Source organism: Coffea arabica, chromosome 10e, assembly GCF_036785885.1.
Source record: "Coffea arabica cultivar ET-39 chromosome 10e, Coffea Arabica ET-39 HiFi, whole genome shotgun sequence".
Lineage (NCBI taxonomy): Eukaryota > Viridiplantae > Streptophyta > Magnoliopsida > Gentianales > Rubiaceae > Coffea > Coffea arabica.
Window position 1 is genome coordinate 8,079,157 of NC_092328.1, and position 105,450 is coordinate 8,184,606.

The 105,450-nt window shown below is 34.7% G+C and overlaps 13 protein-coding genes across 19 annotated transcripts; 9 read left to right on the forward strand and 4 right to left on the reverse strand.

The window, feature by feature from the left end:
- Window positions 1-3,286: 3,286 nt before the first annotated feature.
- LOC113711193 (uncharacterized) lies at window positions 3,287-3,931 on the reverse strand. Its single transcript, XM_027234373.2, has one exon. The coding sequence runs from the start codon at window positions 3,929-3,931 to the stop codon at window positions 3,287-3,289; it is 645 nt and encodes a 214-aa protein (XP_027090174.2).
- Window positions 3,932-9,476: 5,545 nt separating this feature from the next.
- On the reverse strand, window positions 9,477-11,000 carry LOC113711735 (xyloglucan endotransglucosylase/hydrolase protein 2-like). The gene is made up of 4 exons (XM_027234921.1): window positions 10,825-11,000; window positions 10,450-10,550; window positions 10,136-10,347; window positions 9,477-9,866 (listed from the first exon to the last, which is right to left on the reverse strand). The coding sequence occupies exons 1-4, from the start codon at window positions 10,994-10,996 to the stop codon at window positions 9,500-9,502; spliced, it is 852 nt and encodes a 283-aa protein (XP_027090722.1). The 5' UTR covers window positions 10,997-11,000; the 3' UTR covers window positions 9,477-9,499.
- Window positions 11,001-15,633: 4,633 nt separating this feature from the next.
- LOC113712382 (bifunctional aspartokinase/homoserine dehydrogenase 1, chloroplastic) lies at window positions 15,634-26,914 on the forward strand. Its single transcript, XM_027235780.2, has 18 exons — window positions 15,634-16,013; window positions 16,405-16,478; window positions 16,567-16,944; window positions 17,784-17,872; window positions 18,019-18,322; window positions 18,552-18,604; window positions 18,693-18,907; window positions 18,988-19,075; window positions 19,188-19,301; window positions 20,424-20,522; window positions 20,861-21,055; window positions 22,989-23,071; window positions 23,960-24,185; window positions 24,573-24,718; window positions 25,205-25,340; window positions 25,641-25,724; window positions 25,838-25,930; window positions 26,367-26,914. The coding sequence occupies exons 1-18, from the start codon at window positions 15,781-15,783 to the stop codon at window positions 26,610-26,612; spliced, it is 2,856 nt and encodes a 951-aa protein (XP_027091581.1). The 5' UTR covers window positions 15,634-15,780; the 3' UTR covers window positions 26,613-26,914.
- A 339-nt stretch (window positions 26,915-27,253) lies between these two features.
- LOC113712383 (protein PARTING DANCERS homolog) lies at window positions 27,254-31,238 on the reverse strand. The gene is made up of 8 exons (XM_027235781.2): window positions 30,993-31,238; window positions 29,053-29,177; window positions 28,890-28,978; window positions 28,723-28,818; window positions 28,533-28,627; window positions 28,417-28,457; window positions 28,250-28,333; window positions 27,254-27,629 (listed from the first exon to the last, which is right to left on the reverse strand). The coding sequence occupies exons 1-8, from the start codon at window positions 31,093-31,095 to the stop codon at window positions 27,480-27,482; spliced, it is 783 nt and encodes a 260-aa protein (XP_027091582.1). The 5' UTR covers window positions 31,096-31,238; the 3' UTR covers window positions 27,254-27,479.
- A 214-nt stretch (window positions 31,239-31,452) lies between these two features.
- LOC113711828 (uncharacterized) lies at window positions 31,453-33,811 on the forward strand. Of its 2 annotated transcripts, none has more exons than XM_027235048.2 (3): window positions 31,453-31,592; window positions 31,761-31,866; window positions 33,263-33,811. In XM_027235048.2, the coding sequence occupies exons 1-3, from the start codon at window positions 31,498-31,500 to the stop codon at window positions 33,467-33,469; spliced, it is 408 nt and encodes a 135-aa protein (XP_027090849.1). In that variant the 5' UTR covers window positions 31,453-31,497; the 3' UTR covers window positions 33,470-33,811. The 2 variants fall into 2 exon arrangements, with proteins under 2 accessions (XP_027090849.1, XP_027090850.1); XM_027235049.2 differs by having other exon boundaries at window positions 31,532-31,659; window positions 33,263-33,533.
- Window positions 33,812-34,679: 868 nt separating this feature from the next.
- On the forward strand, window positions 34,680-39,838 carry LOC113713056 (uncharacterized). Its single transcript, XM_027236766.2, has 7 exons — window positions 34,680-35,330; window positions 36,574-36,626; window positions 37,340-37,432; window positions 37,506-37,729; window positions 38,723-38,789; window positions 39,474-39,584; window positions 39,704-39,838. The coding sequence occupies exons 1-7, from the start codon at window positions 34,841-34,843 to the stop codon at window positions 39,725-39,727; spliced, it is 1,062 nt and encodes a 353-aa protein (XP_027092567.1). The 5' UTR covers window positions 34,680-34,840; the 3' UTR covers window positions 39,728-39,838.
- Window positions 39,839-40,639: 801 nt separating this feature from the next.
- LOC113713057 (uncharacterized) lies at window positions 40,640-41,731 on the forward strand. Its single transcript, XM_027236767.2, has 2 exons — window positions 40,640-40,798; window positions 41,090-41,731. Exons 1-2 carry the CDS (start codon window positions 40,742-40,744, stop codon window positions 41,705-41,707), a joined length of 675 nt encoding a protein of 224 aa, XP_027092568.1. The 5' UTR covers window positions 40,640-40,741; the 3' UTR covers window positions 41,708-41,731.
- Window positions 41,732-45,703: 3,972 nt separating this feature from the next.
- On the forward strand, window positions 45,704-52,017 carry LOC113712129 (protein NRT1/ PTR FAMILY 5.4). 2 transcript variants are annotated; one of them, XM_072067764.1, is made up of 4 exons: window positions 45,704-46,026; window positions 46,377-46,594; window positions 47,355-47,917; window positions 51,043-52,017. In XM_072067764.1, exons 2-4 carry the CDS (start codon window positions 46,547-46,549, stop codon window positions 51,920-51,922), a joined length of 1,491 nt encoding a protein of 496 aa, XP_071923865.1. In that variant the 5' UTR covers window positions 45,704-46,026; window positions 46,377-46,546; the 3' UTR covers window positions 51,923-52,017. The 2 variants fall into 2 exon arrangements, with proteins under 2 accessions (XP_071923865.1, XP_027091223.2); XM_027235422.2 differs by having other exon boundaries at window positions 45,705-46,247.
- A 2,281-nt stretch (window positions 52,018-54,298) lies between these two features.
- Window positions 54,299-59,907, forward strand: LOC113711969 (succinate dehydrogenase assembly factor 1, mitochondrial-like). 5 transcript variants are annotated; one of them, XM_072068089.1, is made up of 4 exons: window positions 54,299-54,515; window positions 55,614-55,840; window positions 55,962-56,828; window positions 59,355-59,907. In XM_072068089.1, the coding sequence occupies exon 4, from the start codon at window positions 59,423-59,425 to the stop codon at window positions 59,711-59,713; it is 291 nt and encodes a 96-aa protein (XP_071924190.1). In that variant the 5' UTR covers window positions 54,299-54,515; window positions 55,614-55,840; window positions 55,962-56,828; window positions 59,355-59,422; the 3' UTR covers window positions 59,714-59,907. The 5 variants fall into 5 exon arrangements, with proteins under 5 accessions (XP_071924190.1, XP_071924189.1, XP_071924191.1 ...); XM_072068088.1 differs by having other exon boundaries at window positions 55,614-56,828; XM_072068090.1 differs by having other exon boundaries at window positions 55,672-56,828.
- On the reverse strand, window positions 55,468-58,268 carry LOC140015073 (uncharacterized). Its single transcript, XM_072066946.1, has 2 exons — window positions 58,091-58,268; window positions 55,468-56,663 (listed from the first exon to the last, which is right to left on the reverse strand). Exons 1-2 carry the CDS (start codon window positions 58,266-58,268, stop codon window positions 55,468-55,470), a joined length of 1,374 nt encoding a protein of 457 aa, XP_071923047.1.
- A 12,064-nt stretch (window positions 59,908-71,971) lies between the features above and the next one.
- On the forward strand, window positions 71,972-72,745 carry LOC113711194 (uncharacterized). Its single transcript, XM_027234374.1, has one exon. It carries the CDS (start codon window positions 71,972-71,974, stop codon window positions 72,743-72,745), a length of 774 nt encoding a protein of 257 aa, XP_027090175.1.
- Window positions 72,746-80,451: 7,706 nt separating this feature from the next.
- LOC113711195 (uncharacterized) lies at window positions 80,452-81,727 on the forward strand. The gene is made up of 2 exons (XM_027234375.1): window positions 80,452-81,334; window positions 81,423-81,727. The coding sequence occupies exons 1-2, from the start codon at window positions 80,452-80,454 to the stop codon at window positions 81,725-81,727; spliced, it is 1,188 nt and encodes a 395-aa protein (XP_027090176.1).
- Window positions 81,728-95,986: 14,259 nt separating this feature from the next.
- Window positions 95,987-96,929, forward strand: LOC113712059 (flowering-promoting factor 1-like). The gene has a single exon (XM_027235339.2). It carries the CDS (start codon window positions 96,093-96,095, stop codon window positions 96,426-96,428), a length of 336 nt encoding a protein of 111 aa, XP_027091140.1. The 5' UTR covers window positions 95,987-96,092; the 3' UTR covers window positions 96,429-96,929.
- The last annotated feature ends 8,521 nt before the right edge of the window (window positions 96,930-105,450 follow it).

Sequence of the window (105,450 nt, forward strand, 5' to 3'; positions counted from 1 at the left end):
GCTTTATGTCCTATTTTTTCACATTTGTAACAAACTATTTTTCTTTTAATAAATTTTCTCTTTCTATCTGGTCTTTCTAGTTTATCTTCTTTAGGTCTTTTGTATTTTAATTTTTTATTATATTTTTTAACTTTCTTTTTGTATGCTGATGGTGATTTAATTCTTTTAATTTCAAATGCATCACAAAATGATCCTACTTCCTTTGTTTTAGAACCATATTTTATTTGTAATCTTAATTCTGAACATAACATTAATCCTTCTTTTTTGACAAATGCAAATAATTGCCCAAAAGTAATATTTTCAAATGAAATTACATCTGTTCCCATTTCTTTTTGTAAACTATCCATTATTCTTTGTGAAAATAAACTTAGTAATCTTGTTATGAATCTTTCTTTCCAGAATGAAGCATTACAATCTGGTCTTCGTAATACATTTGTTAAAAACATATCTTTATACCATCTAAAGTCTGATAATGTAGGACATCTTAAATTTGTTAAAAATGTTTTATTAGAGTTTAATTCTTCTTTTGGATTTCCTATGAAATACATTACTATTGTTACTATTAAAAATTCTGCAGCATCTGATTGTATTTGAATATTTCCTTGATCATTTTCAATTTCTTGGGTATGTTCTAATATTGATAATTTATCTTGTAATGTTAAAGCATTATCCCACCAATTTTTTAATTGTCCGGTAAATCCTGAGACTAATAATGTTGCAATATTTCTTTCTTGAATATTTTTAATTTTATAAGCAAGTCTAGCTAATCTCATTTCTTGCAAATTATTTAATACTTCATATTCAGCTTTACCATCTATATTCCATTCGTAAATTGAATCTCCATCATATTTTGTGGTACGAAATTTAGATCTTTCTTCATATTGAATATCTGGAGGACTAGGTCTTGGATAATAATTTTTTGTACTTACCATTCTCCAATTTTTATTGGTATTACCATTTATCCTTCTTCCTGTTATTCTATTTAATTGATTATCTTCTTCTTCAAATTGGTTTTCTATAGGTAATACTAAATTTTCTTCTAAATCTGAACTTATTGATTCTTCTTCTGAGTTTTCGGATTCTTCAGTTGAATTTTCTTTTATAATTTTGTCTAAAGTATTTATCTTGGGTGTTGAAGGTTTTATTTCCGTAATATTTTGTAAGGCTTGAGATGTTTTATTTAATAGGTTATCTGTATTATTTATTTTTTTATTATTAATATTTTGTACTAAATCTTGTTCCTTTGGAGTGCCATTGCCGAGAAGTATGCAAAATAGTTAGTTCGTGGACTACAGCAAATCCATCAAGAAGGTTTTTCGGATGCAGAAATTACGGTGTATGTGCCCAATTGGAATGGGATTTATTTGGGTTCATTCCTTTTTTTTTAGGCTAATTGTTTTTTTTATTACTAATCTGAGAATATATGATAATTTGCAGAGGCGCCATGCTTGCAATTTCTTTTTATGGCACGATCCTCCCATGCCGAAGTACACCAAGAACGTGATGGTGAAATTGCTACGAGAGCTAAGAAAAGCAGAGGAGGAGAACATGGAAATGAAGAAAGAAATAAAAAATTTGAAAAAAAGGATCGTGCTATTACTGTTGGTTGTGTTTAGCTGCTGCATTTTATTAGTGATAATGTTGAGTGATAATGCCAAAAAGAGGCATGTAGAGCAAGGACTCAAAATGTTGCAGTAGCTGAGATAGTGCTGGATGTTGAACCTAGTTTAGAAAGCGGCAACCATGTATGAGTAATAGTGCTGGATAGCGGCAACTAGTAGCTAAGATAGTGCTGGATGTTGAGTGATAACTATGTATGACTATTGAACATGGTTAGGTACTTATTTCTCATGTTTAATTTCAATAGAGTTTTACTTTGAATTTGAAAATTCCCAACCTTGAAACCAAACAACAGCAACATAACCAGCTATGACCGCAACTAGATATCAATTATGTCATACTCACCAAAAAAAAAAAATTCTGCAGAGTTTTGCTTTCATTTTTAAGAATCCTAACTAGCAACCAAATACATAGTACGTTAAGGTTTTTTTAGATAACAACCTGAGCAATAAAAAATTTCAGAACCTGCCAATGAGTATCATTCCAACCATTAACAAAAAAGGGACATGTTCATATCAGTTGGACATGATCGTTAGGTACCAAAATAATAGCACAATTCCAGCAAACTAAATGTTCCAACTAATATGATTTAACTAGGGAACTAGGATACATGTTCCATAAGTAGGCTCACAAACAAGGTTTAGCCAAATATTGTTAGCCAAAATACATAAGTAGGCTCAAAAAACTGCCTTCAGGCCCTATATTCTTCAATTAATATATTGATCAACTTTGGATGTGAGCTACTGCAGATACTTGGCCTTCATCATAACCAGCTAGATGGTCTTCAGTTCTGGGTTCATTCTCCTCGACTGGATCATCTATGAGCTTGTGTGCCTGCATAAACATGCAAGTATAAGTGTGCTGTTATAAAGAAAATATGCAAAGTAGAAACAATTAACAATCTCATAAACTAACCCTCTGTTTTACTCTGCGTTTTTTCCCAACTGACTCAACATATGGGCCATAAGCATCCATAGATGCCTTCCGTATTCTCCAAGATTGTGCTTGATATGTAGGACATGTTTTCCTGTTATGTCCTGGAGCTCGACAAATTCTGCATTTTACAGTCTTTGTCTTTTGTTCAGGAACTTCACTAGGAGTTGAAGATGTCAACTCTATTGTTTCAGCTGGTTCTTGAACTTCAGTTCGTGCATAGGGAGCTACAAGGGAAAATAATAATCATCGGTGGCTATATAGATACAATTAACATGCGAGTTGTAATTTGATTATGGAGTAACTATGTCCTGCACCTCCAGTAGCTTGTTCTCCAGCGGGAAAGCCTTGCCAAGCATGATGTTGATTAGCCACAGTAGGACGTAACCCCTCTGTTTAGAGTATTACTCAAAATAGTGTAGGTATTTGGTAGGAATAACAAACCAGCTGTTGAAGTATTTATCTCATTTGCACATCTTTGTTCGCTGTTGTGGATTTTTTGGCACGTTCTTCTATTGTGACCCAACTCTTGACAATTTCTGCACCTATTCCTGTTGACAGATGGCCCCCTACTGCTACCATGTGTAGTTAGCTGCTCCGTTGGTATAAGTCGGGGGCATTTTCTTTTAGTGTGTCCTTTTTCATGGCAGTTTGAGCAACTCAGTGGACATACTCCTGCTTTTGACAGCTTTGTAACTCCATTACTGCATTTTCGAGGTTCATCCGATTCCCTTCACCTTGCTTTCTTAGGTCTTCCAGGAAGTCTCACTTTGTTAGGTGGCAGTACAGGTTCCTTGGTCGAGCATTTCCACACATTTGGACTACTTATTGGAGCAATAGCAGGTTCATATGCAGCCAAATACGCCTCCCTTGAATAACACTTGTGCACATAGTCCTCTGGTTTGCCACCGGCAAGTGAAATGCATGCAATGGCATGGCAACAAGGCAAACCTGTGAGCTCCCATTTTCTACAAGTACACGTACACTTGTCTAGGTCTACCACATAGGTTTCCCCATAGATGTGTTGGATTTCAAATCTTTTGTCATCTGACTGTCGAGCAATATTGGCAGCACACTCAGTTTTTGTCTTTTCCAACTTGTTCTGAATTTTTGGGCAAATGTCATCAGTCCGTTTCTTCATCCATTCTTTTTTTGTCCTTAATCTCTCCATGAGATAAACTCTAATATTCTCAAGCATACCAAGAATTGGTTTTTCTCTGGCCTCTAGGATGACTGAGTTGAAACTCTCACATAAGTTATTCAATAGAATATCACACTTTGCTGCTTCTCTAAAGTGTGATCTTGACCAGTGTTTTGGATTAGTATTGTCTAGCAGCCACCTGTGAGCATTGCCATCATACTCTCTTAAAATTTCCATTTCAGATTCAAATCTCCTCATATAGGATGATCGTGCACACATCCAAAATCTATTGTTAATGGACTATCCAGGGTGCAACTTCTTCATGTTGTTGTGTAGGTGCCGTACACAATGTCTATGCTCTACTCCTGGAACCACTTCTTCAATAGCAGATCCTAAACCCTGCAAGTGTAGACCAATAAGCAAAAGACGATTCATTGGCACAAAAAAAAAATCCAGCAAGCATAAGCAGGACAATATTACCTTTTGCCTATCACTGATGATAGTCCAGCTCTTTTGTTCAGAAATTGCCAAATCATACTTCAAGAATTCTATGAACCACTTTCAAGAATTTTTATTTTCGACCTCTACCACGGCATAAGCAACAGGGTAAATGCAGTCATTTGCATCAATACCGACTGCTGTTAACAACATTCCGGGGTGTGGACTCCTCAGGTGACAACCATCCACCCCAATCACACATCTACAACCAGGTTTGAACCCTCTTTTCAATGCTTCAAAGCATATATACAATCTTAAAAATCTCTCCTTACCACTGCTTTCGTCAAGTATGGTCTCCATATGCACTGTTGTCCCAGGATTACACGTAAGCAGTTCATCACAATAGTCCCACAGCTTTCTGTATTGATTTTTGTAACTACCATGAATCAATGACTTGGCATTCATGAAAGTCTTGCTTGCCTGGTGCTTAGTGATGTTGACATTAAGTTCAAGGTGAACTTTTTTCATGAATTGTGCAACTGTCACCTTCTTATTCAGCCTAAGGAATTCCATGTAATGTCTACTTAAGAAACCAGAATTGGCCCGTTTGTGATAAAATGTCCTACCACAATGACAAGATGGTCCCATGGTTCGTATGACAAATGCATCACTATTAGCCTCTTTAGAAGCATAAATGAACCAGCTGTAATTTGCAGCCTTGCAATTAGCCCTCATTCTTCTATTATCATTCTTTTTCCATTGAAAATTTTTTTCCCATTTCACACCATAGTAATCAACTGCCCTCTTGAAGATTTGTTTATCATCGAATAACAACCCAACATAGAATTTTGGTTCTGCCATGTCAATTTCAGGTCTAAACCTGATATATCTTGGCTTCCTCATTCTTAAACTGTCCTCATCCGAGGATTCACAGCAGCTATTTAGATCCTCAGTGTTCATTGTGGTTGATTCTTCAAACACTACAATGGGATCTCCACCATATAGATTCCAGTCATCCTTAGAAGCCCCTTTTTTATAACTTTCTGGTTTGCATGCTGTTGTTTTTCCTAGTGCATCAACAGTTGGTTTTGTGGCATTATTTTGACTACCATTTGTCTCTCCATCAGCAAGTGTTTCTCCTCTTTTCTGATCAGCCCCATTTTTGTTACTTTCTTGTTTGCATGCTGCTGTTTTTCCTAATGCATCAACTCTTGGTTTTGTGGCATTATTTTTACTACCTTGAGTCTCTCCACCAGCAAATGTTTCTCCTATTTTCAAATTAGTTTTTACCTCTTTTTCAGTACTAGCAACAACTTTCTGGAAAATCACATCATCTTCATCTTTGCTAAAGTCATAATCACTATCATGAAAACTTTCAGCATCAGTAGACTCTAATTCTTCATCATCATCAACAATAGAGTCACCTTCTTCCTCAATAACTTCAACTAGCACTGTAATATCTTCAAAGGTAGTGCAGTCATCGAAGGTTATGTCAACATAACAACAATTCTCTTTTGACACACTAGACTCAGCCGCACCAACATTATACCTGTCTAATTTACTCTCCAACAACCTAATATGAAATTCTTGTACCAAATATAGTTCAACATCACCAATTTGGCTCCCTATGGCAGCCATATCTGCAACATCATCTTCACTATCTATTTTGCAAAGTTTAAATTCGTTCTCTCTGCCAACTACTCTATAATACATTTTTACATTACCTTCATATCTAAGCAAAATATAGAATGCAGAGAGACTTTTCAAACTCAATCCATTTGTAAGAACACCCTCAAAAGATTCCACACTGCCCCCGACATACTTTTCTTCTGGTGGTCCAAAATATACCCCACCATGAAATATTTTCAGCGTAAAATAATCCAATCTGTGTCCTGTTTCTTTTTTTTTTTCACATAAAGACAAAAAAAAATTTATTAATTATTTTTCACGTGCTCAACCTTTATTCTGTCCCTACTTCCAGTACCGTAGAAGCAACAAAATAATGTATTTTTGCCAACAAAGAGACCACATAAGCTAAAGAAAACTAAAAAAAAAGCAACATTCCAACAAAGTGTGAACTGCCGCAGTAAAGAAAAGTACCACCTGAGCTAACAAAGGGACCACATGAGCTAAAGAAAAGTACCATGAAAGCAACAATGTAATGCAGTTTTGTCAACAAAGGGACCACACGAGTTAAAAAAAAAATAAAAAAAGCAATATCAATCCACATTCCTGACCCCAGACATCAATCCCATATTCATCACAATAGATTCACAATAAGTTTCGACTTACCAGACTTTCCCGCTACCATTTCGGGGGATTTAGCTCCAGCACTCTTAGGTGGTCCCAATTGTTCCGTCTTTACCGTTTTCCCTTTGTCGAAGTCGCTTTCCATCATCAGATTCAGTTGCACTGATGCATATTTCAGTCGGCAGCAAAATGCCCTAAATCGGTTTCACACACACTCTCGCACGAAGTTTTCCTAATTTCGGGCAGTGTTGGACGTAAATCAATTTTGTATCCAAGCATTAAAATCGTCTTGGCATGAAGTGCCCAAAATGCCCCTGAATGGACTGTCGTCTACTTCAATAAGAGACAAGTTTGGAGCGGCGCTGCGACGGAGGTCTTAAATTGGCGTATGTATTTTACTTTGAGGACTAATTTCATAGTTAAAAATTTTTAGGGATCAAATTGGCGTTAGTGAAAATGTTTAGGGACTAAATTGGTGATTTTTCCTTTCTTAAATTGAAAAAATAGATGAAATTGATTTGTGATTAACTAATGGGAAAATCGCCAATTTAGTCCCTAAACTTTATTTTTCTGTCGATTTAGTCCCTATACATTATTTATAGCCAATTTAATCCCTAAACTTGTATTTCGGTTCCAATCAAGGAGTTTCGCGGCGGCGCCACCGTATAATTTCCATCAGTTTCCCAATCAAGCAACAAGAAGGGGTATTTTAGGAACTTCTATTCTAAAGCCTTAACCAAAATTAAAAAAAGGTGCAAACTCCACTGAAGCATTCCGCCTACAAAATTAAAAAGGGTAAACAACAAAAAAGCCCCCTGTGGTTAGGCAATCATACATAAAAACCCCTTGTGGTTTCATATCATACCAGTCGATACCCCGTGGTTTGAATTAACCTGAAAAGTGGACGGAAATCGTCAAATATTCGGCGTGTGTCTTAAACGAACTGCAAAGGCGCGTGCATATGCGAAAAACAGATTTCCACCACAAACTTTCACCTGATATGCCTATTTTAGCCTTCACTCTTTAATAATAAGAGACCAGCTTCCGTTTCTTCTGAGTCTTCATTCAATCTGTTTCCAGATTATTCAGTAACTACTGTAGACACCAAATTTTTAGTGTATTTTTATTTACTGTTATTTTTATTTTTCATGCTAGTTTTTATTTACTTTTAGTCTTTTATTTTTGTTTTAAGTCATTTTAGCATAGAATTTATTTTATAAAAAAAAAAAAGAGGGAAACCCGCAAGCGGGTTTCAGGCTATTTAACAAATTACTTAAAAAAAAAAAATTTTTTTTACATGCAAGCTGCGTTGAGTTGCACATGCCCATCGGAGGGCCCTAGGATGCCCAGCAAACCTCCCCTCTCATCCTCACCCTTCAGGTGAGGGTTTGAGAGTATGTGTTTGATATAAATAGAACAGAAACGCAGCTTTTAGTCATTTTACATAAGGGGGAAACCCGCAAGCGGGTTTCAGGCAGGCTATTTAACAAATTACTTAAAAAAAAAAAAAATTTACATGCAAGCTGCGTTCTTCAAAAGGGTATTTTCGTCTATTCACTCAGCTCCGTCTGTTTTGCCGATTTCCGTCCACTTTTCAGGTTAATTCAAACCACGGGGTATCGACTGGTATGATATGAAATCACAGGGGGCTTTTATGTATGATTGCTTAACCACAGGGGGCTTTTTTGTTGTTTACCCAATTAAAAAAAGGTGCAATCTCCACTGAAGCAATCCGCCTGCAAAACAAATCATTCGCCACTAAAGCATTGCTCCCACTCCACCGTGAAATTGCTTCAGTAAACCCCCATGACGGGCAATTTTCGACAATTTGTTTCTAGGATTATATCCTCTGTAAACCCCCACTATCCAATTTCAAATTGACATCGTCACTACTACAACCATAGCTATTTCTCCAATGATTCTGATTCCGGATGGTCACGGTCGGCGTCGTGGTAGTGACTCCATTGGCAGAGCCATAGCTGTTCCGCCGGAGAAGAAGTTGGTTTGGATCGGACTTGGGATCAAAATAATCGAATGGTTGAATATCCTTAGCCCTTGATTTGATGGATTGGGACATGAAAGCGGAATCATGGTAGGAGTCAGGAAGAAAGATTCAAAGGGCGAGAGAAGTCAAGGGGTCTATGTGGATGTCCCGGGTGGCAACTCCGTCGGTGAAGGAAGGATTGGCGGCGGCGATGGACTCCTCACGAGGATGAGAGGTGACTCCAAAGGATGAGCTGAGGCCATCATCGGCTTGAGGGTTTTGCATTTGGTTCTGCTGCATTGGTCCTTGCTTTGAAAATCCACCGCATAATTCCGGCGCATTGGGTTTTGCAGGAGATTTGGATTTTGGGTGGGTATTTCTCCATTGAATTGGGTTTTGGGTCTTTCGGGAGATTTGCATTTGGTTCTGCGGCATAATTTCCATCGCCAATTCTTTCGGGAGATTATGCCGCATTTGAAAAGCAAGGACCAAATTCAGACTCATTGGATTTTGAGAACTCAATTGAATTTGGTTTGAGCTCAATTCAGAATCTGATGGAAACTCAATTGGATTGAATTGAGCTGACTAGATTCGAAACTCCAATTCACAACATCCAAGTGAAGTCAAGAATTGAATCTTGAGTTATGAGAAACGGCAAGATTGCACCTTTTTTTAATTTTGGTTAAGGCTTTAGAATGGAAGTTCCTAAAATACCCCTTCTTGTTGCTCGATTGGGAAACTGACGGAAATTATGTGGTGGCGCCGCCGCAAAACTCCTTGATTGGAACTGAAATATAAGTTTAGGGATTAAATCGGCTATAAATAATGTATAGGGACTAAATCGACAGAAAAATAAAGTTTAGGGACTAAATTGGCGATTTTCCCTTAACTAATTATACGGAAACATTGTATAGTTTCTTCACATTTGTAAATTGGAGAATGGACATCGTATTTTTGGGGTAGAGAAATTTTTTTAATTTTTGAAAAAAAGAAAACTAGATATGGCCCCATCAAACCGAGGTCTAAACAGAAAGGTATTGTCCATGTATCTTATTCAAGAACCATCTATGTATCATTCATGAGCATTTGATTACTAATATGACAAGGAAGGAGCAAAAATGGAACTTTATTTTCTATTGATTAACTTGGCATTCTGGGCCATGCCTGTTTGAGTCCTCCTTGCAATAATCTTTATACATATAATTTTTTCTTGCATTTTGTAGTTTGCCTTGTTGCTTAGGGTCTAGTTGCCAATACTTGTTTTGATTCCAATAATAAGATTGAGAGGAACACAGGTCCTGCTTGGAACTTTGGTAATTGCATCCATCAATGCCAAATTCTCTATAGTGAGCCTTGAATGGCCCTTGAGACCAATCTGGCGTCCCAAGATAGCTTGGATTCCAAATGCTTGCCTCCACATGCAATGGTCCTGTTGGGAATCCTACTCCTAGTTGTGTATTGTTCTTCCACACCCTAATTGGAGTGTCATCCACAAACCACCTGCAATTGCACAAAAATACAAAATAAAATAATTTTAAAAGAAAGTTAGAATAATCCCTTTTATTTTAGTATGAAATATGTGGTAAAATTAGCTTTCTAGATTACATATTGGTAACCTATAATGGACAAGGGCAGATGCAAACTTGTTAAATTTTTTGAAGCTACTTAATTTCAAGGATAAATAACTCAAAGTTTATTAATTTCTTTTGGGGTTAATGGATTCAGATGCCTTGAAACATGCCAAGAGTCTCAAGTAAAGAAATTCTTACACAATTTGGTGTTGGTTCCAAAGGATCTCATAAGTGTGAAAACCCTTGGTAGGATCAAACCAAAGATGAAATTGTTGCTCCCTGTTTCCCAGATCATTTGCAAAGGCATTGGTACTTATGATATGAGGATTACCATCAGTTCCATAAAACTCAATGTCAAACTCATAATGCTTCACACCTTCTACTGGTTGTCCTACTGGAACTGAAATTAACTGCAACAACAAATTGACGAGGGGAACAAAAACGTGAGAAAGAGAACAAATGCTGAAATGATACTTAGGCAAATTAATGATTGTTTTGTTTAGGTCATTTACATAAAATGATGTGATAAGCCCTTTACTGTTTTTCTCTGGTATCTTGATCTTCATGCTAAAATAGCCTGATCCAAAGTCTCTTTTCGAACTGAATCCAGCTCCTACACCACCCAAGAAACCAAATATTAGAGACACCAGAACCTGTTTTTTGCATGGGAAAGTTGGTCTAATGTTATCTTTTACTTTTTCCAATACAGATCTTTATTTTTGTGTAATTTACAGATACTGATTTATACTATCTTGCATTTGATTAAAAACATTTTAGATTGATTTTGTCGAATAGAGTATCTTCAGCTTGATATCCAGTAGCCAAACACAATAGGTTTTTTTTTTAAAAAAAAAAAAAGCAGAAGACAAATTCCTTTTACTGTTAACCTGAAGAAGAGTCCATTAGAAGTTGAACTTCATGTCCTTGATTGTAAACTGTGAGATGGCTACCTCCCCATGTTTGATAGTAGCTTCTATAAAATGGATCATCACCATTGCCTTGGGCACAGTTAATCGCAGCAACAAAAACAATGGGGAAAATGATTAACAGATAATCCATTAATACAAATAATCTAAGAATTGGATATAAATCAATTTTGCTAAAATACCGCACAACACATACATAGATATAGATGTAGGGGGTGTTATTGTTTTCCATATTTAATGAAATTAAATATTAGTTACAACTAATCTTTTAGAGTTTATCCTTCGTATAATTCATATGTGAAGGTCAACAAGTGGACAAGAAGTATAAAAATATCCAAGGAGGGTGTTATTAGAATCTTTTGTTGTTTTCTGATTTATGTTAATGTTGATTTTGGTTTTTTAGTTGAGTATAGAAATTGAATCTTAACCATTAATGCTACATTTATTGTCTCCTAGAGGATCCCACTTTGAACTATTTTTTTTTTTTTTCAAATAACCTCCCACCCCCTCCCTACATCCTTTCCAAGACCAACCACCAAGTTTAGAATTCGAACCCTGAACTTGTAAACATGGAGAACTTGACAACCAGGAGAACCTTAAGAGTTCACCCCTAACCACTGAGCCAAATCCAATGGGTGCTCATTTATTGTTTCCGGTTCATTCAAATAGGGAGGGATAGGTGGGATGGTTTAGGGAGTGAGAGTGGAAGTGAAAGGTTTTGAATTTGAATCCTTCTACTTACACGTAAAAAAAATATGAGATAAAATGGCTATTTGAATTCGGCTAGTTTAACCATAGTTATAAAACCCAACTTGGCCCAACGTTAAATCATTCAAATTAGTGAATCAACTATAGGACTGGACTGGGTCACTAATTAGATCGGACAAGTAATAAATCAGTTGACCAATCAATGATCTGGTAGTTCAACCGGTGATTTTATTATTTTTGTAATTTAAAATATATTATTATATTATAACCGGGCACCAGTGGTTGAATCAGTCACCTCTCCTGGCAGTGGTCCGGGCCAAGTTTTAGAACTATGAGTTTTACAATAGCCTAAGTTTAAAATCATCTCAAGCTCAATTCATTTTATAAAACGAGCAACTCAAGCTCGAACTCGAGGTCGCGATTGATTTTCGATATAATTAAGATTCTATCCAACGACTGCCCACTAACACTAGGGATGGCAATGAGGACGAGGGGCTAATGGGGCAGAGGGGAATTCCTCCCCTCCGGTTTAGAAATGGGGCGGGGTGCGGGGGAGTATACCCGCGCCTCATCCCCCACCCCGCCACCCATTTAAAAAAAAATAAATAAATATGTATATAATTATATATAATATTTAATTTAATTACTTACAAACTTATAATAATGATATTATTAGTTATATGTATTATATAATGTATATTAGTATATGTAATATAATTGATATTATCAATTATACTAATAATTATATATGTCTACTAATAGAAATTATTAATTAGTTATACTAAATTTACTAATACATTAATACTAAATCCATAATTATACTTAATACAATAACACTTTTTTCTCAAAAAAAAAGCACAAACATAATAATGAATTAGTGATTATATTTGTACCAAAAGTGAAAACTTGACTATTTTAGTTGTATTTATTTCATCATGTTGGATTGTATTCAAATAACTTTTGTTTGATTTTTTTTATGAGTTTCAATTGTGAAATTACAATAAATAATAACTTGGTGATGTGTTGATATTTTAGTACTTGATTATTTGCTAAAATTTAACTATAATAGAATTATATAATAAATTTTTATTAGCTCCGTAGGGGGCAGGCTCTCCCGCCCCAACCCTACCCCGTTGCCATCCTTAACTGACACTAACACTTGTTGAAAAATATAGTTCAGGTGTTCATATTTTGGAAAAATATAATTAATAAAAGAAAGTATTTATATGTAGGTAGGGTGATAGTTGGTACTTACTAATATGTGTATTCATATGGTGGATTGTGAGTTGTTTAAGTGTATTAATGAATACAAAAAAAAAGGAGTTTTTCTAACGGTTGCCATAGGGCATTCATTAACACACCTAACATTCACCTAATCTACTATATATATACACATACTAACAATTATTACCCTCCATTGCATTTATATACTTTCCCTATTTAATCTTACCTATTCTCACTTGTATTTATTTATTTTCTCTAAGTAATCTTATATTTCCAAAAATATGACAACTGAAATCTATTTTAACAAGTGCTCCCGTTAGACCCAAAAAAAAAAAAACCTTATCATCAATTGAAGCAAAGGAAAAGAAAGAAAAAAAAATCTAAGACCTAGAAAATTTATAAATCAATCTGTTCATACCTGGTGAAAGAACAATGCGAAGGGTTTTTTTTAAATAACTTTGCCATCTTTAAGCACATCAAAAAGTATGCCGTCAAGTTCTTTTAATATACCATTTGACAAACAGATTCAAGTAATTGTTTTCATATATGTATGTACGTTGTGTACTAGTAATCTTAGTAGTAAATTCTTGATTGCATTTTATGTCGTGTTAATTATATACTTTCCATTTGTGTTAGTATGATAGGGTACTTAATTATTTAATTAAATTGCACTTAGAAGGTGCCAAAAGTTCCCGAGGTGTAATTAGAGACCAGAAAAAACAAGTGAAAAAAAAACCCAATAAAGTTCACAACAAATGGTAGGAGACTCTCATCCATATCATATGTACGTAAATTACCATTGTTGTTAATTTCATTGGGTTCTTTTTTTATTACCCCTATCCTATTTTTACAATCTAAAAATAAAAAAATAGATATCCTTATTAACAAAACATGGGTCATCAACATTTAGCTTCAATTTAGGTACGGATTATAAGCAAAATATACTTCGAAAAAAATTAAATTGATCCTTGTCTTTAAAGTCTAAAAACAGAAAAGAAAGTAAAATTACCTTAATAAAATTTGGCACCAATGTTAGGCGCTTAAAGGCATGATTTTCTAATTTATGTAAAACAAGTATGAACTTTATATATCTCCTTATGGTGTTCTAAGCTTTCATTTAGAGTTTTTGAAAGTTTTCTTTTCTATGCCAAAAAAAAAAAAAAGAAGAAGATGCAGTAACAAATACAAAAGTGAAAAAGTTTTAAAACTATTCTTTCTCTTTAAATCAGTGATTTTGTACATGATATTAGAGGTAAAAATTGTAAGTTTTGATTTCTCTTTTCCTTTAGCAGTAAATATGTGCTTATAATATAAACCTTGAAATAAAATACTTTTGCAGCAAGAAACAAATATTCTTATTGCATAGTTAATACTTTGGCACTAATATTTTCGAAAGAATATTATTTAGATCTTGTCTTTATTTCCAACCTTTTATCTCCATACAAGATTGTTATAATTTAACAAGTACGACTATCAAAGGGCATTTGTGGCATGAAAATATTTTTCTCTCTTGAAACGACCTTTTTAATCTTACATATTATGACATGGGTTGAAATGTTACACAAAAGTCAGAATTTTGGATGGTAGATGATGATATTTTCAAAAATTCAGGGGACGCTAATGATATTATCGTTAGAAACGTTAGAAGAGGTTTCTGAAATTATCCTAAAAAAAAAAAACCAAAAACAAAAGACGAAAACCAAAATTTATTATTTTGGCACTAATATTTTCGAAAGAATATTATTTAGATCTTGTCTTTATTTCCAACCTTTTATCTCCATACAAGATTGTTATAATTTAACAAGTATGACTATCAAAGGGTATTATTGGGTATGTTTCACGTGAAACATCTTGAAAACATATTTTGACCATATTCTCTAATTACGTCGCCTAACTTTTTCCCCTCATATTCTATAATCACATTAGTATTTGTCTCATAACTTTCTAATCATGATTGGTTTGTTCAAGTAATTCACACATAATTTATTACTTAAATTCACCTTGAAACATTTTCTTAATTTAACTTTACTATTCTAAAAGATTGACACATAATATTTATTTTAAGAAATGCGATTTGGACTCCACATTCATCCGATAAACTTTTTACAAAAGCGTTATAGCATTACTATTTTAAAGTTTCTAAATGCATCCAAGTTTTACTTAATTTATCATTTAAATACACATAGATATAAAAAGCATTGCTCCTTTATTATGCTCTCAAATCCCTTTGTAATTCACAAATTATTAAATCTATTTAATTACTCAAATAATTGTAAGATTACAAATTGAAATACCATCCAACTCATTCACACAATTTAAAGATTTGAGAGAATTTCCAATATTTCATCAAAATCCCTCAATCTAAATTGTAGCACCTAAAAATCGTACAACGAAAGCATATTTGACACATAAAAATGGGTGAGAGAAGGAACGAAAAAACTAGAAGTATATCTGACTCTTATATTGAGAGTGATATTATATCAAAACAAGATTGTCCTTATAATAATCACGACTCTCGACAAGATTTCCTCACCTTTTTCAATTGAATACAATACTAAATTACCTGTAGCATATAAGACTTGTATAATTGGGAAACTACTAAAACAAGAAACTATCAAGTAATTTCTTTAAATCTTAATCAAATAAACTACTAAAATTTGACTAGAATTAATGTTAATTTAGAAATAGTAGGAAATTTGGTTTAATTATGCCATTATAAGTGCATAGCTTTAGACACATTCCTGATTTAAATTCAACTCTTTTTCTTTTTTAAGGATGAAACTAACACCTTTAAAAGATGCAATATAAATCAGGCAGTCCAGCCAATTGATTAATCATAACTCATAAGCACTACTATAATAAAACTAGTTCTACTATTTCCCTGCAGCCGCCAATTACTTGAGTAGCCGACTATCTGCCACTTCCCACTGCAACCGACCCCCTGCGGCTGACGGCTGTTAGTTCTCCTTCTTGGCAGCGGCGGCAATGGCGTTGTCTTTTCCGATTTCCCAGCCATCTTACTTCCATAATATCACGTCTTCATTATTCTTCGTCGGCGGAGGCGTAAATGGGAATAGTAGCAATTGTGGTACTAACAGGACCACAACACTGATGAGGAGCCGTGCTAATAACAACTATAGGAGCAAGAATTCTTCACTACTGCCCAAGATCTATCCTTGTTCTCCCCTTCTTCGCCAACATCCTAACGCTTTCTTTAGGTATTTATCTTTCCCTTCATTGTGCTTAGAGTTTCTTCTGTTTCGTTAATCTGGGGATGCCAATGTTTTGCATTTTATGTTAATTTGCTGTCCGACTTTTTCATTGTCCATAAGCTATTTGATTAAACTTTTTGCAAATGAGGACCCAAGGACTAAATTTAGTTGTTACTTTAATAATTATGCAGAATAAAGTATCACAAGAAGTCTATAGATTGAGAGTGGGGGAGAAAAACCAAAAAGTCTTTAATTTGATACAAAAAAGAATAGTTCTGCCTCAACTTCATCTTAAAATGAAGAGAGGGAGAGCGAAAATTCATTGCTACGGTAATTGGTTTCACGATACTGAAGTCAACAACTGAAAATATTAGTATATGTTTTTCTCTTGTTTCAGCTCAGACTTCAATTTGAGATGTGGAAGAAGGGATTCGTCTACATCCAACATATTGGTTTCAGTAGCAAGCGCAGGTGTATAAAAAAATTATGGAGAATGTTAATCATAAATTTTTGGAGTTACTGAATAAGTTATTTACTTTTCTTTGGGTTATTGTTTCAGCTGATGTTTTGCTGGATGAAGCTGTAGAACAAGCTCAGCTTCCGAAGGGTGATACTTGGTCCATACATAAATTTGGTGGTACTTGTGTGGGAAGTTCGGATAGAATAAAAAATGTGGCAGAGATAATAGTTAAGGATGAATCTGAAAGAAAGTTGGTCGTTGTCTCTGCTATGTCAAAGGTTACTGACATGATGTATGACCTTATTAACAAAGCGCAGTCGCGTGATGATTCTTACATAACTGCACTTGATGCTGTTTTAGAAAAGCACAAGTTAACAGCTCTTGATCTGCTCGAAGGGGATGATCTTGCTGGTTTCTTGTCTAGCTTGCATGACGACGTCAACAACCTCAAAGCTATGCTTCGTGCAATACATATTGGTACCTTTCTTTGTTATCTTACTCTTCTTCTTTTGTTTTTTGTTGTTTATTTTATCAAATTTGATATTAAAAATTTGGGAGTGCACCTTTCTACGGTGTGTGAGTAATACAGAACAGACAAAAGTACAAGTGGTTGAGAGAGATTAATTTGTACAAACTCACAAGCAGACTTGGTCGTTAAGTTGGTTTTCATAAGTATTCTGGAGGTTAATGGATGTTCTGATTGAACTCGGATTGTATGTGATAATTTCTGATACTTCCTCCACCCCATTGGTACTGTCCTACTTTCCCTTTTGGGTTGTCCCAAAACTCATGTAACATTCCTAAAGTGGCTAGTAGTTTTCAAATATTCTCCCGTCTATTCCACTCCTTTACCAGCCAGGATAATACTTTACAATTTCTCTCACTATAATGGACCCTCAGTGAAGTTTCATGTTCTGGTGCTGTTTCCTACAGAAAAATGTGCTTAACCGTGCATGGAATGGATTACTTGGATTCTTTCTGTGCAATCACTCCTTTTAGAAACAACACTTGGTAAAAATGTGACCCCGCCAAAAAGATCTTATGAGAGGGGAATAGGAATGGAAAGCAGAGCAAAACAATTCAATTGTTGGTCACTTACCGAAAAGCACAACATTCAAAAAGTCCAATATTTATGGGACGGAGGGAGCATTGACTTGATTAGTAGAGTGCTAATAATGCGTAGGAAAAGCCATATCATAGATTTTGAGTCCTACTTGATAGGTGTTTGTTGTTGTTACTTTTGTTTTTTTTAACAACTCCTTGTTTTCCATTTTGAAGGAATTTGGCTTATAAATTAATGGCTTACTGTATTGCAGCTGGTCATGCAACAGAATCTTTTTCGGATTTTGTTGTGGGTCATGGTGAGTTGTGGTCTGCTCAAATGTTGGCGGCTGTTGTCAGGAAGGTGGCTAATCCCTCAGTTACCTCTTTTTCATAGTGTGCATTGTTTGGGTTTTCTCTATACTATCTTCATTCAGCAAATACTTTTTCTATGATATTTTATGTTCATTCAGCATATACTTTTTTGTGGTTTTTTCTATCCTTTTGTAGAATGGAGTTGATGCCAATTGGATGGACACTAGAAAGGTCCTCATTGTAACTCCTACAGGTTCAAATCAGGTTGATCCTGACTATTTAGAGTCTGGGAAAAGACTTGAAAAATGGTACTCAGAGAATCCGTCCAAAACAATCATTGCTACTGGTTTTATAGCTAGCACCCCACAAGATATACCTACAACTTTGAAGAGAGATGGGAGTGATTTCTCTGCTGCTATTATGGGTGCATTGTTTAGAGCAGGACAAGTAACAATCTGGACTGATGTTGATGGCGTATATAGTGCAGACCCGAGAAAAGGTTTGTTTTGGCTCATTGAATTTGTCTGCTGATTGCCTCCACAGAAGCAGATTGTACTCTTCCTATTTTTCTCTACTTTGAGGCCATGTGATATGCAGAACATCAATCTTCCCTACATCTGTTGCCTGTAGTTGGATGCATTTTTAAGTAGATAAATCAAGATGCTTACCATTTCATTTGTACTGCATGATAAAATGCTGATCTCTTTCTTTTTTTTAATCTTCGGCAGTCAGTGAGGCTGTTATCCTGGAGAAATTGTCTTATCAAGAGGCATGGGAAATGGTAAATGCACCGTGTCTGGTACTTGGAATACATTATAAGTCTGCTGATTAAATGCGTTTCTGACAGCATAGTTTGAACTTGTCAACAGTCATACTTTGGAGCAAATGTTTTGCATCCTCGGACCATTATTCCAGTTATGCGGTATGACATACCAATTGTCATAAGAAATATCTTCAACCTTTCTGCTCCTGGAACTATGATCTGTAGGCCATTGGTCAGTGAGACTGAAAATGGTCAGAAATTGGAATCTCCAGTCAAAGGATTTGCAACAATAGACAATTTGGCCCTTGTGAATGTTGAAGGGTGCGATATTATATCATTATATTTAAGTATATTGTGACCTCTATGCTCCATCAAGTCTTAATTGCGAATGCTTTCTGCAGAACTGGAATGGCTGGTGTTCCTGGTACAGCTAGTGCAATTTTTGGTGCTGTCAAAGATGTCGGAGCTAATGTAATCATGATATCCCAGGTATCTTTAATCTTGTCTTGTTTATGTATTTGTTAACTTGTGATTGTTGATCCTCCGAATTTGTCATTGTCACATTTTTGTTAATTAAAGTTTTCATTTAATACAAGTGCAGGCTAGCAGTGAGCATTCAGTATGCTTTGCTGTACCTGAGAAGGAAGTTAAGGCTGTTGCTGAAGCTTTGGAGGCTAGATTTCGTCAAGCTTTGGCTGCCGGGCGCCTTTCTCAGGTTTTTTCTATATTTCCAAGTGTTCACAGACCTTTTTTATTCATTTTTCTTAAATGCTGAAATGACTTGCTGACTGGTATTGATGCACTGACAGCTTGAGTACTAGAAATGTTGTGCCTTCTAATTGTAGAGCCATGATCATGATGACCATAAAATCAATTTATTTTAACCTGTGCTGATTCCTGCACTTATCTTGGTTTTCATTTTCTTTCTTCTTTGGGACTAGGGGAGTAGGGAATGGGGTAGGGGTCCTACCAAGTTCTCTGTTTTAAAGATCTTTGGTTTTCTACCTAAGCTGTGTCTATATACCTGTGCGAGTGGCAGGCCCTTGAGTGCTAATGATGCTCTGATTGTACAAAGTTCGCTGCAAACTAGTTTGAAGGATTGTGTTGTCTTGTATGTGTTACTATTAATAAAAAAGAGCATTGTGGAGTGCTGATTCAGAGAGGTATCCCGTGAATTATTATTACTTTTTTTTGGACAAGAGAGTTGTATGCTGCTGCATTATAGAGGAATTTAAATGAAAAAGGGGCAATTTTGAAGCTTGTGATTTCAGAAATTTTTTTTTTTAACTTTTGCTGGTGCAAGAATTATCGGAGGTGGGCGATCTGTCTACTCTAAAAAAGCATATTAATTTTGGAAACTTTTTATCCTACTAGTGACAGACCTATCGAACCTGTGAATTTTTCCTTCTTTGCTTAACTATGGACCATGCGCTTTGTTCTAACCAGGATGCCTATTTTATCAGCGAATGACAGGGCTTACGTTGACTGTGGGGTTTGCATTTGCTGCTTCAGTGTCTTAGTTAAAGCAATTCGAGTGATCATAATTCCTTATACTTTAGGATCTAAAGTCTTAAGACAAAGTTTATAGCATATAAGAGATGCTAGTACAAGAAATTGTACAATGATTGAATAGAATGCTTCATTTGGTATGCTTTTTCTTTGCTGGTTTTGGTTTGTTAGCCGTGTTTTCATAGTTGTTTTGATTTTATCAGGCTTTGTTGAAATGACTTCGCTGATGTCAGTGATGTCTGCACATAATTGCAATATAGCTATTTGATGAGTTTTACTATTTTTATTTGCTTGATTTCCACACTGAAATGAATGCAGTTATTTCCAGGTTGCTGTTATTCCAAACTGTAGTATTTTGGCAGCAGTTGGCCAAAAAATGGCAAGCACCCCTGGAGTTAGTGCTACTCTATTTAATGCACTTGCAAAGGTTGGGAACTTTTTTCTTGCTACTATATAGCACGCCCCCGCCCCCTCTGAAATTTATTTGAAAGGCATCTATTTGAGAACATTTTCTTCTTATTTCTTTTGGAATTTAACATGTTTCTGCTGCATTGATTTGTGATTTTTGTCATGGTAACTTAAAGATGAAAAAGATGGGTGTCTAATCTTTTCCGAGTAAGCAGTGAAAATTTCCTGTTTCTGTTGTAATCATGTTTCTGTACTTTATGGCATTCTTCTATGCTATAATATTGGGTTAGATGCAATAGCTCAAGATATTGTTTCCTGCTATAACAATATTCTAAACTTCATGGCATTTTTCTGCAGGCTAATATTAATGTCCGTGCAATAGCTCAAGGTTGCTCAGAGTACAACATTACAGTGGTTGTCCGGCGTGAAGATTGTATAAGAGCTTTACGGGCTGTGCACTCTAGGTTTTATCTGTCACAGACCACAATTGCTATGGGAATTATTGGTCCAGGGTTGATTGGTGGTACATTACTTGACCAGCTCAGGGACCAGGTAAATCCTGTGCTTTTTTGAGCTGCCTTGCACAAGTTCTGACCTGCAGAATGTAGGCGGGGCTAAGTCCCCTGGTGTATGCTCTGATGCTTATGTTAGTTTTTGCTGCAAGGAGATAGAAGTATGGAATAAGAAAAGAGAAGTGTTAGAGAGAGAGAGAGAGAGAGAGAGAGAGAGAGAGAGAGAGAGAGTTTATTCAACCGCTTTACCGTTGTCACTGGGCATCCATTTATAATGAGTTTATTATCTCTTAGTGGTAGAACACTGTTCATGAACAGTTTTACATTCAGTAGTACGAGCTCCAGCTTGAATGCATGTGTTGAGGTGCATGACCTGGAACATCCAGCACTTGTTTTATACTGATACATCTGGTGATGATCTGTCATCATATCATAGTGCACAACCAGGGACTTCTTCAATTTCCATTTTGTCTGATGATTAGGACATGCATCTAGGATTTCTTCACTTCATGTCCAATATTTTATCAACTGAGTGTTTGTCTATCTTGTTAAACTGAGTTTGGCTTTTCACTATTACTTTAGAACCAAAAATTTTCAACCACTTGACATTGTATTATCTCCATATGTCCCTGTCAAACTTAGTTCAGGAAGTGATAAAATGAAATTTGCACTTAGGCAAGGTGTGCATCTAATAAGTTTCAAAGATTTAACTCAACTATGTGTATCATCATCTGTGACTTCCGCCCCTAGCTGATATCCATTATTGACTTGTGCAGTAGATGTTGTTTACCATTTCCCATATAATCATTTCATCCTAACTTGAGACATTTAGGGGTTTCTCATTTTTCCAAGCAGCGCTTATAATTCCATCTGCTGTACCTACATCAATGGTGTTGATTTTCATGTAGTGTACCTGCATGAAAGAGAAGTTAATCCGTGGAGTTATCCCAAGAATATTCTTTGTAGGTTTTTTGTACATTTTAAATTGAGACAGTTGGCCAGGGACCTAGGAACATAGTGCAACACAATTGATTCTTTCTTTTTGGTTGTTTATTTTTCCCTTCTTTCCTGCTTCAGTTTTCATCCGTTGATTTGTTTTGTATTCATAGTTTTCTTCGAACTTTCCTAAAATTCTGAATTCCTTTGTTGATAAGAGTGATCTTTTGCTATTTGAAACACACCTTTTTTTTTTGGTTTCTTTCACTTTTTTCCTGTATTAGTTTCATTCTTTGATTTGGTTTTCCCCATTCCACACAGTTGTTTAAAAAGTGCCATAGGCCTCTGGGTTTGTCACTGGTAGTGATGTTTCTGATACTCCATTGCTCGTGTACGGAAGAATGATTGGATTTTCTTGTTATCCTGTATTACATGTCTAACTGCCCCTATGTATTGATAGCTTAGTACCTTTTGTGATCTCTATCTGCTGTGAATATGTGGCAGTATTCAGATGAATATGCTTCTCTAACATTACTTTGAAGATTAGCCATGAGTTTCTGCAACGGAAGGATGAATATGCCTGCATGTTATTAGACTGGTTTTCTTGTAATAAGAATTGATCTCATACTTTTCAATTGCATTTGTTATCACACTGTATCGACGTATTTTTTAATGAAGGAGGATCTTTTTACAGAGAAGACATCAGTTGTTATAGTATATTACAATCCATAACCAGCACAAAGAGCAGCAATGAACTTAATTCAACTCAGTTGTTGTAATAGATCACAATCCTATGCAAGCATAATGAGCAGTAATTCAGTGGATTCATCTTTCTGCTTGTCTTGTATATTTACTTTCTCCTTGTACTGCCTTCTGCTAGTTTCATTGAGGGATTTCTAAAGCATTTACCTTTTCCTTTTCTTCATGGATAACATGTAGTCTATTGCTTTTTTTGCTGGTTTTAACTGATGTTTCACTTTTATGTCCACCGGGGGGGGGGGGTTAACTGATGCTATTTGTGTATTTGTTGATGGCAGGCGGCAGTCCTCAAGGAAAAGTTTAACATTGATTTGCGTGTTATGGGAATTACTGGATCAAGGAAAATGCTTCTAAGTGATAAGTAAGTTTGACATACTCAAGTATGAATTTTAGTTGAAATTCTTTAGGACTTCATTGATCTTCACTGTATGTGGTCTTTTGGTTGCCTGGTCTATGTGAAAGAAGCAGAATATGAGAATGTGGGCTATTTATTATGGCTTTGTAGTGTTTTAACATAGGTTGGCACCTAAGGAGATGCTGCATGGTGATAGGTTGTGGGAAAATGATTCTTGGTTATAGTGTTAAAACTGGTGTTACTATGTTAATTTGGGTGTGGATAAGATTTTATCAGATTTTTCTTGAGAACATTAAGAGGCTAGAAATTTGTGTTCAATTTTGTAAATGATAATTATCAGCTTAATGCTTCTCATGTGTACTCCATCGTTTATACCTGTTGGGTTGAGCATCACTAGTAAGTCAACAAACCTCTTGAAATGTTAATTTGGACCAGCTTAGTAATGACGTATTTATCTATGGGTAAAAACCTCAGCAGTCATTAAACTATTGCTCGCATCGACTTTTGACGATCAAACAATTTTTTGTCACAAATTAGCCATTAAACTAACTAACCAGCACACCCGTGGCCATTTCGTCGATTATTGCTCTTAATCTACAAAATAATTAGAATACGTGTCAAAACACAAGGGTATATTTGTCCACCATGGGTACTTTTTGTCAAAACAAGAGATTGATTATTTTGTAGATTAAGAGCAATAATCGGTGAAATGGTCACTAGTGTGCTGATTAGCTAGTTTATGAAAAATTGTTTGATGGTCAAAAATCGATGGGGGCAATTGTTTAATGGCTGCTAGGATTTTTTGCCCTTTATCTATTGTTATCTGCTTCTGTTAGTGTATAGGTACCATTTCAGTGGTAAATACAAGGCTTAATTTGTTGTTACTGGTCTTAGGGGCATTGACTTGTCTAGATGGAGGGAGCTTCAAAGTGAGCTTGGTGAAAAAGCTGACCTTGAGACCTTTGTTCATCATGTGCACGGGAAGCATTTCATCCCGAATACTGTTTTAGTGGATTGTACAGCAGACTCTGTAGTTGCAAGTCATTACTATGAATGGTTACGTAGGGGAATACATGTTGTCACCCCAAACAAGAAGGCCAATTCAGGACCACTTGAGCAGGTTAGTCTATATTTTAGAACAAATTTGCTTTGGTCAACAAAGGGTATGAAGCTTCTCACACGAGGTGTTTTTTTTAGCAAGATCTGTGGTTATTTGCAGGAGATACCATTGTTTCTATCAGCAGCGTCACTTTATTATGTCTAAAACTTGTGGTTAAATCTTTCTATGATGTCAATTGTTATCTGGAAGGCGTGCTAATTTTTTTATTCAGCAATATTCCTCATTATCTGCAATTATATCTATCTTGACATACTGCCTTTCTCTTTCCAATCCGTCTCTCTGTCTCTTCCTCACACACACATTACATACACACTTTTTATTGTAGCATGGTCCATCTTGCTTGAAAAATCTCTTAATGATTCCTGCATATTTTTGCACTGAATGCAGTATCTGAAGTTGAGAGCTCTCCAACGTCGATCTTATACGCATTACTTCTATGAAGCTACTGTTGGAGCTGGTCTTCCAATTATTAGCACCTTACAGGGTCTAAATGTAACTGGTGATAAAATATTGCGTATTGAAGGCATTTTCAGGTTAGTAACACTATAAGGGAATCATCTATCGGAGTAGGCAAACTTTTCTATTATAAGGTTTTAGAGGATAACTCAGTCTCTTGAGTTATTTCAGAAAAGGAAATTAGCCATCTATCTCATCTTGGATGAGTGTACTTCAAGTGGCAAGTTGTACATCAAGTAGGCTACAACCTAAAGAATAGTATACTGACTGGGGAAAAAGAGAGAAAGTCGCATGTTTGGTCTGCATGGGTTTCCAGGTAGACAGCCAACATTTTTGTCTTTTTCTAGTCACAGCTTAGTATGTGAACCAAGGATTGAGCAAATTTACCATTGACAAGCGAACAGAACTTGGGTTTAAGAGAACTAGGCTATCTGATTTGTTACGGAATAAGTGTGAGATGCAATCCATTAAAATGAGTTATTTACACATTTTTTTTCTACCTGCATGGACAATTTGTATTGTTTTCTATCTGATCACATTGATTTGATAATTTCTAATTTCAGTGGGACTCTGAGTTATATATTTAACAACTTTGCTGGAGCACGAGCTTTCAGTGAAGTAGTGAAGGCGGCAAAAGAGGCAGGTTATACAGAACCGGATCCTAGAGATGATCTTTCTGGAACCGATGTGGCTAGAAAGGTAGTATGTCTTGATTTAATGATATTGCTGTGCTGCATATTCCTTGTGCAATAAATGTTCTCATACATGTGCCTGTGCTTCCAAAGTTAGAAGACGGTCCATTGACTCTTCTTTAGCATTTGTTATTTTCAGTCATCTATGCTGACATTCAAAGACCCATTTGTTTCAATTTGGTCTCTGCTTGTGCGTTACTACACTGGTTTATTCTGTTTAAATATGCATGCCATATTTTCAGTCACGTATAACAGTTTCATCAATTTTGGGTTGGTATTTCCTAACTGAGTAGCTTCAACATTACAGGTAATTATTCTTGCTAGAGAAGCCGGATTAAAGCTGGAACTCTCAGATATTCCTATTGAGAACCTGGTGCCAGAACCTCTGAGGGTCAGAATTGTGCTTTCATCATCTTCCGCCAGCTCTAAGAGTTTAATATTCCTAGTCTGCTAATATTTTGAAGCTTGGCTTATCTTCGAAATGTTTATAATGTCGATGTTCAGGCTGTAACATCTCCTGAGGAGTTTCTACAGCAGCTGCCACAATTTGACCAAGATTTGGCAAAGCGAAGGCAGGAGGCTGAGGACTCTGGGGAAGTAAGTATTTTTCTAAAATGCATTCTCTGTGTAAATCAGGAGGCTGAGGATCGAGGAATTTGATGAAGGATTTGAAATCCTCTAGGTTGTTAGGATTACTTGGGAGGTAATTGGGTTCGTACTCTACCAATTATTTTAACATTTAAATGTATTTAAATAATTGGTGGATTGCAAATCCAAATACTTCCCAAGCAATCCAAACAAACCTAGAGGATTTGAGAGGATTTTAAAATCCTTTGTCAAATCCCTCAATCCAAATGCAAGGGATTTCTGTCTGGGAATTTTGCATATCGGTACTCTCTGCAAATGGTCATGGGGGAACTTGGTTGCAGTTTAGTGCAACAGCAGTTTAGTTTGGAAGCTCAATTGATTGCTTAAGTTAACTTTATCTGGCTTCGTTTGTTAAGGATGTCTTGTGATTTTCACATATTTGAAGGTTCTACGCTACGTTGGGGTGGTAGATGTTGAAAACCGAAAGGGAACGGTAGAATTGCGAAGGTACAAAAAGGAAGATCCATTTGCACAGCTTTCAGGATCTGATAACATCATCGCGTTCACAACTGAAAGGTATAAGAAGCAACCACTAATTGTCCGCGGCCCAGGTGCTGGAGCAGAAGTGACAGCAGCTGGAGTATTCAGCGATATACTGCGACTTGCATCGTATCTTGGTGCTCCATCATAGTGTTAGTCAACTTCGAAACTAGTATAGCAAATTTTGTCTCCCTGAGCTTTTAAATTTTCTTCTCTGTTACCCCTAAATGTGGTTGTAGTAGATACAAGGCTGGCTGAGATGTGTCTGTTGGTTCATGCATAATCTTTTTGCTTAGCCTTCCGTGATTTGTTTTGTGCTCTTGGCACTGAGCACTATTGTAGTCGTTTGTAACGCTTTTTGTGACTCCTGCTATGTGTATCGCTCTAGTTAGAAGAGGTACAAGTTCCAGAAGGAAGCTATTTCGTAGCAAATTTCAAGAGGATATTTCTTCATTTTGTTTTGTAATTGTATTTTCGTGGCAGGACTTTCAAATCAATCTTGTGGGAGGCTAAGGTTGAAAAAGTTGAGCAAATTTGAGAGAGACATGGATGCAGTCAAGGCTATTGCCGACTCAGCTGTACTTGGGCACGTACGGCACAGCCACATAATCCTCAGCAAATTTAACCATGGGAAATCAAGAACGGAACGAAGACAAAATTACTTCGTACTACAAGATGTTAAGCCCAGAACAGGAAAGCATCATGCCGACGTACATTAATTTTCATCATGCGATTAGTAAATGACAATTCAAGCCAACCAAAGCCCCCATTCCAACGTTTTTTACATGCAAATTTAAAGCAACAAATGCAACGACTTGTATTTATACAGCAAACATCAGATAACACCAGGCATGATGACCGTGAATTGAACAGAGAATAAAACCCTTTTTCAGGACAGTCGCTGTGCTATAGTTCCTTTTTAAGCATACTTATATACGAGTAGAACTTAAACTAATCTCTGACACGACAAATTTGCCTCAAGGGATATCCAAAGTAAAGTTGAACTTCTGAGATGAATCTAACTGATTTTGGGACCAAGATAATAGCTTTGATCTCTGAAAAACCTTGTAATCGTCTCAGCTTTCTCCGCAGAAAGATCAGTATATTCCAAAATGTACTCCTTTGATGCTTTTGCAATTGCTTCAATTGAACCAACAGCTTGATTTAGCTGCAGAGGATATTCGTCATCCTTTGTTACTATTTTGCAGATATAAGAATATAAATGTCTCTAAACATTAGAGCAGATTTTGTGGTTCAAATTGGAACAAAGAAATATTGCCAAATTTCACACCGCAGTCTTCGGACAAGATGTGCAGTTTCATACTCCATGCGGCAGTAATGAATGAATAAATCATTTTTTGTTGTTTGAAAAGTTTCTTAATAATAGCATAAGAATAATTAAAGTTCTCCCACCAAAGAAAAAAAAAAAATCCAAAAGTAGAAGATAACTCAGCCCATGAATAATATATGACCAAGAACATGTAGAGAATTTACAGAAATATATTGCTCAACAAGAGGAATGGTTCCCATGCCTCACTGGATGAGTCAAGTTCCGCCATAACCAGAGGTATGCTTAAGATAGTTGAGATGGTACAGCCATTATACATGTATGCAAATTTCTATATGCAAAAGAAATCATCTGGATCTTCAACTGCAGAAGGACTTAACAAATTGACTCTTCTCAACCCTACCCTTTTTGTCTCTTTCCACCAATACATAGGGAAGGGGAAGGCTGTAATAGAAGGAAAAATGAAAGCTAAGAATGTAATTGGTAGGAAGTTTTAGTACCGCATTTGCATCATGACTATCAATGCCTGGAATGGAGGTGACCACTCTGAGATACGCATCCATTGTTTGCACTGATCTTTCTCGCTGAAAGCATGGAAAAAGGAATTGGCTACGCATCTAATGCAAAGAAGTGCACCAAGAAAACGGTAAACTATATCTCCACTTACATCTGCCTTTAGTTTTGATATAGCATCTTGTCGCTTAGCAACTGCATTGAGAATTGCTAAAGTCAAAATAAACTAACCAATTACAATTTATCAGCTGCATTAACTAAGAGTCTTACTCCCGCGAGCAAGTGCAATCTTCAAAATCTTCTCAAATCCCATCTCTGTGTCCAGTACTGGCATAAATGTTGGCCTGCCAAACTCCATATCGGATCTTCAACAACATCCAAACAAATACCAAGTCCTTCATTTTGTACAGGGCCATTTTATGGCAAATGCAGTTCAGATGGCAAAAGGGAAGAAGCTCACTTGAAATAAGAGCGAACAAAAGAATCATTCTGCTCCTCTGTTGGTAGATTGACAACCACATACAAGTGAGCAAACTGTTCTTTCAATTTCTGAACTCTGTGTAAAACAAATGATACCTGTTTAGATACATTAACAGAAACTTTGAATAGAATTAGCAAAAGACTGACCTTGTAAACACCGATGCAGTTAAGTTAGAATCCCAGTTAGTCACAAAAATGAAAGCTATGGACAAACCTCCACAGTTGAAAATGAAATCCTGCAAGCAAGGCATTTCAGAAACTGCATGGAATCAACTCTAGAAATAAAAAATCAGACAAAATGGGTAATAACTGGAGCAATTGGCACAATGTTCAGACGGAAAGAATTTGCACTGAGGAAACATGAGATGAAGTTGATGAAGGATGGCTGTTGTTCATCTCGCCATGCAGTGCTCATCATACAAACTCCACTGCTACCTGCAGAACGTTGAAATCAAGACTAATCAACCACTCCAAGAAGCTTAAAATTGGCAAAGTATGATTCAGGTGGCAGCCTCAAAGATCTAAATTCAGGCATTCTAGTGTATCTCTTCTTTTAGTTTCAGTCTCAACCATCCAGGCACATTAAAGTTCCTACATTAGATTTACATAATTAACATTCTATGGCTACAGATCATATTGGCCGCAAAGGATGATATATAGAAAAGGCATAGTTAGTATCTGAAAAAATGTACCAACTCATTCTTTTTGGTAAACTGATCTATTCTATACTCTATCCCTACAATAGTTATATACATAACTCCACATCAAATCCTTATTCTTTAGAGAGCAGTTTCTGGGGGAGCAACTTTCGTGAAATAAAAGAGGACTAGTACTACAAGCAAGTTCCAAAAGCATGAGAAGTTTAATGCAGCATAGAGGTATCTAGATAGAATGGTCTTTCAGATTTTCTTTAACCTGGTATGCTTTAGAGAAGAACTTTTCATCAATAAATCATACTTATGGTAACCAAGTCTTATTAATGGTCAGATACATTCTTCTTGCTGAAAGAAGACAATTTAGGAGTAACCTTTTAAGAAAAAAAGAAAAAGATTAGTGCAGTGACTTAAATCCTGAAAAGTCTTTTAAGTAATTAGGGATATAAAACCGGAAACCAATTTACTGTGTTCATTAATGACACTGACTGTATAAAGCCACAAATATAAAAACAATTTACTGTGTTAATTAATGACACTGTGACTGTATAAAGCAACAAATATAAAAACAAGCCGGATAACTCATGGAGGCTTTTAAGCATGTCAATCAAGTGCATAATGCATCAACACAAGCAAAAATCATTAACAACAGTACAAAGTCAATGTCAATTCAACAGCAGACAAATATGTCAAGGAATAAATGTGTTGACGATTGATTACCAAGTTTCACTATTAGCTGGAAAGAAAACAACCACCTAAAAACAATCACTAGGATTTAGGACTTGGAGAAGATAAAGCACAAAACTTTCTAATTGACATAAAAGCTAAACACAGGTCTTGATTGGCAATGATTCCTTTTCCCAAAAAAGGCAGCAAAATCTCAATTTTCCAAGTGCCAAGTAAATAAACTACTCCAATTGTAGTTGTACTATGTTTTAAACGTTCTCAACATTTTACATATAAAGAGATGCTCGATGAGCAGAACAGAATAACCTTAGCTGAAATGCAACTTAGTCAAAAATAAATGTCGAAGTCAAAAGAATATCCTGGTCAAATAGTATCGGGAATCACAAACAGAATTTAATATTATGAAACATAAGCAGAAGTCTCCTTAGAAGTCTGCTGCACCAATTTAATCCAAATCTATTCTTTAGCCAAATGATCACATCAAATTATACATCATAGTGACCAGTTTCAATTTTCTAAGACGAAATAGCATTTCAAGTACATTAGGAATAAAATTTTAAATCAAAAACAAATACGGGAATATATGTCGGCATATTGAAATTTTCTTTTTCCAGTACATAAACTGAAAAATGGAAGGAAATGAAAAAGGTCAGGTACATGAAATAATAAACTTCAAATCTGAAAACTCACAAAAAGAAGAACCAAATCTCGCCTTTTTTGTTTTTATCGATCTAACAATATAAATAATTACACAAATGTCAGCTGAATTGGTTTTCTAAGTATATAGTAGAGAAAACTAATTAAATTAAACTAGATAATAACATACACTACAAACAATAATAATGCGAGAAATTGAAAAGAAAAACAAAAAACAAACATAAAAATCGCATAACACGAAATCGCGAAGAACCTGAATTGGAGAAGGCGATCGAAGAATTAGAAAGTGACGCAGTTGATTCTCCTCTATACCGTCCGACTCCGGCGCCGGCACCGGCTTGCCTCTTCATCATCATCGTCTTCTAGCCTAGCGTTTATCTGACAGTGCGAGTTCTCTCCTTCCCTCCTCAACTCCTTTTTCAAATTTCGTATTTATACCCACGAGAAATGGAACAAAAAAAAAAAAGAAAAAGAAAAAAGCACGATGATTTATCCCGGGGAACTTAAAAAAAAAAATAAAAGCAGTAGACCGGCTAAAACGCCGTCGGTTGAAATCAAAGTGGAATGACACGACGCCGTTTCGGCGAAATGAAAGTTGAAAGCGGGTTGACACTTGACACGCGGACCCTGAATCGGGTAACACAAAAAAGGGGTCTTTTGAGTATTATTTTTCGCCAAATAAATAAATAAACAATAAAAAACCGTACTGTAAGTCTGTAACTGAAACGAGACTGAGACTGAGACTGAGGAGGAGAAAGATGGATAGGGGTCGCCTAAATTCCAGCAATTCGCAGACACAAAACAATAACAATCCTAACAAATGCCTATGGTTCGACCGGCGCTACGGTCTGGTGTAAGTCGTCGGCGATGACTCTTGACTCATCTATACTTTCTGGAGTACTTATTAGTACTACAACTAGGTCTAGGACTTTACCCTTTTACTTTTGATTCATTTTGTTTATGTTTGTTTGATTGGATATGAATCATAAGGTATGGGGTTCCTGTAAAATGCTTGTTTCAGGTATGATGTTTGGAAAGACCCACAGGAAGAAGCTTTATCGGGTGCCCGTGGAATGTTCTGCATCTTGCCTCTCACTCAAACCTTCATAAATTCTGCTTCTCATGCGGTACATGACAGATAAATTACTAGCCCACGTATCTTTTTACACATTTATTCTGAATTTATAGTTATATTGTTATAAACTCATCTGGGTTTTTCCTCATTATTAGTAATTCATGGCTTTTTTTTTTTGGAGGGGGGGGGGGGGGGGGGGGGGGGGGGAGGCAGGCGGCCGGAAGGGGAATGGGGTTATATGTATGTTTTTGATAGTTTATTGAGAAATTGTATAGTAATGATAGTGCACCTAATTAGCATTGTACTGACATTCGTTGTTCAGCTTAACATTTTTTTTGGTAATTGCAGTTGGTATACATTCTTCATTTTCTACTGCATGAGATAGCTGTGTTTGTAGAGATATTGAACATTCTTATTCACGTTTTAAACAAAAAATCTTTGGAAGTTGGCTCCTTTGAAATCGTCTTTTATGTGTGGCATGTTATCTTGTTTTAACAAATGTGCCTAGCTATTTTAATTTGACTGACTATTGCATGTTGAATGATGTAGCAATTTTTGAGCCTTTACTTCACAACCTATACCTAATGATTGACATGGTAAATTCATGCTGGAATGGATGATTACACCGAACAAATCTAATTTTAAGTGACAGCCTTAGCTGTATGGATTGAAAGAAAACTGATAATACGATTTTCTTACATATCTTGGATTAGAAGTAGAAAAAGGGGATTTTCTACCAGCACTTGGTTTTGAATTATACCTAATTTCTTTTAGACTAGCCGTGGATGCTAGAATCAGCAATTGAATATAAAACTACAGGTTCTTGATAGGGGAGCCTCCCTAATGTAAGAGAGATTAGACTTCATAGCATGTTTTCAGTAAGGACGATTTGGTTTGTAGGAACAACCCATGGCTACTTCTCAACTAACTGTGAAAGTATAACTCGTACATCCAGCATGTTCGGGCGTTGAGATTCATTTCTGTCACAGCAATCATGAACATGGTTACTTGTCTATGCCTTTGCAGCGGCTTAGGTTTGAACTACTCCAACATTGTTTTTCCATTTAATTTTCTCCTTGAGGTATGACATGTTCATTTTGGTACATTTTTGTGCTGCGTTTTACAAACATGGTAACCTCTGTGACACATCGAATCGGCATTACAGTATGCTTTGGGCTTCATCTTGAGTCTTGCTAGTAGTTTCTTTGTGTTTTCTTGGTTATTATACATCATTAGATTTGTGATTGGTTTAGAGTGTCAAGCTGATAATTGTTTTCTTGATGCATTGCTGAACCTGCTTTCTCTAGTGTTATTTGAGTCTGGAAATATGAATTACTTGGCTTCTGTTATTGATGCATTTTCTTTGATGTCTGTGATGATTTAAATCGTTAGAGTGATAAGTTTGCACCAATGTAGTTGCTCATTGGGATATTTCTGATCTCTTGCAGATCAACCTCACTGCAACATCCGCTCTGCAACTTCTTGAGAAGCCAGACCTATTTACACCTGAAGCTCTGAAGTTAAAACTGAATGGTCTAGTGCAAAGAATTACATCTTGTATGAAGAAGCCACAGTTTGATTTGCCTATACTAAGGAGAAGCCCGACATTTTCATCTACTCCACATGGAGAAAGAAATGAATTGCATAATGCATAGCAGTCATGAGGACGCTGACATTTGCTTTTGTACTCTAATATATTGTTTCTTCAAAGTATCAAAATTTGTTACAACTGACCACCACATGGTGCATTACCTCATCCATATGCATTTTGGTTGGTTGCAGCAAAGCTCTATGCGATTTTAGAAGTTTCATCATGGATCGATAGTGATGACTTAAGAATCCAGTGAAGTTCTACGGTCAGAATATTAGTTCATGAGTGATAAATGTTTCTATTTTCTGATGTAAGTTTTCCAACTGGAATAGCAGTTATTAGTAATGAAACGCAGTCTTGAGATAGAATCTTGGTTGATTGTTTAATGAGATGTCTGATTTTCATCCCTCCACTGTTAACATGATTATATTTTCTCCATATTGACTTGAAGTAGATCAAATCTTACTAATTCTTCTCCTGCCATTTTCTCAAGGACTCGAAAGTGTACAATCTACTACTACCAATGTTAATTTGCTGTACACTTCTGCAAGGAGGTGCCTATCCATGGATTGAGGAGCTTCACTGGTTTTGTCTCCATCTTCAGCAGTACTTTTTTAAATCAGTTGTGTCCAGTTGTTTGGACAGCAATTTTCCAAAGAAAACTTGTTACGATTTCCGTGAACATATTTCTCAATTATTTTTTTATCTCACATATATTAATTCGTTACAGTAATTTTTTTACATAAAAATCCAGAAAAATGCAATCCAATATCACATATATTAAATCGTTACAGTAATTTTTTTACAAAAAAATTCAGAAAAATGCAATCCAAACGTGGCAACTCTAGTTTGATTGCCAATGTCGCCATTTATTTATCAAGTAACACAATCTGAAAATATAATTTTGGATGATGTTTGTAGCAAGACTTTTACGTTCACCTGATTAATTGAAATTTATATGCTACAAGAGTTTTTTGTGGGATACGAATCCTCCCCATTTAGCAAAAGTTCGGACAAAGTTTATTCACCAAAGCTGTACCTTTCTCGAATATATCTATGCAGAGCAAAGTAAGAAATTGAAAACTGCTACAGTACAAAAGAATGGGGAGAAAAATTTCTCAGAAGCTAAAAGAACAACAAAAGAAGTACAAGACGTACGTGCTGCAATAATAGACACACACTTTCATGTGTCTTCAAACTTCATTTATCAAAGGGAAAAAAATTAACACCTTTTGACAATATTCCCCAATTAAATGGTTTGAACATAATGAATTAAAAAGCACAGTACATCCTGCAGAATCTTTCGAATCTTCATGGCCTAAAATTAACATCTTCCTAGCCTCCAATCAGTGACCAGAACAAGGAAAAGAGAGCTAAAAGCTCTGCTCAGCTCCCTTTCTTCCCTCTTTATCCTTCAATTTCTCAACAAATTAAAATGCCCACCATTTCTAGATCACCACAATTACAACCACCACCACCAACTCCACTCTGCCTTACCCTCTCCTCACCCCTGCAGCAAAGGCCCAGTTTTAATTTTTCCTTCTCAAACCCTTCTTCATCATCATCTTTTTCTTCTTCTTCCTCGTTATTTCACTTTAAATTCAGACCAAAAAAGTCCCATTTCTTGAAGCCATGTTCTTCATTGAGGGAAACCAACAAACAGCAGGAGCAACAAATGCTTGTTCCAAAGACTGCCCCACCTCCTCAGGGACTGAGGAGACTCTTGAATTTGAGCCCAAAAGAGGATAATACCGATGATGGGGCTGATGATGGGGCAGTAGAGAGTGGTGGTGACACTGCTGTTAAAGGCAGCATCTTGGCTGGTCTTTTGTTGGTTGGTGTCGTTGGAGGATTTGGAACAGTTGGGTATCTTTACAAGGACCAGATTAATGCTTTCTTGAATCAGTTTTCCGGGTTCATTGACGGTAATGTTTGATTAATTTTCACTGCCCATTGAACTTAATTTTATGTTTGTTTTAGAATTTTGATCCAATTCTTTAGTTTCTTGCAAGAATTACGTTTGCTGCTTCTAATTGGCTAGTAATTTTTGCTAAAATAATGTTCGATTCTAGTGGTTCATTCATTGATTTAGTCTATGCTTAGTGAAACTTTTTCCGAAAAGATGAGATTTTTTTAGCATAACTGAATAGTTTGAACATTTAGATGAGTTATGTGCAGCATTTTAAATTTACTCTTTTGGTGCACTTTTATTGCATTTTTATATTAGTTTAAGCTATGGGATTGGATGTCTTTGACACTATCTTTTCTGTGGTCACATTTTAGTACCTATTACTTGAAACTAATGTCCATGACACTTTTACACTTTTTCAGACCTTTTCAGCCCCGGATTTTTCTATGAATTTTCTCTGGTTTGCTAGACAAAGTTAACTGGTGCTAGATATGTTGAGTATCATGTTGACAATTTACCTTTACTGAAAGTTCAGTACTAAGTTCTATAGCTGGCATTAGCATAATAATGGAGCTGCCATTAGCATAATATAATTTGCTTAGTATAATTTGGTGACACTGAGATTTTACATTAAGTTCTCAAGGATGTTTCCCTTCATCATGGGGATAAGGGCTATTCCTAGCTCTTATTCCATCCTTTGTAACCTAGCTGAGAATTTCATTTCCTTTGGTCATCCTCATAAATATAATTTGTCCTAGTTCTTATCTTGCTACCATGCCAAACACCTGAATTGACTGTACTAAGCAGCGTGATAATAGAATGGTATACATCGGGATTTGTTGTTCTTGTCATTAATAGTTTGTTAATTACTATCTTCGCAAAAGGTTTTCCTTCTTTGACTGAGAGACCTAGAAGAACAATAGTCCTTTGGGTTATCTCATACCAGTGAAGCAGGTGAACTCTTTAATCAGAGGATTCAAGAAAAAGACCAGTTTGGCTAATTTGGGTTGAGATATAGATTAATAGTAGACCGTATTGCTTATATGTTGCATATGTATATATCGGGTCTGATTGTATAGTACTTGCAACTTCCTTTTGGGTGTTATGTTTTGTTTGCTGCAGTAATGCCACAACTCTTGGAAGGTATTTAAAGTTTGACCAGGAAGATTAATAGCTTCTGTAGTTGTTTTCTCTGCATGAAATAGTAAATTACTTTTGTTTGGCCCCATGAATTCCTTTAACTTTTCTATTCTGAGCAGACTATGGGCCAGCTGGATATGCTCTTTTTGTATTGGTCTATGCTGGTTTGGAAGTAAGTTTGACTTCTCTTTCTTGAGTTCATTGAGTTAACACAAAGCTATCTATGCTAATAACTGGTTTACATTTCCTATTTTTTTCATGGATTATGGAGTTCTATCACTTATACGGCTGTTCTTTGTAAGAAAATTATTTATTCCACCTTAGAGAGGATATGGAGTCAGAATTTGCTGCTTTTTATTAGTTGCTGAATCTTTTGCATTTGGTGTATAATTTTCTGTGATTTCAACAGAATTTCTTTTCAATACTGATAGATGCAGTAGTTAACTTTGAAGCAATTAACTTTGCTATTGCATTTGAAAATGGAATCTAAGAAAATGATTTGGCTAAGATTTCTTTTTGTGTTATTGTGGTAGGAAGGGTGAAAATTCCTAGAACAAGGCCACATTAGGATTTAGCTATTGAGATAGGTTTACCTTTTTTATGTTTTAGTAACTAAGTTTCTTTGCTTTGCATATAATATAGCGCTTCTCTGATGTAATTAAGTCTGCTGACCTTTGTACAGACTTACTTTGTTCATTAATTAAAAGTTAACATTTGCTCAGCCAAAGAAAAAAGTTTTCTTTTCTTGATGGCAATATTGATCTTTCTATATGTTTTACCCTGCATTTACCAGCATGTTTCGGATTCAATTATCTCTAGAGTAAGTTACTCATTAAAACTCACTAGTCGTTCTATACTGATTACAGAGAATTATGCTCATGGCAGGTCCTTGCAATACCTGCTATTCCGCTGACTATGTCAGCTGGTCTTCTATTTGGCTCTCTGATTGGGACAATCATTGTCTCTATAAGTGGAACGGTAAGCTGGTTTTTCCATTGAAAGAATAAAAACAGGTCTTCAAAATTAAAGTGTATTTTCCTCCCTCTTTTAGGTGGCAGCAAGTGTTGCCTTCCTAATTGCCAGATATTTTGCTCGTGAACGCATTCTTAAGCTGGTTGAAGGGAACAAGAAATTTCTTGCAATTGACAAAGCAATTGGGGAAAATGGTTTCAAAGTTGTCACTCTTCTCCGTTTGAGCCCTTTATTACCATTTTCTCTTGGGAATTATCTCTATGGACTTACTTCTGTCAAATTTGTGCCTTACGTATTGGGAAGGTGAGATTTAGATGTATAAATTTATGAATGAGTTTCTAATGTGTTACAGATATAACATATGGATTTTTTTGTTAAGTTTATGGATTGTTTTGTTAAGTTTACCCATTTTTGGTTAATCAACTCTGTTTCTATGTTAAATTCCGTTTGACATTTGATATCTTTTTCATCAAAATATTTGCGAATTGTAAGCATTTTTTGTGGATCATCATGCTTGACCCCAAAGATGGACGTATAGCATCATGCCTTGTAAAAGTTCATAAATATGCATATTGGCCAGAAACATAGGGATGTGCAAATTCTTGGAGGTTATAAAGAATGCTTTTCTAGATTACAGTGTTTATTGAGCATGTTTACTGGATTGGATATGTTTTTATTATTATTTTTTAACTTTTTATGTATCTTGATCTTTTACTTGAATTGTCTGGTTCCAGAATCTTTGAAAAATACTGATAACAATTTTGTTTGGTCAATCATTTTCCTGACCGCTGGGTCATTGAGCATGGATGATTAAACCTTAAAATTTTTGGGGATAAAAAAAGAGATGAATTCTCAAATCGGGTTGAACTAGATCTTTGAACTTCACATCATTAAGTCACCTTCGTCGATTTGTCATGTTTGGCCCTGTTTGGAATTTGGGATCTTATGAGGGGAAGAAAATAAAAAACTAGGTGACCTTTTTCTTGATTTTCCAGTTAAGGAATCAAAGAAGAAATAAATATATTATTGATAAACAAAGGGAGTTGCTATATTGGCATTAGTTACATTTAAATTTTGAAATTTGTTCTCACGTTGACAATGATCAACTACATAGAGCTTTTTTATCAAAGAGCTAAATTTCTACATTGAAAATAATACGTCAAGATAAAGCTGGATGGTAGTTTGTGTGAGAGTGGCAAAAACAAGGGCGTGCAAGTTTGAAGAGTGTACTGTACTATTTCATTCTTTGATAAATAGCTTCCAACTAATGCGGCTTCAACTACTATCTGTGTGCAGTTGGTTGGGAATGCTCCCTGGAACTTGGGCTTATGTTAGTGCTGGTGCGTTTGGTCGAGCAATTATTGTAAGTTATGACTGAACCATCTCAGAAAAAATGTCTGCTTTCCCTTTGCTTTTACCTATATTTCCTGATTATGATTTACTTGAGCGTTGTGGTGAAGTACTTGACCTGTTTTTTCATATCTGGTGATTTTCAATTAATTCGAACTCTCAGAAGCTAGAACAAGCAATAGTGGTTAGTTCTTGAAACCGAGTCAGATCTCAACCAATAATGTAATAATCTTGTTAAATGAGAATCTCGTTCACTTGTTTCAGCTATCAAACAGGGGATTGATTTAGTAAATCTCTATTCAACCAAAGCCTGTTGATGTGCTGGCTGATATCTTGGCCAAGCATGTACATGCATTATGACATGTTGGAATCAGAATTGACCCAAGACCCATGCTTAATAGTGTGCGTAGCCTTTCTGATCATGGTCACTGTAGGTTTGGATTTGCCAAATTTTTCCACTATTCAATTTAGTTCTTATAAACATACGTTAAACTGATTATGTTTTTGGTTCACTTTTTGTTAATTGATTTCTTCATAAGTTTGGTAGAGAATCCCCTTTTATGTTAAATTGATCTGATACGTCTTAATTTTGCGATATCTAGATCATATACGAAGCCATACCAACAATCTGCTTCTAAATGCTTGATCATGCTGTTAGATTTGCTCATTCTTCTTCTTCTTAATTCTGACCTTTCAGCAAGATGAATCTGATGCTGGTTTACTGGGAGGAAATGGACAGCTGCTAACACTCGGATTGGGGCTGCTATTCACTGCATTAGCTGCCACTTACGTTACCCGGTTAGCAAAGGTAAGCGAATTGCAAGCCAGGTGCTTATGATGAAATTGTCCTTGGCTTGATCATTGGTGTTTGCTTCTCTTTGTACTAGATTGACTCTGGCAATTCTGTTTATTTTGCTTCTGGTGCAGGATGCTGTAAAAGATATCGAGTAGATGGGGGCCTAGGACTGCCCCATTGTAAAGCATAACATAAATGAGATCAACTCAAAGATGCAGCAAAATCCTTGTAAATCCAAATGTAGTTTAAGCAAGTTATATAGGAAATGTACCATCAATTTTGAACTGTAACATCCCTTCCTCTGCTAGATTGAAAGATGACATCTGATATGCATTCTTGTTCATCTTAGACTATGTAAATTTGAGCATCAGAATGAGAAACTCTTTTTGGTCCAAAAAAAGGTGTACAATAATGCTTTGCAGAAGGACAATGCGCTCAAAAGGGTCATATTTTCCCTGAATAGAGATCAAGAAGTCGTTTACAGTTACCTTTTCTTGGCACGAACTACAGCCCCAGAAAGAATGAATCAATCAATAACTAAAATATGGGGGTGGGGAAGCTTTTACATCATTAAGCATATACTAAAATATGGGGCTGCAAAACACATTCCCATTTGCACATCAAATTTCTAAAAAAATTAGCAAACTACCGAGTGAATAGAGATTCTCTAAGCATATACTACTTTCTCAAAATCGAACTCACTCAATATTTTTTCTTAAAAAATAAATTCTCTGCCCAAATGAAATAATCTTATTACACGTGACACGACATTAATCATAGAAAAGAAGATCCGCTTACGTGGACCGCCCCAAACTTGCATGACATTACATGCAACTGTTAGCATTCCAGGTGTCCTGGCTACATCACTGTCAAGTTGACCTAGAAATTATAAAATTCTTCTGAATTCTGTGTCATCAGCAGCTCACGTGAATTGCTCAAGTGACGCCACGAATCAGCTCCCATGCAACTTTTCTTCCCCTCATTCTGCAAAGTGCCAAGTGTCCTTGAACTATAGGAAACTTTGACAATCTTTCATGAAGTCACAAACGAAAATTGACTTTATATATGCGTAAGTTACCTTCGGTCCTTCCTTACCTAATATCTTTGAAGCCTGGATTTCCTCGAACGAACAGCTGCCAGTCCTCTGTAGACATTTTACTGCTTTTTCCATGATGGAGTGGTGTCCTGAACATGCCATGAATGCTTACTTGAAGACTTTACATCTGGTAAAATCCCGTTTCTTGCTTTCCTTTGCTCTTTTGTCGGATCCTTAAATGTTTATTTCGGTGCTGTTTCATTAGTTATAACCGTGGGTTTTGTACATCTGATCACTGAAAACCCCAGAGATTAATGCAAATCTTACGCAATAGTATACATAAAATCTGCTCTAATCCCAAAATATGCATGTTTGTTTCTAGACTATGATGAAGTAACTAATGCTGTATTGTGGTAATAAATCTCAGCAAAAAATTGCGTTTTGAAGATTTATCTGACATTTTTCTTCCAACTTCTTGCAGCGTAAGAACTATTCTGATCGAACTAGCACTAGAGGAAGTCCAGAATTTGAGGAGCCTAAGATCATGGAGTTTTTATCAGCTTTGGCAGCTGGAAACTGTGCTAAACTAATAGTTCAAATAACCACAGAGGGAGTGACGCCAGTAACACTTGCATTGGCCGTAGCTGCAAGACAGATAGGAGGCAAATTTGTTTGCATAATCCCTCATGATCATGATGATGAAGAAGATATCAACAAATCTATCTGCACGCATCATCAGCTTAATGGCTGTGATCATCTCAAAGACGTAATACATATTGTTGCAGGAAATCCTTGTGAAATTATTAAACAGTTCAAGAAAATTGACTTCATGGTTGTTGACTCAAAGGTTGGAGATCACTTGAAATTATTGAAGACTGCTGATTTGAATTCAAAGGGATCTTTGATGGTAATGACCAATCTTTTCATCAATGGTAAAAAAAGGGAGTCACTGCGAGAGATACTCAAGGCCAAAGATGGAGTTTACTGCGAGTCTGTCACCATTCCAGTAGGAGAAGGAATTGAGTTGACAAAAATTGTACCTTCCAACAAGCATGGCAGAAAAAGACGCACAAGATTTCATGTCACTTATGAGAATTAATCGATCTTGAATGGTTACAATGTTTTTTGCGTCCCCAGAAGATAAACTAATTTAGCTATGCTTTTATGCAGTTGCACGTACAATTGTTACGTATGGTTAACAATGTACATAATTCGATAATGCAAAATATGAGCAGACCATCCAAATCAGGATGTGAACTTATTCATGTGGTTGAACTACAATCAAATCTCCTTTTTTTTTTTTTTTTTTGAAAGTGATTTAGATCTCTGCTGAAGAATCAACAATCAATATCTCAATGCATCAAGTTCTCTAACTTGTCGGCCTGCAATACTACATCTTACTCATTAGTTCTGCACAACTAAAAGAGGTTAATTCCACTAACACTTTTTTACTTGTCAAAGAATAAAATAGAAAATTATAGAAACAAGGGAAAAGAGTCCCAATGTCCCTCCAATTCTTTCCCAGGTAAAGTTTTAACCCTCCAATAATTAAAGATAAAGGTTTGACCCTCGATCTAATAAAACAGCATATTAGTGGTCCTTCTGTCAAATCCAACAGTTAATTATGACGGGGAGCATCATCTCGTGAGAAACCAGACCAAATATGAAGGGCATTACAGTCTCTTTGCCAAGACAGAGTAAAATCAATGGAATAAATATACGTCAAAAACAGTAAGAAACTAATCCCATACCAATCTGTAGGCCTATCTTGTCTCCTCCAAAAGAACAGCAAGCCGGTGGCAGCGAAGCCAAAGGGCGACTGATGCTTCCTCAAGCAGAAAGAAGGTATCGCGGCAGGGGGAGCCGATGGGTTCGAGTCGAATGCAGCGGGCTTGTGGGCTTGAGCTGCTTTGGGAAGGCTGCCAGGACTGGAAAGATTTTGGGCAGGTTTTGATAATTGGGTGGGTTTTGTTTTAAATTTTTTTTTTTTTCCTGAAGGATGGATGTGGTTGATTAACTGCTCTCTCTCTCTCTCTCTTTGGTTAATGAATTTGTTATAAGGGATCTTTCTGTAGAGTAGAGAAATATTTTAATGCATTTACTGGTCCATAATCAATGCATTGAAAAAATAATCCAAAAACATATATTTGATGCTCAACAATTTCTGATGATAGTAACCCAAAAAAGGGGAAAAAATGAAGAAATTATTTGACCACATCCAATTGGATCTAAAGTGGTTTCTTTGGAACTATTAGAATTAGAACAAGCAGTGAAATTCATTTGATTGACAAAAAAATTATTTGAAAATTTTTACGCGTTACATCTTTAAAATTCCAAAACTTAGTTATACGGGAGAAAAGAGATTGCTTTATAAGATTGCTTTTGAAATCCCTTTTCTAGTTGAATTTTTAAGATTCTAAGCAATGAATTATGGCAAGAAATTTTATGACTCTACAGCGTGCATTTTGGGCAGGTCTCTCCTCTTATGAGGTAAAAATAAGCAGAAGTGAAAGGAGATAGCAGTTGGTAACAATCAAGATAAATAGTTTTCTTAGAACATTCATTTTGAATCAAGATACAAAATGGAAAAACTCTGTCGAGCCTAAATACATCTATAAAGACTGTAATGCCCTTCATATTTGAGAGCATCTTCTCATAATGTGCAAATTGGATGGTTTGTGATGTTATAAGATATTTAATCAAATGTTATCTTTTTTGTTAATTTTTGTTATGACTGTACCGCATATTTATGAATAGACATACATTTATAATTAAATTTAATATTTGATATTTTTAGATGTCATACATTTAAATACAAGAAAATTATTTTGAGCATAATATATTAAGATAATTTTATTAGAAAAAAATTTTGGCCAACCCCAAAAAAAAATCCCGGCTCCGTCACTGGACATAGGTTACTAACATTTCGATTCCAAAATATCATTCCATTGCCAATTACTCCAAAACCCTTGCGTTTTCCTCCCCATGTAACTGGTAACTTATGCAATTAATTTTATGTTAAATCTTAAATACTTTTGTTAGAGCACTCCAGCAATTCTTAAAATCATTAATCTAGTAACTATAAGGTCATTTCTGCACATTTTAAGCTCCCTCCATTCCTATTTCCTCCTGTTAGGCTCGACATCTCCCTTAAAAGCACTAAAAGAAAACCAGGATATAAATAGCTCACATGAGCAGGATTATAAATCAGACCATCAGATCTGCCCTACCTTAGCATTCTAGTGGTGACAGCCGGACTAGCAGACCTCAAATCTTGGAAAGCCACCAAGTGAGTCAGAGACCAGAGATTATGGTACAGTTTAATGTATTAATGGTCCATATTTCGGTGTTGGATTTGGATCTAAGGAGAGATTTAATAATGTACACTGTACAGTGGATTTGAAATCAATAAACTCCAATTTCTTATTAATCCGAAACCCTTTTTTGGTAGGAAAATGAATAGAAATTTGATAAAAAAAAATTTTAAGTCCAAAATCTTTTTATTTGGTAAGCTTTACATCCAAATTCTGCTAAATTGTAGTCTTGTGCTTAAGCCCTCCAATGAATAGGAAAAAGGGGAGAAGTCTGGGAAAAGAATAGTTGAAAATATTGCTAAAGAATAATTCATAGTTGAAGAGTAACGTTCACAAAATGGACAGGAATAGAAAATACAGTTGAACAGAAAATCTTACCTTTATACTAAGTATTAGTCCCCTTATGGTCACTTTATTGGAGTCTTAAACCTTCGCTTGACATAGATACCATAACATTGTACCTGCCAAGAGCCCAATATAGCTTATGATTCCTCACGCCTTCTTGGGTTTTCCGTTGAAGGCGTTCATTTATATGATTGATCCATCACGCCTTTGTCCTGGTGCTGTGAACAAGGCGAGAAATAATAACATGTAACAACTGCCTCCTTGTAGGAGATATGACTGTGAATGCATGAAAGAGCTTTCATTTTCTTGATGCAGTGCCTCTGCACTAAAAGTTAGTGAACTGGTGTAGCCGTACAACAATGAGAACACGCCTCTTCCTTGGGGTGGATATATGAAGGCGCAGTTAATTGTACAATCAATAGTTGACGCCTTAGTCGAGTTTGGGACTGAGTAAATTACTCGGATAGTCACTAAACTTTTCGAATGGTAGAGTTTTAGTTATTTAACTTTTAAGAGTATGAAATTACTCCCTAAATTATTAAAAGGATAAATTTTGGGTCATTTCGTTAGTTTCTACCGTTAAGTCCAAATCAGGTAGACTTAACGGGGGAAACAGACAAAATGGGTCAAAATTTACAAATTTAATACTTTCATGGGTAAATACATACTTTTAAAAGTTGAATTACCAAAACTATACTATTCAAAAAGTTTACTGACTACTCGGGTAATTTGCTCGCTAGGGATTGAAGAGAGAAGCAATACGCCTTCTAAATAAGGTGCAACCAGAGCCCGAATGCGTGGGATGAACCTTTTCTTTCTCCGGTATTTTTTTCGGGGACAGAATGAACTTGTAAGTTAAAGAATACGTGTAACTCACAATTTGGTGATCGAAACCGTCTTCTCCTTATGTTACACCACACTGATGAATTATATGATTGCATCCAAAATAGGAAATTGAGAAGTTGTCTTGTATACGTGCTAGCCGGCTAGAGATCATGAAAATCTCTATGGCGGTGAGATAAATAGGATTAGCATTTACTTAAGGAGAAAACAGTTCAAATCACTGACAACTTGTGAATTCATCAACAACTGCATCGAGGAGAAAGAAAGGAAAGTGTTATTCAAAAGAATCACTTATAAAAGAAAAGAACAATCAGTGAATCACGTACGCTTGTTGGGTCTGTGATAGTAGTGAAGTTGTTGCTTTGCCACGTTTTGTACTTAGTTGATGGTCCATTAATTCCTTAGATGCACCAAAATAAAGAAAAAGAAACTAACACTTTTGGATAAGAACCATTGATGTATTACCGTAGATTCAGGTGGCACTATTGGATATATATATATATATATATATATATATATATATATATATATATATATATATATATATATATATTGGCACTATTGGATATATATATATATAGTGATATGAGTCCAACACTAGGAAAGCTTGTGAAAGATGAAAAGAGTGTCTTATTACTTATTATAAACATAAGGCATCATACATCGGCTAAAGTACTTCTCATTCTTCTTTTCTTCAAATCAAAACGAAATTCTTTGAAAATGGTTTTAGGGAGAATTTCTTCATATTGCTCTAGGAAAATTCTGTGTTGAATTTCTTAATCCGGTGCCATTAATTAATCCAGGCTTTATATTTTGTTGTTTATAGTTTTTCTAATTGGCACTGATTACCAAAAATATTTGGGAGGGAAGCTAGAACAGTTTTTTTGACAAGATAGGTTACCATAACGTCTTGCAGGTAATGCACAATCAATAGTACTCTTCCTTAAACTCACGTGTATAAATGCTGTCCAAGATACTCCGAAAGTGTGCACCCCAACCCAAGCTAGCGAACTTCATATTCCAGTCTTTTTCGAAGGAAAAAAAAAAACTCCTATTAGCGTTTTGAAGTAGTGAATATGTCCTCCGAACCAAAATCTTCCAAGGGAGGAGGTTGGAAAGCTGCTATTTTCATGATCTGTTAGTAACCCTCCAAAAACGTCTAATCATCTCTTTATCCAAATTTCCTCCGCCCTGATTTCTTCTTTGCTTCTTCTCCTTCTTGGTGTATTGCTCCTAAAAGTTAGTTTCTTGTTCAAATTATTGCAGGTCTGGAGGTGGCTGAGAGATTCTCCTATTATGGTGTCGCTGGAAATCTTATCAACTACCTCACAGATGTTCTACACCAGCCCACAGCAGTGGCTGCCAAGAATGTCAACGTCTGGATTGGTGTATCTTCAATCTTCCCATTGTTAGGTGGTCTTGTTGCTGATTCATACATGGGTCGATGCAAGACTATTTACGTCTCATCCATCGTGTATCTTATAGTAAGTTCATCAATCATCACTCAACTGATCAATTACGTAAATTCCCATGACTAACTATTCCAGTCTCCCTCGATATTGCATGTCTCAGCAGCCATTGGGCTGGTTGACAGGATTGGTCTAATGTTTGTTTTCTAGTGCTAGAGTGACTCTTGACAGGGATAATTCTATCTCATGCTAACCTCGTAAAAGCCACCTAGCATAAACAATTAACAAATGTTGATTCCTATATTTTAGGGAACCAACAAAAAAAAGAAGAAGGAAACTTTGGTAGATTTTTAAAGAGTTGTACCATTTATATTATGATTAATTTGTATGATCTTCTAGACAGGTAAAAATATTTAAAGCATAGTGGTCTACAAGATCAAGCTTTATCAATAATTTCCTAGAAAGGAAGATATAATCCTTAAGTCAAGGGTATTTGACAAATAAGGTTACATGAGCACGCCTATGACAGTGATAGAATTGCTAGGACTGCTTAGGATGGAATTTTCCCTTTAGATTAGACGTATGCATTTATAACATTTATAGTTCTTGCAATTTAATCCAAAGATTCTGTTCAGGCTCTTTATCTACTGTGAACTCATATCCAAATTATGCTAAATCAAACTTGAATGTTTGGTGGCAGCACTTTTTATTATCTATACATTACACCACCCCAAAAAAAAAAAAAAAAGAGAAAAACAAAGAAAGAGGAGAGGGAGAGGGAGAGAGAAGTTGAGGAGACAGATGGATTCTGATTCTATCTAATCAAAATACACAGGGTTTAGTGGCATTAACCATCACAGTTTCAACAGTTCCATCAAGTGCTCGCGAAGCAATCTTCTTGACATCACTTTACATAATGAGTGTGGGGGAAGGCGGGCACAAGCCATGTGTACAAACATTTGCAGCAGACCAATTCGATGATGAAGTTGCTGAAGAGAAGGAAGCCAAAAGCTCGTTTTTCAATTGGTGGTATCTGGGGATTGTGTCTGGTGCCACTGCTGCAATTCTCGTTGTGATCTACGTGCAAGAATATGTAGGGTGGGGCATTGGGTATGGAATGCTAGCAGGGGTTCTGGCCATAGCACTTGGGATGTTTTCTATTGGAAGTTGGACGGGTAATTATCGCCTGCAAGCTCCAATTGGGAGCCCATTTACGAGGGTGGCTCAAGTGTTTGTAGCAGCTGCTAGGAAACGACGTTTGTGTGATCAGAGGGTTGATGATGATGGCCATAGTGGTGGATTTTTTGGCCATGAAAATAAGGTTAGATGTCGGAATAATGGAACAGACGAGGTAGATGGATTCAGAGTTCGTGCATTGGCTCGCACACCTCAATATCGGTAGGTTATGTTCTATTCTATGCACCTCTTATTTGCTTCCAATAGTGGCGATCACATCACATCATATCATATCAGCATGTGTATGCAGTACTTTTGGGGTTTGCTAGGTATATGGAGAAAAGCTTGTCAAAATATGTGCACATCAGTTAGGTTAACCCCAATTGGAGAATGGTTGGTTTCACTGCAAAATGAATGGATAAAGATAAAACGAGTAGAATAAATAAGTGATTGAAAAAACAGAGTTAAATAGGTAAAATAAGTAATATATGAACATGGATGGCCTTGCTTTATAATAATTAGAGTCATTGAAATAAATTAAATTTCTTCTATATGTGAGGCAATAACTACATACAATAGTAACCAATTCTCCGACTTACAATTTCTTCTATCTTACCATCTGATCCAATCTTTCAGAAAAAATAAATTAATTTTTTTTGCATATTTTTTTTTCTTTCTTTCCCTCCCCTTTTTTTTTTTTTTTGTAAGTGGGATGTGTTGAACACGGAACTTCTTTTATACAATCCTTTTCAACTTACTATCAAATCCAATCCCCTCTCTCTCTTTTTGTATGGTTGGCTTTTTTCTTTTTCTTCTGTATGTGCTTACTAATATGAGTGGCTAACTGAAGACTTGAGCATTTTTTTCCTGGAGTCTAGTTAACTTGCCGTGATAGGACAAAGAAGACATGGAGTTGCCTACACTCCAAGGATTTCCATGTATCTATTTGCTGGTCATCATAAAAGTCTATAGCCTTTATAGCCTGCGTCGGCACATTTCAATTCAAGCAAGACGAAAAAAGAGAAGAAAAGAAAAACGAGATTTGACCTATCTTAGTCTTTAATATATTATTCTTAATTTTTAGTGATTAAATTTAAAGACTTCAGGAATTTCTACTGCTCCCCTACTTAAAAAAAAATGCTATTCTTAAACATTCTTAATTTGAAATTAATTTTGTTTAATTAGTTGAAACATATAATTGCAGACACCAAAATATATGTTACCTGCAGCCTATTACAGCTACGTACTACACTACCCTCACTAAACATCTTCGTTTTGAGTTTAACAAAGACTTATTTGCACCCTTATTAAAGATTGTTTATTCGGTCAGTGCTCTATTAGTAAGTATTAGTATCACTTAATGGAGATAATCATAACATGACAGAAAGTGGATTAAAGTGTGATTAAAGTAAATTGCATTAGCAGCACAAAAGTCAACAATCCACTATTTCACAAAAGAAAGTGGGCAACTAAAGATTACCGAGTAAGGTAAGTCACTAGCAGGAATACGTAGCCAGTCGCTTATCCCCAAGGTACATGCACCATTTAAAGTAAAGGTTGACATGAAGGTTCCATTAGAGAACTTGACATGACTAGAGTCTCAACATGGGGAATGTTTTGCCAGAATGGAGGGGGAAAAAATGTCATGTCAAATGGCTTTGAGTCTTGTATTTCAATTTTAACCATTCATTGTGATCTACTAATTCATAAATTGAGGCATTTGGTACAAGATATAAGAGAAGTGTCAAATCTCTTCTTTTTTTTTTTTTTTTAATAAAAAACATCTTAGTTTGTTGCATTTGCAGTAACCATAGAAATTACATCAGTCATACACAGATACAAACAGATTTGAAAAACAAAACAAAACACTATAAATCTAAAAAGGTAAGGGAACATTACATTGTGAACTTTGAAAAATACTTAAAAGATAAAATATTTATAGTCCCACGATCATTTGTGTGTGTTTCTAACCGTATTGTTTGCTTTCCCACAAATCTGCTAATGAATTTATTTAGGTTTAGATGTTAATGTGAGATCCGACGAAATAGATCTAAGAAATAACTCGTTTGGATTGCTATTTTTGGGAGTTTTTACAGAAAAATATATTGTAGCGATTTGATATATGTGAGGTAAAAAAATGATTGAAAAATGTATTCATAGAAAGTGTAAAAAAATTTCTGTGAAAAATCACAATCCAAACAAAAAACTTAGATCAATAAAATAAATACAAAACTAATAAAACTCTCACATAAAATTTTGTCTATTTAAAACTAGGGATGTGTCAAATCTTGAAGATGATATAATGTCAATTTTTTCCCCTAATATACATAGCAGTTAGTTCAACAAGAATTTATGGATTTAATTTTGAGGGCAAAATTACAAAAGTTTTGCACACACACAGCAGCGTTATGTCTATTTCAAATTAGAATAATTTTGCGTTGCCAAATTGTGAACGAAACTCATCCCACCATAGTCAATCAATTGTGAATATTTAGCAAGATTCATTTGTGCATGTACGAGTATTTATATTCATAGATTATAATTTATCGGATGTCCCGGATGCAATACAATCTAGTGTTTATATTCTTAGGTAGATTTACGTCTTCTCTCTCTCTCTCTCTCTCTCTTATATATATTAGCACTAAATGAATCTAACAAGCATTTAACATCTTTTTTTATTAATACAAGATTCTAAATAGAAATATAAATTCCTTTTTTCCCCCTAACTTTTGGCTAGATGGCCAGAAGAAAATTTTACTTCAATAATCAACACATTTGAAAATTATCGTTTGCAAAGTTTTATCTAAACATATCCCATATTCTAGTTTTCAAAGCCTATATTTCTAGAGATCCACTATGAAGTGATAATTTGCCAATTAAGTTTTATCTAAAAATATGGCATAATTTAGTTTTCAACACTTTCTTTTTTAAGAAATTCACTTTGAAGTGGGGTTTTTATAGAACTTTTTCAAAGAATTGAAGGTGTAGGAGAAGGTGGAGGAAAATAAATAAAGTGAGTGTCTTGCTTTCAATACTAGGATAAAAACCTTTATTCCCTTTCACCGTGGATGAATGGAAAATGATAAGCGAGGCCTAGGATATAATTTTTCTTGTAATCTTTCCATCTTCTACTCTTAATATTCTGATATGGGTCATTCTATCAAATAAAAGTGCATTTGATGCTATTTTGTGCTTAAAAGTTAAATTCTTTTCTACGCTAAAATGTCGCAACCAATTCATGGGGAGAATGATGAACAGATGAACCCAACCTTTTTCGATGTGCGTATTGCATAAAATAGAAAAACCCTTCTAATATTTCCAGGTCTTCTTGCCAATTACATCGACAGATTTCTAGACAAAGCAGCAATCATTGATTCCATAGATGCATCAAGTGAGAAGAGAAACCCCTGGAGGTTATGCAGCATGAATCAAGTAGAGGAGGTTAAGCTCCTACTCCGCCTGATTCCCATATGGGCACAATGCTTCATCTTCACGATGGTCACAGCACAACTCAGTACATATTTCACAAAACAAGGCAGCACCATGGTCCGTGCATTCGGTCCAACCTCAAAATTTCGCATACCAGCTGCTTCATTGCAAGTAGTTACAGGCCTCACAATCCTCATATCTGTCCCTATTTATGAACGGGCATTTATTCCACTAGCAAGAAAATTCACCGGCCAGGCCTCTGGAATAACAATGCTGCAGCGAATCGGCACCGGACTATTCTTATCTTCGATAGCCATGGTAGTTGCTGGACTGGTGGAGGCTAAAAGAGTAGAAACTGCAAGAGAGAATGGGCTTACTGACTCGCCGAAATCGATGGTCCCCATGAAAATTTGGTGGTTGATTCCACAATATATGTTGTTTGGGGTCTGTGATATGTTCACCATTGTTGGAATGCAGGAGTTGTTCTACGATCAAATGCCTGAGGAAATGAGAAGCATGGGTGCGGCTGCATATGTTAGTTCAATTGGAGTTGGAAACTTCATGAGCAGCTTAGCAATTACTGCAGTTCAAGGGATCAGCGGGAAGAAGTGGCTTGTTGACAATCTAAATCGAGCAAATCTTCACTACTTTTATTGGATATTGGCAGGGTTAAGTGCTGTGAATTTTTGCGTATATCTTTTTGTGACAAAGGGCTTTATTTACAAGAGATTTGAGTATTCTGAGTCAGGGAACGAGAAAGAGATGGGTATGCAAGTGCATCCAGAAGGGAATGTTTGAGAGTGTCAGTACTCCGTATGAAGAATGTTTGTACTTTGTAAGGGTGCATATGTTGTACCAATTAATTTCTTAAATAAAATTGAGGATTAATACCATCTTTCTCCTTCGAAATCTGAATTTGGTCTCTCAAATTGAAAATGTGTCATATTAATCCTAAAGTCTCAATTTGGTATCTCAAACTTAAAAAGAAAAAAGAAAAAATGTAGTAGTATCAATTATTTAGACCTTGCAAGTAACAACAAATGTCAAACAGGTCACTAAGATTGGGAAAAATTTTAAATGTGTTTTTTTTTCTTAAAGTGAGGGAACTCTTATAACTTGGTCCATCATACCTACTTTGATAAAGTCATTAATAACTGTTGACAAATTATGAAAGGATCCAACTGCCAAGAGAGGAAACTATACAAGGCCATTTTTGTCCTTCTATATATATATATTTGCAATTTTAATAATTGTAAGGATAATTACTAATTGAAAGATAATAAAACTTTGGTCTAGTGATCATATAATTAAAATTGACACTAAAAAATTAGAGGTACTAAATTGTAATTGAACTAATTGCACATATGATTTGGTAACGCGTTCATCTCACCATTTGTCCACTTATTTGAGTACGTTTTACTTATGTGCTAGGCTCTCTTTGATAACTCAATTTAGTACTTAAACTTAATATGTTCAGATGCGTTTGATAAGCAAAAATATAATATCTGAATTAATTAAATGGCACTAAATTTTCTAAGTAAAACTTACTTAATGTGATATATACTTAAATGTATCAAATCTAGTATTTAACAATTCACTAACTTAATAGATTCAAACTTCAGATTTCAAATGTTATTTTTTAAATTTCAGTTTTATCAAGCACACCCTTAGTCCTCTTTGGATCGTTGGTTCCTAATTGTAATTATAACTAATTATATATCAGTGTTCATGAGTTCTACCGTACGTGACCTGTGGCAAAACTATAATTGGCTAATTTTAATATTGTTGAATCAAAATTTAAGGTGGGGTTGAAGAGATTTGGGGCAATTGCAATTGAGATTAGGTACAATTGGAAGGTTGATGTATTTGTTTGCAGAAGTTAGTGTACCTTTATCGACGTGGTTGTATTTATATATTGAATTAGTGTAAATAAACATAAAATTTATGTATATAACAAAGTAATTTTTTTTAAAAAAATATAACAAAGTAATGTTATTATAGCAATTACACAATTTTGTACATGCTCAAAACTTGGGCTAAAGTTAGAGTGGGTTAGTTGTAATGGGCTAAGTTCTAGATTCTAATATTTGCAAACTAATCTTTGTACAAAAAAAAAAAAAAAAAAAGGCAGAGTAAATAAAATAACCAAAAAAATCTGATTGGAAAATGAGAAAAGTAAAAAGGAAACATAATCGAGCGAGCTCTGTAGAGTCGTAGTATTAAGGTAGGGAAAATTTCAGAAACCAATCTCACTAGCTTCTCTTAAAGTTTGTAAAATTTACAAACCTTCCTTGAGAATCTCAAGTTGAGATTAAGATTTTGATAACAAAATTAGTCCAATTAAAAAAAATAATATTAAAAAGTACTTTAAGGAAAGAGATGAAACTTTTATTCCATAAATACTCCTTATGCATGTGCATAAGCTGTATTAGTAAAAAAATAAAAATAATTAAAAGTTAAAAACAATTAATACACATATTTAACCACTCAAAAAGTTCACATTTAATAAATTAGATAATACAAATAAGTAACAAAACTACACTAATGATTACAAAATTCAACAAAATAAACTAGTCAACTCTTTTAACATAATGTTTGCTATGATTCTTGTAATTTTGAATAGAAAAGTTTTTAAATTTTGCATTTCTTTTCCCTCTTTTTAGTTTTCTTTGAAACTCTTAAAATTATGACAATTGTAAAGTAATTTTATTGAAATAAAAGAGATAATTGTAAAGTAATTTCATGGAAATAAGGGAGAAATGAGGGAAAAAAAACAAAATTTGAAAATTTTTTAAATGGAGGGAAAATTTGTTGCTTATTAGTATTGTGTAATTTATTAAATGTGAACTTTTTAAGTGGTTAAATGTATGTATTAATTATTTCTCATTTTTATTATTTTTATTTTTTACCAATACAACTTATATATATGTATAAGGGATATTTATGAAATAAAAGTTTCATCTCTCTCTTTAAAGTACTTTTTTAATGTTATTTGTTTTAATTGGATTAACTTTGTTATCAAAATCTTAACCTCGGAGGAGGTTTGTATAATTTTACAAACTTTAGGGGAGGCTAGTGAAATTATTAGGAACCTCAGGGGAGGTTTCTGAAATTATCCCATTAAGGTATTACTATTAAGTATTAACAGTAAAAATGTCTCCTCCTTCACTTTCACCGCCACCGTCACCGCCACCGTGCCACCGTCGCCACCTTCTTCCCGATATATTTCCTAGCATCCGGCTGGATAAGTCCAATTGCACCTTTCGCTTTCAACAAGTCTTTTTCTTCTATTCCGCCATACCTACCCTCCTTCCTCTTTCTGCCTTGATATTTTTTCTCCATTAAATACCCCAAAATATACAGCTAGCACTTGACGCCGACGCCGAACACCGTAAGTTTCTCTTTCATTTTATTTTAATGTTATTATTATTATACAGTGGTTAATAATTGTTCGCAAATTAATAATATGGCTTTCTCCGTGTGCAATTTACCTCTGGTTAGAGTGAATGGCATCTAGCAGAGCAATTTTTCCTGGGCGGCGCTACCGTTTTTGTAGGATATCAATTAGCTTGGTGGTTTGGTTCCTAGACTAGTCTTGAAAATATAATTGTACCAAAACAAATTGTTGTTTTTTCCCTCAAGTCTCTCCACATGTTGGTCTGGAAAAGATTTGACATGTATGAGCTATGAAAGAGCAATTTCGATTGATTGGAAAAATGGTAGTTAGGAGATTAAGATCAAGGAAATGTGTTGTTTTTTCTAGTTTGAGCTTTGTATTTCTTGGTTGTTGGATTTTTTAGCTTTTTAAGAGGAGATGCACTCTGGAATTTGTTGAGTTGCTTGTTTTGTTGGTCAGGTTCTGGAGCTCAAGCTTATGATAGCTAAGGGCGGTAGAAATATAGAGCTATCCTTTGTGCTTGCTGGACTTCTAAAGTTATGGTTCAATCAGCTTAATTCTACTTAGATTTTCACAGTTAAATTTTGTTATGAATCTTAGAAAACGTCCAATGGAGAGATGCTCAGTTTGAAGATTTTCAGACTGGGATGTATTTAAATAGAAACTTATAATAGAAGCACGGATTATAGTTGCACTGTGTATCTGTGTTTATTAGCTTATTCTAGAAAGTAAATTGAACCTCTTAGTAGCCTAGGCAGGTTGAATTCGGTAACTGAAAATGGGAACTAAAGGAAAAAAAGATCTGTTAGGATATGAAGATCTAGAGGGTAGAAAGATTTCAAATGACCCAAAAAATGCTCTTTTTCGTTTTTGAATTATTATTATTTTTTTTTTTTTGACAAACGATAAACTCATATATATATATCAGCACTTGAAAATACAAGAGTTAATTACAAAAAGGGGTAACTACCCCCATATCTTTTCTAACTAGACTTGAAAGCCAAATTGGGAAAGAACCTTCCCATTCAAAGCTTCTAGTTGCCTTTGCTGCAAATTGAGCTAATTCATGGCTACATTGATTCACCGTTCTAGGTACAAAAGTAAAAGTGCAGCTTTCAAAGTTTCTCTTCTGAACGTCAATGTCTTCCAGGATTGTTTGAAGACTACAGTCCTGGACATTGTCCGTGTTGATGAGGCTCACTACATGCTTGCAGTCAGATTGGACTTCTATAGTTGTCCATCCTGCAAGCTGAGCCATTTCGAGCGCCCCTCTGATTGCTAGAGCTTCTTCAGTGGCTGCAATTCCTTTCCTCCTCGCAGTAATTCCTTTCGCTCTCACTAATTCTCCGCGCCAGTTCCTTGCAATAATCCCAAGACCTGATCTGACCATTTTAGCCGAGATGGCAGCGTCCGTATTGATCCTTATTGTTCCTTCCTTAGGAGGTTCCCAACGCTGCTGGATTGGTGTTGCCTTTCCTGGTTCAGAATTTGATCCTGTGTCTGACTCCTTTGCTGCCTCATACTCAATCCATTCCTGTTGTGCCTTGTCAACAATTATCTTTGCATCAGCTATCTCCTGCTGGAAAGCAAACTTGTTCCTTGCTTTCCAGATTTGCCATAAGATGTTTGCTGTAAGTTGGATTCTGCCCACACCTTGAGTCTCTTTTGCTGCCTGCAACACTGCTTCCCACCATCTCCACAGGTTGCCTTGAAGTTTAGCTAGCCCTTCCCACCGAACAGGTGCAATCTTCCATATTACTTGCGCTGTTGGGCAGTTGAAAAAGATATGTTCAATGGTTTCCATGTCCTCCCCACAGCAGTGACAAATCTTGTTCCCTATGCCAAATCTTTTGTAGAGAGCTTCATTAGTAGCCAATCCGTTTTGTAGACATCTCCATAAGAAATGTTTCAATTTCATCTTAATGTTAAGGCTCCACAAAGTTTTCCAAACTGTATGCTTTCTTATCTCCCAGCTGGTTTCCGGATCAGGTGCTAGCCTTTGATTTGTTTTTTCCTTTTCCTCCTTAGCAATCACATATCCGGTCTTCACAGTGTAGATTCCAGACTTGCTGAGGTTCCAGAATAGTCTATCTTTCCTGTCATACAAACTAAGAGGAATATTAGTAATCTGGTTCACTACATCTACATGAAACCAATGCTGCAAAAGACCAATGTTCCACTTCCCTCCAGACTATTAAGTTTGAGCAAGATGTACATGGCCTGAGAAAATGCTCTTGCTTGTTGGATTACAGAGAAGAAAAGATGATGGTTAAGGAAGGAAAAGAAGTAATCATCTCCACCTCCTTGGTTAGTAGCTCATCACTCCCTTGCAGAGGCATATCCTACTATTTCCTTTGTCTACTGGAAAATTTTATCCTAAGGTTTCTGTTTTCTGGTTTTCATCAATGAGGCCAAGTGGGTGATTGCTTGCAAAGATTCTTACATGTGATTCTTTTTTTTCATCTTGATAAGCTCTTCTGATAATAGTCTGGAACTTACCTGTGACGTCAATTAGATTAGACATTCCCCTTGAATTTGACTTCGCAAGCTTAATATAACCTCAAACTCAGATGCCAAGGTTGAAAATTGTTTTAGAGCTTGAACTGAGCATGTGGAATCTTAAAATGCTAAACTGCATTATGCGGGGCTCAGTTCAACCGCAGCTCTATTATAGATCTCAAAAACAGAAAATCTTGGCTGCTCTTGAATGTAGAGAAGTGAGAAATACATTTGCGTTTAACCTCCCCAGAAACAGATATGCCTGTTTAATTTCTCCTGGGGAAAAAAAATAAGAAAGACAGAAAAAAGAGTGCTTTCTTGGTGTTTCTTTTACTGTCGATACGCAATCTGGAAGGAAACTCAGATGCCTCAAGATGTATAAAGAGGAAGATTTGAGTGGAACAATTAGCTGGTGTGATTCTGTGCTCAATGTGATCTTAAGTCTTTTAGCAGGTTGTTCTTAGTCTAAGCTTTGCTGCCACTGTGTACCATATTTGGCAAGATTGGAATCAGAGAGTTTGCAGAAGTGAAGCATGGACTACTGAGGTGGTAATAAATTTCTGGTGATATTCAAGCTGCTGTTTCAAGTTGGGAAGATGTGAAAAGAAGTAGGGAGAATTGGGAATTCTGTATAACTTGGAACGTGGATCAGATAATTTGTTGTTGAAATTAGAATCGATAATCTTTTTTAAGGATAATTTTAGAAACCTCCCCCGAGATTTCTGAGAATTGCAGACAGTTCCCCTTTAATTTCAGATATTACACAGACCTTCCTTAACACATTGAATTACCTTAAATGATCTTCATTTCGTTCCCAATTTACATGGAAAAAGAGCTTGTAGGAGAAAAAGTTTTCCCAGGATGCTCAGGTCTTCTTAATTTGCCTTTTCTCTCTTCCTCCTTTCTTCATTGCTCTCCACCCAACTTCCACTGCCTATCAGCCACCCTGCTCCTTGGGCTCGCCTATTGTTCACCCCTGTCCCTCAGTCTGTGGTTCACAAAATTCCAAATAACTCGGTGCTTTCTCTGTTGAGTGTAAAAGGAACAACTTTCTCAGGCCAAAGATTTACCCCAACAAAGACTTAGTCCGATTTTCTGCCAAGCTAAGGCTGCAGCAGTTTCCATCAATTGTCTCTCATGCATCACTGAAGGAAGAGCAATCGTTAAGTTACCAAAGCCTGGGGAGCCAAGGTGACACTGCCTTTGTCCTGCCCCAATAGTAATCTCTACCAATCTTTTCCTCACCATTACTTAGCCACAAATTCTTCCAACATCCACTTTTCTTTCTTTCTCCTTCATTTATCCACAACCAGTGGCCATGATTATTTTTTCCTCTGTCTAATCCCTAAAATTCCTATACCATGTAGAACTTATTGGTACATCCTTTATTATATTGTTTATGGATGTAGACTATTTTGGGGATAATGATAACTAACTTCTGGGTGCTGGTTTTTGATTTTGATGTTCCCTTTGCATTTTGCTTGTGCTTTTATGCTATTGGTAAGAAATTAGAGGAGAATTTCATGCACAAGCAGTGGCCATCATTGCCCTATGATAACTGTAATTTGCTTAGAACAAGCACTGAATGGAGAATTCTCCTCAATTTTCCTTCCACAATGACGTTCAGAAGTTTAACTTGTCTAATTTTCTGTTTAGTTGGCCTATGAATCCATTGCAGTTTTTATACTTTAATTAAAATTTTTTTTTCGAGTAATTTGTTGGTTATGGTCTTTGTCTTGTGTTTATGAGAGTTGATGAAGGCTGAGCTTTTGTCGGATTGAATGGATGGTGGATCTCTTGGTAGAATACTTGGTTCTTGATATGGGTATAAGGATATGTGGTCAAAGGATTTTCGATTTGTGTTGTTTTGATGATTGAAAATGGTGGTGGTAGGGAAGAGAACTCTAAGGCTGGTGGCTGTAGTGGAGGAGATTGAATATGGTGGTGGTGATTGGATATGGGACGTACCTTTAAAAAAAAGGGTTTAATAGGAGGCATTTTAGGATATTCATTGAGTATTTTTGCTTACATAGGCAAATTGGGTTTTTTGTTGCCCGAAACATGAACATAGGGGGTTTCTGAAATTAGAGGGGTACTGTCTGCAATTGCTAGAAAAAGGAGTGTGTGTCAGTCCTGGTGGATATCTTGAGAAAATATTTTCAGATATATCTGTGTGTGTGTGTGTGTGTGTGGCTCACTGGCCAGGGGGAGGTTCGAGTCCTTTCCTTTCGCCATGCATAATTTGTGCTTTCTTCATTTATCCTGCATTTTGCTTCCGCTTTCATTTTTAGGCATGCATATAAGTAATTCAATCTTTTTGTTATTTTCTTTCAGGCTGCAACAGAGCACTACAGAGATAGACAAAATACTATTCATTGTTTAAGATCTAAAAAGGCAATATAATGGGACTCTCGAATGGGCCAAGGCTCTCTGGAATGCAGAAGCAAGTGCTTGCTCTGTATAGAGGATTCCTGCGAGCAGCACACTCCAAATCTCCAGAAGAGAGACACAAGATTGAGTCATTTGTGTCATCTGAATTCCGTCGCAATGCCAAGCAAATCGATCGCAAGAATTTCCAGTACATTGAATACTTGCTTCGCCTGGGTAAGAAACAACTCGAGCAGCTGAAGAACCCTGATACTATTGGATTGTCATCATTGACTGTAAATTCCTCTCAAACCAGAAGACCCTGAGCCCACGAGTAGTTCCAATTTTTGATTCCTCTAATGGGATCGATTTATTTTTTTCAGGGTAGAGAAGAGTATAAAATGTCTTGGCTCATTTGTTGCAAGATTTTATAGCTTATTCTCATTTGCCCAGTTAAGGTAAATCCATTCATTGTCTGCAAATTGGCAATAAAAGAGTACAATCAATTATGTTTTTGGAATCACAACGCAATATGATGAAGTGCTTGTGTACTTCCAATACAAGTAAGCTAGCTTGATGAAATGTTCCTTCTGGAGTTTGTCAGAACTGATTCCCCAATCGAAGTATGGAACCTTAAAAATATATTCAAACGTGTTTAATAAGATATATACTCCCTGATTTATATGCACCATAGTAGAAAGCTAATCTAAACCTGGTTAAACCATAGAGTAAGTAATAAGTTGTTACGTTCTACTATTTGATGATGCTAAACATCTGATGTAACGTACATATGCAACAAAAGACTAAAGTTAGAAAAAACTTACGATTACAAATTAGTTTTAATATTGAGTGAAATCTGGACACTCAGGTTTCAACATTTTATTTCATCAATAGCCCTTTGCTCTCGTCCACTCGATTTATAGCATGTTATAATTGAAAAGGTAAACTTGCACTCAATATATATGTATGTATGTATGCGTGCGTGTGTGTGTAAGGCTCATCGTCAAGAAGGTTACCGGTGGCGGTATAACTTGTATGTGTGTGTATAAACACACATATATCCCTAAAATTCAATGTTTTTGGAAAAACTTTTTTATTAATGTAATTTCCAAGATGCCAAAATCACATGCAAGTTTGCAAATTAAAAGATGCCTTATCAAAAGAAAAAAATTACAAATTTAATTGAAAATACCTAGATGAATTGCAAAAAGCAAGCTGCTCTAGTGATCTTGAGCCGCAAAATAATATCAAGAACAAGTATTTTACAAGGGCAAATTCTTAAGTGCCAAAAATGGTGTTTCTCTGTACTGCCGCAAGACCAATGATGATCCAAAAGTGCAAGTAGTACTCTTTAACGATAAAATTGGTATTTGTGCTAGTGAGTGCTCAAAGTCTGTTGCATTGATTCATTTTTGGCATTTTCAAATTCGACATTATAATGGGACTCTTTTAACAAGTTAACTGATAGATATTGAAATAGTTCTAAAAGTATAAAAATTAACTTATTTGGTAACAAATGTGCAAATATCAAATATAATGCGATGGAGAACATAGTAGCCCAACCACCATTTAGGGTTCCAGAGTAGTATCATGGGTTTCAATTGCAGAAAAGGCACCAAATACTATAGAGTGAAAAAAGATGCTATTATTTGATTGGAATTCAAAAGCTACACAAAAGAAAAATCAATAAATTAAATTCGATACAAAGGCAGTCAGGTTATAATCAAGAAGACATATGAAACTCAAGAATATCCTATATCCTATATATATATATATATATATATATATATATATATATATATATATATATATATATATAAAGGAGTTTGTAGATGACTGTTGGAAAATTTTTCATCTGCCATCGTTGGGGATAATTTAGGTAGGGAAAAAATCAAATGCAAGTGATTAAACCAAATGTGTAACATTATAGTGTATAGTTGAGTTGGGTTTGACTATTGTGTCCTCCCATTTGCAATTGGCTTATATTCCATGTGATTATCAAGCTTTTAAGTGGTGTTTAAACCACTTATAAATGTAATTGCAATGCTCTTCATCTTCTTTTATAATTGCTGGGTAGCTTTTATAGCTACAATAATTGAGGGTCTTAATGCTAAAGATGATTGGTTCAAGAAGCACTTAATAATGAACATGATTGGTTTTGGTTCATATTTCCAATCCGTTACAAATATAATTGTAGTGCTTTTCAACTTGACAACAATGAAGGCTTTTAATATTGAAGAATGTTGCTTCAAGTGCTTGTGCTCAATTTTTTGTTATGGGTGTTTGGACAGGCATGCTCATTTACTTTCTTTCCTTGTAGAGTTTTGGATGTTTAACTGATACAACAAAAGTTGTGACTGCAATATTTTCTCAATAGCTATTGTTTGAATATGGAAATTTCATAATGGAATACATGATACATACATATGAATATCCATGGGAACCTTCTTACATTTTCTAACTATATTTCCAAAATCTGATGTTCGTGGCTGCAGGTGATTAAACTGCGACTAAAGATTATCTATTGACTGCAATTTCATGACCAAGGTAGGATCTAAATCTGACCTTATAGTTGATACATGTTAATTGTTGATTGGATATGGCTATGATTGTATTACAATGGTATAGTAAGAAAGGTAATGATATTTTTGCTATTGTTGTTGTGGTATGGTGTGATTATCTACTACAACCCTATTTCTTTTACTTATAAATTTGTTTTCCTTTATAAGTTTGTTGATTTGGCCAATTTACTTATAATTTCATGCACTTCAACTGATTCAATTAAACCAATTACCATACAGTTCTAATTCTACTATCGTTTTTATAAATTTATTTAAATAAATATTTTATCACATATGCTAAACTCCCACGGGCTTCCCCTAGTTGTATACAATAAATTTACTATCAAACCATCAATGAAGTGCTAAATACATACCTTAGTCATCAAACACATAAACGAATCTAAAGAAACATAAGAAGTTTGGGCTCTCACTTTTTGGCGAGCTATGTTTGCTATAAAAGAGTTGTTACAAAATTTTCAACTTTCTTCCATTATGTATTTAAGTATAGGATTAATCTTTCCTACACTGACAGTTGGATGAATGATAATTTTGCAAAATTTAAATTTAAAATTCAACTTTTGCACACATGTCATGAATCCAACGATGATAGTATATACACTGTCAGTGTATATAAGATTTTAAGTATATATGAAATAAAAAGATTTTGGGGCAGAGGTTTTTTCTAGATCGCTGAATTCTTTGGTAGGACAGAGAGGCTTCCTTCCCTTCAAGGTCCCTACTTCATGCCCTATTGTCACGCATCTAGCTTATGCGGATGACGTGATTATTTTTTGCAGTGGAGTTAAGCGTACTTTGAAGAAAGTTATGAGTGTTTTGGAGAACTATTGTTGTGTATCTGGTCAGCAACTTAATTCTCAAAAAAGTTGCTTTGTTGATCATGATGCTTTGACTTTACCTCGTAAACGTGTCATTTCACAAATCTCAGGTTTTCAAGCTAAGTCACTTCCTCTTCGATATCTTGGCTGTACTCTCTATTCAGGGAGAAGGAAAAGCAGTTATTTTTCAGATATCTGCACTTCAGTTGCTAAGAGAATTCTGTCTTGGAAGGAGAAGCTTTTGTCATCTGGAGGGAGGTTAGTGTTACTCAAAAATGTTCTATCATCTTTGCCTATTCATGTCTTAGCTGCTACAACTCCTCCAAAGGGTGTTCTCCGCACCCTTGAGAAAGCATTTGCAAATTTTCTATGGGGCACAACTGATAAATGGTCTCGGTATCATTGGATTGCATGGGATTCATTGTGTAAGCCGTATGCCGAAGGGGGTGTGGGAGTGAGGGCTTTGACTGATGTGTTTAATGCCTTTTCATTGAAGTTATGGTGGTCTTTAAGGCAACGTCAGTCTCTTTGGGCAGAATTTATGTACAATAAATATTTACATAAATTGCATGCTTGCGAAGCGGAATTTCAGCCTTTACAATCGGTAACTTGGAAGAGATTGGTTACATATCAGTCTTTGGCAAATTCCCATATTCAGTGGGTGTTGCAGAATGGCTTGATAAACTTCTGGCATGAGAATTGGACTGGTACAGGTCCTTTATGTCAGCAGATCGACATTTTTGGAGATCACACAGTGGCGGATTTTGTTTCAAATGGTCAATGGAACATTCCAATGCTTCGACAATGGCTCCCAGAAAACATTGTATCTACGATTCTACAAATCATTCCCCCGGATGTTGTTTCTAATCAACCTGATAGGATGGTGTGGGATTTAGAAATTTCTGGTTCATTTTCCTTTTCTTCAGCCTATAAGGTGGTCCGCACCGTTGCCAATACGTCAATCTTTTCATCTACCATTTGGGTGAAAGACTTGCCAGCAAAAATCTCATTCTTTATGATGAGAATGCTATCTTGGAGACTGCCGGTTCAGGATGTGTTGCAGCGCTTTGGTGTGTGCGGACCATCTCGTTGCGTTTGCTGCCAAAATCCTGGGTTTGATTCTATTGATCATGTTTTCTGTACAGGTGAAATCCCTCGCCAAGTTTGGAAATCGTTTCAGGTTGATATTGGCCAGTTTGTCACTCCTTCAACGGTAAAGCATGCAGTCATTCAATGGTGGTTGCTGCCAGCTAAAAACATTAAGCTTAAACTGGTTTATCAGTTGCTGCCATCGCTGATTTGCTGGCATCTTTGGAAAGCTAGGAATACTGCGGTTTGGGAAGGCAAGGTGTTGTCGGTCATGCAGATTAATACTTTTGTTCTTTCTGATCTCTATGACATTTTCCAATTACATTTTACAGACATTGGAGTTGGAAGGTACTCGTGGCCATGTTTTTACTCTTCACTGGTGAGTTGGCAAAAACCATTTAAATTCATCCTGGTTAGGTGGATCCCTCCAGTCTTGTCGACATGTAAACTGAATACCGATGGTAGTTCTCTTGGTAATCCGGGAAGGAGTGGCGGTGGGGGGGTTTTGAGAAATAGCTCGGGGGTTTTTTTGTTGGGTTTTGCGTGTTATTGGGGTGTCATACCGAGTTTACATTCAGAGTTGAAGGCTTTGTTATTTGGAGTTAAGCTTTGTGTTATGCGAGGTTTCTTTTGCTTGCATTTGGAATCAGATTCGTCACTTCTTGTCCAAATGGTTAAGGGGATTAGTAGATGTCCATGGGATTTGCAACGAGAGCTGGACCAATTGCTCACTTTTAGGCATTTCTTTCAATCCGTCACTCATTGTTATCGTCAAGCGAATTTGCCTGCAAACCGCTTATCTAAGGTTGGAACTGAGTTAAAGTCCAACATAGTGTATGATTCATGGTTGGAATTGCCACGATTGGTTCGTGGAGACCTCAAGTTGGATAGGTTAGGTTATCCTAATTTTCGGGTTTACTAATCATTTGGATTTCTGGAATGGGGTCTAGTTCATCCACACAGATTCAAGCGTTGTTGCTGTTACTGTTGTTTTGCTATTGCTGCTGTTATTTTTTGCTCTCTGGTTGAGCAATTTCTTTCTTTTTGCACCTCTGTTTGGCAGATGCTGATGTAACGTGATATTTATTTATTAATAAAAGGTATAAGGTCTTTTTTTAAAAAAAAAAAAAAAAAAAAAAGGTTTTATCTAACTTATAGCCACTCGATACTTATTAGCATTACTAGGAAATTATCTGAGTCTCGGAAATTATCATATATGTAGCTTGAAACAATGTATACTCTAGTATAAAGATGAAAGAACTTATGTACATGCTAAGATAATAACATGCAAAAGCTTTGTAATTGTTGTCACCTATCTAAGATTTTATACCACTGTTAATCCTATTCATCAAATCTAAAATTAGCCTTATTCTCACCATTATTTCTCTCTTCTAATCGCACCTGTAATTGCCAAGAACTTTCTCCTGCATTTGCAAGGATAATATATGCCAAATTTAAATGATTTTTTTTGTTGAATTAAAAATATGCTTACCACTCAAATCAAGAGCAATTATTTTTATTCAATTCTAGACTCTCATTTTATGCTATTCCACAATTAGCTTTTTCTGATATATTCATAAACTATTTGAATCAACTTCTTTCTCCATGTGATTTTTAACTTTTAGCTTTATTAAAAAATGCCTTGAGTAATGGACGTGATTTTTAACTTTTAGCTTTATTAAAAAACTAGTTTTGTACCCATTCGTTGAATGGGAATTGTCTAAAAATAATAAATTATTTAGTGTAGTTCATAAAAATATTTGCATAAAATACAAACTTATTGTATAATCTATTATAACCTTTCTTAAATACATTGTTATTCAAAAATAGTCTTATAATGGAAATTTAAACATCTAATTCAGTGATTAATAATTCAAAAATGCAAAAAAAAAAAGACCATATGATGACATTCAAAAACTTGAAAATAGGGAAGATCAAAACTTGACTGATCTTCTGTAAACAAAAGAATGGCCAACCCGTTACCAAAACATCAATTTTGGTACTTAATATAAATGGTTTAAAGGTTAATGTGAAAAGAAAAGAAGCCGAATGAAATATTAATAAAAGATAAGAATTCAGAATCAATCAAATCATAGGAACACAGCAACCTTCTAAATCTGTTCATGGCTAATAGAAACCAAAACGAAAACATAAGACGTATTTTGCTATTAAGTCAAAAACATAAAAAATCTAAATAGTCTGATGTATATTGCATGACATGAACTGCTATATGACAATGAACTTGATGTCTTTCCATTTATGTAATCAGTGACACCTTCTTGCTCTTTAAAAGCTTTCTACCAAAGTCTAAAAAAAAACATTGAAAACTGCACAAATTTTTTTTAACCCCAGAAACCTAGAAGATAAAAAAAATTAATACATTGTTGAAGACAATTAATAAATTGTCAAAGGAAATTAAAAAATCGCGTGAAGACACAGTTTAAAAGGCCACTTTTAAATCACTAACAAAAAAAAGCAATATGTGTTCTACTTGAATATGAAGAGTGAATCCATAAATTGAAATAACAAATTAATTACAAAAACCTTGCCAGAAATAAAAACCAAACTATAACTTTTGAAGATTTAGAAAATTCAAATTCAATGACCTAGCTATGAAGAAGGTGTAGGAAATTACAGACCACATACAGCGAGCATAAACAAAGTCCAAATGTGGTCCTTGCATTGAAGGGAATAAAAACAAAGTTCCAAATCCGGTCCTTGCATTGAAGTAAAAAAAAAAAAAAAACTTTCCAAAAAAATTATGGAAAAGTGTAAACATCTCTTCTGCTTGATAAAGTGATGAGTAATAGATCGAGAACCATAAATATGAGTAAAAATGTAGAGCATCTTCGATAGCGATAATCTGATAAAGATAATCTAATATTTGAATTGATATTTCGAACTTTTGAGTTGAAGATAAGAGAGAGTTAAAAACATAATTCAAAATTATTTATACTAATCCCCAGGAAATTTAGGCTTGATGATTAGGGTTAAGGAAAAAAAAGGTGAGAAAATAGAAGAGATAATTATGGAAGGATTATCTAAAATTGTAAAGTCAAGAGAAAAAAGAGGGATAGAATAGCGTAGGTTATTAGGGGGTTAACTCATAGAGCGCGTTGCACCTACTTGCTATGTCAATAAACCACGTAGGAAAGAGATATACTAAAAGGATAAGGATGAAAATACGACTTTATTATATGTATATATGATGCCTTGAGTAATGATTAAACTTTTATGTTATAATCGTTTCTTCTCAGTCACTAGGTTAAAATTAAGCTATTCAGATTTTTTTTTATTATCACTTATCCATCATCGATACAACATATTGTGCATCACATAATTGTTCGTATTAGAATTTAAAGCATATTACCGATGCTTGATCCATCATTCAATAACGAAATAGACTTGTCATAAAAAAAAACATGAGTTTAGTTTATAGACATGGTTTTATGGCCTCCTTTTTTTTCTGTAAGTATAAAAAGTTATAGGAAACCTAGAAGTGCTCATAAAAGACATGGTTTTATGGCTGAAAACACCATACCACGTTTTGTGTAAAACGATATAGCTAAATACAAGTGGAAATTTCATGCTGTAGTTAATAGTAAGGCAAGGTTGTGAAAATAAACAAAGATAAGTTTTATGAGTTCATGACTTCAGTGATGAATAATGTTGTTCCACCAGAAGAAAAATACAAATGTCAAATAGAAAAATTAACAGTAGTTATAACAATAGTTATAACAATTATAAAATTAATTATAATAAAATTGTAAACGATAATAATATAATAATAAATAAATGCGTTGGGTTGAGACACAGATATGTTGCTTTCTTTATGGTGATTCAAGTTTTTGTGGAAGAATCAATTTCGGTGCAATAGGATCTCCAGCTTGTCACCTCCAGAATACAATAGCCTAGTCACACTCGCTGTCACTTTCATTAGTCAGCATAACTAAGAGAGAATAGCTCTACTAACACCATTTTTACTTGCCAAAATATAAGATAGTAATGTAGAGAAGAACATATTGCTTCTTTCTTCTAACTCTCAAAATATTATGAGAAGTAGTTACACTACTATTAGTGGTACTTTCTATCTTAAATTGCACATGCGCGTGCACACACACACATACATGCATACATACATACATACATATATATATATATATATATATATATATATATATATACACACATGAAAGTTAATCAAAAGCCATAAGTTACATAAATAATAATATGCTAGATAAATATAGGAGTTATTGACTATTCAAATTATGTTTAAATTAGAATTGTAGGTTACAAAACTTATTACAATTAAAAACCTTTAATTTCTACCAATGAAAGTGAATTCATGAGCATTAGTCAATACTAATAATTCTTGAAAAAAACCGTTACCGTATTCTCTCCTTGTAACTTATGCATTTAACATAAAGATTGAATATTTTATTAAAATACTACAACAAATAGTGCTAATGGCTATGAATAATGGTCATGCTAACCAGATGATAACAAGTTTCAAGTTAATGAAACGAAGTTAGTGGAAAGAAATCTATTTCTTACTTGTCATAACACTGAATTGGTTTGAGTTATTTTACATTCTTTTTAGTCAAGTGAAGCAATACATTGAAAAAGGAAAGTCAATTAACAAATCCTCGTATAATTTGAGAAAATTCGTGATTTTATGGTACTTTACTTGACACATTTATGCCTTGATAAACAAGAGATTCAAAATTTATCAATCACTCGTACAACTTATTGGTCATACTTACTATGAAAACATCTTGAAGATTGTTCACAACAATTCAAAACTGATTATAGCATCCAAGTAAATCTGAAAGAAATGTTCAACGAATTAGTGCAAAAGATAATAAATCGAGTGTTTCTAGTATGAGAATTCCAAATGTTATGGGAGACGGGGGAGGGGAGGGTAAGGGGTGTGTTGGATGTAAGATTTACTTCTTCATTAGAGTCTATTGATAAGTCTAGTGTGCTGGACATAAGAACTCTAAGGTCATTGTCATGTCCCAACATTTCCTTGTTCACTTGGCATGGGCTCTGTTTAGAATCCTCAAACCATAACTGTCATTTGCATTCTTTTGATTGCCTCTTTCCACCTGAAATTACACTCTTGTACTCATTTTCTGTCTCCAAATGGCTTTCATAATCAAACACTATCCTTACTAGCGTACCCAATATAAATCATGACATTATGATTTTGGTAATTTTGTTGTTTAATTCTTCTCATTTTACATTGAATGCTTTGGATCTCCACAAGATCCATCAGCTGAAAAGATGATGGACATTCAAGAAAGGGCAACAAAAATCATGGAATGCAAAGTATAGTCATAGACGATGTCGGCTAGCGATTCTCAAAATCAGACTGAGCCATATGTCAGTCGCGGTAGCATGCACACGAATGATGTAAAAGATGGGGGCAATGCAGGGAGGTAAAAGTTGAACTTTTCATTTTTCGTTATAGCCTTTAACTGAGAAAATATAATGGAATTTTTTTCCTGATAATGAATGAAGAAACAAAATTTTTGTATAGCTTAGATAGTGTTCTTGTTTCAAGACATGCCAAAATAATGTATAACTTTCACATTACTTATTGGGACCAATAGCAATTACTTACTATCAATGTTTTCAAACTCAGATCATTAATTGATCGGTTGAGCTTTCAGTTCACGTTCAACCTGGTTCAATCGGTTCGATTCAATTCAAATGTTTTTTCTTTTTTTCTTTTATTTAATATGTAAATTGAATGACTTTAAAAGAAATTAGTATGAACCGGTTCAAAAGTTCAGTTTTTTGAGCGGTTCGATTCATTCTTAACTGAATTTGGTTGATTTAATTGATTTTTTGGGTTTACTAGTTAACTAAATCAGTATTGTGACCGGTTTGCAATTCGAATGGTTCGATTTTCAAAACACTGCTTACTATGTCAATATTATGAAGATTGTCCATAGCAATTCAAAAGCGACTAGAGCATTCAAGTAAATTTGAAAGACAATAAATGTTCAACGAATTTCTCAAAATGATGATGGATTAGTCAAAGTTGGTTGTTTCTTTATTTACGGTGTTGTAATAAATTCATTATGAGCATATATGCACTGTAAACCATTCAAGGATATTTTGTTGTACTTTGCTACCAACTTGAGAGATTAGCATCAAAGAGCTATTTCCCTTGCAACCTGACATTCAGCAAAGCCATCTCCATCCACAAAATTCAATAAGGTAAATCTTTACGTAAGCATTTGTAGATGGGAGCAATTATTAAAATTTGGATAACTACATGCTATGATAATATTATGAAGATTGTTTATAGCAATTCAAAATCGGTTAGAGCATTCAAGTAAATTTGAAAGGCATTAAATGTTCAACGGATTTCTCAAAAGGGTCCATTTAATGAGTGCCCACACACTCATTAAAATATATTTCAAATGTTATATTTTTGAAAATGTAAAATCAATTAGAGAAAGTAAATAAATACAAGAAGGGGTAGGTAAGATTAAATAAAAAATATATATAAATGCAAGAGAGGGTAATAATTTTAGTATGTGTGTATACATGCATGATAGGTGCGATAAATTTTAGGTGTGTTAACGCGTACGCAATGAACATTTGTTAGAAAAATCTTCTCAAAATGATGATGGATTATTCAAAGTTGGTTGCTTCTTCATTTATGGTATTGTAACAAATTTATTATGAGCATATATACACTGTAAACCATTCAAGGACATTGTGTCGTACTTTGCTACCAACTTGAGAGATTGGCATCAAAGAACTATTTCCCTTGCAACCTGATATTCAGCCGAGTTATCTCCATCCACAAAATTCAATAAGGTAAATCTTTTCATAAGCATTTGTAGATTAGAGCAATTTTTAAAATTTGGATAACTATAATTGAGTTAAATTTTTTCATATTTCAATAGGTGTAAATGTTAATTGATTATTCAAGATTAGTCGCAAACCAACATCGCGGCTGCTACATGACTTAATGGTATTAGAAAATTTTCAGAATTACTGTATGAGAAATCATAAATTTTACTATTTTATTTACACATCAAAAACCTATACTATTCCAATTTTGCCTGCAATCTATGTTTTGAGAGAGAGAAAGAGGTGTGTGTGTGTGTATGGAAGGAAAGTGAGAGAGATTTGTGTATGTGGAAGGAGAGGGAGAGAGTTTGGTGTGTATGTGTACAGAGAGTGTGAGAGAGAAAGAGAAAGAGAAAGACAATATTATTCAGTTAAGTTTTGATTAGCTTGTTTATCTCATATTGCTAGTGATTTCATGTTCTTCAAGTGATTAATCAATTACACTAGAAATGAAAAATGAAAAAAAGTACTTTATTAGAAAATTTGGTGGTTCAAGATATTGTCTAATTGAATTGTGTCAATACTGTCATTTACTCCTTTTATTTCAATTTGTATTTCTTGTTTGATTGCACACAAGAACTATTTGAAAAGTTAAAAAATTTAATCATTTAAACAGTATAAAAATGATTCAAGATATATAAGACCATACCTAATAATCTAGTTTTGATAATATAGTGATTTGATGCTCTTCAATGAAACAATATATGGAAAAAAATGCTATACATGTTAAAATTCTACGTATTTGTATGACTATAGTTTTAGAACAAGGTCTAAGATAGGACAAAGAATGGAAATGGCATATATGCTTATTTTAAATTGTAAGTAGATTATATGTTTTTTTAAGTTCAAACTTCTCATATGACTAATTTAGACAAGTGCACTTAATTTATTGAGATTAAGTCTTAGAATATCTCTAACGTCTTTTTTGTTTAATGTTACAAGCTAAATAGAATTTTAAATTATTTTATCTCTTACCATAAACATGTTAAGGAAATAAATTAGTTAGATTTGAAATCCTACTAAGTGTGCTATTCTTTATTTGAAATCAAGAAAGATAGAGTTATTGCTCTGAAATATTTAAAACCAAGCATTAATTTTGCATAATTTTCACCGTTGTTCTTTTTTCTTCATAACTCTCTTACCTTCTCTTTCTTTTGGTCCTTTTTGCTGCTTCTCTTTTTTTCCCCCCCTTTCCTTCCATCCCAATTGAGAATTTGCTAGTAGAATGGATGAAGTATATGAGCCGCGATACACATTCAGAGTGAGCCAACCAACTGACGTGATCTTCCCTGCAAATATGCCATCTGATGGGTTTTTCATACAGTTCATGGTTGATGATAGGTACGAGAACCTTTACTATTCCTCAGTTGAAAATCTTTGGAAGTTCTATAACATCACCCCAGGTCCTGTGCATACAAATATAGCGTTTCTCACCTCTCGTGAGCAACTTGCATCAGAGAATAGTGATTGGGAATATATTTCCAACATGTTACTGCAAGCGAGCATCCCCATTCATGTACACACAGCCATAATACCACAAATTGATGAATGTGCAATCTCCATGGCTAATGAACTTGCTAATGCAAGTCCAAAGCTCCTGCCAATTCTAGTAGAAATTACCAAATGGAGTTCTGTTGATATTACTCCATATTTAGTAGCAGAAGACTATGACATCCGCGATGCTAATGTTTTGGATATGGAGGATTATCTATTGCTAGCCCAAGTCCAAAGTATTTCGATGGATGAAAATGATCAGCCAAGGCCTGCTTCAGCTACCAGAAAAATCACCAGTGGAATGTTGAAGAAGGTAAAGATTGAGGCTGCTGATAGGACTGAAGCTTGTGTAATTTGTCTCGAAGAATTCCCTAATGGCTTGGAAGTAACTCAAATGCCATGCAAGCATGTGTTTCATGGAGAATGCATTCTTCAATGGTTGAATTATGGAAGCTGGTGTCCCTTATGCCGATCTGAGATTCCTACTGATCCTCCTACCAACTAATTGCTTCTAGGGAAAAAACTTTTATGTATTTCCTCTTTCTTTTTTTTTTTTTTAAAGATTTTCTAAGTCGAAAACTTTTTTTTTTTATTTTTATGTATAAGCATATATTTCAGCATTACTTATATACTGGCTCTTTTGTGCTACATGATCAAGAATAACTCTTCATTTCTTCTTGGTTTATATCGAAAACTGTAGAACAGAATATTTCTTTCATCGATCGTCCAAATGGTTCTTGCATGCAACTAATGAAGTAGTAGTTATTTATACATCGACTGGCACTTGCGGCAAAATTATTGGTAATGATAATACTTAAAATTATTTGATTGATTGCATTGAAAAAAAAAAGATGAAAATCATCAAAAGATTCACCAAATTGCTTTACAGGATGAGAGATTAGTCAATGTTGACATAGAATTGTAATGACTTGCATCTTTAGACTTATTTATTCTGAACAATGCTTTTATAACTACTCAAATCGTATACAATTATGTATTCTCTAATTGGGTTTCTTTCTGTTAATTAGGATTAGTTGTTGAAGTTGGCATGGTCCTTACTTGCACAGCAATACATTCTTTTCCTTCCATCTTATATTAAATGTACAAGAATATTAAAAGACTAATGAGATTACAACTATTCCTCGAAAAATAGAAGGTAAATGTGTTTCTTGAAAAAGAAAAGAAAAACTATGTGGTACTAGTCGAATTCCAATCAATTTTTTTTCTTTCTTTTCTTTTTATTTTTGGGCAATGAATGTGAAATGAAGGTCAATTCTCCCATATATATATTACTCGAATTGAAATTTGGTATTTTCAATTCTTCCAAAATTCCTATAATTCTCGTTGTAACTACTTGGAAGTGGAATATGTTAATGTTTTTGGTCCAGAAAGTACCAACGAAAACAAACACAAAGTTTAACAAGCAAGGCGGAGGATGATCTAGGTATTATTTGCCCTTGCTACACCAAGTAGTTTGTTGCCAGGTTAAGACAAATTACCTCTAAAATACAATAAGAACAAGATAAAGTCAACAGAAAAATTAAAGCCTTGTTTGGATTGCCGGTTTCCGTCAAAAAATTACGTCGTTTTCCGTGATCACATTTCCCTATTACCTTTTTCCCTCACATACATCAAATCACTACAGTAATTTTTCCATGAAAAATCACGGAAAATGCAATCCAAACACAACCTTGTTTTCTCATACTAAAAATGATCAAATGCAAAAAGCTAGTTTAATTATTAAGAAACTTGTTAATTTATAAGAATAATGAATTCCACACTTGGCACTAATGTTCAATAATCATGTCTAATGAAACGCATCTTTTGGTACCAAAACAACTACCATTTTACCCACAGCGAGGATCCAACCCTGAATGTATTAGTGCACAGAACTAGATCCAGTGCTGGATCTGATTCATGCTGCAAGTTAACAAGGATCCGCAGCCGGATCAACACTATTCCGGATTGGATCCAAGGACGGATGAAACAATCAGACTTATGGAGCCCTCCAGACATGATCCAGCTTTGGATCCGGCATGGACAAAGCCAGGATGGGGCTACGGATCCCTTAATAACTCAAACCACACAAGTCTCATATCCAAGGTTTATTGTACACTGCAAGTTTTTTTTTTGTTTTTTGGTGCGACACTGCAAGGTTCATCTGCATATTCCAAGACTTTTTGGTGCATTTCATTACAAACTAATTCAATAGAATAAAGATTGCAAGTCCCTTAAATATGACAAAGATAACGATCCTCTTTCTCAGTTGAAATCCTCTATTCTATTACTCGGTGCCAAATTCAGTGCCAGTGCTACTTATCACGTAAAGATTGTAAGGATAAAAAAAATTTAAATAATAAAACACTTGACATAAATATAGAAGTTGGCACTAAATTATCACTGAAAAGTGGTACTGAGGATCCCATGTGCCTGTTTAGAATATTCATGAGTGAAGTGACCATGCATTTTCCTTAAGCCTCCCTAATAATTTCATCCCATGAAAAGTAACATCGAATACATTCTACCAAAAGCAAGAAATGATCATACGAAGACAGAATTGAGAATTCTTTTCTCACAAAAGTTCATTAATATTATGCCTTTTCATTTTACATGGAGGAATTATAATCTCACATACTTGACGTACGGAAACATCTTTCCACACAATTAATAATCTCACCTAGGAACTTTTCTCAAATCAGTTAGGCATTGGGGAATATCACATTTAAGTACAAAGACACTTTGTTGATTTTTTTTTTAATTTATATTTGGTGCCTTTTTTCTCTCAGGAATGTACTCCTAGAACTCAATGAACTTCTTGATACAAAGTTATCAGGTGTGTCCTTTAATTGTTTTTTAATTTTTGATAGTTGGATTCTATAGCAAAGTCGTTGAAGCTATTACTTAACATCAAAATCGAATCCTATAGTGCATTAATACCCCCTAATTCTTGCAGTATTCCTTTTTAACTACAATTATTCCTTTCAGCCATCACCATTATGCGTAGTGGTTGCAGGCTTTCGGGTGACAAAGCACCCAAATGTTGTCCAACCCTATACTCTCTCGAACTCCTTTCTCCATCTCTCTTTGGTGTATTTGTTGTGCCACATCAATTTTGTTCATGCTTCTTAGCATACTGTTTTTCTACCTGTAAATATGTCTCAAAAGATTTTGAAGATATTTACTCTTAAGAAACTGATTATTTTTCCTTTGGACTTGTCAACGTTCTTAAAGCACTGTGATTTCGAGTCTTACAATGGGAAAGGGGAAAGGGAGGACTCGAATGTCAAATCAGCAGAGATTATATGATCACCTGACTAATATCCTGCGAGCTATATCTTACCAGTTTTGTTAGATATCAGAAATGGAGTTATTTTTTCTTTAAGAAGAGCAAATTTATATAAGTAAAGTATTTAACTGCAACGAGAAAATAGTGGCACACTAAAGATGAAAAATGCATGCTAACTAGTGCCCTAGAAAAATCATTTTTCTTTATGCAGAATAAAAAGTTCTGAAATGATTTGTATTACTTATTTCTAAGAAAATTCCTAAAAATAAAAGATAAACACTGTTAAGGAGATTTCCTTAGTGAATTATTAGGGTGGGCCATTATTATTATTATTTCAGATGTGACTAAATGAAGTAAGTAAAAATATATAGATGGATCCACATTCTTGAGTCCATACACAAAAGCAGCGTTCTTAGTAAGTCAGAGAGAAAAATGAGTCTAGGCATGGAAAATATGTGCACGTTAAATTTGTTGTGTTACTCATATTTTGTGTCTTTTTTTCGGATAAAACCATCATTCATTAAATCTGCACTAATGATAGAAATTACATCAACCACACACAAATATAAATAGATCTGAAGAACAAAATTAAATACTCCTACAAATTTAAAAAGTCAAGAGAATATTACACTATGAAATTCAAAATATGCTTAAAAGATAAAACACTTATAGTCCCATGATCATTTGTTCGTGCTTCCAACCATTGCTAATAAACTAATTCAAACCTAAATGTTGATGTGACATCTGATGAGATAGATCTAGGGGATCTCAATGTGACAATCAAATCAAATCTGAGAAAACTTGGATCAAAAGAGAATTAATTATAAAACTAACAAAACTCTTACTAGGAATATCTAGGAAAGGAGAAAACTATTACCAAGAATCCCTGCAACAGGAGAAAACTCTCACTAAGAATCACTAAAAAAAGAAGAAACTCCTAAGATCTAAAAGTACACGAGATGGACGAGAATAAGTACCTTCTAATTGGGAGTATATAGTTAATTAAGATAATCACTTTATATCTTTAATAAAGAATCAAAATTTTGTTTTAGATTGAGTAAAGTTTCTCTTTCGCATAGATGTGATTGGAATAATGCTTTAGCGGATGCCACTTTTTGATGGATTCTCACACGCAACCTAGCCATTTGCGTAAAGTTTTTGCTTTTCATAGATTGAGGGGAACGAAAAAGGTTGAAATATTTTACTCTCATCAACTGTAAATGGAGAATCATGAGATGAGGTCATCAAGAGACTTGTGGTTTTTGTTCACATTTAAATGTGAAAATAAATTTGACAAAAAAAAAAATGAATCTCATGCAAGCTAGCATCTTGGAAGTTTCTAATCGAATGTTTTATGTAGCTTCTTAGCTCCATCTTTTTGGATTATAACTAGGATAATTAATCGTAAATCTCAAAGGAAGAGGGGAAAGTGGAATGTTATAATTAAACGATGGAGATAAGAAATGCTTTTATTCTCTTCCGTACGTGTTGGCTAATTTCTTACTTTGTTTCGCTTGGTGGTTTTCCTTTTCATTTTTTGCATAATTTTCACAAGTCAGAATAAATGCTTTTTTTGTACCTTGCTCATTTCCAATCGGTCTATACCATTTATGGAGTTATTTTTCATATAATCAGCACCTCAACTAACAAATCAATAAGGATAAACTACTCATAACCCCGATGATTTTGCATGATACCAAATAATTCCCTTAATATTTTAAAATATCCATATAAATCTCTTGTAGTATTATCTAAAGTAAAAATTTAATAGAAAATAATCTCCATGATGTCTTAAGTTGAAATGCCTGTGTTACCCTTACTTAAGCAGTAATTGATATCTAACTACTTGGTATAAAATCATAGGCGATTATGTGAATAGGTGCAAAATTAGTAGGGGATTAAGTGAATATTTAGACAAACTATAAGAAAGTCCCTCACAATCAGTATAAATCCCTACCATCATATATATATATATATATATATATATATATATATATATATATAATAAAGTCGTATTCTTATTCTTATCCCTTCATGTTTTCTCTTTCCTACGTGGCTTAACGAGACGGCAAGTAATTTCCTAATAGGATTCTTAATAAATTTTATTATTAAGTGTGTTATCAAGACATAGTGGATAGCATGAAATTTATGGAAAAGAAAAAGTTAATTGAATCCAATTAACTATATGTATTTGACCCGTATAGTCAAATATAAATTCCTATTTGAGCACGGGTTTGTAAATTCCTATTAACCCGTACGGTCAAATATAAATTCCTATTTGAGATGCATTTACGAGCAAATGAGACATCTAAAAGGATGCTGTCACTTGAGTTTTGTGGCCCCTATGGCTATAGTTTGCTAGAGGAAATTCTGAGCCGCTAGATTTAGATTGTCTCATTTCTTACCCAAAGGTATTTGGACGATTGTGGTTCTATTTCCTATAAGAATTCTTAATATTTTAAGATTCTTATTCTACTCAAAGTTACGTACTCTAAGCAACTTAAATCAAGATAAACCTACTTTTAATGTTCTTATCAATATTTCTTTATATACTTATCAATTCTTATTTCTTATGCCTACAATACATATAGTTTCTAATATATTGATTTCAAGCATCAAATTCATGGTTATGTATTTCCAGTGCAAGCGGTTGGCACATTAAAGTATCGATTTTGGGTTTCCACTCATCTGGATTATCAGGTACATCTTCTTTCAATACATATTTTTTAAAAAAAAAAGGCATGTTGATCTTTAATTATAAGAGTTTAGTAACATATCTTGAATTTTATTTTTTTTTGTTTTATTTTCTGTTTGTTTTGTATGAAGACATAGGATTTAAACAAGTACTTTCATCGTTATTTTTGTAGGATTTTTGCTAACATGTTTGTTAATTGATTTTTGTGATCATATGCTAAAATGTTTGTTAATTTGCCTTTAGGAAAAACAACCAAAAACAAAAGGCACTGGAAAGTAATGCGATATAAATACAAGAGACATAAATATCTTTATTAGATATATCTACAAATTCATTAGTTAATTAAAAGACTCTGACCGTTTACTTAATTAATCCACTTGAGAATGGTTTCACAAGGTTTTTAAAAAGTTAGCCTTATGTCTTAGGGAGAATTGTAATTTTGGTCCCTAATCTATAGTGTATGCCCGGATTGAGTCCCCAATCTATTTCGAAAATCAATTTTGGTCCCTAATCTATTCAATTTTGCGCTAAAAGTGGACAATTGACGGAATTTGTTCAATTTCAACTGTAACCATGTCACGTGAGATCACGTGCCGACACTAAAATCCCCTTTTCAATTTTTTTAATTTCCGAAACATCTTTTTTAATATTTTCAGCTCTGTCTTGCCTTTGGACATATTAAACAAAGACATTAATTGCTAAAATTCTCTAATTAAGGACTGGAGCACACCAAAAAGGTTGAATATCAGACAGAGAAAAAGAAGCTGTCGTCCACTACTCAACCTGGTCAAACTCTCTTCAGCAAACAGCTCACCGAACCTTAAAAGCCAAAATCAAGAATCAAAACGTGAAAAAATTACGAAAAAATCTGCTGAATTCAGTCAAGCTGAAGCTGCTCGTGGCATTGCAAAGTAGAAATGGCAGTGAGACCTAAGGAAATGAACAAACTGGCAGCACCTAATTATGGTATGGGATTTTGCCTTCTTTTTGTGATATATATGCACAATCGCCAACTATAATGTTAGAATATAGTGGAAAAAAGATGTTTTTTGTACTTCGGGGGGAAAATCTGACAATTTTGGCTTTATTAAAGACCAATCTTGAAAAACTAAGGAAAAAATTTGTCATTTGTGGTGTGGTCCATGTGTGCCTCTAAACGGGATCTTATCATGCTGGTTCTTACTGTACAAGTGGGACTTATTTTACTGCAATTGATGGTCCTTGTCTTTGAATGTTTGCTAAAGTATGCATTTTTTATTGTCGGTTTGCTAGCAGCACCTATTTCTGTCATCTAAATTATGGCCTGTGTTGTTTTTGTTTTTGTTTTTTTAATATAGACAGTGATAGCACGGAAGTGACTATGAAGTGTCACTTATGGGAAAAATGCGAAACTAAACCTGATGTTCATTATGAGGGAGGTGAATTAAGGGTATTTGATCATGTAAAGGTCACAGGTATAAGCCTTTTTGAAATGGATAGAATGTTAGAAAGTCAGGTTGGGGCTATAGGTGACAAAAAGTACCACATTTTGATAGAGGAACATGGCTTCCGTTTGTTAGAGCATGATAGAGAATTGCATGCCTATTGTGTTGATCAGTTTCAGTACGGAAGGGTAGTTGAGTTGTACATAGAGGTTTCTTTTAGTGAGTTATTAGCATCACAGTGGGGGTCTGATGTTGATGATGAAGATTTTGTATTAGAAGATGAAGATGATGAATCTGATAGTCAATACAACTTAGGTTCTGATTCTGGAGAATTTTCAGGAAAAGATTCTAATTATGAGCAAAATTCTGATGACAATGAGTATGAAGAAAATGTTGATCATAATTTAGAATGGTTAGGGGTAGAAAATCACAGAAAAGAGCAACTTAAGAGGAATGAAAAAAAGGAATGTGTAAAGGAAACTAGTGGACAAACAGTGAGTAATTCTGATACTGATGATGACAACTCTGACATGGATGTTGCACCAGATTCAGGTTCAGATATTGATAGTCTCCAAGGTTCAGATGAAGAGGGTCATTGTAGACCCCTTATGTATGACCCCAAGCATGCAGATAACCCCAACCTTGAAATTAGGTAGGTATTTACCACATTCAAGAAGTTTAAAGAGGCAGTTAGAACCTGGAATATCAAACGGGGTAGACCATTTAAATTTATCAAGAGTGACACCATTAGATGCAGGGCAATTTGTCCTAAAAAAGGCTGTGACTGGTGCATATATGCTAGGAAGATGAAAGGTGATGGCAGACTAGAAGTTAGGACATTCCAGCAGAAGCACAAGTGTGGGTTTTCATATCATAACAAGAGTGTGAAATTTGGATGGATTGGCAGAAAATATGTTAACACATTTAGGGAGAATCCCAAGCTGGATAATGCTAGCTTCAAAAACCTGGTAATGAAAGAGAACAAGTGCTATTTGAGTAGACATCAAGACTATAGAGCTAGAAAAATTGGCAGGGAGTTGGCCCAAGGTAGTGATGTGGACCAGTACAATAAGTTGCCCAAGTATATCAATGAAATCTTGAGAAGTAACCCAGGTAGTACTGTAGTAATGAAGGTGGCAGAAGACTACTGTGATTCAGTCACCAAACAAGGGAAATTTCAAAGATTGTACATGTGCTTTGCTGGGGTGAAAAAAAGATTTTTAGATACTTGCAGGCCTGTGTTTGGGTTAGATGAAACTTTTCTCAAAGATGCGGCTGGTGGAGTATTACTGACAGCAGTTGGAGTTGATCCAAATAATGGTTTGTATCCAATTGCTTATGTAGCAACTGAGGGAGAAACTAAGGATTCCTGGATTTGGTTTCTTACTTTACTTAAGAAGGATCTAAAAATTGAAAATGACTATGAATGGACCATAATAAGTGACAAGCAGAAGGGCATAATTCAGGCATGTGATTCAGTTTTTCCAGGGGCTGGTCATAGATTTTGTATGAAGCATATGCATAGCAATATGGTAGCTGCTGGATTCAAAGGGACAGCCATGAGGCAAGCCTTATGGAAAGCAGTTAAGGCAACTACTCATGCACAATTCATAAGAAGAATGGAAGCCATAGAAGAACTGGATGTTGATGCAATTAAGTGGTTAGAGGACAAGAATCCAGCAGAGTGGAGTAAATCACACTTCAGAACATTCCCTAAATGTGATATGTTGTTGAATAACATATGTGAATCATTTAACAGCAAAATATTAAATGCCAGGAAGGGTCCATTGTTGTCATGATGGAGGCATTGCGCATGTTGTCATGCAAAGAATGCAAGAAAATGGAGATATAGCTAGGGAAAAGTGGAGCAAATTTGGTTTCTGTCCAAAAATTAGAAAAATGATGAAGGTCAATATTGACAAGGCAACTTACTATGTGCCTTACAAATCAAATGATGTCAGTTTTGAAGTTGCTGATCCTTATGCTGAAAAGTGGGCAGTCAACATTAAGGATAGGACTTGCTCATGTAGGAAATGGGATTTGACAGGGATACCATGTGCTCATGCAATTTCAGCTTTGTGAATTGCTATGAAGGACCCTATGCAGTACATTGATGACTGTTACAGTGTTGAAACGTATCTTAAGTGTTATGATCCTTGCATTTTACCTGTGAATGGAGAGCATGAGTGGGAAGATGTAGATGTTCAGCCACCCCTGCCACCAACTTATGGAAGAGCACCAGGAAAACCAAAGAAACAGAGGAGAAAATCTGCTGATGAGATACAGCAAACAAAGGAGCAGGGCAAGAAGGTGAGGAGATTTGATCAAATTTGTAAATGCTCATTCTGTGGTAAGCAAGGCCATAACACGTACATGTAAGCTTAGAGAGGAAGCAGGTGTTGCAGCCAGTCAAATGAGTGAACAGGGGCAGGAAACACAAGCAAATCAGAAGGATATAAGTCTCTCACAACTAGATGACATGAGAGTAGATAACTCTGTAAGTCAGGCGTGTAATTTGTGTAAATAGATATACATGAACTATGTTTGTAACATTGTAGCAGCTAATGCATTTTATGCTTTATTGCATGTCAGGGGCAACATTTCAAATGCAAAGAAAAGGAGAACAAAAACATCAAGAAAATTTGTTGTAATTTTATTACTTAATGTACATAGTGCTATTGTTTCTTGTGAGTTCAATATTTAGTGATTAAATGCTGATGTATTGCAGAGAAATGACACCAAACGAAATGCAAAGCAAATAGATTCATCACAGAATAACCCAACAACTGGTGATGACAATATAATCAGTTCTGCCCCTACTGCTCAACCAAACTTGCATGAAGCTTTTGGGTTCCCAGAGAATTTTGTGGTACATAGCAGTCAACCAGTTGGCCAAGGAGGAACAAGAATACCTTTTAGGATCAGAGATGTTCAAATCCACCTTGGAATGACAAAGGAAAAGCTAGCATCAACTTGCTGAAGAGTAGCTAATCAGTACCTAACTGAATGTTGTTAATCAGCAGCTTTTGGAGTGGTTGTGTTGCTGAATTTGATTAGTAGTAGCTTTTGTCAGATTAGTAGCTTTTGTACATTGGTATTTGGAACTCATGTATCTTGAGAACAAGCTAGTGTGAACATGACATTCTGGCCATTTTGTAATCATTTCTGGCAAATAACAAAACAATGTCTATTTGATGGTTGTAATGATCACTGAATGTATCTTTTGTTCATTGGTTCCAATCCAGCAATGAATTCTTCTTTTATCTTGCACATAGATTATGAACGTGAATTTTGGCCATTTTATTTTGCTTACTTCCACATTTTGAAGTTCAGTTTTCATTCTGTTTTCTGGTAGTTCTGGATTGTGGAAATTATCATAGCTCGCTGCTTCAAGTTTTATATAGGATTCTAGGTAGGGATTGCAGTGAATTTACTTCATCCTGTTTTCTGGTGTTTATTTACATTCTGCTTTCATTCAAGTTTTCATTCTGTTTTGTGGTGTTTCTCAAATTTAATTCATTTTTCAAGGAGAACTCAACATCCAGTTAAATTGTAAATGAACTTTAAAAACAACTAATTAAAAGCAGATTGCAACATCCAATATATTCATTCATTCAATAAACAGAATGTGCTAGCCTGATACTACATTCTAACTTACACATTCACCCATTCCAACAACAAAAAAATCAAAATTACAATCTGGATGAATGTCTTTCATCTCTAAGTTCAGACAATACCTAGCTTAGCCTAATACTTAACATATTTTCCTTGAGCTGCTTAGTTGATACCAAGATTGTCCAACCTTCTTGAGTTTTACACCAATAACACAATAACCAGCAGAAGTAGCAACAACAAAATTGCTACCAGTAATTTTCTTTTCCTTGCTCTTAGCCTCTCAATTGTAGCATTCTTAGAGTTCATGCTATGTAGTAGTCCAGGAATCAGAGCTGTTGACCTTCTACACATTTTCGGATCATGCCATTCAAAATAATCGCATCCTTTTCCTCTGTCACCTTTCACAGCCAACATCATAAAGCTTTAGCACAAAACTCAGAAATAGAGACAGAAATCTCGAAATCAGAAACAGAGACAATCATACCTTCTTCATTGCACAAGTGAAATATCTTCTCTCAGGATTGTTGTTTGTCCAAGAAGTAACCATTATTGCTCGCTGCTTGCAGTCGCAATTTTTCATTGGTTCCATGAGGAGCTAAATTGAAAATAGAAGAAACTCAATACAAAGTTTTTGCCCAGATCTTGCAACTTTTTGTCACAATGACGTGAAAATGGTTTTGTCCGATTAGAATGGGATTGAAGCTCCTAGGGTTTCTTCTTGAGTTGAAAGAAAGAAGATGAGGAAAGAAGGAAGTAGTGGACGACAGCTTCTTTTCCTTTGTCTGATATTCAACCTTTTTGGTGGGCTCCAGTCCTTAATTAGAGAATTTTAGCAATTAATGTCTTTGTTTAATATGTCCAAAGGCAAGACAGAGCTGAAAATATTAAAAAAGGTGTTTCAAAAATAAAAAAAAAATTGAAAAGGGGGTTTTAGTGCCGGCACGTGATCTCACGTGACATGGTTCCGGTTGAAATTGAACAAATTCGGTCAATTGTCCACTTTTAGCGCAAAATTGAATACAGATTAGGGACCAAAATTGATTTTTGAAATAAATTGGGGACTCAATCCGGGCATACACTATAGATTGGGGATCAAAATTACAATTCTCCCTATATCTTACCAACATAGTTTAAATAGAAGAGAGGTCAGGAACCTGATCACTTAAATAACATGAACTTCCGGCAACTATTGGCTATATACACTTATAGTCTATGCTTCATAAATAGCGCCATGAAAGTGCTTTGCAGAATACATCAATTCCTTGCTCCCATAATCAAGTTTAGAAGCAAATTCTATCTACATTCAGAATATTAGCTACCACTATTAGCATCTTCTTCCCAGATCCCAATTAGTATAACAGATGATTCTAATCAACAACATTTCAATACACTTCATATGAATCATTCATCAGGGGGTTCAACAAAAATCACTGAGGAAGGGAATCCTCATAAAAAAATTTGCATGACAAGGTAGATTTAATATACTATTTTACTTTCTTAAATTATAATCTTTACGTATTGTTATACACAACCTTGAATGCGATAAATCATTTAATTTTTTATACTTAGTTACCCTACTTTGCTATCATGCAGTGATAATGAAAAATCAATAAATGCTGATTTGCACGGACAAATCGAGGAGAATGTTCAAACATAAGAAAAACAAAAACAAGTTTTTGAAGAGTAGAATATTATTTGATACTATTTACTGTACTTTTTATTTATTTTCAAATTTTTGAATGTTATGGTATTGTTGAATGTCATTTTTTCCATTTTTGAATTATTATTCACTGAATTAGATGTTCAAATTTATATTATTAGAATACTGTATATTACAATGCGTACATAGTAATATACTTAAGACAAGTTATAATAGATTATACATTAAATTTGTATTTTATATCGATATTTTTATAAAATTGATTAAATAGTTTATTTTTTTTCGACGATTCCCGTTCAATGAACGGGTACAAAACTAGTTAGTTTAATAACGTTGAGTGCCTAGCTGTTCATGAAGCCAACATAAATTTGTAGTGGAAGTCCTATTGTAACCACAAAACTAGTTAGTTTAATAACGTTGAGTGCCTAGCTGTTCATGAAGTCAACATAAATTTGTAGTGGAAGTCCTATTGTAACCACAAAAATAAATGAAGTCCTAAAATGCCAAAAAAGAAATTAAAACAAAACCTTCATCCTTCCTCAACAGTCAACACCAATCACATTCACCCCACTAACAAATAGTGCTTTTATCGTCCGGCATTAGCTAACCTGGGGATGAATCTCCTAGCTACAACCTCTAACGCAAAAATTAATTTGGCAAGAAATAGCAAACTTGCAGACTAATTTCACCAAAAATTAACCGTGCAGTTCTAGTTGATGCTAAATTAGACACCAAATAATGCGTTCTTTTTCAATGTGAGAAAACTACAACAAAAATTTAATTTGCAAATTGAGAGAAATATGAATACACAGAAAAATGAGCAGATTTGTAAGATAAAAAATGTTCGTATCAATTTCCGATTTCAAGCTTTAAACAGTGAAAGCAAAATGATGAATGAGAGGTTCTACGAAAGAAAGACAAAACAAAAAAGAAAAGGAGCCATTGGAGGAATTTGCAATTTCACTAGGATGCCAAATTCATGCCACCAAATGCAGATCCATTCTCCAGGAAACCCATTTGAAACATCATCAAATATTGATAAAGACTTGTTGAAATGTCAAAAAAATTGTATCCAACTGTCAGATTCATCTAAGATTTAGTTTGTCTCAGGGAAAGTTGCTCTTTATACAGTATGTGTATTGACAAGAAAAAGATGAGGGGATAAAAAATGGTTGTAGATGAGGATGAAATAAATGGTTTGGTGAGGTAGACTTGTGGAATTAGACCTATTGCGGTCAAGCAATTGGCATAAAGATCCGAAAGGGGGGAGGAAAACTGGAGAAAGAGCATCTACTGAGTTGGAGGGATGGATTTCTTTTCTTTTTTTCATTTTCTTTTTTCTGTTCCTTTCTCCTCATCTTCCACACTTTATTCTCCTAGTAGCTACTTTGTCTATTTCCTTCTGTATGAAGCAAATTTTTTTATTACTTTTCCAGTTTGTTTATGCCGTATGGCTTTATGAATACACTATTGTCATTTCTTTTCCTTCTTTTATATATATATATACACACACACACACACACATCTGTTAGTTGGACTTAGACGGTGTCAATGACAGGGGGATAAATATAATTTGGTCATACCACAAGGTTTGTTTTGTAATTTGGTCAAATTTCAGGGGAAGTAAATGTAATTAACCCTAAAATTTTATCGCATGCAGTGTTGGAGTTTGTACTAATCAATCACCGTAACTAGAGATGCTTTTTATTTAATTTTCACTTTTCATAAAACTATATAAGAATTATGTAGATATTTTGAAATTTAAGGAGGTCATGTGATATTATGCAAAAGCACAAGGGGTTATGGGTAATTTTTTCTATCAATAATAGATTTAGAGTAATTTACTCATAAATCTCATTAGGATTTGTTTAACTAGTAATCCTTAGGGCACTGATATAACAGGGCCTCGAACAATCATTTTTCTAAGTTAAATTGAAAAAAGTGTACAATTATAAAGACGACAATAAATGTGCAGGAATATAATGAGTTAAATTTGCCACAAATAGGATCGAATTAATAACACTAAAATAAGGTAAACCACGTGAAATATGTGTGGTTACAAGGAATCAATAGCTTTTTGTGTATCGATTCCATGCAAATTGTAACCTTTCTGACTTTTCAAAGGCAGCCAAAGAGAGGGAAACTGGGAAAGATAAACAAATAAGTAGTAGCTTTTTCTTTAGGAATGCATTAAAGGCCATTCTAGTGTGAGATTATTTAAGTGACACTTACTATTAATATATAGCAAACTGCCTCACTCATTAATATGAATGCACACTTTTAAGTTGGAGAAAGCTCCAAACTAATTGGAGCTAATGAAGCATTCATGCAGTTGTTAATTTCCTCAAGAAAGGCTACGCTATGTTTAACTCAATAGGCTACCTGTCTCCACTTACACTTTCTGGTGTTAAAAACTTAAAAAGATAACATTTGAGAATATGTGTCTGTGTATAGTTGATCAGGCTCCCAAGTGCATATATATGTCGAAGAATTTAATATTTAGACATCAGTATTCACGAGGAACATTTCATCACACAAAAAAGTATCAAATGAAAATAATTGCCCCATCATGATACTTTATATATCTAGAAAAAATCATTTCCTTGGCAAGAATGAAAGATCTTTGGAGGAGATGTGCCTATTGCTTTCGAATAGAATACTGAAATTTGCAGACCTATTTCTGTTAGGCACTCTCCCATAAATATACTAACATCTTTTCAATTGTTGTTGACGTACTTTATTCTGCAAAATCTTGCTGGCAATTAATATCTTATGCATATAGCTTGTGCCAGTGGGCACAAGTAAGGAATTAATGCATATGAGAGATACAGAAAGGCGTGCTGATTGATGTTCTGAAAGTAGCTAAGGAAGAATAGAAATGGATAAAGTTGGTAGGATTGATGTTTAATTTAGATACAGAAAGTTGCATTGCCTACTTTTTGGTGAAATTCATATTGTTGGCGGTCCTCAAGCTTTAGGGTTAAAGCAGTTATGAATATATTCTTGTGCCCATTGAAAGCTTTTGTATATGCCTTTTGCCATCCCAAGAGCACACATTATGTCAACCATTTTTGTTTCTCAATGTTCTTCTTTATCCTTGCCAAGATATCTTAATGAAACGGACCCCTGAAACGGCCCCCTGGTCTGCTTAGTTGTCCATTTAATTCTATCGGTTTCATCTCAAAAATAGACTCTGATAATGCCTGCAAGTATATTCTAATTATTCTACACATCTTTATTACAAGAAGCATGGAAATTCAATTGTTTCTGCAGTACAAAAACTTCGGTCTGGTAATTAATTTCTGTCATTTCTTGTTTTACATAGATGAGAATGTCATATTTAAGGGTTCCTAAATGAGCTGCTGTACAAGCTTATTAGAAACTTCACCTTGCCAAAAAGAATATAAAGCAATTTAATTTGAAGCTAACTTGTAGTCCAATCGATTTGGAATTTGAAATGGTCAGTACTTCAGCAGAAATCAGCATCCACTGGAATCGAACTACAATTGCAAACACTAGGCACAATACTATAAAGGGTAAATAACGACTGCAAGCTTAGTTATCGTCCTTAGTTTATAAGAATTTGGGGAACTCAGAAGCAAAGGCAAGAGTTTATAGAGGGTCAGAGCTGCTGTATAGAAACTACTGACTGTAAGGTTTCTTGGAAGAAATGAAAAGCGAGATTATTGTACCTATACATCATGCTGTAATGAGTTAATTAAGCTAATAACATTTGTTAACGTTGTATAGATTAGTGTAAAGTTCTCTTCTAATGGTCATTACCACGACAATGAAGGGCCTTGCTCTCAAGTTCAGTATGGACTAGTTCCATTTGCATTCCAGAACTTGTACCCTATTTTCATCTGACATCCTAAACTTTAAATTTGCATACTTTGCAACTTAGCATCTCGAATTTGTCCCATTTAAATCCAATCGATAAGTAAAAAAAAAAAAATAGTAAAACTAGCAGACAGAATGCGCTGTTTGCAAGACTCATAAAGATTGTGAGATGACGGTAAATATACTACCACCTAATAGAGCGTCTGAGGTAAACATTGTGTGTATGATTCTTGAGTTGGTTAGTTTTTACTAAAGCCATTACAACTGGACTTAAATGGGATAATTCTGAAAAATATGATTGCAAATGTCCAAAAGTAAAAGTTAAAAGTCCAAATTAGCATACAGGTTCGGAAGTGCAAAGTGAAATTAGTCCATTTAGTATCGTTAAACTAGGATTGGTTTTGTAAGCTTGGTACTTAGGAACCTCCATAAGGTCGTTGAGATTATAACTAGTTCAGGTTACATAAGTCAAGAATCGGCTAAAACTGGTGCAAATTTATCAGAATCACTAGGAACGGGAAAAATGATTTTCTGACGTTTAAAGAGGTCTTTGGTATCACTGATTTTAGGTTGCCAAATTATGTGTTCTTTTTCCCCATCTTAATGGTTACTACTCCTTGCGATAAAAACGAACACCTCTTACTAATTTGATTCAATTTTGAGTTCGATTTTGCAAACATTCATCATCAAAGCAAATTGAACCCCCATATATACCAGGACATTGAACTCATGCTTGAGAACTTTTCATTGAACTAAAAGAAACTACAATGCTAACTACTGAATATCTATCTGGTCCACTTGACGAAGAATGACTGGAGTTAGCATATATGGCGAATGTGAATTCTGAAAAATATCTGGTTTCTTGCAAGTTTGATGGAATAACTGATTCATATTGCATATGATCGGACAAGACATCTCACAAGTGATCCAAATCAATCACTCAATGAAGGACCAATGAACCATGTGATGTCATGTGGGCAACAAAAGCAAGAAACAATGTTTTACAAAACATGGAGTATATCCAGAATCAAGAAATCATAAAGCTGTCGACAGGTAATGAAGAAGAGAGGAGAGTGGTGGTCCTTTAGGTACACCTTTTAGATGATTCAAATCAATTTAGGATGGGGGAACCTGATGGTACATGTTGCAGATTTAGGATCTATCAGATTCGAGTGGTTTGGATAAGCTCAATTGTAGAAAAACACATACCAACACGCAATGCTTTTTTGCAATTGTGGTCCTTTAATGCACCCTTATTCTTCACTTTTGAACACCTCCATGTGTAACAAAGATACTCCTCAGCCTACTCGAAAATTTTCAAAAAAAAAAAAAAAGAATAACCATTTATTTGCTTTCTTTTTTTTTATCCTTAGGAGCCATATATGTAGAATCATTGATTTATAGGAGTAATTGCAATTTACACCTTTTATATTTGCACTTATTCTCACTTGCACCTTCAACTTCTAGTTTTGACATTCTGCACCCTAAGTTTATCAAAACATTCCATGTCACCCCAAATGGCTCATGTTTCTAACAAAAGAAAACAATAACATACATGTCCTCTAATTTTTATTTGTTCTTTCTTTTTTTTTTTGGGGTGGGGGGGGGGGGGGAATCTTAAGGACTAATGCAAATTTTTATCACTGATAAGAAAGAGTGGCATGATTTTGTATAAGTAATTATCATTCAACTATTTTGATATAGGGTGTGAGATGATAGCTATCTGGGATAACTTTTGAGCATGAAGTATCTAAGATAAAATCTCAAGATGTAGTGTGATGATAATTAGTAGATATCTAAAGTGCAAATTGTCCAGAATGAAGACTAAGAATGCAAAATGGGGATTGGTTGAAAACTTTGGCAAGTGCAAAGTAGAGCAGTTCTTTATCTCATCATGCATTCTTGTAACATTAGCTATCAAAATAGGTAGGGTTAATGTGCACTGTTTTCTGCAAATTACGTATTTTATGTGTCCTTTCTTTTTGGTGTTGATCAAATAGCAGAAGCATCACATGTACTTTGAATCGGCTAAAATATTTTTCTTTTCACTGTTAGGCTGATCACATTGACATGATTAGCCGAACATTGAAAATATGGCTGGACAGTTACGACAAGGAAGAATTTTATTCAATTCTATCATACTTACAATTGTTTTAAACAACTGACGTTAGCCTTGTACAGTCATCAAACCCCGGGATTATGTAGCATTTGACAAATACATTTAGTTCTAAATTACCGTCATTCACAAATTAATTATGAAAAAAAATTTGTGAAAGAACATTCTTATCTCTCCTTTTTTTTTCCCCTTTTCTACTTGTCCCCTGTTTTTTGAAAAAAAAAAAAAAAAACTTTTCTCCTTCCTCTCATGTGCTCAACTAATTTTTTCTCTTTAATAATATTCTCCAATTTTTTATTTATTTATTTAGACTTATTTTCATTTATTTGTATCATTTTACTTTTTTTTATTAGAAGTAATAATAATAACAAAGCCTGCTTAATAACAAAGTATATGTTAGCTATACATATAGAGTATTTTATATAATATTTATATTAATACATCTATAGCTTAGAATTAACTAATTATTAATATAGAACAACACCAAATAGGTAGATGGTAATAACATAATGTTTACTCAGCTATACATTATTCAATAAATGATACTTTGATTATTTAGTATGTGCTTTTAAATAATGAGTAATTTACATTTCTAGTATTTTCTCATATTATCGAGTTGGTCATGAATTTTTTAATAGTTTAAATAAATAAATAAACACATAAAACAAAGATGAAATTATAAGTAAAAGAAAATTATAATATTATAATAAGCATCTAATTAGTTATATTAATAGGAAAGAGAAGAAAATAGTGACATGAGAGAAGCGTACAACAAACAAAAATAAAAATGAAAGAAAGTGGAAAAGAGAAAAAGGAATGAATAAACAAAAAGGAAAACTTCTGTACTTTTGAATTAGCTCTAAATATAATAACTTCATTTCTTCTCTCTCTCTCTCTCTCTCTCTCTCTCTCTCTCTCTCTCTCTCTCTCTCTCTCTCCGTGGGTGGGGCGAGGTTGTTTTTTTGATCAATTTGCTGATTTGCTGATTCTAGTAAATGCTCTCCAATATGTCTTCAACTTTTCCTTTTTGATTTAAACTTCCCTCTTCTAACCTAGTTGACGTACAAATTGGAGTCAAGACTTCGCAACTGAAGCATTTTTCATGAAAAATACGCAAAAAAAAACGTTGCTTTATTAGCAAAAACTAAATTTAGTTAGTCAAACCTCAAATTCTCAAATCATCTTTTAATGGTTCCAATCTTATATATCCACAATTTCCTGATTATTTTAACAGATATCAAATGCTTTTGTTTGGGAGATTGACTACTAAGATAGAGCAGGATTCGAAAAATAGTAACAACAATCTTTTATCTTTATCTTATACAAAGGGTGTAATGACCGATTTTCTTCCATTTGGGAACATTTCAATGCTCGATTATAATTTTTTTTTTTTCTTTTCAACAAGCTCGATTTTCTATCAAAAAGTTTTAACTCCACACCACATTATCAAAAATTAGAATCAGTAAATGTGGGATTCTTGCTTATTTTTGCGTTATACAAAGGGTGCAAAGGTGAAGTCGGTTAAGACAATTTTATTCACTATTTTGTTATTATTCAAGGCTAAGACATGCCAAATCCACAACATTATCCTTGCGCTTTGATTACTAGTCGTTTTTGTTATAACTTCATTTTGTCTCTTGACGAATGATAAGGTGCTGGATATTCGAACATTGAGAATGATCATTAGATGCTTCAATTTAGTTGTTCTTTTTTCATTTTGTAAATTAAAAGTTGTTCTGAAGTGCTCTCAATTGCTTTTATAGACTGGTGCTGTTAACTTATTTTAGAGTGGAATAAGCTGATCTCAAAAAGTAGCCCTCAATTTGCTTCTAAAAATTGCTTTTGGCTTTTCAAGGTTTTTAAATTGAAATTAAGGGCAAAAAGGCATATTGGCCCTCAAACTTTAACAATTCCATAATTTTGGCTCTCTTACTGCTAGGTGTATTTTTTAGCCCTTCAACTATATATTAAAAATGTATACTTATTACCCTTCTGTTAGTTTGAGATATTAAAGTTGATGGAAAGAGCATCAAGTGCGACGTACGATGAAAATGGGAAGCTTTTTTTCAGAAAAGTAAAAAAGAGCACTTCAAATTTAGGATTTTTACTTCAACACAAATTAGGACAAATAAATCATATATTCAAACTCTTCATCCCATGAAGAGTTCACGAGTATAAAATATATAAAATTTGACGAATACCGAGTCATGAAGTAATCGAATAAAGTTGAAATAGTGGAAAGTTGGATTTTGAAATTTGGAGTATTTCGTGTCAAATTCTTTCTTGATTTGAACTCTCTATACTCCAAATAACATTTTGGTATTAATTTCAAAAGATTCTGTGAAAGATAAGTAAAATGGTGATAGAACTACAATCTATATATGACTTCATGTATGGTCTTATCTAGTAATCAAGTCATTGAAAACTGAGCAAATTCGGAATCTATGCAGAAAATGAAGTTTAGGGGTATAGTTTCATCAATATTTGACCTGATGAAGTGATGGTCAATCCTAGGTTAACGGCAGTCAATAGTCGTTAATCGACAATGAATAGTTGCAACGGTCACTGAATTAACCTCATGATTTGAGGAAAATGAAGATCAAAACTACAGCATTTTGAGCTATATATACTCCGCTAGAGTTAACTGTTCAAATTGATGAAAGGATCATACGTAAACATTTTTAACAATTTAGGGGCTAAAAAGATATAAATGGTAGCTGGTAGACTAAAAGTATGAAATCATTAAAAACTGTGGGACAAATGGAATTTTTGCCGACGTTTGCTTGCACTTTCTAGAATATTTTTTATATGCAGTTTTTAGTAAAATTGAAGTGAAGGAGAACAAGCCTCAACCTTTTCTTATAGCCAAAAAAAAAAAGGTATAAAATTTGCTCAAAGGGAACCATTGCGATTGGTTGGGCTCCTGATCACAATATATATAGTTCTCATCTATAGGATAATATATTAAAATAGGAATAAAAAAATTAACATAGTACTTAACATGGTGATGGATAAAGATCCTGCAATTATATGTGGCATCGATAGCAATGATTGTTTACTTAGATTTCTTTTTAATTTTTATGATTTTATTCTTTTTGTGTGTGTTTGAGCTAATTCAGCATTTTCTTCCTAATGGAAACCTCCCATGTGGCCGGCCGCAGCAAATCCATCCATGCGATAAAAACGTTTGAGATACCTAATTAAGCAGATTTATCCCTCAATCACAAGGGTCGAAGCTAAGCATAGAACTTAGAAGTCAAAACTTTTCAGAGTCTTAACAAAGTAAAATACCACAATTTGAGCTAGGCCGTATGCCGCAACTTCTTAAATATCTCTTCAGGTAAGAATTTCAATTTCATCTCTCAAAATTTAGAGATCCTTGTGGATGAAAAAACTGTATTTAGATGCTTTTTCTTTTTTTATGAGTATAGGAAATATAAGACCAAATTAATTAGAAACATCAAAGATTAGGGCCTTGGGAGAAACCATCCATCATTTATCTTGCTAGGAGAATAATCATATACTACTAGTGCTTTTAGTACACTCTACGTGTGTGTGTGCTAATTTCAAAAATATATAATTAAGTATTCTTCATAGTAGAGAAAAAGAGGGAAATTGAGTAGTTTGAAAACTAATTTTAAAGAGTATTTTTGGTATAACATTAAGTGAAATAAATTATTTGCACCAAATGAGAACCTCTCCCGTTATATATAGTATAGATGTCAGCCTCTTTCAATCTCACAAAATTATCTAAACTTATGTATATCAGCTAAATAAATGCAATCATTTCACACTTTTTTTTTAAAAAAAAAGTGTGAAATTCCTGTCGGCATAGCAATTTGCATTTCAGGCCAGTCAGCTCAGTGTAAACACTAAACAGTAGCCATCAAGGAAAGAAGAAAAGGGTTCTACAACATCTCGCAATCCATGCACTTAGCTTCACGTGCGATTCAGCTGACCTAAGTGGTCACAACATGTTTTATTCGATTGACTTTCGAAATTCATAAAAATGATGAAAACAAAGCAGTGTCCTTTGAAGATTCCCACTTGTTGATGCATTATTTAGGACAATTCTTGCATGAATTTTAGTTCAGCACTGATGCCCCAAGGAACCAAACGTTATACCTGAAGAGTCTTTCAAATATGAGTGTTCAAGATCATACAATAAGTTTTTTTTTTCTTTTTCAATTTTGTAAGCCAAGCTACAAAAAGTTTACCGATAACCGAATACTTTTGTTTGTTGTATATTTGATTCCATCCATAAATTTATTTCTTTCCTGTGAGTTTTAATCTCATAGTCTTTCAAATATAAGAGTTCAAGATGCAATGAAAGTTTGTTTTTTCAATTTTGTAAGCCAAGCTACAAAAGATCGGTCAGTATCATTGTCGTCCTACTTTATGCAAAAGTTTTGCTAAGATGGGAGCACTTTTAACATGGTTATAATCATCCATTTTGCTTTCTTCCTCCTTGATTGGATGAACAATGGGATTCTTGACGAGGGAAAGGTTTTGTGACATGGACGCCAGACTGACTAATTATGTATTTAAGAACCTTCTTTTTATCCTAGAATTTTTTTATATTTTTTTTAACCCCTGAATTTCTTCGACAAAATATATATCTATATATATATATATATATATATATATATATTCACCCCTTAAAGAATGTTATGAGAATATTTTAGTACAAGGATACTTATCTAAGTGATAATTAAACTTTAATTTGTCCCTGGTAATTAATTCGTCCGTGGAGAACTTTTTACTTTATACTCTTGCACATATAGTACACCTTCTCTGGTGGAGGATTGTTAATTGAAAAAGCCTACACCAAAACCAAACAAGAGATTCTCATTCTCCCTAAACCCGACCCCCCCCCCCACCCCTCTCCCCTACGTGTGTGCCCAAGATCACACCCCGTTGCCTTGCTTGTGCCCTTATATTTTACCAAACCTGCCCCACAATATCTAGATTCTATATCAAAGTTAAACAACTCTATCATCACCTATCTTTTCATCCCACTTCCGGAGTATTTTTCCCTTGTTTTATCTGCCATTACACCCCTATATATACCCCCCTATCATCCTTCATTCCCATCACAACCAACCCTCATTGCCTCTTCTCCTCTAAGTCCTAAAGCAATTTGACACAAAACTTTCTTCATCGTTAGTAAATTTCAGCTTCTTTTCTATAACCAAACAAAAGCTAAAACCAAGAAAATGTCTGGTGTATGGGTTTTTAGGAATAATGGTGTAATTCAGCTAGTTGACAATCCAGCAGCAGAACAAGGAGATGCAAGGAATGGTACCAGAAGAAAGGCTTTGGTTCACTTGCCCTCAGGCCAGGTGATTTCGTCGTATTCCTACCTCGAGAATATCCTAAACGGTTTGGGATGGGAGAGGTATCACGATGGCGATCCTGACCTCTTCCAATTCCACAAACACTCTTCCATTGATCTGATTTCACTTCCAAGAGACTTCTCCAAGTTCAATTCCGTCTATATGTACGATATTGTCGTGAAAAATCCCAATATATTCCACGTTCGCGACATTTGAAGCCCGATTAATGTCCTTCTCATCTTCCCCCCTATCTCTCCTCAGGGTGCTTGTAAAAAGAAATGGTTTGCTATCAGCTGCGTAGAAGAGTTTTTTTTTTTTTTTTTTTTTTTGCAGTTTGTAAGTTGTAATGTCTTGTGAGTAATACCCTCCTTTGGTATAGGAGGGTGGTCGTGGTCATGGTTTGCTTGTCATAAGCGTTTGTCTGTGAGTTATGTATAAATTGATTGCACTTCTAAATTCGTCTTTCTTTTTTTTTTTTTTTTGGGTTGGTTGGGGGGCAGAGGAATAATCTGGGAGGTGATGGATATCGTCTTGCAACATAGAGCAGAAATAGCAGAACCACCATGCTAGCAGGGAACGGCTGGAATGGCTGTTCTCTTTTAACATGCTTCCAAGCTCAATCTTCTTGTATTGTAAACTACTATCAGTATCCAATTCAGTGAAGTGAAACCAAATGTGTTTGTAAGAATAATGTTTAAAAAGTTTTCTTTCCAGTAACTGTTGCTGCTGATGTCAAGAATATTTCGTTTTGTTTGTTGTTTTAGTTTCTTAAATGGAATATATCTTGCGATACGTTTAGCATCGTCATCTTTTGCCACACAAAGATGAAGCAACTCATTAATCAGGCCGCTTTCTTTCCTTTTTGCACAGTGACATTGTATGAAATCCATGAAAGGTTAACAGTGACTAAAATTGCATGGATTTCGCATGTCGGAAGATTAATTTACTATGTGGCCCAGACATAAATTTCCTGTTCAGAACTGACATGACCTTTGTTTGCACTGCAGAACAGGGTATAGCACATTATGATTGTGTGCTACTATTTCTGTCTACAGTTTAGATGTGACAATAAATGCAAGAAATAAATCTTGTTGAGAACAGTTCAAATTAATGCCAAATTGAAATTTGATATAGTTGTATCATTATTTCATCTCTGTAAAGCCAAAGATGAAAAATCTCACTTGTTGCCTCCCTTACTTTGAACTTGTTGTATTGTTTGCAATCCATTTTAAAATATAATGTTAAAAAAATTTTATTTTGGAAGAGTAAATATAATCTCATTCCAATTTTGTCCTTTTATTGTTTTACTTTTTATTACCAAAACGGTGAGTATATTAGTAACAAATGAAAATTAAAAAAAAAAAAGGTATGCAGGTTCATTCTGATTGGACAAACTATAGTGTGTTTTTAAAATACCAATAGTTAATATTTGAAAGTTTTATTTGAAGTTTTGGCAAGTTATAGAGATAATATTTTCTTACTATAAAATGCTTTGAGTTAATTTAAGAAGTTATATAAATCATTTACATATTTTTGAATTTTCTAATTCTTTTTTCCAAATCAATGGCTCGAAAAGTAAAAAGATACAACATGCTAAAAATTATTTATAAACTTGTTTGTATTGTTTTTAAGCTGGTGCAAAAAGCTATTCTCATGGTTGTAAATTATTGTAAGAGTATTATAAATCATTCATAATTTAAGTAATTTAGCATTTTCATTCGAACCAATAACACAAAAACTATTAAGAGTATTTTGATCTTGTTATCAACTTTTAAAATTTCACTAAAGAACTATACATTGATCAATTTACAAAAAATAAGAGACAAATTTGATGTGAAATGATAATTAAGAAATCACAAGGCAAATATGGAATAAAATTCTATTCTTTCTCCCAAAATGAGTTTTTGAATATAATATTTTGAAGTGGGTTTCAAATGTTACAAAAGGTTTAAAGTAAGAGAGCCAAGTGAGATTTTTCAAAGTTTAAGATTGTCAAGTCAAACTGTCAGAAACCTCAAGGGAGGTTTTTGAAATTACCCCTAAAACAAAACAATGTTGCATGTTATATATAATAATATTACACCACTTCTCTAGTTCTTTTTGTTTTTCACCACATTATGCACCTATTATGCAGATGCTATTTAGATGTCTAATTCAAAGCCATCTCACATACAATATAACAACCATACCTCAAGATTCCGTCTCTATTGTTGTAAGGAGATGGACAATTGACCATATTGAGTATCAAACGGAACCAAATCAGCTGGGGGCTGAGTTGGCCACCAAGAAAAAACCTAAACTTCTCTTGCGTGTAGGTCACTAACGGGTGCACAGGCACCCGTTTAGTCTGTCGGCAGTTCAGTTCTCTCTGGGCTTCCCATTATATATTGAAAATTTCATCAATGGATGCATAGATATCCGTTTGGTTCGATGACGATTCAATCCTTTCCTCGCTCTCTATTAACTCCTTTGGGTCCACACGTTTCCTTTAGTATAAAGTAAGAGTAGGCATAGAATAAAAATTATCATATCGACCAAAAAAGTATCAAACATATCTTCATTCGAAAATGAAAATTAAGGCCATCAAATCAAAATCTGACAGATGTGTTATGATGTGGAGGATAACTTAAAAATACTGCAAAGTTGATGGTACGTAGGATCCTCAAATATAGAATAAGGACATAGAATTGAGACAATAAAATTAAGTGACCTGACACTAGACGAATAGACCATGCATGATGCGTGCGGCTTTATTGCGAATTGAAAGTCAATTAAGATACAAATTTGAGGTTTATATGTGCAAGTCTATGTTGCTGTAAATATAAATTCTATTAACAAGTATAGATGCACGTCGAATATGCAAAACAGACGATATCAATTTGTATAGAAATTATGTGCAGTACAGTACATAGATTGCTAATTTCATTACAACGAAAAGGAGCTTGAGTTACTCACGAATTATCAGATAATATCAGTAATGGGATTAATTCATAATTCTTCAACCATGAATAAAATATATGCAGCAAAAAAAAAAGAGAATATCTTAATTTTCACAGTGAAAAGTACAAAATGGAACTTCCACCTAGACTAATTAGACTGTGACACCGTAGAGAGAGAAATTCAGATTCAGCTGTATCTCCAAGGAAACAGGGATTTTTAGTGCCTTTATATCCCACCAATTTAAATTTATGAATAGGGATGGATTTGCCCTTATATCATGAACAATGATGAAGGGAAGCTTACAAATTTGTCTAAGTTTGATTGGGGATGCTTGTTTGATTGTGGTGTTGAGAGACTGCTGAGGTCCTCCAAAAAAACAAAAATTTGCCAAGAAGCAGCCTTTGGGGTTTCACGTGAATAGGACCATAAAACCTATGTAGACAAATCTACGTGTCTACATGGGCATTGCTATGTCGACCAATTCTTGTACTTGTCAAAGGTGTGCGCACGTGGCTGATTGTCCCATTACAAATCAACCCATCATTTTCCTATTTATGAGGTATGTTGTTTTTCCTTCAATGTCGTAACCCTTGTTGTCTTTATCACGAGACCACATATGTATCCTAGTTGCTCATGAAAATTATTTTTCAGACAAGAAGAATAGAAATGACAATCTTTTGTACATTGTCTTAAATTTGTTCACGTAATTATAGCTGCAGGCCAATCTTGAGGAGGGGAGGGGCAAGTCATTACATGCATATAGATGTAATGTAATGCGTTCATAATTAAACCACAAAGTAATTTTTAACATAAGTGTGGAATTCATTCACTCGCGTTATAATACACACTCCAATTATTGAATTTATACATAACTGTTATCTTCATGGATAACGTGAAAAAAACTCATATCGAGTAATTGTTGAAAGTTTTGTATAGTCTTCGAGGAAAATGACCATGGTGTACCGAGCATGTTAAAGAGAAAGAGAATATCATTTCATGTTATAATATGTATTTTTTTTTTTTTAGTATGTCCTGTTACTAAACGGGAAAAACATCGAACGAAATCTAATATGAAACTTATATTCGTAGCTATATGAAACATTAATTCTAACTTTAACACACTAATTATATACTTATGAAGAACAGATTACTTCTGCCTACTCGCAAGGCTCACAATAGATGAGTCATCCTAGTTTAAAAGATCTTAGCACTTCAATTTAATGACCACATATTGCACCTCGTATTTGTTCCAAGAACAAATATGGCCTGCCACAACCACACACGAAATATCAAAGAAGTCTGGCAATAAAGTGCACCAGCAAATGTAGTAAAAAAAGAATGCTATGGATTGATGCGACAAAACAGAGATAGATTAGATCTTTAGTACAACAACTGGTTCATTCATTGTTCGAAGGAGACTGGCTACAAGAAAAATGCTCCATTACTCATTTTTCACATTTCCATTCGTGATGCCAGTCACTAATTATACTATTAGTTTAAGGTTTAAGTGGGGTAATGGAATTAATGCGTGCATTAGGTTTAAAATGATTGATAAATGACAATCCGCCATATTAATTGTAAATTAATGTACTCCATTGGATTCACCCTGTAGATTAGTTTGTCCTAGCTTGCCCCACCCCGTTTGCTCGATTCCCTCGTTTTCAAGATCGGTAGATACTTCAGTTTATTGCCAATGTATAGTTGCCAGATGTCTCGTAGGATGTCCTTGTCCTAAAAAGGCAAGAACAAAGAAAAGTATGAGCAGTCACTTGCTACAAAGAAATTGTAGGAAATATCACGCAGAATTCTGGTAACTGGGAAGTGTAGTGAAACAGACTCTTATTTGGTAATGAATAGAATATGCAAGGATTATGGCCAAACAGTGGTAGATTCCACTAAATATGTTTTTACCCCACTAAGTCAAAAGATAAGTCCACATCCACATATGACTAGTTTTATAATTTCATTGAAATTAAGCACCATAAAACTCAAAACCATCTTACTTTCATTATTGTTTACTTAACTTTGAAGTCCTAGAACTTTTCTCTCTTGTTTCCTTTTTATAGAACAAAGTTTGGGTAGATTCGACTTCAATCACTTCTACCATCAGATAGTTTTGAATTTTTATCACTACCAACCAAAGAATCCTTATGTCCTAAGGTTCTGAATTTTTATCACTTACCACCAGATGGTTTTGGTCTCGGGGTGGTAGTGATTCTCTTACTAGGTTTTGCATTTGTAGAAGAAACTTTTCTCTTGCAGATTAGATGTATGTAGTTAGTTGCGTTGACTCTTGTTGTAAATTAAGATTTAGGAGCCATCAATTGAAACTTTTTGTTTCCACTTTTATTTTTGGAAAAATTGCACTAATCATGCTTCACATATTATTGATATGAAATTTTAGTCCCTCAAAATCAAAACGAACGATCTTTATCCCTAACAAATTAAAAAAGCTCACTGTTGGTCCTTGATCAATTTTCTAGTAGAATTTTGGCCAAAATTTTGGTCCCTTGTTTGCTCATTATTTGGTTCAAATTTCTCATTGGTCTTGATCTTTAGGATCCTAGAAATCATTGGATATAATTTGGTCAAGACTTTGTTTGAGTCTTATTGAAAAAATAGAGTAGGAAATTTGAATTTTTTGTTTGATCCTTTGATTAGTATTTACGTGATGATTTTTATTTGATCTAAAGTTTGGAACATGTTTGAAATGATTTGGGAATTGGATCGATGCCAAAATCAAGTTGTAGCATTTGTTGAAATAAGTTTTTGATGAGTTAGGCCGAAAAATTTGTATAATCTAACCAAAAAAATGATGGGATCCAAGAAAGCATGGCCAGGAAATGCAGTCGATTTGGGTCATGGATCATTTGAAAGCATTTGGATGGACCAAGAAATTTAATTAGGCCTAGATGGAATGAAGATGGCCCAGCTTGATGTTATGGGCCATAAGCCTACATTCCTGCTTGAGTTCAATGATGCCGTAGGAATTTTCAAATAGTCCAAATGGATTCAGTACATCATCATGCAATTGCATAATTATAACTAGGGTTTATGTATGCAATATAAACATACTTTTTTTTGCGGATTAATTCTACATAAAGTTTTCATTATTAAAGGAAATTGTCGTATTCTAATATGTTTTCTCATCAAATGATGGTTACTTTGGCCATTATAATATTAAGAGGCAATTATTTTGTCAAGATGTGTTTAGATAGTTATGTTTAAAAACAGTTACAGATAGTTATTTGAACAATTCGTTTATTTGTTAATGTTCATGCTCCAAAACATCAAAATCAAACCTTAAACTGCATTTTACATGAATTTTTCAAAGGTCAATACTTTTCTTAGTGCTTAAACATTAGAAAACATAAGAAAAAACAAAGAGAGGGAAAGAGCACTAAAATTGAAAACTACTCCATGGAGCTAATGCAAAGTTGACGTCCAGGAGATTAGTGACACAATTCTATAATCAACATCTGATTCTCAATGGTTGCATCTTAGTGCCAGCCTGTTCCATGCCAATAAGTTGATGAAGTCAATCTATATATATATAATATATATATATATTTATATTTACATGATCAATTTTTCCTATACTATCAGTGTATATACTGGCGGAGTTAGATAAATTTCATATCATCTGAATTTGAATATGAACATCAAATTTTGTATACGTGATGTGCATTTAGACCCGCTAGTATATACACTATTAGCAATAATGAATAAAAGATTTACACAAAATATGTATATTTGAGGTCAACCACCAAAATTTATGTTATCATAGGAGCATGGTGCATTGACAGTTCATAGCATTGGACATTGCCTCCTTCCATTTCAGGAAGTGCACAACCACTTATCTGGTTATATATTTATCGATTCATCAAAATAAAAAAAATAATTAAAAAAAGACTATAATACACTAAAAATAGTCAAGTCAACGTTTTTTCAAATTAGATCAAACCACTAATTACAATATATATATATATATATATATATATATATATATATACACAATAGTCACAGGACTAACAAGATACAAAATGATAAAGAAAGTATTTTTTTTCTAATTCAAGGAAGATTCAAAACCTCCAAGAGGATAGTTGAAAACGGAGGAGATATCATGGTTATATAGTTAATTACAGAACTTATGCTTATTTTAACTCAGTATTGAGGACAAGCCAAAAAAAAAAACCTCATTACTATTCACTACTAGTCGTATCTTCTGTGTAAGTCTATTTTGACTTGCCATTCAAAATCATTTTTGCAAAAAATATTTATAGAAACAAAATAGTGGTTGACCAGTTCATGTGTCAACGACTTTCATGTTTCTCTTGCTTGTCCTAACACATGTATTTAATTTTTCTCGCTGTCTTAACAAGTTTTTGTTAAAATTATCCAAAATTAATTCTTTTTCGTTGGATTCAATTAGAATTAATATTGGGATTTCTTAATTGCATTACTCTTGCATTTGATTTCAGTTTTTTTCTCTTTAAGAAGATTCAAGAATGGTTCCTCGAACTTTCCAAATCGCTTAATCGATTAAGCCTCGCTCGGTCAATCGAATAATCTTGGTGCAATTTGATTAAATAATTGAGCCCCAAGAAATAATTCACGGAAAGGAGAGAAATTTTAGGTCAACGTATAAATTTTTGTATTTTTAATTGTTTGCCTGCCATATTGTGATATCAAGGAAGCATCCAAGAGAACAAAAATCATTAGTGTGTCCATATTATGTACTGATTGGTTCCCTCTTTGTTTAAGTAAGAAATATATCTTTGAGTTCTGGACTTTGAAGGGTTTGATTTAAATTTTTGTGTTTCTAATAGTTTACCTGCCATAATGTCATAAAATGGAAACTACCAAGAAAATGAAGATTAGTATGTTGATATATTTTTCTAATTGGATCCCTACATATTTCAGTCGGAAATACAACTTTGAGTTCTGACTTTGAATTTTTAAATTCTGATTTTGTTATATATTTGGATATACTATTACAAGAATACTTTATACACTGTAAAATGAAAGTTGCATCATACATGAATGATGAAACACTTGCCACAATACACCAAAAAAAAATAAAATAAAGGGAGAATTGTAATTTTGGTCCCCAATCTATAGTGTATGTGCGGAATTATCCCCAATCTATTTCGAAAATCAATTTTGACCCCCCAATTTATTCAATTTTGCGCTAAAGTGGACAATTGACAGAATCTCTTCAATTTCAATCAGAACTAAGTCACGTGAGATCACGTGCCGGCACCTGAAACCCCTTTTTCAAATTTTTAATTTCTAAAACACGTTTTTTAATATTTTCAGCTTTCTCTTGCCTTTTGTCTTATTAAACAAAGACATGAAAGGGGTAATCTCACAATCCAAATTACTCCTCTTGTTGGCCGTCGCCTTCAAATCCCCAGAACCCACAGCACAAGTAAGAAGCTCAACTTGGCCTCCAAGTCCAAGTCTCGTTCTTGCCTCCATTAGTAATGGAGATAATCTGCAATCAACGCCAGAGACGGACCCAGTTCAACTCTCCTGCACAAACAACAGGAGCAGCAGCAGTACTACTACATAAGCAAGCAAGCAAGCAGCCGAGAGAGAAGAGCGGATAATAATAATTGGAAATCAAAGGGATTATACGGACCAAATCATCAAAGGGATTATATTGGTAAGTATATTCTTTCCCTATTAGCCATTCTTCACCGTTGAACTGGAATGAGCATTCAATTGAACCACTGGTATATTATTGCTAGGTCATGCTTACGGCTGGAACAGACACTTCATCGGTGACTATAGAATGGGCCTTGTCTCTTTTGCTCAACCATCCCGAGATGCTAGAGAAAGCTCGAGCTGAATTGGATACTCAAGTAGGGCTGATCGATTGGTCGACGAACATGATCTATCCAATCTTCCTTATCTTCATAACATTATTTTAGAAACACTTCGGTTGTACCAGCAGCACCAATTCTAGTGCCACATGAGTCGTCCGATAACTATAAAATTGGGGGATACAATATTCTGCAAGGCACAATTTTGCTAGTTAATGCATGGGCAGTTCACAGGGACCCAAACGTTTGGAATGATCCAACAAGCTTCAAGCCAGAGAGATTCAAAGGCTTGCAGGTTCAGCCATCAAAGCTGATTCCATTTGGGATGGGAAGGAGATCTTTTCCTGGTTCTGGCCTAGCATAGCGGGTGGTGGGTTTGACCTTGGGATCTCTAATTCAGAATTTTGATTGGAAAAGAATTAGCGAGGAGGAGATTGGTGTGGCTAAAGGGACAGGAGTGTCCATGCCAA

Bases quoted from the DNA above. Each gene is read 5' to 3' on its own strand.
- LOC113711193 (XM_027234373.2), bottom strand. From the start codon at position 3,931: ATGGAAATTTTAAGAGAGTATGATGGCAATGCTCACAGGTGGCTGCTA.
- LOC113711735 (XM_027234921.1), bottom strand. From the start codon at position 10,996: ATGGATTATCTGTTAATCATTTTCCCCATTGTTTTTGTTGCTGCGATT. The intron at 10,348-10,449 runs GTAAATGACCTA...TTGTTGTTGCAG, and splicing joins GGCTTATCACATCATTTTAT to TTAATTTCAGTTCCAGTAGG. The intron at 9,867-10,135 runs GTAAGAATTTCT...GTGCAATTGCAG, and splicing joins TGGAACCAACACCAAATTGT to GTGGTTTGTGGATGACACTC.
- LOC113712382 (XM_027235780.2), top strand. From the start codon at position 15,781: ATGGCGTTGTCTTTTCCGATTTCCCAGCCATCTTACTTCCATAATATC. The intron at 17,873-18,018 runs GTGGCTAATCCC...ATCCTTTTGTAG, and splicing joins TGGCGGCTGTTGTCAGGAAG to AATGGAGTTGATGCCAATTG. The intron at 19,302-20,423 runs GTTTTTTCTATA...AGTTATTTCCAG, and splicing joins CTGCCGGGCGCCTTTCTCAG to GTTGCTGTTATTCCAAACTG.
- LOC113712383 (XM_027235781.2), bottom strand. From the start codon at position 31,095: ATGATGATGAAGAGGCAAGCCGGTGCCGGCGCCGGAGTCGGACGGTAT. The intron at 28,819-28,889 runs GTCAGTCTTTTG...TGTTTTACACAG, and splicing joins ACTGCATCGGTGTTTACAAG to AGTTCAGAAATTGAAAGAAC. The intron at 28,458-28,532 runs GTAAGACTCTTA...TTCTCAATGCAG, and splicing joins GATTGCACTTGCTCGCGGGA to TTGCTAAGCGACAAGATGCT.
- LOC113711828 (XM_027235048.2), top strand. From the start codon at position 31,498: ATGGATAGGGGTCGCCTAAATTCCAGCAATTCGCAGACACAAAACAAT. The intron at 31,593-31,760 runs GTAAGTCGTCGG...TGCTTGTTTCAG, and splicing joins GACCGGCGCTACGGTCTGGT to GTATGATGTTTGGAAAGACC. The intron at 31,867-33,262 runs GTACATGACAGA...GATCTCTTGCAG, and splicing joins TAAATTCTGCTTCTCATGCG to ATCAACCTCACTGCAACATC.
- LOC113713056 (XM_027236766.2), top strand. From the start codon at position 34,841: ATGCCCACCATTTCTAGATCACCACAATTACAACCACCACCACCAACT. The intron at 36,627-37,339 runs GTAAGTTTGACT...TGCTCATGGCAG, and splicing joins TGGTCTATGCTGGTTTGGAA to GTCCTTGCAATACCTGCTAT. The intron at 38,790-39,473 runs GTAAGTTATGAC...CTGACCTTTCAG, and splicing joins CGTTTGGTCGAGCAATTATT to CAAGATGAATCTGATGCTGG.
- LOC113713057 (XM_027236767.2), top strand. From the start codon at position 40,742: ATGATGGAGTGGTGTCCTGAACATGCCATGAATGCTTACTTGAAGACT. The intron at 40,799-41,089 runs GTAAAATCCCGT...AACTTCTTGCAG, and splicing joins ACTTGAAGACTTTACATCTG to CGTAAGAACTATTCTGATCG.
- LOC113712129 (XM_027235422.2), top strand. From the start codon at position 46,187: ATGTCCTCCGAACCAAAATCTTCCAAGGGAGGAGGTTGGAAAGCTGCT. The intron at 46,248-46,376 runs GTTAGTAACCCT...AAATTATTGCAG, and splicing joins AGCTGCTATTTTCATGATCT to GTCTGGAGGTGGCTGAGAGA. The intron at 47,918-51,042 runs GTAGGTTATGTT...TTACATCGACAG, and splicing joins GCTCGCACACCTCAATATCG to ATTTCTAGACAAAGCAGCAA.
- LOC140015073 (XM_072066946.1), bottom strand. From the start codon at position 58,268: ATGGTGAGGAAAAGATTGGTAGAGATTACTATTGGGGCAGGACAAAGG. The intron at 56,664-58,090 runs GTAAATCTTTGG...GGTTTCATGTAG, and splicing joins CGGACTAAGTCTTTGTTGGG to ATGTAGTGAACCAGATTACT.
- LOC113711969 (XM_072068088.1), top strand. From the start codon at position 59,423: ATGGGACTCTCGAATGGGCCAAGGCTCTCTGGAATGCAGAAGCAAGTG.
- LOC113711194 (XM_027234374.1), top strand. From the start codon at position 71,972: ATGGATGAAGTATATGAGCCGCGATACACATTCAGAGTGAGCCAACCA.
- LOC113711195 (XM_027234375.1), top strand. From the start codon at position 80,452: ATGAAAGGTGATGGCAGACTAGAAGTTAGGACATTCCAGCAGAAGCAC. The intron at 81,335-81,422 runs GTAAATCACACT...ATTAAATGCCAG, and splicing joins CAAGAATCCAGCAGAGTGGA to GAAGGGTCCATTGTTGTCAT.
- LOC113712059 (XM_027235339.2), top strand. From the start codon at position 96,093: ATGTCTGGTGTATGGGTTTTTAGGAATAATGGTGTAATTCAGCTAGTT.